Source organism: Dendrobates tinctorius, unplaced genomic scaffold (assembly GCF_039654945.1).
Source record: "Dendrobates tinctorius isolate UK_male_01 unplaced genomic scaffold, ASM3965494v1 ptg000104l, whole genome shotgun sequence".
NCBI lineage: Eukaryota > Metazoa > Chordata > Amphibia > Anura > Dendrobatidae > Dendrobates > Dendrobates tinctorius.
The window spans coordinates 14,754,098-14,898,276 of NW_027361772.1; the positions used below are offsets into that span (position 1 = coordinate 14,754,098).

At 46.3% G+C, this 144,179-nt stretch overlaps 2 protein-coding genes across 2 annotated transcripts; both read right to left on the reverse strand.

Annotated features, from left to right (window-relative positions):
• Positions 1–2,473: 2,473 nt before the first annotated feature.
• On the reverse strand, positions 2,474–71,186 carry STXBP2 (syntaxin binding protein 2). The gene is made up of 19 exons (XM_073588795.1): positions 71,003–71,186; positions 60,076–60,125; positions 58,814–58,895; positions 58,586–58,662; positions 48,491–48,569; positions 48,023–48,126; positions 44,402–44,550; positions 42,949–43,033; positions 42,526–42,656; positions 35,753–35,860; positions 35,616–35,673; positions 33,298–33,363; positions 32,808–32,888; positions 32,350–32,488; positions 23,553–23,659; positions 22,718–22,816; positions 22,425–22,513; positions 3,742–3,899; positions 2,474–3,325 (listed from the first exon to the last, which is right to left on the reverse strand). Exons 1-19 carry the CDS (start codon positions 71,133–71,135, stop codon positions 3,246–3,248), a joined length of 1,875 nt encoding a protein of 624 aa, XP_073444896.1. The 5' UTR covers positions 71,136–71,186; the 3' UTR covers positions 2,474–3,245.
• A 7,531-nt stretch (positions 71,187–78,717) lies between these two features.
• Positions 78,718–83,561, reverse strand: PET100 (PET100 cytochrome c oxidase chaperone). The gene is made up of 4 exons (XM_073588796.1): positions 83,407–83,561; positions 81,854–81,940; positions 80,577–80,609; positions 78,718–78,982 (listed from the first exon to the last, which is right to left on the reverse strand). Exons 1-4 carry the CDS (start codon positions 83,431–83,433, stop codon positions 78,914–78,916), a joined length of 216 nt encoding a protein of 71 aa, XP_073444897.1. The 5' UTR covers positions 83,434–83,561; the 3' UTR covers positions 78,718–78,913.
• Positions 83,562–144,179: the final 60,618 nt, after the last annotated feature.

Below are 144,179 nucleotides of genomic sequence, written 5' to 3' on the forward strand. Positions count from 1 at the left end.
GGCGCCCAGGGCCACGGACCAGGTCACCGCTGCTGTGACACATCCCCCTGACACCGGCCCGGTATCAAGTACCCCACGGCCCTGGGAGGGCGACCCACTACCTTGTTCTTTTAAAAATAAGTGTGCAATTTCTTGGCTTTATATTTTAATGGATGGAAACATGTATGCTCTGTGGAAAATGTTTATCAACATACTGTAGGCCAATTGTATGTTGTGCATTTTTTGTGTCCTGAAGTTCAATAAACGAATTTAAAAAAAAAAAAAAAAAGAAGAATATCAAGGAATCACCTGCTACATTACAAAGTTAAAGAAGAAAATAACCGGGTGCCTCTAGTGGTCACCTACAATCCAAATCTGGAAGTGCTAAGGGGAGCTGCATGGAAATTACAACCTTTACTACAAAAAGATGCCCGATTACAATCCATTTTTCCAGACCCCCCACTATTGTGTTTTAGGCAGCCCCCTAATCTAAGAAGCATCATTGTCAGAATGATGTCCTCTCCAACAGCTGCAGGAACCATTCCTTGCAACCAGAAAAAAATTTAAAACCTGTCCATTTATAATGACCACGGACAAGATAAAGATCCCCAATTCACATCAGGACTACAAGATCCCAGGTACATTCAAGCTGCATCACATCTAATGTGGTGTACTTAATTATTTGTACTAAATGTCCAACTGGGAGTCTGTAGTCTGTATGTGGGGGAGACTGGGCAAAAACTGAGAACAAGGAAGAATTCTCATCGCCACACAATAAGAGAAAAAAGAATGGGGATCTACCATTGGCAAAACATTTTCGCATGCCTGATCACAGCACCATGGACATGAAATTACTGGTATTGAAAGCTAACTTCACTTCTCAGAGAGACAGAAAAGTCTGGGAGTACAAGCTCATGATGACCGTTGACACTCTCAATGCTGGAAAGAATGTGTCGCATGGATTTATGTCATTTTACATCAATTAAGGAATTTGGTCCTAAGACCTTGTGGGGGCATCACACAACACAGAACCAGACCCCAATCAGGGGACAATAAAACTTTCACTCCTTATCTATGAACTGGTCCAATATTTATGTTTATTGCTCTCCCATAATGATAGTTCTGCTTCACGTCACTTGTCTTATCTATTGCATAAATATGTGACTCTTCAGATTTTGTATTAGTCAATGCCTGATGAAGAGACCGGCGTAGTCTCGAAAGCTTGCAATGTGTTACCTTTATAATGGCTAACTGAAAAGATGGTATCAACCACTGAGGACTCTCAATTCTGAATATTTTGCTGGTCTGTACACACCAGAAACAGTTACGCACTCGCCAAAGCAGATTACTGTTTGGATGCGCTGTCGTTCGCTAGCCAATTTGCAGGAGTGCTGAGACACGTCCAAGAAGGAGAGACCAAGTTTCAATGAAAATTATTTTTTAAATGTTTTTTTTAACCATTCTGAGCCATGTAAAAATACATTTTTATCCCCCTGGACAACCACTTTAACAGCTGTTATTAGTGGAGATCCAACAGCTGGGACTTTATAAAGGAGGTCGTACATAAAGGTAGGGCCCCTGACAAGTTGGGATTACAAAACGCTCTATTAGAAGTCGCCCCCCCCCCCCGATCGTAGAATGGGTGGGGACATACAGCAGGTTAAATAATTAAATATATTTGTAAAGGTGCTATTGACATGAAATTCTCACCAGATGTCAGTAACAACCCAGCCAATCCAAATAGACAAAGAAATCAAACCATAGATTTCTATAAATTAAGTTGTGTGTAATAATGAGAAATGACACAGGGAAAAAGTATTGAACACAAAGAAAGAGAGGTAGAAAAAGCCATAGGAACTCATGACACTAGCTGAAATCTAGCAGGAACTAGAAAGTGAAAAATAATAAGTGGCTGGATTGCCATCAGCTGGTTCAATTGATGGCCTATAAAAAGGTATTTCATTTGGAAGGTGCCATACAACAAACATTTCATTATGGGTAAAGCCAGTGAGCTGCCTCAAGACCTTCGCAACCTTATTGTTGCAAAACATATTGAAGGCATTGGTTACAGAACAATTTCTAAACTTTTGATGTCATCAGTACTTAGGAGTTGGAAAGCCCCTTAGTCTAATCCGTGTTTATAAAGAGTACAAAAAGATTGCGTTTTCTAATGGGGTGGATCAGACATTATCAGATGTGTGAGATTTCTATAGTCGACTACTCCATGTTTCTCTTGCCTAAGTTTTGCTGAATCTTCCCGAAGGAGTGACTGTAAATCATTGTAAGATGGCACTTAGACAAGGAGAATACAGACAAACACATTATATTGCAGATTAAAAGGCACATATAATTGGAATACAAAAATAATATATAAATATGGCAGCGGCACACCCAGACTCTTGTGCACATTCACTGGTGTGTTCCTCCGCACCCAGTTTCACACAATTCCTTCCTGCTAAATGTCCGAAGCCTATCAAACTCCATCCTGCAAAAATTCAATGTCTCAAAGCTTTATTTAAAGAAAGCAGACAAAATGGCTGCAGATGTATGGATAAAGCACCATCTTATTAATAAAGGGATCATTACCAAAAACCTTGTATTTTATAAAGCATGATGAATATGTAACACCACAAAAAAAAGAGAAAACAAAAAGACAATCTGTATAAATGCACTGAAATATAAATAGATTTTTTTTCCATGTTATTACACAATGTGACCGGCGGGGGGCGCTCTGAACGAGCCGCTATGTAGCGTACAGAGAATAGAAATCATTGACAAAACAAGGAGGATGCTATACACTAGACAGAACATAACCTGACTATACGGACACATACTAAATATTACTGAGCTTTCCCAGATCTGAAGCAGCGGGTCGTGAAATGTCTGGAGGGTGGGCGCCGTGTAGCCACGTTGCTGCAGTGGCGGCAGAGGGAGGACAGTCGGTGAGGGTAGGCAGACAGGCAGAACATCAGATATCAAAATATAAATATCCTTCAGGAATCTTTTTTGCAAAATTATACAATCACGAAACCTAAGGATCATTCCTTCCACCAGAGCCCTCAAGGAAACGAGACCTTGTGCTTCGACGATACCTGGCTTAATTAAGTAGCGAGCAGACCCCACTGACATAAGGGCGGGGGAGAATCACTGGTAACCTGTTCCTTCATAATGAGAAAATGTCCTTGAGGGGGATGGCATCGCTGAGGTGTGACTGATGGAGTGTTACTGGAGAGGACATCTTTGCCTGAAGAAGGTGGAAGAGTTCTTCACTCGTTCTTAGGAAGCTGCTGATCCAGAGACTTCAGGCCATCCAGGAAGATGGTGGGAGTTAATATGTGAGTGGAGCCTGACACACAGAAAGCAAAGGTTAAGCAAGTCAGAGAGAAAAAACAGCAACTTGAAGCTGCTCAGAAATTATAAATGTATGAGATGGTTTTTCTTTAACACAATGGGGCGCTATGGCTGATGGAAGCCGCTGCATGTGTCAATAACACATCCCTGCATTGTTAAAGGGCATCTAACAGGGGATTCATGCTGCCTGAACCATGGACAGCCTGAATCAGAGTCCGGCTGCACGACTGATTGCTGCCAGGCATCTCTGAAATGCTGTGGTGTTTTAGGTTGATTGACAGATCTCCCTCACGTATGTACATAGGAAGAGACCTGGAGCGGGGACATGCTGGCCAAGACCTGCATTGGACTACTCCGGTCTCTCTGCACGGACCTCGGTTGGCTTTTTTTCTTTGACTGTGCTAAACCTACCAATCAGAGCTTCCCATTTGGAGTCCGTCGCTTTGGTCAACTCATAGGCGCATCTCATTTCAGACATGGAAACTCCTCCCAGGACGTAGACTATAAGTCGGGGTCCGGATCTGTATTCTGCAGCGCTGCGCGTTTTGTGCCAGTGACCGAATCGCGCACTGAGGAAAAAAAATATTGAGAAAAGATAAAACACTTAGAGGTGTTGTTCTATAAACAACGTATACATTTAGCATCCAAGCTGCGGATATGGGAGCAAAGCAGCGGGATTCTGATTACAGACCACCATCCACCATGAGAACAGGGGTTCAATATGTAGTGAGCATGTGTGACACTGCTCCATTCACAGTCTACAGGAGGGGCGATTGCATGTGCTCACTACCGCTCTATTTATATTGGAAAGCATATAGAGAAAACAAGGGCACAAAGAACTATCAAAGAACACGATTTTTATTGAAAATACAATGCAACCAGGGCTGTGGAGTCGGAGCCCATTTTGGGGGAGTCGCTATAAAATGGACCGACTCCAACTCCTAAAATCGATAATAAATTACCTACACACTACATACTATTGCACGGGCTTGGAGGCGATTCGCGAAACGTTCCTCATTGGGAAATATTCCGGGACAGTTACCTCCTCTGGTTGGGAATCCTGGGCTCCACATTGAATTGCAGCATCCAACTTCTATAATTCCCCCTATTATACAGGGATCTGTTCTCATGTATTAAGGATGTGACTAGCCAGACGGGCATCTTATCTTTAGAAGACATTTTAGGAGATAGGAGGCAGGCACCAGGGCATTGGTTGCAATTTTTACAGCTTCAGAGTTACATTAGGTCTTTAGCTTTGGGGGGGCTCGTACCACATGTCCACCTCTTTTGAGCGACTATGTTCCCTGCCACAGGGACCGGCACATGCTGTTTCTTTGATATACGGTATGATAGTGTCCGGGGGGGATGGGCCTCTCAGATGTACGATCCAGTGGCAAAAAGAATTAAACAGGGAAATTACATCTGAAATGTGGACCAAGGCGGTCACCTCTGCACATAGGCTGTCGGTGTCCTGCAGAATCCAGGAGCTGAACTATAGAATATTGACACAATGGTACAGAACACACGTTAAGTTGCACAGGATGTGTCCGACAGTCCCAGACTTACAGTTGTGGCCAAAAGTATTGACACCCCTGCAATGCTGTCAGATAATACTCAGTTTCTTCCTGAAAATGATTGCAAACACAAATTCTTTGGTATTATCTTCATTTAATTTGTCTTAAATGAAAAAACACAAAAGAGAATGAAGCAAAAAGCAAAACATTGATCATTTCACACAAAACTCCAAAAATGGACCAGACAAAAGTATTGGCACCCTCAGCCTAATACTTGGTGGCACAACCTTTAGCCAAAATAGCTGCAACCAACCGCTTCCGGTAACCATCAATGAGTTTCTTACAATGCTCTGCTGGAATTTTAGACCATTCTTCTTTGGCAAACTGCTCCAGGTCCCTGATATTTGAAGGGTGCCTTCTCCAAACTGCCATTTTTAGATCTCTCCACAGGTGTTCTATGGGATTCAGGTCTGGACTCATTGCTGGCCACCTTAGAAGTCTCCAGTGCTTTCTCTCAAACCATTTTCTAGTGCTTTGGGTCATTGTCCTGCTGGAAGACCCATGACCTCTGAGGGAGACCCAGCTTTCTCACACTGGGCCCTACATTATGATGCAAAATTTGTTGGTAGTCTTCAGACTTCATAATGCCATGCACACGGTCAAGCAGTCCAGTGCCAGAGGCAGCAAAGCAACCCCAAAACATCAGGGAACCTCCGCCATGTTTGACTGTAGGGACCGTGTTCTTTTCTTTGAATGCCTCTTTTTTTCTCCTGTAAACTCTATGTTGATGCCTTTGCCCAAAAAGCTCTACTTTTGTCTCATCTGACCAGAGAACATTCTTCCAAAACGTTTTAGGCTTTTTCAGGTAAGTTTTGGCAAACTCCAGCCTGGCTTTTTTATGTCTCGGGGTAAGAAGTGGGGTCTTCCTGGGTCTCCTACCATACAGTCCCTTTTCATTCAGACGCCGACGGATAGTACGGGTTGACACTGTTGTACCCTCGGACTGCAGGGCAGCTTGAACTTGTTTGGATGTTAGTCGAGGTTCTTTATCCAACATCCGCACAATCTTGCGTTGAAATCTCTTGTCAATTTTTCTTTTCTGTCCACATCTAGGGAGGTTAGCCACAGTGCCATGGGCTTTAAACTTCTTGATGACACTGCGCACGGTAGACACAGGAACATTCAGGTCTTTGGAGATGGACTTGTAGCCTTGAGATTGCTCATGCTTCCTCACAATTTGGTTTCTCAAGTCCTCAGACAGTTCTTTGGTCTTCTTTCTTTTCTCCATGCTCAATGTGGTACATACAAGGACACAGGACAGAGGTTGAGTCAACTTTAATCCATGTCAACTGGCTGCAAGTGTGATTTAGTTATTGCCAACACCTGTTAGGTGCCACAGGTAAGTTACAGGTGCTGTTAATTACACAAATTAGAGGAGCATCACGATTTTTCGAACAGTGCCAATACTTTTGTCCACCCTCTTTTTTATGTTTGGTGTGGAATTATATCCAATTTGGCTTTAGGACAATTCTTTTTGTGTTTTTTCATTTAAGACAAATTAAATGAAGATAATAATACCAAAGAATTTGTGTTTGCAATCATTTTCAGGAAGAAACTGAGTATTATCTGAGAGAATTGCAGGGGTGTCAATACTTTTGGCCACAACTGTATGTTGGAGGTGTAATGGGGAAGTGGGATCCATGCTATATACATGGTGGAGCTGTCAGGGTGTCAGACCCCTATGGAATTAAATATTCACACTCCCCAGAGATAGCGTTGCTATCCATTTTCCCAAGCTCATTATCCAACATTAAGAAGAGTATGTTGCCATATTTCATGGCTGCAATGCGTCAAATTATACCCAGGCTTTGGAGGTCTTTCTTTGTACCGGGGCGGATTGACTGGGTGGAGGCGGTGGATGTTCTGTGGCGGATGGAGGAGATGAGGGCTTTTGATGACAGGTCGGGTACCAGCAGGTATGCGGTGTGGCATCCGTGAATTCAATTTAAAGAGTCACGTCCCTTTCAGTCCTGGCTAACACAAGGTACACTACCTCGTCTCCCATAGCGAATAAACAATACTGGGGTGCTGGGCCTCTAACATCATCAATATCTTTGTCATGCTTTTCTCTTTTTTTTCCTTCTTCCCTATATTTTCTCCTTCTCTTTTACCTAATTAAGTCTGTCTCCCACTTCCCTTGATATAGCCATTTGAGATATATAGGATGATGTAAATGGGATTGGTTAATCTTAGTAGTGGCGAAATTGTTGACAAAGAGGAGGAGGGTTGAATTTCTCTCTTCTATTGATGTGCGTTAAAAGTTGTAATGTTTGTTAATTTTACCTGTTTAATAAAAAATATATTGAACAATAAAATATATAATAAATTGGGTACAGTAGTTCAATGCAGTTTGTGGGGAATATTTTTTTCATAAGAATTTGGGAAAGTTATGAAATGTCTGTCAAATTTGTGATCTAAGGTCTAGACTTAGCTGAGATGAATCTGTGCTGCAGTTTTTGTTCATAAATAGTGAATCTCCTCCTCTACAGATAAGGGGAAAAAATGAACACACAGGGATGGAATGCCTGCATTCATCTCAGAACTTCTGGAGTGAACAGGAAAGCAGGATTAAGGTAAGTGCTTCTTAAAGCATATCTAAACTTTCAATAAACTGTGCCTATATCAGTAGTCCAGTATATGTTGTCTCTGTATGCTTGATGTTTTAATTTGTATTTCCTCTTAGCTCCTGATTGGAGAAACATGGATTTTTGTGAGTACTCACCGTAAAATCCTTTTCTCCGAGACGCTCATTGGGGGACACAGAGACTGTGGGTGTGTGCTTCTGCCGTCTGGAGGCTGACACTAAGTATACAAAAAAAGAGTTAGCTCCTCCTCCGCCGCATACACCCTCGCCCCCAGACCGGGCGTAACTCAGTTTAGTGCATAAGCAGTAGGAGAACGCGCCTTAAATTCAGGCAAGAAATTATACGTCTGGAAAAGGGACCACCCTGATCCTTACATAAGGATTTGTATAACTCAAAATAAGCAAAAGCCAACTGGCTAGTAGGGTGGGTGCTGTGTCCCCCAATGAGCGTCTCGGAGAAAAGGATTTTACGGTGAGTACTCACAAAAATCCATGTTTCTCCTTCAACTCATTGGGGGACACAGAGACTGTGGGACGTTCTAAAGCAGTCCCTGGGCGGGATCTTAGCTCACCCAATCCATGCTATTTTGCGCCCCTGATTAGAGGTGCGCAACTGCTGCCTGGAGAATCTTTCTTCCCAGGCTTGCATCCGAGGATGCCTGGGTATGTACGTTATAATGTTTGACAAACGTATGCAAGCTGGACCAGGTAGCTGCTTTGCACACCTGTTCCGCTGATGCTTGGTGTCGCAGTGCCCATGAGGCACCCACTGCTCGAGCTGAGTGTGCCTTGATCCCTGCCGGAACCGGCGTGCCACTAATTTCATAAGATTCTTGGATCGTCAGGTGAACCCATCTGGCCAAAGTCGCTTTGGACGCAGCGAGCCCCTTCCGCCGCCCTTCTGGGATCACGAATAGAGAGTCTGTCCGGCGGAAAGGAGCTGTCCTTGTCACATACCTCCTAAGAGCTCTTACCAGATCCAAGGTGTGCAATGCCTTTTCTACCCTGTGCACCGGTGCCGGGCAAAACGAGGGTAAGACAATGTCTTCGTTGATATGGAATGCAGAGACAACCTTCGGCAAGAAGGGAGGAGCTGGCCTTAAAACTACCTTATCCTTATAAAAGGTCAGGAACGGCGGTTTACAAGATAAAGCCGCCAATTCCGAAACCCGCCTAATAGACGTAATAGCTACCAGAAAAACGACCTTCCTGGACAGGTAAGGTAAGGAAACCTCTTGTAACGGTTCGAAAGGAGCCTCCTGAAGGGCCCTGAGCACCAAGTTCAGGTCCCATGATTCCGTCGGCGCCTTATAGGGGGGTACTAAATGTGCGACCCCCTGCATAAACGTCCTAACCTGCCAGACCGAAGCGACCTTTCGTTGGAAAAGCACCGACAGAGCCGAGATCTGCGTTCTGAGCGAACTCGGAGCCAATCCTGCGTCCAGCCCTGCCTGCAGAAAAGCCAGTACGTTGGGGATCGAAAAAACCAGAGGAGCCACTCCGTGATCCCTACACCAACGGAAAAAAACTTCCCAAGTCCGATGATATACTCTCGCCGAGGAAGGCTTTCGGGCACTCACCATCGTGGCTACCACATCGCGCCTGAATCCTGCCTGTGTTAACAGCCAAGATTCAATGGCCACGCCGTCAAACACAGGGCCCCTAAGTTCGGATGGTAGATCGGCCCCTGGGACAGCAAGTCCGGCCGATCTGGGAGACGCCAGGGTACGTCCACCACTAGCTGAACCAGATCTGCATACCAGGCCCGCCGAGGCCAGTCTGGGGCCAGCAGAATTGCTGGAACCTTCTCTCTCCTTAACTTTCTGATGACTCTTGGAAGCAGAGGTAGCGGGGGGAACAAGTACGGAAGACAAAACTGGCTCCACGGAAGCACCAGAGCGTCTGCTGCGATTGCCTGCGGGTCGAGGGATCGAGCGACGAACCTTTGTACTTTGGCGTTCTCTCTGGATGCCATAAGGTCCACGTCCAGTGTCCCCCACCGTTGGCAGATCTGTTGAAAAACCTCGGGGTGCAGGGACCATTCCCCTGCCGCGACCCTCTGTCGGCTGAGAAAATCTGCCGCCCAGTTTTCGACTCCCGGAATGTGCACCGCTGAAATTACCACGCAGTTCTTCTCTGCCCAACGCAGTACCAGCCCGACCTCGCGCATGGCTGCCTGGCTGCGCGTGCCCCCTTGATGGTTGACATATGCTACTGCTGTAGCATTGTCCGACTGAATGCGCACCGGCCGGTGTCTCAGGAAACACTGGAAATGTTGCAGGGCCAATCGTATTGCCCGTATCTCCAGAATGTTGATCGGGAGAATTATCTCCTGAATGGACCACCGCCCCTGGGCTGTGTGACTCTGGAAAACTGCTCCCCAACCATGCAGGCTTGCATCGGTCGTCACCACCAACCACTGCTCCGGGGGAAAAGGTTTCCCCTGGACCAGGGACGAGTCGCGAGTCCACCACCGGAGTGAATGTCGGACCAGCGGAGACAACTTGCACCGATGACTGAGAGACAGCAGCCTCCGGTCCCATGCTGACAAGAGCGCATGCTGAAGCGGACGGAGATGGAACTGGGCAAACGGGATTGCCTCCATCGCCGCCACCATTCTGCCCAACACACTCATGCCGTACCGGATGGATCTGGTACCCGGCTGCAGAAGGTTCCGTACTCCTTGCTTGATTTTTCGCGCCTTGTCCTGAGGGAGGATCACCAGACCCCGGGAGGTGTCGAAAATCATGCCTAGGAACACGATTCTTTGGGCTGGAACCAAGGACGACTTGCTCCGATTGATCAACCAGCCTAGACGGGCCAGGGTATCCAGCGTGATACTGACATTCTCCTGGCACGCCTGAAACGACGGCCCCTTTACCAACAGGTCGTCCAGGTAAGGTAGTACCGTTATGCCCCGAGCATGCAGGATGGCCATAACCACCGCCATTATCTTCGTAAAGACTCTGGGAGCAGTGGCCAGAAGGGCAGAGCAACAAATTGAAAATGTCGCCCTCCGATCGCAAAACGCAGGAACCTCTGGTGTGGAGGAAAAATCGGAATGTGCAGATATGCATCCTGCACATCGATCGAGGCCAGGAACTCCCCTGGATCCATGGCTGCAATGACCGAACGGAGGGATTCCATCCGGAACCGCCTGACTCTGATGAATTTGTTCAGGATTTTTAGATCTAGTACTGGCCTTACTGTCCCGTCTTTTTTGGGGACCGAAAACAGGTTGGAGTAAAAACCTTGTGTCTCTTCGCTTTTCGGCACTGGGACAATGACCCCGTTGCGCCGTAGCGTCATTATGGCCTGTAACAAACCCTCTGCCAGCGATACTGTTCCGGAAAACCGGGAATGAAAGAATCGCCGTGGCGGGAGTCTGATAAACTCTATCTTGTACCCGGACGATATCAGTTCTGCCACCCAAGCGTCGCGTGCCACTGCGACCCAAACGTGGCTGAACCTTAGTAGGCGTCCGCCCACTCTGTCGTCCGTAGGTACGGAGCGCCTCGAGTCATTTTGCTGGAGGCTTTTGGGATCTGGCACCCCTCGTTCTGGGCAAACGACCTCGGCCTCTGCCCAGCGGATTGGCTCTGTAAGAGGTTTGCCTTTCCCTAATCTGACCATCATTTGCGGAGGTGGATGCTCTGGCCGAAGTCCCCCTCCAGGGGTTACGAAAGGGACGAAAACGCCTCTGTGTGTGCCTGAATGCTGGCCAAGTCCTCTGCTGCGGGAGGAAACTACTCCTCCCCCCCGTGGCTTCTGAGATAAGCTTATCAAGCTTCTCACCGAACAACCGATTGCCCTGAAAAGGCAATGAGGTCAAGGATTTTTTGGAGATAGAATCCGCTTTCCACAATCTCAGCCATAATGCTCGCCTAACGGCGATCGCATTTGCTGCTGCCACAGCAGAACACTCGGCCGCGTCCAGAGAGGCGCTGACAAGAAAATCACTTGCCCCTGATATCTGATTTGTAACCTCCAAGACCTCCGCAGGCAGATCTCTGTTTTGGAGGGCATTATGCAGAGCGTCCGCCCATGAAACCATGGCCTTAGCCACCCAAGTAGCCGCAAAGGAGGGGGCCAGGGCCGACCCCGCTGCCTCATACACCGAGCGGGCAAGCCCCTCTATAAGGCGATCAGTTGGGTCCTTGATAGAAGAACCGCTGGGTATCGACAATAGCGATCTTGATGCCAAACGTGATACCGGTGGGTCCACTACTGGCGACTCCACCCATCCTTTATGGAGTTCAGGAGGAAACGGATACTTTGCTTGCAGCGCTTTTTGCATTGCAAAACGCTTATCCGGGTGTTCCCTATGTTTCTGGACTAGCTCCTCGAACTCCGGATGCGTGGCAAACCTTCTATGCGGTTGCCTGGTCTTCTTGAAGGAGACCTTGTGACCTGAAGCCGTGGACACATCGTCCTCGATCTCTAATGTCTGGTTGACTGCCTCAATGAGGCTGTCCACCGAGTCTTGGTATCCCAGGCTTTCTGGATTCCAGGCCTCCTCTCCCTCCTCCTCGCCCTCATCCTGCTCGCTTCCCGAGCTCGGCGACGGGGAACGAGATGCCCTAATACCCGCCGCCGAAGCCCCAGAGGGTCCGGCCGACGGGGAACGAGTTCTTTTGCTATGAGCTTGTCTGGTGCTGGAGCGGCCTCTAACGGTCGGAGGGTCCTGAGACGTGGACGAGCTGTCTTCCGCTGGCAGACCACCATCCTTGTCCCTGCCCGGGCCTCGAAGAGACTCAATTGCCCTTGTAAGGGACATCATAGAGTGTGATAAAGACACCGCCCATTCTGGGGGGTCCTGACTTCTGGGCTCTGCAACAATGGGGGGCTCCTGGGCTCGCTCCGACTCGCAGGCTTCACAAAATTTATCCGGCTGCGCCTTAGGCAGCCTGACCCCACAGGAAACGCAAACAGCATATAGGAAAGAATGAGTTTTCCCTTTGCCAGACATATTGCAGGGTAGGGTAGGAGGAGGAGGATAACCCCTTCCTTGACCACTAGTGCGGCACTCGAAACGGGGTTGCACTCACCCACCGGTAATGTCCACCTTGCGTCTCTTTCACGAGGCGTGCGGCGTTAGTCGCCGGGGCACTTGCGGCGCACTCCGGGAGATAGGCGGCAGCTTCCGGCCGCACTTTGCGAGAAATGAGGAGGGAGAGGGGGGCGGAGCTCCCCGGTAACTGTGCGCGCCCGCCGCTCTCCGCCCCCGGAAGTTAGTGGGCGGGACTTCCGGCTACCCCCGGAAGTCGGCGGGCGGGCGTGCGGAACTCCGGACCTCCCCATACAGCGGGGACCGCGGCCGCCGACGGGGCTTCTGGCCGCACTACACGTGCGGCGTTCGAGGGAGGAGGGCGGGAGCTCCCCGGTAACTGAGCGCGCCCGCCGCTCTCCGCCCCCGGAAGTTAGTGGGCGGGGCTTCCGGCTACCCCCGGAAGTCGGCCGGCGGGCGGAATCTCGGGCCTCACCATACAGCGGGGGCCGCGGCCGCCGATGGGGCTCTGGCCGCACTCCACGCCCATCAACAAGAGAGGTGAGCCGGGCCTCCCCCCTGTGGCTTCTGCGCCGTGGGCTTGTGGTGCTCTCAACCCCATCCCTGGGCCGGGAGGGGGAGGCTACTGCACCAGTCTTCGACGCTTCGCTCCCTTGGCTCACCTGCGCCTCCAGGACCACCCCTGGTCTCCTACCTAGGGGTGGTAGGGGCATTAATGCATTCCCACGTTGCAGGAGAGTAACAACGTGGAGGATCACTCACACGTGCTCGCCCGCTGGGGTTCATGGGGAACCGAATCCTCTTATCAGGATGCGTTGCCACCTCTTTAGAAAAAATAACAAAGAAAAATGGTTGTCTGGGGAAAAGTCCCAGATGTGTCCCTCGGTGCGGGAGAGAAAACACGTGGTCGCCCGTTGATGATTTGGGGAGATCGGACCCTCTCTATAGGATCCGTCGCCCCTATCTTATCTTCATAGAAAGAGACCAAAAAAAAAAAAAATCTAGTCTGGAGCTTCAGACTGCGTGTGCCTCCATCAGACACTAAGCAAAAAACTGAGTTACGCCCGGTCTGGGGGCGAGGGTGTATGCGGCGGAGGAGGAGCTAACTCTTTTTTTGTATACTTAGTGTCAGCCTCCAGACGGCAGAAGCACACACCCACAGTCTCTGTGTCCCCCAATGAGTCGAAGGAGAAATTAGCTGCTCTGATGACTTATACACACTATACATAGAATATAAGGGGAAAAACTGTTTTCTAACATCTCAAATTCATAAATACAGTAATAGGATCGATGAGGACATATATTTTTGTGTGTGTGCATTCTGGAATATGATTCAGCACAAACATGCTCCCTCCCTCCCTCCTCCCCTCTTCATATTCTGTGAAGAAATATGATGTGAAGCATTTAGTGAGCTGTACCCTGAGACCAGCCTGACATTGAAAGTTCAGAGTAAGCTAACAACATACTGTATTTTACTTTATACTTATCATCTGTCCTATTGATTTATGCAAAGATTGTTTTCTTTCTATCCTAAAATTATAAAGTGCATGATTCCCTATTCTTGCAAGAATTTCAATATACCATATTTTCCGGCGTATAACACAACCTTTTAACCCCTGAAAATCTTAAGTCGGGGGTCGTCTTATACACCGGGTGTCATCTTATAGGGAGGGTGTGGACCAATTTGCATATGGTGGGGGGAGTGGTCCCGATGACGAAGGGAAGGGGCGTCTCACAGGGAAGGTGTAAGTGGAGTATCCCCCTATTACCTCATTGTGGCAGCTGTGCTCTCTGCGGGTCTCTGTGCTGGGGGGTGGTGGCAGCAGCTCCTCTTTGTGCAGTGGGGGCTCTGTGCTGGGGGAAGGCGGCAGCTCCTCTTTGTTCAGCGTGGGGGCTTTGTGCTGGGGGGGCAGTGGCGGCTCTTTGTGCAGCGTCGGAGCCCCCCCGGCACAGAGCAAAAGTTTGAACCTTGTACGCTGTAAATAATCCATAGCCTTAGAATGTGTGATCCTGGTGATTGTCATATAGCAACAGTATTTCCTGGACTCCTCACTCGTGTGTTCAGTGAGTGGTGGCAGCATGTATGAGCGGGGTGCGTGGTCTGTGCCAGGGTGATGACACAGGGTGGTGACTAAAAAAAGTTACAAGCTGAGGATTTAACTCCTGGTATTTTTACACAGGAGTGGAAGAACTTGTTGTTTTGCCTGTCCCAAAGAGGAGATTTAATCACAGAGGGCATTGCTGCTTCAATGAATCAGAGAGAGACACAGCTATTAGAAAATAAAATTCTTCTGGCAGCTGTTTATGTGGACCCAAGTCATCGTGTATTGCTTGATGATCAACAGCTTACTAAAGGAAAAGAAGCTCTGACTGAGGTAGCAGTTAGGATGAGTGGCCTACAGGAGGACTGCCAGGTGCAAGAGGACTTGGGTCCTGACAGTGCTACTGCTGCCATATCTTCATCCTCATCAGATGAGGAGTTTGATTTCAAAAAGTATTTGGACGAGATGGAGCAGGCAAAGCAGGGACAACAATTCCTCTCCCATAGAAAACAGATTGACCATATTTCAGCAAAATGTTTCACTTGCTCTCAAAGAAAAAACAGGATTTTTGGGTTGCTTACCGTAAAATCTGTTTCTCGGAGCCTTCATTGGGGGACACAGAGACCATGGGTGTATGCTGCTGCCACTAGGAGGCTGACACTATGCACAAAAAAAGGTTAGCTCCTCCTCCGCAGTGTACACCCCACCGACCGGCAGGGAATTCCTCAGTTAGTGAGAAAGCAGTAGGAGAAGAAACAGAATAGATTGAAAACAGAACAAACAACTCAACTGTAACCAATCAACCAAAGTAAGAACAGGAGTTGTAGAACATGGGAGGGTGCTGTGTCCCCCAATGAAGGCTCCGAGAAACAGATTTTACGGTAAGCAACCCAAAAATCCTGTTTTCTCGTTCGCCTTATTGGGGGACACAGAGACCATGGGACGTCCCAAAGCAGTCCCTGGGGTGGGAAACAAACTTCCATCAGGCCAGTGGACTCACCACTGCTGCCTGCAGAATCCTTCTACCTAGGCTGGCGTCCGCCGAAGCGTAGGTGTGGACCCTGTAGAATTTCACAAACGTGTGAACCGAAGACCAGGTTGCAGCTTTGCAAAGCTGCAGCGCGGAGGCTCTGTGGCGTACCGCCCAGGAAGCACCCACTGCCCGGGTAGAGTGCGCTCTGATCCCTGGAGGGGCCACTCGATGCTTAACCCGGTAGGCCTCCAAAATTGCCGATCTGATCCAGCGAGCAATAGTAGCTTTGAAAGCCGGGTGACCTTTCCGCGCCCCATCTGGAATGACGAAAAGAGAGTCTGTTTTTCGCAAGGAAGACGTCCTAGACAGATAGACTCATCGCCCTGACCAGATCCAGCTTGTTCAGGGACCGCTCCCGAGGGTGAGTTGGACTCGGACAGAAGGACGGCAGAACAATATCCTCATTGAGGTGAAAGGAGGACACCACCTTCGGAAGAAAAGAGGGCGGAGGCCGCAGAACTACCTTGTCCTGGTGAAGTACCAGGAAAGGAGAGCGGCAAGAAAGAGCCGCCAATTCCGACACGCGCCGGATGGAGGTGATGGCTACCTTCCAGGAGAGAAGGGAAAGGGAGACTTCTCTGAGAGGTTCAAAGGGAGAACCTTGCAGAACCTCAAGAACCAGATTAAGATCCCATGGATCTACGGGCGCTCGATACGGAGGGGCCGTGTGAGCCACGCCCTGAAGAAAGGTTTTGACCTGAGGGCGGGAGGCCAAAGTCTTCTGAAATAAAATGGAGAGTGCCGAAACTTGACCCTTCAAGGAACTGAGAGCAAGCCCCGCATCCAGCCCTGCCTGAAGAAACGCCAGAACGGAAGGGAGCGAAAAGCACATAGGCGCGATGTTATTGGCCTCACACCAAGTGAAATAGGCCTTCCAAGTACGGTAGTAAATTTTGGAAGATGATGGCTTCCTGGCTCGGATCATGGAATGAATTACTCGACCGGAGAATCCTGCCCGTTTCAAAACCTCGGTCTCAACAGCCACGCCGTTAAATTGAACGGCCGAGAATTGGGGTGGCAAATCGGACCTTGAGACAGCAGATCTGCCCTGTCTGGAAGCTTCCAGGGGGCGTCCGCGAGAAGGTTGACAATGTCCGCGAACCAAGACCTTCTGGGCCAATTCGGGGCGATGAGAATGACTGGAATTCCTTCTGCTTTGATCTTCTTCAACAGCTTGGGAAGAAGAGGCAGGGGAGGAAACAGGTAGGGGAGCTCGAACTGTGACCAAGGAATGGCCAGAGCGTCGGCGCCCACTGCGAGAGGATCTCGAGCTCTGGATACAAACTGTGGGACCTTCCTGTTGAGGCGAGAAGCTAGCAGATCTACGTCCGGTGTTCCCCAACGACTGCAGACCTGAAGAAATACCTCCGGGTGTAGGGACCACTCTCCTGCCGCGAGACCCTCGCGGCTGAGAAAGTCGGAGGCCCAGTTGTCTACGCCGGGAATGTGTACCGCGGAGATTGTCGGAATCGAAATCTCTGCCCACTGAAGGATCTTGGACACTTCTGCCAGGGCTGAGGCACTCCGTGTCCCTCCTTGGCGGTTGACATATGCCACCGCTGTGGCGTTGTCTGTCTGAATCCGGACAGGCAGGCCCCCGAGGAGTCTCTCCCAGTGGACGAGAGCCAGATGGATCGCTCGTATCTCTAGAACGTTGATCGGCAGAGCAGATTCTTGAGTCGACCAACGACCCGGAACAGTGTGATTGCGGAACACTGCACCCCAGTCGAGGAGGCTGGCATCCGTTGTTACAATCTGCCAATGAACAGGAAGAAAAGACCGCCCCAAGAGGATGAGAGGTGACGTCAACCACCAGTTGAGTGACCGCTTGATCCGGCATGAAAGACGAACAGGGCGATCCAAGGACAGAGCCGACCTGTTCCACCTCGACAGAATGGCATGTTGGATAGGTCTGGCGTGAAATTGGGCAAAGGGAACTGCCTCTATCGCCGCCACCATTTTTCCCAGGACCCTCATAGCTGTTCGGAGGGACGGAAATCGTGGGGTCTGCAGCGATCGCACAGCCTGCTGCAGGGAGAGAATCTTCTCTTGTGGGAGAAAGACCCTTGACCAACGAGTGTCGAACAGTAGGCCCAGAAACACAAGACGTTGAGTAGGGACCAGACAGGACTTTTTCCTGTTGATGATCCACCCGAAATCGGAAAGAGTGTCCAGGACGATCGTCAAACTTAGGCGCGCCTGCTGGAAAGAGGGAGCTTTGATCAGAATATCGTCGAGGTACAGAAAAAGAACGAGACCTCTGATCCTCAACAAGGCCATCAACGCAGCCACGATCTTCGTGAAGACTCTGGGAGCGGTGGCGAGACCGAAGGGCAGCGCGACGAACTGGTAATATTCCTGGCGAACCGCAAAACGCAGGAACTTCTGATGTCCGGAGAATATGGGAACATGTAGATAGGCATCTTGGATGTCTATCGAACACATGAATTCCTGCTCCTCCATAGAAGCGATTACCGAACGAACCGACTCCATCCGGAAGTGGCGAAGACGAACTCTCTTGTTGAGCAGCTTGAGATCCAAGATGGGTCGGACCGCCCCGTCTTTTTTCGGCACGACAAACAGGTTTGAATAAAACCCTGTAAACCGCTCCGATTCGGGAACGGGCACAATCACCCCGGAACTGAGGAGAGAGTCGATGGCCGTAAAGAACCCCGGGATCAAAGCTGGATCTTTTGGAGGACAGGATTCGAAGAAACGATCCCGTGGAAGAGAGATGAACTCTATCTTGTATCCTGACGATACAACCTCCCTGACCCAAGCGTCCTCTACCGAGGCCAGCCAGACGTCCTTGAAGAACAGGAGTCGACCTCCCAATTGGGAGGGACCCTCGGGAGTCCGAGGATAATCATGTTGATGTGGGCCGACACGATCCGGATCTGGATGGTCTGCCCCGCGAAGAGTGGGAGCGTCAGGAGGGAGTGGGTCTGAAGGAAACTTTCTTCCTATCTTGGCGTGCCTGCGGTCTTTGCTGGTTGGAGGAGGTCTCCGCCGTATTGAAACGGCGGTAAGCCCGAAAGGGTCGAAACTGACGCCTCAGTGGGGGTCTGCGAGGTTTGGCCTGAGGCAGGAGAGAACTCGTGCCTCCGGTGGCGTCCTTAATAATTTGGTCCAATTGGGATCCAAAGAGGTGCCCTCCCTGAAAAGGCAGATTAGTAAGAGACTTTTTAGAAGACAGGTCCGCCTGCCAGGCCTTGAGCCAAATTGTACGTCGGATTGCCACAACGTTACTTGACGCCTGGACTGCGCAGGATGCGGCATCCAAAGAAGCAGAAAGCAGATAATCCCCCGCATGGGAAATCTGATTGGCAAGATCGGCCAATCGATCTGGTTGTGCTTTCTCTAGGATGCCCTGACGAAGATCCTCTGCCCAAGTGGCTATGGCTTTTGCTGCCCAAGATGAAGCAAAAATTGGGCATACCGCCGTCGAAGCCGCTTCGAAGGCAGACTTCGCTAGGGATTCTATGATCCTATCATTAGAATCCCTAAGAGACGCCACGCCTGAAAGCGGGAGAACCGTGTTATTAGAAAGCCTGGACACGGCCGGATCGACCGAGGGAGAAGCAGACCAGTTGTCCGTGAGCTCTTTAGCAAACGGGTACAGAACGCCGAGACGCTTCCCTCGTTGAAAGCGTCTGGTCAGATCCCCTCTTTCCCTGGTAAAAATCTTTCCAAACTCGGAATGTAAAGGGAATACCCTGGAGGGTGTTTCCTCCCGTCTGAACGAAACCTCCTGATCTGAGGATTTCGCAGGGGGGTCAGCAATGTCGAAGGTCTGGTGGATCGCTGCAATGAGGTTCTGCACAGTAACCCTCATGTTCGCATCCTGATCCGAATCCAGCTCTAAGATCCCCTCAGATGATCCGTCCGAGAGCGCTTCACCTGACTCGGGAGAGGAGGCCCGGGAGGGATGCTGCCGAGAAGGACTATGTGGTGACATGGGGCGAGGAGAGGAATCCGGCTGGGGATCCTGCCTGGGTCTTTTGCGACTAACGCTGGCCGACTCAGATGGAATCTCTCGGGACCTGCTGGACCCTGTAGAGGTGTCCAGGGGCAACTTATCCAGGACGGCTACTAGGGTCTGAGACACCCTGGTGAGGTCTGCCACTGACTGTGATAGAGACGAGGCCCAGCCAGGCATGGGGGGGTTCACTCTCGCCTGGGGCCCTAGATGGCTCCTGGGCGGCGTCAGGCTGAATAGGGTTGCTACAATCCAGGCAGAGGGAAGTGGACTGACCTGAGGGAAGTTTGCGATTGCAAGAAGAGCACGCAAAGTACTTAACTAAGGTGCAAGAGGAGGCAGGAGGACGAGAGCGGTCAGACTTAGAATTAGACATACTGACGGACAGTCACTGAGGCAGTGCCGGAAGGTTGGGGGACAGGAGGCAGAGGAGGGTGTCAGTCTGCAGTCGCAGAGCTACTCACGGTCCGGTGTCCTGTCGCAGCTTCCAGCAAATGAAGTGCACGGCTTGTCTGGGCTTGCAGGGGGCACGGCAGATAAGACAGCGTCCGGCTGACAGGCTGTGAAAATGGCGGCAGCCTGAGAACAGAGCAGGAAGCGCGCACTTCCCTGCAGAGACCGAGGAAGAAGATGGGCGGGGCTAACCGCCGATGTTAAAAATGGCGCCGTCCTATCCAGACTGGGGTGGGTGGAGACAGCGCCGCCTCAGGGAGACTTAGAGTGAGGGGAGAAGGCGGTGGGCAGGCTTAAAGCGGGCGGGCTTTCCTCCCGCCCGAGAAAGAAGGCGGGGGCGTAGCCGCGACGCAGGACAAGGCCCAAGATGAAGCCGGGGCCTGGATTAGATGAGGCGGCCGCCTGTCAGCACGGGGCGGCGCGGAGGCCCCGCAGCACTGCCGCGGTGACCGCTCCTGAGGCTCGCTGGGGCCGGAAGGGAGAAACCCCCCCCCCCCCCCCCCTAGAAATGCACTGGGGGCAAGTTGCGGCAGAACAGGCCGAGAAGCCGGGGCCTGAATTAAAGGCGGCGGCCGCCGGGAAGCGCGGGCAGCGCGGAGGCGTCGCAGTACCGCCACAGTGACCTCTGGGGCTGCCGAGGAGAATGGGACCCGGGCCTCATACTTACCCTCCGTCACTATAATAAAGGTACCTTCATCCAGCGTGTGTTGTCACGAAGAGTATCCGCGCCTCATCCAACCGACAGGCTCTGGTAGGCGAGTGGGTGGGAGGCGGGGGACGAGGACCATCTGGATCGCCTGACACACATCCGTGTACGGTCTCCTGGTCCTGCTGTAGAGACCTATGAGGATACGGGGTGGCAGTACACGCCGTACTCATAGTCTCTTTGTGGGAGTACAGTTGTGACTGTTCACACTGTATCCCTCCGGGAACCTGAAAAGGAACGACGCACAACGAGGTAGATATGGGTCTAATGAAAGACCCGTGTCCACCTCCTACTGACACTAAGCTAAACTGAGGAATTCCCTGCCGGTCGGTGGGGTGTACACTGCGGAGGAGGAGCTAACCTTTTTTTGTGCATAGTGTCAGCCTCCTAGTGGCAGCAGCATACACCCATGGTCTCTGTCTCCCCCAATAAGGCGAACGAGAAAGAAAAATTCAACCGTTCATCAAAACTGACTGTGCATGAGGCAATTCCTTTACACCCTGAAATTGTTAGAGATGTTGCCCAATTGGTTACGGCTTTGCCACCAACCCAAAGTTAGTGTACAGAGGTTGTTCTCTAGCCTTAAAATAATTAAATCAGATTTGAGGTCATCTTTGAAGGAGGATCTGATGGAGGCGATATTATTTCTCAGAACAAATTCATAGACTGCAGAAATGTTATTCAGTACGTTTTTGTTGAAAACTGTTTTTTCCCCACTTACTGCAGAGTATATAATAAATTGTAAACATGCAAAAGTGTTTTTTTTTTGTTCTAAAATGGTATTCCAATAAATCTATTTTATGTTCTATCTAAATGGATTGATTATTGTATCATAATAATGATTAAAAGCCTGATGTTACCATTTTACTACAGTAAATTTATCACTTAAACATGAGCCATGTATGAGGGAGTCGGAGTCATGGGAATTGAGTAGTCGGAGGTTTGGCTTAACGACTCCACAGCCCTGAATACAACATGTTTTAAAATGACTAAAAACATGGAAGCCAAAATCTCAAAGTGGTGAGCCAGACATGTGACACCACCGCTGACCAATATGTTGCATTGTATTTTCAATAGAAATTGCATTCTTTGATAGTTCTTTGTGCGCTTGTTTTCTCTATATGCGTTCCAATGTTTTCTTGGTGCTGAACTTTTCATGTACAGCGGTCCTAATATTTTCCTATGCCATTTACTACTTACGAATTCAAATTATTTTCGTAGGCAGTTGAGTTGTTGGGATTATTTTTGCTTTGTCTATTTATATGTAGGACTTTTGGACCCCAATTCTCAGGATCGGTGGTGGTCTTACCGGCACGACCCCCACTGATCATACATTTATCCATTCTGTGGACACGTGATAACATTGTGTACGGGACAACCCTTTAAGAAATTATAGTGATAAGCGAGTCTACTCGGATAAGGTGTTATGAGAGCATGCTCGTGTGTTAGAGTGTCTTCGGCGTGCTCAAAAGATATGTTCAAGTCCCCGTGGATGATGTTTGACAGCCGCAACACATGCGGGGATTGTCTAACAAACAGCCAATCCATGCATGTGTTGTGGCTGTTGAACAGCAGCCGCGTGGAATCAAACACATTTTTTGAGCACGCCGAAGACACTCTAACACACGAGCATGCTCTGATAACACCTTATCCGAGCACACTCACTCATCACTAATAAACCACAATCAGATCAAGCAGACATTACAGCTCCTCACCTCACCACTGCATGAGAACTGCTCACTTGGGTGCAGGGTTCTGACACAAAGGGCCATTGTTTCTTATCCAGCTTATTGTCAATGGCATCCTGCAAAAGAGCCGCTTATAAAACATCAGGAAGCAATAAAAACATTTCTGAAATTGTTTTTAGAAACAACAAATGAAAAAAAAAGAAACATGATAGTAGTGACCACCCCCAAATATAATAAATATTAATAAATATTGGCAATAGATAGGGGAAAAAAATCCAAAAAACAAAATTGACTGACAGCTTCCTGAACAGCAAATTTACCTCCATGATGTCTTTCAGCGCTGGCGTCCAGCGGGAGAGCTGATAGGTGGACTCTGGACGGATCTTTCGGTCAGGTTTGTGGGGTGTGGAGCACGGTTGCTGCAGGAGATGATGGAGCACATGGTCATATTTTAGAGGCGTATGTGGTTTTAGGAGCACAGTGACCAAAGAAAAGAATATTGGATTAAGAATTGTATTTAGAACATAAAAGAAAAAGTCTGAATGATATTTATTTGGGAATTTAAAAAAAAAATAAAAAAAATTACGTAAGTGTTGGCACTTAGAACAATGATGCTTTTGTGCCACGAAAACCTCCGATCTGTCTTGGGGGCGCATTTCTCAACAAGAGGCAGGGAACTGACTAATGCTTTACAAAACATTCAAAGAATATGTATTAGTCTGCAACCTGAACAGCTCTGTAGACTTGTGTCTCCACGGTTACAGACTACAAAACACCTGTTGTAGTTGGAGCCTGTAGTGATCCCCTTTTTTTTCGTTAGTTCTTACTGACTTACCAGACTCATGTAAAGAAGTATGACTGCCCCTTTTTCATGTAATGTACTCCAAATTTCAGCATTTCTTTCAGTTTAATTTTGATTCACCTACTTTTTTTTATTCTATTAGTCGCTGTACAAGAGACTAAGCACCCCATGCTGCACATGCTTGTTTTAGGACCCTCACATGAAGAAAAAAAACATATGCTGTTCCTCGTATATATAAATAACAAAAAAACAAAACAAGACAAGGAGAAAAGGTGCTGAAATAAGACAGGTTATAGAAACAAAGGTTATTGTGCAAGGAGCCAAAGCAGAACTCTCACACTATGACAGCATACCCCAGATATCACGCGGGTTCCCAGGCGTTGCAGGTTGCGGATGATGTTGCTGTCGCTCTGTATGTTGGCATGCTGGATTAGTTTGGTTAGATTTTCCTCAGTTATTCCTATATGTGAGATAATTAGAGAAAAAAAAGCCAGTCATTTAGTTTAAGTCATTCACGGGTCAGAACATTTCCCAGCAAGTAAATAGCAAAGACGGGGGGGAAAAACTCCCTGGTTTGTAAAGAATGATCCTCCTAGCCTGTAGTTCAGGCTGTGGCCACTGGAGATGTTTTCCAAAAAAAGAGCGCCCTTAGAAGAATATATGCCAACAATGGAAAAAATAGCGATTTTTGTGTACTCACCGTAAATTCCTTTTCTCCGAGCCAATCATTGGGGGACACAGAGACCGTGGGTGTTATGCTGTTGGCCACTAGGACGACACTAAGTAAACCAGGAAAAAAGTTAGCTCCTCCCTGCAGTATACACCCTCTCGCTGGCTGAGATTTCTCCAGTTCGGTGAAAAAGCAGGAGCATAAACAGTCAACAATAACCATAACTATGTCAACGCCTAAGAATGCTACTGTGAGCCAAAAGGCTAAACAGGGTGGGTGCTGTGTCCCTCAATGATTGGCTCGGAGAAAAGGATTTTACGGTGAGTACACAAAAATCCCTATTTCTCCTATGCCTCATTGGGGACACAGACCGTGGGACGTCCTAAAGCAGTCCCTGGGTGGGGAGCATACATCTGCTAATACCCCATGTACCACTGAGTCAACACTGTGGTATTGCCGATTGCAAGCTGCGTCTGCTGAGAGCTGCATCCGCAGAAGCCTGAGTATGAATTAGGCAATGTTTGTAAAGGTATGCAAGCTGGACGAAGTCGCAGCCTTGCGGAGAGGCCTGAGAATGAATGTGGTAATTTTTTGTAAAAAGTATGTAGACTGGACGAAGTCGCGGCCTTGCAGACCTGTTCTGCCGAGGCCTGGTGCCGAATGGCCGAAGAGGCGCCCACTGACCGGGTAGAGTGCGCCCTAATCCCCGCTGGGACAGGTGCATTCCTGACACGGTAGGATTGCTGAATCGCCAAGCGAATCCACCTGGCTAGCGTTGCTTTTGACACGGCTAGACTCTTCCTATGCCCCTCTGGAAGCATGAACTGGGCATCTGACTTGTGGAAGAGAGCCGTCTGCGAGATGTACCGTCTCAGCGCCCTAACCACATCCAGGGTGTGGAGGGCCTTTTCAATGCGATGGACTGGTGCCGGAACAAAAGGAAGGCAAAACAATTTCCTTGTTGAGATGGAAAGAGGAGAGGACTTTGGGCAGGAAGGTCAGGGACGTCCTGAGAACCACCTTTTCCTGATGAAAATTCAGGAACGGAGAACGGCAGGACAGGGCTGCCAACTCTGAAACTCGTCTGATTGCCGTAATTGCCACTAGAAAGACCACCTTCCAAGAGAGGACTGTCAGTGGCACGTCCTGCAGCAGTTCGAAAAGGAACCTCCTGCAGCAGTTAGAAAAGGAACCTCCTGTAAGGCCCCGAGAACCAGATTAAGGCCTCCTTCTATAAGGAGACGCCACATGGGCAACTCCCTGAATGAAAGTCTTGACTTGAGGTTTGGTGGCAAGCCTGCGTTGGAATAGCACTGACAAGGCTGAAATTTGGCCCTTGAGCAAGCTAAGTTCAAGGCCTGATTTTAATCCAGATTGAAGGAATTCCAATATGGCCGGAATGGAAAACACCAGAGGTGATCGACCACGAACCTTGCACCACGAAAAAGAAGGTTGTCCAGGTACGGTGATAGATGCGCATGGACACAGGCTTCCTAGCACTAATCATGGTGGAAATCACGTCGTGAGAGAACCCAGCCTGAGCTAAAAACCAGGTTTCAACAGCCACGCTGTCAAAGACAGGGCCCCGGAGTTCTGGTGGTAAATCGGGCCCTGCGAGAGTAGATCCCTACGATCTGAAAGTCGCCAGGGAACGTCGGCGACTAGTTGTATTAGTTCTGCATACCATGCTCGGCACGGCCAATCTGGCGCGACTAGGATCACTGGTACTCCCTCCGCTCTGATCTTCTTAATGACCCTCGGAAGCTAGGGAAGAGGGAGGAAAATGTACAGGAGCCGGAACCAGTGCCATGGCAGAACTAGAGCGTCCGCTCCTATGGCGTATGGATCGCGCGATCGAGAAATGAACCAAGGAACCTTGTTGTTTAGTGTTGAGGCCATGAGAACCACATCCGGAATCCCCCAACAATGACAAATCTGCTGAAAGATTTCCGGATGAAGAGACCACTACCCTGAGGAATTTCCTTGGTGACTGAGAAAATCTGCCGCCCAATTTTCCAAGCCCGGGATGTGGCTTGCCGAGATGGGCGAATGCTTGGTCTCGGCCCAATGGAAGATGTAACTCACTTCGTGCATGGCCATCCTGCCCCGGGTACCTCCCTGGCGGTTGATATACGCTACAGCCGTGGCATCGTCGGATTGAGACCTTATGGGGTGACCTGCAAAGAGATGGTGGCAACTCCGTAGAGCTAATCTGATTGTTCGTATCTCCAAATGTTAATGGTGAGACGTGACTCTCGGGTTGTGCGTCGGTGGTTACTACCAACCATCTTACTGGGGGTAAAGACCTCTCCCTTGATTCAGGGAGGACCTCAGTGTCTACCACCTGAGAGCTTGCCTGACCCGCAGGGACGAAGGTATCCGACGGTCCAGGGTGAACGGGTTCTTGTCCCAAGCTAACAGCAACACATGTTGTAAGGGACGGAGCTGGAACTGTGCAAATGGAACTGTTTCCATCGCTGCCACCATCCTTCCAAGAACTCTCATGCTGAAACGAATGGAGAGAGAGAAAGTGGTCGAGAAAGAGTCCGCGCTGCCTGTTGTAAGGCTTGGGTCTCTCCTGGAGGGAGAGTGTTCAACCCGCGGGAGGTGTGAGCCGGTCCTGGGAAAGACTTTTGGAAGTTAATCTTCCACCCTAGGCGAGAAAGTATATTTACTGTTACCCACAGATCCCTCGCAGGCTGGAGGGGACGGACTCTTGATGAGCAGGTCGTCCAGATACGGTAACACTACGACTTCCCGAGTGAAGAATGGCCATGACAGCCGCCATGACCAGGGTAAAGACGCTGGGAGCGGTGGCGAGTCCGAAGGACAAGGTCACGAACTGGAAGTGTTCCTCGTGAGTTGCAAAACGCAGGAACTACTGGTGGGACGGGCAGGTCGGAATGTGACGGTAAGCGGCCTTGCTGTCGATGGATGCTAGGAACTCTCTTTTTTCCATGGAAGCGACAACTGATCGGAGAGTTTCCATTCGGAATCGCCGTACCTTGACAAACTGATTTAACAATTCGAGATCCAGAATGGGTCGCATCATCCCGTCCTCTTTTGGGACCACAAAAAAGGTCTGAATAAAATCTCATGAACCTTTCGTGAAGGGGAACCGGAATGATGACTCCGTCCCTTAGCAGAGCCTGAACAGCCCGAAGGAAGGCTCTTGTCTCTCTCTTGGGGGAAGAGGAAAGGAAAAAAATCGAGTTGGAGGGGGAGAAAATTCAATATTGTATCCGAAGAACACCAGCTTCCTGACCCATTTGTTGTCATTGGGTAGATCTATGAGATCTGGCTCCCCTAGATTCAGAAGCCCTAGGCCTGCGTTTCCAAGAACGGTTAGGTCTGTATGAGATCTGGGAGCCTCTGTCTATGCGCAGGGACTGACCTGATCCGGAAGAGAAGGTAGAGGAGGACCAACCTGATTTGTTGCGAGAAGATCGAAAATGCGTCAGCTGTTGGTTGCGAAACGGACGAACAGCCCTTCTGTTGAGAAAGGAATTTACTTCCCCCCCCCCCCCCGGTAGTATCAGAAATGAGCTGGTCCAGTCTCTCTCCAAAAAGACGACCCGTTGGAAAAGGGGAGAGAAGTCAACGATCTTTTAGATGTGGCTTCCGCCCACCAGCCGCGGAGCCCTCGGGGCTCTTCTAATGGAGATCGCATTAGCGGCAATTTGAGCAGCACAATTGGCGGCATCAAAAGAAGCGTCTACTACAAAGTCCGCTGCGTGAATCATCTGCCTGGCGACAGTGGCTGCCTCCGGAGGAAGCTTGGTGCCCTGGAAGGAAGTAATCAGGACTTCTGCCCAAGCGGCCATTGCCTTAGTGACCCAAACTGCCGCAAAAGATGGAAAAAAATGCCGCTCCTGGAGCTTCAAAAAATTGAACGGGCAAGGTAGTCAATTTGACGATCGGAGGGGTTTCTGACTGAGGAACCCTCAGAAACAGATAGGAGCGTTGTTGAAGCAAGACGCGGTACAGGAGGGTCCACCGGAGGGAACTGTAATCAATCCTTCAATAAGTCTGGATCAAAAGGGTATTTAGGCAGAGTAAACTTTTGCCCAGTGAACCATTTATGTGGCCGATCCCTATGTTACTGGACGGTTGGTAAATAACCCGCGCCAATGCTTGGTTTCCCTAAATGAGATAGGGAGTGCTGGAGCGGGAATATTTTCCTCATCCAACTTCAGAATCCTGTTGACTGATTCTATAAGAGAATCAAGTGACTCGATCAGTTGGGGGATTCTGAGGGGCTGACACGTCAGATACGAATTCAGAGTCATGCTCGGTGAACCTCAGGAGAGGGCGAGCGAGAGACAGGAAACGCTGATGCGCGAATGTGACTAGGGGACGCTCCATGGGTCCGCTTTTCCAGAGACCTGACTATCCCTTAGACGAGTATGGCTCCTGACTTGAATAGTCCTCCCGGAGGGCGAATATAGCCTGGGTCAGAGACTCCACCGACCGAGACAGGGGCGCAGCCCACTCAGGGGTACCAAACGCAAGAGGCCAGTCAGCAGCGGCTGCGAGGGGTGTTGGAGCGCAGGTCGTGGCGCAGTTCGGGTCGCGGTCCGTGCATAACGGATTAGTTTGTGCACTGGGTAAGGCATACTTGCAAGTGGTACACACGGTAGAAAAACGCAGTGTGCTTCTTAGCAGCCCGTTTAGCCTCCTGTGAGTGAGGCATAGCGCTCCAGAAAGGGTTAACAGCACAGTCTGACTGCAGCTGCAGGGAATGTGCCAGGAAGGGGTTAAGCTTTAATCTGAGGGCAGATGCAGCTTACCCACGGTCCTGTGTTATGTCCCCCGGGAGGAAAACGGTGGCCCTGTGGCATCACCCGGTATTCGGCTGCTCCTGAAAGGGTTAACTGCAGCAGAGGCAACAGACATGGCCCGAGATTAGAATTGCGTGTCTCGTTAGGAATGAGTGGCACCAAGAGGAGGGGGCGGTGACGTTAGCGGGCGGCGCTATTCAAATTGCGGCCTAGTAGGCCGGAAAAGCTGGGGACTAAATGTTTGGCCTACCCGAGGTAGGCGCTATCGAGGGCGGCGCTATTTAAATTGCGGCCTAGCAGGCCGAAAAAGCCGGGGGATAAATTTCTGGCCTCCCCACGGTAAGCGCCGGGCTGGGGGGGCCCCGCAACCGGGCGCCAGTGTACCGCCACTGACGCCAAGTCAGCGCTTCTCCCGGGGACAGGGACCCGACCCCATACCTCCACTCCTGTGCTCAGTCAGCCGGGGTTTTCCAGACTCATCCTCCAGGCGATGTAGCAGAGCTGGAGGAGGTTTTACAGGGGGGTATTGCTCAATCGATCCACCCTCTGGGCAGAGGGACAGAGAGCTCTGGGGCTGATTCAGGGCATCCGAAAAAGCGCTGTTCAGGTCTGCTCCATGCACTCCTGTGCTACGTCCTGTTGCGCTTGCCCTCGTATCCGTGGAGTACCGTCGTAAGGGAACCATCGTCAGAGGAATCAGCCCCATTCGTCGCAGGAAAGTGTACGGGGAGGTATACTCCACGTGCTTGCCTGTTGTTGGTTCGGGGGAGAGCGGGCCGTAGAAAGGAACCGTCGCCCCCTTCACTCCGTTAATTAAAAAATACAAATTTACAGAAAATTCAAAAATAAAATAAAAACGGTGGGGTCTGAAACCAGACCCAAGTGCTTTTTACAGACACTAAGTAAGAACTGGAGAATCTCAGCCAGCGAGAGGGTGTATACTGCAGGGGACGAGCTAACTTTTTTTCTGGTTTACTTAGTGTCCTCCTAGTGGCAGCAGCATAACACCCACTGTCTCTGTGTCTCTATGAGGCGTAGGAGAAAACATTAGGATATGGAAGAGCAGAATTACTCCACACCAGTGATCATGGGGCCAAACATGGGTATCGAAAGATCAAATGATTTAATAATGCTGACGTAAGGCAACTGATCATATTGGAGAAGAAATCTCACAACAAAAAAAAAAAAGCACAAGAATTAAGAGCGGCTCTCAGACTGACTGTACGTGCCAATACCCTGCAATACATTTCCAGCAGTAAATTGGGAACTACGCCTAAAAGGGATATTGCAGACTGTATGTAAAATTTCGGTACATAAAATGCTCATTAAAAGGGATTTTCAGGGAAAAAAAAGGACAAAAAACACTAACAGTAAATGTCATTTTACATAAAATCAAAAATACTTTTAAAAAAGAAAAGCAATACTTGTTTTGTCTAGGGAAGTACCGTAACTTCTGTACTACATTAAAAAATATAACACTGACAGAATCCTGCCCTAAAATGTGAATAGGAAAGGGGCCTGTGAGCATATTCAGTGGGAAACTCCAGGGATGCTTAGGTAAGAAAAGGCTCCTGACACTGCTGTCCACCCTGTATCTGATCCAATACTGGAGATACCATGGGTGCTGAGGTCAGAAGAGGCTGCTCACACTGCTGTCCATCCTGTTTATCTGATCTAATAGTGGAGATACCAGGGGTACTGAGGTAAGAAAAGGCTGCTTACACTGCTGTCCTCACTGTCTATCTGATCTAATACTGGCGATACCAGGGGTGCTGAGGTAAGAAGAGGCTGCTGACACTGCTGTCCACCCTGTCTGTCTATCTGAGCTAATACTGGAGATACCAGGGGTGCCGAGGTAAGAAGAGGCTGCTCACACTGCTGTCCACCCTGTCTATCTGAGCTAATACTGGAGATACCAGGGGTGCCGAGGTAAGAAGAGGCTGCTCACACTGCTGTCCTCCCTGTTTATCTGATCCAATACTGGAGATACCAGGGGTGCTGAGGTAAGAAGAGGCTGCTCACACTGCTGTCCTCCCTGTCTATCTGATCTAATACTGGAGATACCAGGGGTGCTGAGGTAAGAAGAGGCTGCTGACCATCCTGTTTATCTGATCTAATAGTGGAGATACCAGGGGTGCTGACACTGCTGTCCTCCCTGTGTACCTGATCTAATACTGGAGATACCAGGGGTGCTGAGGTAAGAGGAGGCTGCTCTCACTGCTGTCCATCCTGTCTATCTGATCTAATACTGGAGATATCAGGAGTGCTGAGGTAAGAGGCTGCTCAAATTGTCACAATCTCAGGAGAAAGCTTGTTAGAACGTGGTATAGATTATTTCCAGGTCACCGCAGCAAAGCTTTTACAGCACATGCTCACAGACTCTAGTCCTATTAACAATGTAAGACAGGTCAGAGTATGACTCTCTGTTTCATTTTACAGTGATTACATCACTAGAAAAAATGTAAAATGTTAAATAAAGGTTTTTAGGAATTCATTTGTGAAAGATATTTCCTTTATTCATTTTTTCCCCCCATTCAGGAGAACCCCTTAAACCAAATTCACGCTATTATTCCCCTCTTCCAGACCATGTACATTTTTTTGTGTTTTCTTCACTCATGAGGTTTTAAAACTTTCTGGTTAAAATAGTTTTTGAATCTTTTTTTTCTTCACAATATGTGGGACCTAGTATTTGTTATTTTCACTTTTTTTTATAGCCAATATGGGGAGAAAACAAAAGTGACCACATAGGACTGCTGAAACCCATTTTAAAATTTGCTCCCATTTCCGTAACAGTATATATATTTTTTTATTATTGAATACTTTTTCTCCCCTGACAGGCGAGGGGCTGGTCACAAGAGATTTTGGCCTTTTTTTTTTTTTTTTTTTTTTAAATTCTATAATTTTTTTTAATTCTACACATTTTTCCCCTAAAAAGCCATAAAAGATCATTCAGAGGACATTTTACATATATTTTTTGATACATCCGATTTCCTCTGTAACTGGGGCTGTTATGTTATTGCTAGTTAGGCCGGGGTCACAAATGCGTGTGCAATGCGAGAAACTCACGCAAGTCTCTCGCATTAATACCAGTCACTCGGACTGGAGTGTGCGGCTGCATAGAAATACATGTATTGATGCGAGAGACTCGCACGAGTGTCTCGCACTGCACACGCAAGTGTGACCCCAGACTTACGATGCAAATTTGGCCTCTTGGCTACACAGGAGAGCTGATCTGAGTCTGTTTGGACCCGAGCACCACCAGCTCACTCCTGACACCTGGCGATCATTTGAGGAAGCGCCGTCAATGCTTCCTATACTGCAGACAATGATCAGGGAAGCAGAGATGAACTCATCTATGCCTGCTCTATGGGAAGTCTGGCTGTGTGCCGGTGTGTTAGGCAATTTCCCGCATATGTTGCAGCTGTCGAACAGCCACGAGACATGCAGCCGCAGGGACTCCAACATATTATTCGAGCACGTGGAAGACACTCGACTAGCACACGAGCATGGAAACACCTTATCCGAACAGGTTCGCTCGTCACTAGTGCAAACCCACCATTATAATTACGAGGAAGCAGCTTCAGGAAATACACGTTTAGTTTTAGTAGTGTCAGCCAGCTTTGCTTCTAGTATAGACCATCATAATTACATATATTGTTCGATACAGTGACAATAGCAGACCTCCGTGTTGGAACATACCGTTCTTCAGGTAAATGTATAGTACAATAATACGGATTTTATCATAAGGTTTGACAGCCGGATCCAGTAGCACTGGAACGATAATCTTCATGGGGTCCTTTAGCTTCTCACCCTCGGCATCAGAGCCCATGGCCAAGTCCTAGAAGAAGATGGACGACAGAATTTATGTGTTACTAGGAAACTGCACACTCAGACCCAACTCTAATCTAGATGAAGGCAAAGAGAGACTCTCCCTTGCCCCCTGGGGGTTTTGTCTCTTGGGGTTGGGTGATGCATTCTTGACTGCAACTGGCATGTAGACATCTTCCGCCTCATAAATGGGATACCATTATAAATACTCTTACCAGAATGCGCCTTAATATACGTAATCTACGCCCCCAATACATGGCTCAGCTGCTACTTCCTTGTATGGACCCCGTTCACATTTCCGCCTAACGGCCGAGACTGGTCAGCTGTACCTGTTCCACAGCGCACAGTTTGTCTATACCGCCTTTGAAATGCTTCATGCAGTCCTCTGCCAGGTGAAGGTGTGTGGAGTACTGCGAGAAGAAGAAATACTACATAAGACATTGGCCTATGTAAAAGATAAATCTGTTTTACCCAATGGACCATATATTAAAATAAAGAAGACATCATGAAGATCAGAGACTGCTACAGCCATTTCTTCCTGAATCCAGGGGAACACAGGAACTTTTCTTCATGTTCTCACCCTCTTTACCAATGAGAGAGAAATATGCGTCACACAGGGGTTTTTTTCCCCTCCTACTATTCTAGTTGGAAGATGGAATTCTGGGAGAGTTCAGCTCTGACTTTCTCATATGTGGCTGGACTATAATACCGGCTGTAAATCAGGGTCGGCACAAGATTAAAAAGAAAGATATTTAAAGATAAATTATGCTAAACCATCCTTTATGTAGAATAGTGTACACATCACTGGCCAGGACTTACCTTATTCAATTCTTTCTGATATTGTGGCATCTTTTTCAGTATTTGAGACAAGTCTTTGATGTTGGCCTTCGAAGAGAAAAAAACATACTGATCTAATTTACAAGTACAAAACACGAAGGAAGTGTTGGAAACTGTGGTATAAAACACTGTAAAACTCCAGAACTGTGGATGGATATAAAGAGGCATACCACAAGAGACACAGCTGCTGGGTGACCAGACTGGATCTGCGACATTGGGTTTAGATCTATAGATCCATTTTTATAGACTGTAGAGTGACGGAGTCGTACTTCTCCTGTACTCCAGTGACAGAGACGATGACGCATGAAATAGTCAGAAGTTGCAATAACGCGTCCACAGGCTTCAGAGGGGTGGTAGGGAAGTACTGGGGAGAGGACAAGTAGGGTGGTCGACCGACGAAGGAGATGTAGGCCAGTGTAGCACTGTGGAGAGGACACTGTGGAGAGGACACGTAGGGTGGTAGACAGATGAGGGAGATGTGGGGTGGTGCAGGACTGTGGAGAGGACACGCAGTGTGGTAGACAGATGAGGGAGGAGATGTGGGGTGGTGCAGAGGACACGTAGGGTGGTAGACAGATGAGGGAGGAGATGTGGGGTGCGGCAGAGAACACATAGGGTGGTAGACAGATGAGAGAGGAGATGTGGGGTGGTGCAGAGGACACGTAGGGTGGTAAGACAGATGAGGGAGGAGATGTGGGGTGGTGTAGAGAACACGTAGTGTGGTAAGACACATGAGGGAGGAGATGTGGGGTGGTGCAGAGGACACGTAGGGTGGTAAGACAGATGAGGGAGGAGATGTGGGGTGGTGTAGAGAACACATAGGGTGGTAGACAGATGAGGGAGGAGATGTGGGGTGGTGCAGAGGACACGTAGGGTGGTAGACAGATGAGGGAGGAGATGTGGGGTGGTGCAGAGGACACGTAGGGTGGTAGACAGTTGAGGGAGGAGATGTGGGGTGGTGCAGAGGACACGTAGGGTGGTAGACAGATGAGGGAGGAGATGTGGGGTGGTGCAGAGGACACGTAGGGTAGTAGACAGATGAGGGAGGAGATGTGGGGTGGTGTAGAGAACACGTAGGGTGGTAGACAGATGAGGGAGGAGATGTGGGGTGGTGCAGAACTGTGGAGAGTTTTATGGGTGGTGTGACAAGTTTATACTGTATTCTGTAGTGGATGAACAACCAGTGTATTGACTGGCAGAAAGCGGAGATATCAGTGTAGCGACTGGACAGAAATATGACCCTGGTTACTGCATTCTGGATTGACTGGGCAGGGGAGGGTTTAATATAATAAGAGGGACACTAATAAGCAGAGACTTGCAATAGTGCAGGTGAGAATGATTCTGTCACAGTAAAGTTTTTGCAGTTTCAAAGGTGAGAAAAGGTCAGATTCTGGAGATGTATTTGAGGTGCAGATGACGAGTGAGTGATCGGATATAGGGAGTGAAGGAAAGATCAAGTCAAATATAACCTCAAGACATCGGGCATGGGAGGAAACACAAGAAAAGTTACAGCTAGAGGGAAGACATGATGTGGACAGAAAGTTACTGGCATTTTGTAATAATGAAGGTGATGTCAGGAGACAATAGTACTGAAAGCAGAATTTACAGATGGTTTGCCAATAGTGGCCGTGTATAGAAAAAGAGGAGGAGGCCTAGGACTGAACCCTGAAGCACCTCAACAGTAGGGGGAAGAGGAAGCGAAGCCAGCAAAAGATAGTGAAGGAGCAAACAGAGAGGAAGGGGGGAGAACCAGGAGGGAACCGAGCAAATTGGAGGATACTTCTGGGAACAGTTCATCTACCAGGAGTACATAAGGATGGGCACTGAAGTAAAACATGCCTGATCCATCTCTACAGACATCTTTCAGCAGAGATTCAGGAAGCCTCCATAAATATCACTGTTAACAGGACCTGCCTAGATCAACAGAACCGTATGACTTTGCTTTAGGTGTGGGATCCATACATAACTAGTAGGTGAAGGAGTGCGTATGTTCTTTATGTGTTTTGTGGCTTTCCTCACACACTCCAAAGACAATGTTAGGAAATTCAGATTGTGAGCCCCAATGGGGGCAGTGATTATGTCTGTATAGAGCAGTGGAAATTAATGGCGGTCTATAAGGGAGTAATCTAAAGTTACATTAATCATAGAGTAAAACAGATTTCAGTTGAATATGCAGATTGCAAAAGTAAGCACAGACGCCCTTTTACTCAAACCATTACTTTTAGTGTTACTTTGTCACCCACTAATCGTAAAAATACATCATCGATCAGCCTCCACCTCCTCATAATCATCTAAATTACCTTGTCCGTCGTCATTCTTTTACTCTCACAGAAAGTTTTCAACAATTCTGTCACTCTCCTGGAAAAGAGGAGGACACTTTAGAAACGTCCCTAAGACTGTGCCTGCAGGCACTGAATTATGAGATGTGGGGTCTTACTTAGACACGTCGGCGATGTGCATATGGCGGAGACCCACCCACAGGTCATCATCCTCATCTAGAAGGACCTGCTTGTCACGAGAGTCTCCGATACCAGTGGTCTCATAGCTGTGAAAAATAACAAAGGAACGAAATATCACCAGATATGAAACGTCTTGTTACTAAAGAACCAACAAAAATAGGGATTTTTGTGTACTCACCGTAAAATCCTTTTCTCCGAGCCAATCATTGGGGGACACAGAGACAGTGAGTGTTATGCTGCTGGACACTAGGAGGACACTAAGTAAACCAGAAAAAAAGTTAGCTCCTCCCCTGCAGTATACACCCTCTCGCTGGCTGAGATTACTCCAGTTCGGTGAAAAAAGCAGTAGGAGCATAAACAGTCAACAAAAACCATAACTATGTCAGCGCCTAATAATGCTACAGTGAGCCAATAGGCTAATCAGGGTGGGTGCTGTGTCCCCCAATGATTGGCTAGGAGAAAAGGATTTTACGGCGAGTACACAAAAATCCCTATTTCTCCTACGCCTCATTGGGGGACACAGACAGTGGGACGCCCTAAAGCAGTCCCTGGGTGGGGAGCATACGTCAGCTAATACCCCATGTACCACTGAGGTAATGCCGATTGCAGGCTGCGTCTGCCGAGAGTTGCATCCGCAGAGGCCTGAGAATGACTTAGGCAATGTTTGTGTGGCAGCCTTGTGGACAGGCTTGAGAATGAATTTGGTAATGTTTTGTATAAAGTATGCAGACTGGACCAAGTCGCAGCCTTGCAGACCTGGTCGGCCATTCGGCACCAGGCCTCGACAGAAGAGGCGCCCACTGACCGGGTAGAGTGCGCCTTAATCCCCGCTGGGACAGGCGCGTTCCTGACACAGTAGAATTCCTGAATCGCCAAGCGAATCCACCTGGCTAGCGTGCTTTTGACGCGGCTAGACCCTTCCTATTCCCCTCTGGAATCATGAACAGGGCATCCGACTTCTGGAAGGGAGCCGTCCGCGAGATGTACCGTCTCAGCGCCCGAACCACATCCAGGGTGTTGAGGGCCTTCCCAATGCGATGGAAAGGCGCCGGACAAAAGGAAGGCAAAACAATTTCCTCGTTGAGATGGAAAGAGGAGATGACCTTGAGCAGGAAGGACGGGAACATTCTGAGAACTACCTTTTCCTGATGGAAAATTCAGGAATGGCGAACGGCAGGACAGGGCTGCCAATTCCGAAACTCGTGTGATTGACGTAATTGCCACTAGAAGACCACATTCCAAGAGAGGACGGACAGTGACACGTCCTGCAGCGGTCGAAAGGAGCCTCCTGTAAGGCCCCGAGACCCAGGTTAAGGTCCCATGATCCCAATGGCCTTCTATAAGGAAGCGCCACATGGGAAACTCCTTGAATGAACGTCTTGACCTGAAATTTGGTGGCAATTTTGCGTTGGAAACTACTGCCAAGGCCGAAATTTGGCCCTTGAGCGAGCTAAACACGAGGCCTGATTTTAAATCAGATTGAAGGAACTCCATTATGGCCGGAATGAAAAACACCAGAGGTGATCGACCATGATCCTTGCGCCACGAAAATAAGTTTTTCCAGGTGCAGTGATAGATGCGCATGGACACAGGCTTCCAACACTAATCATGGTGGAAATCACGTTGTGAGAGAACCTAGCCTGTGCTAAAAACCAGGATTCAATGGCCACACCGTCAAAGACAGGGCCCCGGAGTTCAGGTGGTAAATCGGGCCCTGCGAAAGTAGATCTATGCGATCTGGAAGTCGCTAGGGAACGTCGGCGAATAGTTGTATTAGTTCTGCATACCATGCTTGGCGCGGCCAATCTGGCGCAACTAGGATCACTAGTACTCCCTCTGCTCTGATCCACTTGACGACCTTCGGAAGCAAGGGAAAGGGAGTAAAATGTACAGGAGCCGGAACCGGTGCCATGGCAGAACTAGGACGTCCGCTCCGATGGCGCATGGATCGCGCGATCGGACAAAGAACAGAGGAACCATGTTGTTTAGTCTTGAGGCCATTAGATCCACATCCGGAGTCCCCCAACGATGACAAATCTGCTGAAAAACTTCCGGATAAAGAGACCACTCTCTCGAGGCAATGTCTTGGCGACTGAGAAAATCTGCCGCCCAATTTTCTACGCCCGGGATGTGGATTGCTGAGATGGACGAATGGAGGATGTGACTCACTTCGTGCATGACCATCCTGCTCCGGATACCTCCCTGGCGGTTGATATACGCTACAGCCGTGGCGTTGTCGGATTGGATCCTGATGGGGTGATCTGCGAGAAGATGATAGAAACTCCGTAGAGCTAATCTGATCGCTCGTATCTCCAAAATATTGATGGGGGGACGTGACTCTCGGTCGACGAGCAACCCTGTGCCGTGTGGTGACAAAAGACCGCACCCCAGTCGTGAAGACTTGCGCCGGTGGTTACTACCAACCATCTTACTGGGAGAAAAGACCCCTCTTGATTCAGGGAGGACCTCAGTGTCCACCATCTGAGGGCTTGCCTGACCCGCAGGAACAGAAGGATCCGATGGTCCAGGGAGAACGGGTTCTCGTCCCAAGCTAACAGCAAAGCAAGTTGTAAGGGACGGAGGTGGAACTGTGCAAATGGAACTGCTTCCATCGCTGCCACCATCTTTCCGCGAACTCTCATGCTGAAATGAATGGAGTGAGAAACCGTCAGGAAAGAGTCCATGCTGCCTGTAAGGCTCGGCTCCTTTCTGGGAGGGAGAATGACAACCCGCAGGAAGTGTCTAAGATCATTTCTAAAAAAGGACATCTGCTGAGCCGGTTTTGGGAAAGACTTTTTCGAAGTTTATCTTCCAGCCCAGGTGAGAAAGTGTATTACTGTTATATCCACGGATTCCTCGCAGGCTGGAATGGACGGACCCTTGATGAGCAGGTTGTCCAGATAAAGTAACACCGCCGCTCCCCTTGAGAGGAGAATGGTCATGACAGCCGTCATGACCTTATAGTAAAGACTCTGTTGGCTTTGGCGAGTCCGACGGGTAAGGCAACGAACTGGAAGTGTTCCTCGTGAATTGGGAAAAACGCAGGAACTGCTGGTGAGATGGGCAGATCCGGAATGTGAAAGTAAGCGTCCTTGATGTCGAAGGATGCTAGGAACTCTACTTTTTCCATGGAAGCGACAACTGATCGGAGGAATTCCAGTCGGAGACGCCGTACTTTGACAAACTGGTTTAACAGTTTGAGATCTAGAATTGGTCGCATCGTCCCGTCCTTTTTGGGAATCACAAAAAAAAAGTTTGAATAAAATCCCCTGAACCTCTCGTGATGAGGGCCTGGAATGATGACTCCGTTCCTTAGCAGAGCCTGAAACGGCCTGAAGAAAGGCTCTTGCCTTGGGGAAGAGGAAAGGAAAAACCGAGATGGAGGGGGAGAAGAAAATTCTATCTTGTAACCGGAGGACACCAGCTATCCGACCCACTTATCGTGGGCGACTGCGAGCCAAGTGTGGCGGAAGGAAAGTAGGCGACCGCCAACTTTGTCGGTGTCCGCCGGACACCGCAACAAGTCATTGGGTAGATCTAGGAGATCTGGCTTCCCTAGATCCAGAAGCCCTAGACATGGGTTTCCAAGAGCGGTTAGGTCTGTATGAAGCCTGGGAGCCTCTGTCTCCTCGCGAGGACCGACCTGATTCGGAAGAGAAAGTAGAGGAGGAGCAACTGGAATTGTTGCGAGAAGATCGAAGACGCGTCGGCTGCTGGTTGCGAAACGGCCGAACAGCCCTTGTGTTGAGGGAGGAATTTACTTTTTCCCCCGGTAGTATCAGAAACGAGCTGGTCCAGTTTCTGTCAAAAAGGACGACCCGTTGAAAGGGGAGAGGAGTCAATGATCTTTAGACGTGGCATCCGCCCGCCAGCAGCGGAGCCATAGGGCTTCTTTTTTTTTAATGGAGAACGCATTAGCGGCAGTTTGAGCCACGCAGTTTGGCGGCATCTAAAGAAGCGTCCACCACAAGTCCGCTGCGTGAATTATCTGCGTGGAGACAATGGTTGCCTCCGGAGGAAGATTGGTGCCCTGGAGGGAATTAATCAAGGCTTCTGCCCAAGCGGACATTGCCTTATTGACCCAAATTGCCGCGAAAGATGGAAAGAACGCTGTCCCTGAAGCTTGAAATAACTGAACGGGCAAGATAGTCAATTTGAAGATCGGAGGAGTTTCTGATTGAGGAACCCTCAGAAACAGATAGGAGCGTTTTAGAAGCAAGACGTGAAACAGGAGGGTCCACCGGAGGGGACTGTAACCAATCCTTCATTAGGTCTGTATCAAAAGGGTATTTAGCCTGAGTAGACTGTTGCCCTGAGAACCATTTATGTGGCCGATCCCTATGTTTCTGGACGGCTGGTAAATAACCTGCGCACACGCTTGGTTTTCTGGATCCAACTTCAGACTCCTGTGAGAAATTCTATAAGCGAATCAAGCGACTCTTGCTCAGTTGGCGGATTCTGAGGGGCTGACGAGTCAGATTCGCATTCAGAGTCGTGCTCACTGTGAACCTCAGGAAAGGGCGAGCAAGAGACAGGAGGCTCCGATGCTGAGGCGCGAACGTGAGTAGGGGACGCGCTATACCCTTGAACGATAATGGTCCCTGCTGGTGGTTCTGACTTAGAGTCCTCCCGGAGGGTGAATATAGCGTGACGAGTCAGATTCGCATTCAGAGTCGTGCTCACTGTGAACCTCAGGAAAGGGCGAGCAAGAGACAGGAGGCGCCGATGCTGAGGCGCGAACGTGACTAGGGGACGCGCTATACCCTTGAACGATAATGGTCCCTGCTGGTGGTTCTGACTTAAAGAGTCCTCCCGGAGGGTGAATATAGCGTGGGTCAGACTTCACCGACCGTGACGCAGCCCACTCAGGGTTACTAACGCAGGAGACCCGTCAGCAGCGCGGCGAGGGGCGTTGGAGCGCAGGTCGATAACGGATTAGTCTGTGCACTGGGTAAGGCAGACTTGCAAATGGTACACACGGTATAAAAACGCAGTGTGCTTCTTAGCAGCCTGTTTAGCCTCCTTAGATTGAGGCATAGCGCTCCTGAAAGGGTTAACGGCAGTCTGTCTGCAGCTGCAGGGAATGTTCCGGAAAGGGGTTAAGCTTTAATCTGATGGCAGATGCAGCTTACCCATGGTCCTTGCTGTGTCCCCCGGGAGGAAAACGGTGGCCCTGTGGTGTCACCTGATATCCGGCTGTCCAGAGCTTAAGGGGTTAACGGCCGCTGAAGTAAAAGACATGGCCCCCAAGATTAGAATTGAGCGTCTCGTAAGAGGTGAGAGGCGCCAAAAGGAGGGGGTGGCAACATTAGCGCGGGCAGCGTTATTCAAATTGTGGCCTAATAGGCCGGAAAAGCTGGGGACTAAATTTTTGGTCTACCCGTGGAAGGCGCCGGGGCGGGAACGGGGCGGCGCCATTCAAATTGCGGCCTAGCAGGTCGGAAAGGCCGGGGGGCTAAATTTCTGGCCTGCCCGAGCGCCAAGTCAGCAGTGCTTCTCCCGGGGGCAAGGACCCGACCCCATACCTCCACTCCTGAGCTCAAGCATTCGCGTTCTTCCAGCTGCAGGTCTCATCCTCCGGGCGATGTAGCAGAGCTGGAGGTCTTAAAGTGGTATTGTCCAATCGACCCACCCTGTGGTGGAGGGATGGAGAGCTCTGGGGTTGATTCAGGGCATCAGAAAAGCGCTGCTCAAGTCCTTCTCCATGCACTCCTGTGCTAAGCCCTGTTGCGCTTGCCCTCGTATCCGTGGAGTACCGACCGTAAGGGAACCATCGTCAGAGGAATCAGCCCCATTCGTTGCAGGAAAGTGTACGGGGAGGTATACTCCGCGTGCTTGCCTGTTGTTGGTTCAGGGGAGAGCGGACCGTAGAAAGGAACAGTCGCCCCCTTCACTCCGTTAATTAAAAAATAAAAATTTACAGAAAATTCAAAAATAAAATAAAAACGGTGGGGTCTGAAACCAGACCCAAGTGCTTTCTACAGACACTAAGTAAGAACTGGAGAATCTCAGCCAGCGAGAGGGTGTATGCTGCAGGGGAGGAGCTAACTTTTTTTCTGGTTTACTTAGTGTCCTCCTAGTGGCAGCAGCATAACACCCACTGTCTCTGTCCCCCAATGAGGCGTAGGAGAAATAAGAGTTTACACGTTGGGCAATCACCGCCATGTATAAAAGTTCCTTAAAAGGGGGTTGTCCTAAATTTTTAAGTCATACTCTATCGACAGGATGACTTACTGATTACTGGGGGTCCAGCAGCTGGGACCTCAACCAATCCCACAAATGTTCCTCTATAGCACCCTATCTGAATGGAGCGGAGGTTGAGCACGACACCTCCGTTCATTGTCTATGGGACTGCAGAAGACAGAGCGCTCCCATAGAGAATGGATAGAGTAACCATGTGCATGCTTGACCTCCGCTATCAGGTAAACAATTGGCTGGTTACCCCCCATCCTATTGGTAGAAGACAACACAAAAACTTGTTAAAAAAACCTTTCAGTGTTTAATTTATATTTCGGCTTACATTTGCGTTAACTCTTTATTTCATGGAAGGGAAAGTATTTAGTACAGCGGACATGTCAGGAGAGAGGACATATCTACTATCCTAGGAGGGAAAATTCTGCACTGCACACACATAACTGGCAGAAAAACAAACCATCCACTGTTATATACAGACCCATCTGCTAGTAACCAGAGAGCTGATGGGACCCCTTCCGTGATCACACATGATGAGGGGGCGACACATTGCACCTACTGGTATATGTCTTGCTGAATATCTAGGAGGTCGTAAGCCATGGCCTGAAAGGTGAGCTCATGCAGGAGAGGAGACACAGGGTCGTAGCCACGATCCACAATCAGTAGCTGGGAGTGGGACTTGTCAGGGCCCTGGGATGGGAGAAACAAGGGTGAAATGGAGGGGACGGATGCAGCAATCACACAGGAGACAATCCAGGAAAGGCTTGTGGGGCAGGAACAAGCAGCATGGAGGTCATGGACAACATGGATCCATAGTCCAGACCTACTAATGCCAGTGATTGAACAAGGAGCACTACCAACGTAGGACATATGTGCCACCACTAGTGGTCCTTCACCAGCATGTTAGAGGTGATCCAGGAGAACAGATGAGATTTCTGTTTCTCCAATGTCTTCTTCAGAGTAGAGGATACTGACATCTTACCTCCCCCATGCTGGGGTTGTCGGCTTTGAACGCATTTAGCCTGTCTTGCACCATGTGAGCGAGGGTGGTGTTGTCCTCATAGCCACTGAAATAGAAGAAGTCAAGGATTACAAGGCGTTAGTGCAACGGAGTTAAAGGCGTTTTCGGGCATTAAAAATAGGCTCTAAAAGTTGCAAATACAGTGTGAAAGCATTTATAAATCCTTCTACCTCCAACCACCATCATGATTCAGCACCACAGCGGGTCACGGGCATCCATGTAATCACTCCAGTTAATTACTGACCCTTGGGATCCTGTGTCCACATGCAAGCATCACTCTGAGGCTAGTGATTGTCTGCAGCAGTCATGTGGATGTATGACATGTCAACACTACCGCTAAGTAAAAGACTTGTGGGGGTCTCTGGAGCGACACGGGAATGCAGGGGTGAAATACAGCATAAAAAATATATGCATTTGCTGCTGGTACTTTTAAAAAGGGAACGGGTCATCAAAAATATACACTTGGGAGGCGCAGCAGTAAGCCTCATTAGGACGTCCCTGCATTACAGGCATCGGAATGAGGCTTCACACTGACACTGCCGTGCTATGGACACTGCAGCGCTAACAGCGGAAGTCAGTGCAGGTCCACAGCCTGGTATTACATTACTAATCCCAGGCTACCCAACCCCGCAGTCCTGCCCTCATCGGTCACAGCAGCCCTACATCAGTAACTTTTTCCTGCGGCTAGATAAGCTCAGTAGCACGATGCCAGGCTGTCTGGGAGGGCCAGTCCCCCGCCACTGACTGGGAGGGCCAGTCCCCCGCCACTGACTGGGAGGGCCAGTCCCCCGCCACTGACTGGGAGGGCCAGTCCCCCGCTGAACACAAGAGCGGTGACAGGGGGAAGTTGTAGCTCAGAGCACAGCTCTAGACTACAACAAAATTGCATCTTGCCAACAGCTGTGAACTGGACAGCCCAGGAAATGTCCTCCGTTCATTCAAATCCCTGGTTGTACACATATGAGTTCAGTGGGCGGTTGTACTAGTAATTGACAGCTAACTCTGCATGCACAGGCATACAGGAAGACTGTCAAATCAGGGAATAAGACCGCCCCCTGGACTTCAATGAATACAACACCAGGGATTTAAACGAATAAAATGCAACAATTATACTGAATTTTTTCCTACAATCCCACATTTCATCTACCTGCATAAAACAACGTGATTGGTTCCGTTTAAGTATAGTAAGTCTTAATGGGAAAGGGTCACCAAAACAGACGTGTACAGAATAGGGCATCAGCGTTTACCACTGCTGCACTCAGCGCATTCACCCAGGGTATGTTTGAGCTGGACTCTTCGAAGCATTTAGGAGACTTTTCCCCCATCCATTCTCATCTGACTTAGATGTATGAGGGTTCCGAGAACAGATCCCAAAATGACAGAATTCTGCTCAGCACCGTGATCGGGTACTTACCTGCGGTATCTGACAGCTGGGTACTCCTTTAAGGTCTCACACAAGGTGGCGATCTGTTCTGCCAGCATCTCCAGACATCTGTTGCGAACGTCCTTTTCTACTTTGCTGAATAGCGTGTGGAAGGAGTCCTTGGCATCTAAGCAGTAGACCTAGGAGACACAGAACCGGGCGATCGGAGCTGCACTGGATGTATAATCGACAGCTTCAGGATATCGCTTCTGGGAATATTAAAGGTTTATTCCCAAAACAACAAGCTATCCTCTCAGATCTATACAGTAAGATAGAACTTGCTTGATCATTAGCGTCAGACTTTTGGGACACTCCCCGCAGTCCCGAGAATATCACTCCTAAATGTCAGGAACGGTTCTCCGCGGTCCTGTATTGAAAACAGCAGAGGTGCTCTGCCAGTCGAGGTTTAGGGGTCCTCCTCAGTGACTAATCACTGATTGGGCCTGCCCACTGGACTCCTAAACTCAGAATAGGAGAGATTTAGATGACTAAAATCCTTGCCAGAGCAAATATTTTCTTATTATACAGCCCTGGTCTAGACCTACTATTCATTCAACACAGAGCGTATATTGAACATTGTAATCCCCATCTGGCAGTCCCGAGGGGGCTTTTGTATGGTCAGAGCCCCACTATATAATAATAGGTATGGTTTCTGGTGTTTGCCTATGGTTACGGTGGTGGCTTATTGCTCTTGGTAATGGTATGAATGGTGAAATCCAGCAGTCCAATCCTTTTCCCTGGCAGATGACAGTCAGGACACAATTTTAACATTATATGGTCACTTGTGTCCTGCCCACCTTTCATCGCTTCTGTAAGCCCCCATACACACAAGACTAAAGTTGGCTCAACTCAGCAGACAGTCTAATGTACAGTGGGGAAAAAAGTATTTAGTCAGCCACCAATTGTGCAAGTTCTCCCACTTAAAAAGATGAGAGAGGCCTGTAATTGACATCATGGGAGAACACTACTATGAGAGTCAAAATGAGAAAACAAATCCAGAAAATCAGCTTGTCTGATTTGGCAAGATTTATTTTGCAAATTAAGATGGAAAATAAGTATTTGGTCATCTAAAAACATACAAGAGAATTATAGGCTGCCCCCTGCCTAAAATCCAGGATCTTTATGATAAGAGTATTCGATCCCACGCATTGAAAATTTCATCCGATCCCTCTCACCCGGGACACTCCTCATTCCAACTACTCCCTTCAGGACGTCGCTTCAGAGTCCCCAAATGCAGCACCAACCGCCATATGAACAGCTTCTATCCACTCTCTGTTCAACAATTAAATCGTCATGTGTAGACTATATACTGTATCTGTCTTGTTAGATGTTACTTGTTGTATCTGTTGTTATATATTATGTTGCCTCTTTGCCACAAAGAATTCCTTGTATATATGTAATATGTACTTGGCGATAATAAATTTGATTGATTGAAGATTTCTGTCTCTCACAGACCTGTAACTTCTTCTTTAAGAGGCTCCTCTGTCCTCCACTTATCACCTGTAGTAATGGCACCTGTTTGAACTTGTTATCAGTATAAAAGACTCCTGTCCACAACCTCAAACAGTCACACTCCAAACCCCACTATGGTGAAGATCAAAGAGCTGTCGAAGGACACCAGAAACAAAATTGTAGTCCTACACCAGGCTGGGAAGACTGAATCTGCAATAGGCAAGCAGCTTTGTGTGAGGAAATCAACTGTGGGAGCAATAATAAGAAAATGGAAGACATACAAAACCACTGAATCCCCCTCGATCTGGGGCTCCACACAAGATCTCACCCCGTGGGGGGGTCAAAATGACCACAAGAATGATGAGCAAAAATCCCAGAACCACACGGGGGGACCTAGTGAATGACCTGCATAGAGCTGGGACCACCGTAACAAAGGCTACCATCAGTAACACTATGCCGCCAGGGACTCAGATCCTGCAGTGCCAGACGTGTCCCCCTGCTTAAGCCAGTACATGTCCGGGCCCGTCTGAAGTTTGCTAGAGAGCATTTGGATTATCCAGAAGAGTATTGAGAGAATGTCATATGGTCTGATGAAACCAAAGTAGAACTGTTCAGTAGAAACAAAGCGCATTGTGTTTGAAGAAGACACAATGCTGAGTTGCATCCAAAGAACACCATACCTACTGTGAAGCATGGGGGTGGCAACATCATGCTTTGGGGCTGTTTCTCTGCAAAGGGACCAGGACAACTGATCCGTGTACATGAAAGAATGAATGGGGCCATATATCGTGAGATTTTGAGTGCAAACCTCCTTCCATCAGCAAGGGCATTGAAGATGAAATGTAGATGGGTCTTTCAGCATGATAATGATCCCAAGCACACCGTCAGGGCAACAAAGGAGTGGCTTCGTAGGAAGCATATGATGGTCCTGGAGTGGCCTAGCTAGTCTCCAGATCTCAACCCCATAGAAAACCTTTGGAGGGATTTGAAAGTCCGTGTTGCCCAGCGACAGGCCCAAAACATCACTGCTCTAGAGGAGATCTGCATGGAGGAATGGGGCAACATACCACCAACAGTGTGTGCCAACCTTGACAAGACTTACAGAAAACGTGTGACCTCTGTCATTGCCAACAAAGGATATATAACAAAATATTGAGATGAACTTTTCTTAATGACCAAATACTTATTTTCCACCATAATTTGCAAAATAAATCTTGCCAAATCAGACAAGGTGATTTTCTAGATTTGTTTTCTCATTCTGACTCTCATATTTGTGCTCTACCTATGATGTCAATTACAGGCCTCTCACCTTTTTAAGTGGGAGTACTTGCACAATTGGTGGCTGACTAAATACTTTTTTCAACACTGTATAAGGGGGCCCTTAGGCTACTCCCAGCAAATGTCAGAAAGAGAAGAATCTAGCCGGTCGGAGTCTCAATGGCAGATCCTTTTGTCGCCGAAGGAGTCCGAGATCCACGCTCGGCTCAGGGAAGTTGGCGTAGTCGTCAGCCAAATGATCGTGCATCCGACAGTTCTCTAATGTGTATGGGGGCCCTTACCTACATTTGTTTATATTGCTTTTATTGATGCATCCATATAAAAACAGATGATGGCAGCTCCAGCCATGTGGTCGCCCTTTGCGCTTGTTCACATTACATCTATGCTACCCAGGAGATAAAGTTGTACGCTTCAAGCTCATGCCGCTCCAGTAACTTAAATCTACCAATCCATTTGTGTAGGGGACACAGAACCCCAGTTCTAGGCATTGGCGGGGGTCCCCATCAGTCACTCCCCCAACGATCAACACATTCATGTTGATATTTCAGAAATAACACATGGCACTAAAGGGCTCCACTTTCACCTCCCCTCTGCCCCCCACAGCCCAGGTCTTGATGAGGATTCCAGCATACACAGTGTTGGGGGCCAGCAGAGTTTTTAGCGCTCTGGTTTGGACCTTTTTTCTGGCATTTACATGAAGTTCTCAAAAGTATTAAAAAAAATGCCAAGATAAAAAAAATGAACTTGCAAAAGTGCCCCAAAAAATAACATTTAAAAGGGGGAAAAAAAAAAAAAAAAAAAGTAGTGTGAAAGCCCTCCCTAAATAGTGCAAGTGACTAGAGCGTTAGCAGGAGCACTGACCGTACATCCCTCATGACTTACCTGGCTCTCATATGGGAGGAACGCCAAATTAATCTCCTTGAACGTCTTTATCACCTTGGGTACTCTGGATTTTCCTATTTCATTAAATAGACTTTCAGGACAAGCTGAGGAGAAAAGGGGCAGAAGTCCTCAAAATGTCAGGTGCAATCACGAGAATCATCATCATAAGAATTTGTACATCATTTTTTGTTAAAGTCATTTTGTGCAGATTCTTGTAGTTAACTTTCCAGGAGCTGCAGCAATATATTCTATTTATTGAAATGCAGACCCCCTAGGAATTATCTCATCAGCTGAGACCCCTAGACTGATCTTTATAGCAGCTCTCCTCTCCGGGTAACAGAGGAGGGTCCTCAGCATATAATAAGTCAAACATCTCTGCCCAGGTGTGCCACTGCAATATCTCATATACAACCCAATGTATACATTGCCCCCAACTAGACTGGACCCCAGACTGATAACCAGACTCACTGTCGGTGAAGAATATATGGACGGCTTTGTACAAGGGAGCACACAGGTCTTTGAAGTCGGAGATAAGAGCTCGGACAGACTTAAAAGAGAAAAAAAAATAAAACCATTAGATTCATAGCAACAAGGTATGATCTACCAGATGTAGAGCAATCCTGTTCAAGGACCACAGAATATTCAAGGTGGGAAGATCACAGGGTGTCCCACTGCTAGGACCTACAGCGATCAGCTGTCATCTGTGGGAAATCAACAGAAAGTGATCAAATACCCTACAGCGCTCCCAGAGGGAAAATGAAGAATTACACAGTTCTCATTTATACTTTGTTTCGTAGTGACCTGGAAAGTGCGTAGCAGGATCAGGCACCGCTCTGGCCAGTGACTTCCTTCAGAGGTCACAGGCCAGAACTTGGTCAGAGGAGGAAGCACAAAAACCAGAGGGGAACCTGCGCAATGTTAGAGGAGCAGCAGCGGATCAGAAACACTAGTAACTTGTATTTTTTCCATGTTTTTCTTTTTAAATAATTTCCCACAAAGAAAATTAATCATAAAAAAAATGTGTAAAGCCATACCACTATAGAGGATCAAATAGAGCAGCAATATATTTGCAGTATATAGATAGGACACTGCAAATGTGAATGTAGTCCAATCCTATATCACCTGCAGAGATAGTCCAAGCTCATCATCTGGCTACATAAGGGGTCAACACTAGAATTGAGCGAATTTGATCGGGTCAGGGCTTATTCAGCAAGCTACAGTATAGCGCTTACCGAATAAGCTGCAGAGGGATCCCAGCTTCCTGGATCGCTCCGGCTGATAAGCTGATCGCCGCCGCAGCTGCACGTGTCACGGCTGTGTGTCACAACACATGAATGGAGAGCCCAACACAGGCTTTCACCCAGCCGCAACACATGCAGCTGCGGAGCCAGACAGCTGATCAGCCGGCGTGATCCAGGAAGCCGGGTTTACTCTGCAGCTTATTTGGTAAGCGCTCTAGCTTGCCAAATAAGCCCAGACCCGACCAAATTCTCTCAAGTCTAGTCAATACCTCTGGAGAACCATGCGGGTAAATGAGCCAAAGTGCAGAGGAGGATCTGCTATTGCACCAGGTCAGATGTATTATGGGCACTGCCATAAGGAACGTTAGAGGAACTGGTCGAACTGGTTTTTGTCCTTACCACCATGAAAATACAGAGGAGAACTAGGATAAAGGTGTCTCTTGCAAATTTACCATTAACATGACAAAAATCACATTGTAGTAAGTGAGTGTAACCACTGAAAACATGTAACGACAGTGGTATATAATGGCCGTTAGTCATGGTGTCAGATCACAAGGTGGACAAGTACCTAATAAGCAAATGCAGAAACAAGATTTAGGGCTCGTACCCATCACCGTGGGAAAAAAAAACATTCCGATTTCAGTCCAGAAAAGCAGGATTAGTATCATGTGAGTACAATCTGATTTTTCACACCTAGCATCCAATTTACATCCGAATGCAGTGTGAGTTTAACATGAGCTTTTACATAGAGCAATTCTCAATGTCATTTATACATTGTGTTTTGAAGAATATTTCCTTTGAAAACTGATAGATACATAGAAAGCTGGAAATGCAGCAGCCGCGTACAGTAAACATAGAATACACACAGTATATACATATAGAATAGATAGAATACACACAATATATGCACATAGAATAGGGAGATATACAGATGTCAGTGATACATGATTAGTGCAGTGAGGCTTACTATACATGTATTTAATAAATGCGCGCGTAACTTTCTTAACCAGCAGAAGGAAAGCTGACAGCTAAGGGACGATGTTTACAGCCTGGGAAGGGGGTAATACCCATGGAGCGTCCCAGGCTATTAATATCAGCTCTCAGCTGTATACTTAGCCTTCACTGGCTATTAAAAGGAGATTTTTGTGTACTCACCGTAAAATCTCTTTCTCTTAGCCTTTAATTGGGGGACACAGAACCTTGGGTGTTATGCTGCTGTCCACTAGGAGGCGACACTATGCATAATCTGAAAAAGATTAACTTTGGCTCCTCCTCTGCAGTATACACCCCTGGACGGCGTCAACCTTCTCCAGTTTTGTGCCAAAGCATAAGGAGGAACGTAACCAAATAACATAACCATGCCTGTAAGAAGGCTACTATGTACGAGCTCAAAGAACAATATGAGAACTCAACAGGAAACAACGGCCCGTAAGGGCAACAGCGTGGGAGCTGTGTCCCCCAATTAAAGGCTAAGAGAAAGAGATTTTACGGTGAGTACACAAAAATCTCCTTTACTCTGTCGCCTAATTGGGGGACACAGAACCTTGGGACGTCCCAAAGCAGTCCCTGGGTGGGAAGCAGTGGACGAATATTGTGCTGACAGTCCCCTAGACTTGGGGTACTGCCGCCTGCAGAACCAGTCTACCCAGGCTCGCATCCGCTGAGGACTGGGTATGAACACTGTAGTGTTTCGTAAACGTGTGTAGGCTAGTCCAAGTGGCCGCCTTGCACACTTGTTGTGCCGAAGCCTGATGCCGAATGGCCCACGAGGCCCCTACTGCCTGTGTAGAGTGTGCCGTGATACCGGCCGGAAGAGGGGAACTGTTAAGTCGGTAGGCCTCATGTATGGTGGACCTGATCCACCTGGCAAGGGTAGTCTTGGAAGCCGGCAACCCCTTGCGACTACCTTCCGGAAGAATGAAGAGGGAATCAGATTTCCGGAAAGGTGCAGTCCTGGACACGTAAATTCGCAATGCTCTGACGAGGTCAAGCGTATGCAGAGCCTTCTCCACTCTATGTACCGGAACCGGGCAAAGGGAAGGCAGTGAAATCTCTTCATTAAGGTGAAAGTTGGACACAACCTTCGGAAGGAAGGATGGTACTGTGCGGAGAACCACCTTGTCCTGGTGAAAGGCTAGGAAAGGCCGTCTGCAGGAAAGTGCTGACAATTCCGACACTCTGCGTAACGAGGTGATCGCCACTAGAAAAACCACTTTCTGAGACAGAATGGAGAGTGGAACTCCTCTAAGAGGTTCGAAGGGTGGAGCTTGCAATGCTGTCAGGACCAGATTGAGGTCCCACGTATCCAGCGGACGTTTGTAGGGAGGAACCAATCGGGAAACTCCCTGGATGAAAGTCCTTACTTGCGGTTTAATAGCAATGCGCTTTTGAAAAAGGACTGAAAGCGCCGACACCTGACTCTTAAGTGAACTTAAGGATAGCTTGGCATCTAGGCCCGATTGAAGAAAACCTAGTACCTTCGGGAGGGAATAAGGGAGTGGGACTTGTCCATGAGATTCGCACCAAGAAAAGAAAGCTCTCCAGGTACGATAATAGAGCTTGGCGGAGGCAGGCTTCCTTGCCCTGATCATAGTTGTAATGACTGCCGGTGAAAAACCTGCCTGGGATAGAATCCAGGTTTCAAGGGCCATGCCGTCAAATTGAGAGCCCCTGAATTCTGGTGGAAGAACGGACCTTGAGACAGAAGGTCGTGACGGTCGGGTAGACGCCAGGGGGCGTCTGCCGTAAGTTGGACGATGTCGGCGTACCAAGTACGTCTGGGCCAGTCTGGCGCGATGAGGATGGTCGGAACTCCCTCTTGCTTGATCTTCCTCACGACCCTGGCGATTAGGGGGAGGGGTGGAAAAATGTACAGGAGTCGGAACTGGGACCAGTCCTGGACCAGGGCATCCGCTCCGAGCGACCGCGGGTCGTGTGTCCTGGCCATGAAATTGGGAACCTTGGTATTGAGATGGGATGCCATTAGGTCCACATCCGGGGTTCCCCAGCGTTGACAGATCTGGTAAAAAAATCTCGGGATGGAGAGACCACTCCCCCGAGTCCATTCCTTGCCTGCTGAGGAAGTCGGCTTCCCAGTTTTCTACACCCGGAATGTGTACCGCAGAAAGTACCGACCTTGTGTCTTCCGCCCAGCGGAGGATATGAGCCACTTCTCTCATCGCCTGGGCGCTGCGGGTCCCGCCTTGGTGGTTCACGTATGCCACAGCCGTGGCATTGTCCGACAGTATCCGTATGTGCGAGGCTGCAAGCAAGTGATGAAAGGCTCTCAGTGCCAAGAGAATGGCCCTGATTTCCAGAACATTGATGGGCAATGTCACTTCCCTCGGTGACCACTTGCCCTGTGCCCTGTGATGTAGGTGCACCGCCCCCCAGCCTGTCAGGCTTGCATCGGTAGTCAGGATCTTCCATTGTCCTGAGAGGAATGGCTTCCCTCGTGTAAGCGAGGTTGGTTTGAGCCACCAATGCAGGGACCTCCTGGTTGATGACGTCAACCTGAACTCCCTGTCGAGGGAGAAGGGGTTCCTGTCCCAAGATCTGAGTATGGCTAGTTGAAGGACCCTGAGGAGAAACTGGGCAAATGGCACTGCCTCTATTGCTGCTGCCATCCGGCCGAGGACTCTCATGGCAAACCGGAGAGATCGAGGAGGACTGCGAAGGAGTGTGCGAACTCCCAGACGGATGGCCAGTGTCTTGTCCTTGGGAAGGAGCACCAGGTCCCTGGCGGTGTCGAATACCATTCCCAGGAATGTTAGAGTCCGAGTTGGGATGGTCGACGATTTCTGTAGGTTGACTAGCCATCCCAGGCGACTCAGAGTGTCTAGAGTGATTGAGACACTGACCTCGCAGTCTTTGAAAGTGGGAGACTTGACGAGGAGGTCGTCCAGGTACGGGACGACTAGGATGCCTCTTGAGTGCAGGACGTCCATGGTGGCCGCCATGACTTTGGTGAACGTTCTTGGAGCCGTGGCGAGTCCGAACGGAAGGGCGACAAACTGGTAGTGGTTTTGGTTGACCGCGAACCTGAGAAACCTTTGGTGGGCGGGAGCAATTGGTATGTGGAGATACGCATCCTGTATGTCTATGGAGGCGAGGTATTCTCCCTGCTCCATGGATGCAATGATGGACAGGAGGGACTCCATGCGGAAATGACGGACCCGTACGTAATTGTTGAGCTGTTTTAGGTCCAGTATGGGTCGGACGCCGCCTCCTTTCTTGGGGACTACGAACAAATTTGAGTAGAATCCTCGGAATCTCTCGTTCGCGGGAACCGGCACCACAACTCCTGATTGAAGGAGAGAGGAAACCGCTTGGTGGAAAACACGAGCCTTTTCTGGTGGTGTTGGAGGAACAGAAAGGAAAAACCGGTTCGGTGGAACGGAAGTGAACTCTATCTTGTATCCGGAAGACACTATTTCCCTGACCCACCTGTCTTCTGTAATAGGCAGCCAGACTTGCTGAAAGAGTAAAAGTCGGCCGCCTACTGGTGGGGTGTCTTCCGGAGGTCTCGAGTCATGATGAAGTGAAGTTCTGAGGTTTTCCTCCCTTGGGTTTCGCTTGGCCTGCTTTCGACTGCCAAGCCCTGTCCGGTCGCTGTTGCGTCCGTGGGTTGTCTCTGCGTGGAGAACGGTTGCGGTTTTGCACTGGGCGCGAAACGGACCGGCCTGAGGAATTCCGAAAGGATCGGAATCGCGTCTGGTTTCTTCGTTTAAACGTGCGTTTCGGTTTTAGTTGAGGGAGAGAGGTACTCTTACCCCCAGTGGCACTGGCTATCATGGTGTCCAACTTTTCGCCGAAAAGTCTTCCAGTAAAATACGGAAGTCGCATGAGGGACTTCTTTGAGGCCGCATCCGTTTTCCATTCTCGCAGCCAGAGGATGCGTCGGATCGTGATGGCGTTAGATGCTATTCCCGCTACACCTCTGGCGGAATCCAGGGCTGCATGAATCATGTAGTCTGCTACCACTGCCATCTGGACCGCTTGGTCCGAGAGTTCAGGATTTGAAGCCTGAAGACCCTCCTGTAGTTTTTTGGCCCAAGCCAGGATGGCCTTGGATGCCCAAACTGAAGCAAATGCAGGGCCCAGAGAGGCGCCTGCCGCTTCGAAAATAGAACGAGCCATGCGTTCTACTTCCCGGTCTGCTGCGTCCCTGAGGGTTGAGCTATCCGGCAGAGAGAGTAAAGTCTGCGCTGCTAGCCTAGAAACCGGAGGGTCCACTTCAGGTGGATCTGTCCATTGTTTGGTGTCTTTCTGTGGGAAGGGATACTTCGCTTCCAAATATTTGCGATTAGCGAATTTTTTGTCAGGCTGCGCAAACTGATTGGTAAGTATTTTCTCAAACTCATCGTGATTAGGGAAGACCTTAGGTGGTTTTTGAACACTTTCGAAGCAAATCCTATGTTCTGGGACTTCCGGGGGCGACTCTGGAATTTTTAGCACCCGATGAATGGCAGAAATTATGTCCTCAACTAGCGCTGTATTGCTAGGGGGAGAAGGTACCACGGACCTGACCGTTTCATTATCTGAGTCGGAGTCACAGATGCCCTCCGAATCCTGTGCCTCGCTAAGGTGATCCCTGGAGGGCGACCTGGGGCGGGGGTCTTCTGTGGTGGGGGATCCCTGTGGTAAATTGCACTGTCTGTCTGTGGCAGGGGACTGCCCAGGAGACCTGGAATGACGCTGTCTCTCCCTAGAGGGGGACGACCTTGTGCTATAGTGCGACTTAGGTGATCGAGATCTGTGGGTCCGCTTACGTTTGTGAGAGTCGGAAGCAGCATGTTCCTGAGACAAGCTGTCCGTTTGCTGTGTACCGTCCATAGCCGGGGCCAGACTCTGCAGAGCTTGCAGTAATGTAGCAGTTAGGTTGTCTATGGACTGTGACATAGACTGAGACATCTGAGTTGCACATTCCGGCGTGGCCTGTGACACTGAAGCGTTAGTAGGGACTCCCTGGGGTTCTGACCCAGAGTTCTGGATGCAGTCCCGGCAGTGCGGATACGTGCTGCCACTAGGGAGCGTGGCTTTGCAGGCTGTACAGAAACATTCCTGCCTGGTTCTCTTCCTTGAGCCCGGCATAGTGCACAGAGGCTGGCTATAAGGGATCGTACAGGGGTGGCTACGCAGAGGGAACCCACAGAAAGCCTTATAGGAAGTATAGATTCACAGCTGAGTAATGAGAACCCAGCTGTGAGCTTACCCCACCGGTGTGCCCCTAGGTCCAGCGCCGACAGATCCAAGTTCTGTGCCCTCCGGAGACCGCTGTGATGCTCCTCTCCTGGATCTCATCCAGAAAAAATGGCCACCGGGACTCTGAGGAGAGGGAGGAGGGGGCGGAGAGCTGAAAAGGGCGCGCTGGGCTGTGTAAGAACGCGCCCTTTCTGCCTCAATCCGCCCCTTCTATGACACTCCAGCGTGTCATTTTGGTCATCCGGGGGGCGGGCCGGGGGGCGGGGAAAAGGCGGCGGCTTCAGCTAGGCCGAAGCCGCGGCCTAAATTAGAAGCCTGATGCCCAGGAGGGTTCCAGAGCGGCGCGGTAGTCCGGGGGGGGGGGCGGATTTGTACCAGACCCCCCCAGAATGGTCGACTGGATAGCGGTGGGGGTAGCAGGGGTAGCGGTTTTTGTATGGGGTGCCCCTGAAGCGCTATGGAGCCGCTGCTGTTGCAGAGACAGGGACGCAGAAAAACCCTGTCTCTGCTGTGCCATCCAGTCCGCACCCTCCCCCGGCCCCAACAGGATCCCTCAGCCAGCCTGGGGTCCCTGGAAGCTGCGAAATGCTGCCTGATCTCCGACCCTACCTGAGGCGTCTCAACCTAATACCCCCCCTGCGGGGGATTAGGGAGGGTGCGTCTGTCACCGTCAGGGGGTCTTCATCCTTGCCTCAACCTCAACCCAGACCCCTTAAAGGGGTTGGGGAAGGAGGGGGGTCTCGACCTCGAACCAGGACCCGAGGGACTGGGGAGGGAGCGACATGGGGAAAAACCACCTCGACCTCAACCGGGTACCCCTAATAGGGGACCGAGGAGGGAGCCATGCCGGGAGTCTCGCTGGAGACCCACTTTTCTTCATCTGTATTTCCGTGAAAAAAAGGAAAAAAAAAACGGAAAGGTGTGCCTCCTTGCGACACTAAGCAAAAACTGGAGAAGGTTGACGCCGTCCAGGGGTGTATACTGCAGAGGAGGAGCCAAAGTTAATCTTTTTCAGATTATGCATAGTGTCGCCTCCTAGTGGACAGCAGCATAACACCCAAGGTTCTGTGTCCCCCAATTAGGCGACAGAGTAAGACAGGTACTCCCCTCCCACCTACCCCCGCAAAAAAAAAAAAAAAAAAAAAAAGGTATAGGGTCCCCCTATAATTAATAACCAGCAAAGGCTAGCCAGATGTGTCGGCACTTGTGTTGCCGGGGCTCATGTGAGGTCACTACATCACGTGAGCCCTGCACCCAATCAGCGCCAGCTTCACAGTTCCCGGCTTCAGAAGTATGGAACAGCCACAGGAAGTGAGAGCTATGGCTGCTCCCTGACTTCCTCTTGATGTTAGATTTGTCTGAAGGCGAGAAAAATGACAAACACAGATTGGGCGCAGTCTTCACATGAGATCTGGGAATGTAAGTGCAGACACGGTGGAGGAGAGTACAGGTGTTTTTATTTTAATGGGGCCAAACAGGAGCAGTGAAAAGGGGTTGTCCGGGTGGTGAACAACCCTTTTAATCAACCCGGGTTCTGCAGTGAGATCAGAGTGTCAGAGTAAAGCAAAGCTGGGTGTGATTACACACAACTTGCATCTTATGGCAGTCAGTGTGGGGGAGGGGCAGTACAGCAGAGGTGAACGCACTGAGGAGAGCTGCAGTGAGATCAGTGAAGAGAACAGACTATAATAATAATAATTAATAAATAATAATAAGTCTCACATGGGAGAAAGCCTGGTCTAAGGTATTGTGAGGGCGTGTTTTTTCCCCCCTGTGTGATGCTGCCTCATTCTGATTGGTCAAACTCATGCAGGGGAAGAAGCCTGCTTACTTTCTCAAAAAAAAAAGTATCTGCGACTGCCTCCTTGGACTTTACACAAATTACGATAAATCAGGTACTTGGTACTCCACATATATAATGCAAATTTTTTTTACCGTAAGGCAAGGAAATCCAAAACAAGAAGTATGTGATGTTTTGGCCCTATATCAAACACTATATAATATAGTGACAGAAAAACGCATACAGGTTTGATATGATTCCATATGTGTAATCACACCGAGAAAAAAAAAATATATATATATACATACAAGACAATGGATACAGAACATTGTATCGTCTAACAATGCTGTGACAGTATCTTCATGATGTTCTGTATGATTTGCTTTATATGTAAATATTTTTTCCTCGGTGTATGACTACACGTACGGAATCACATCATGACTAAATACATTTTTCTGTCTATATATTATAAAGTGTTTAATGAAGGCCTGGGCTATAGGGCCAAAATGTCACATATGTTCTATGTATTTCCTTACAATAGAGAAATTTGCATCATATATGTGGAGAGCCAAGTACAGAATTACCATCATTTATTCAGGTGGAAACCCTTCTTGTGTTTTTAAATTATTTTTCTCCAATAGTGCCGTGCACCTCCTTTCTATAAACACTAATGACAACCTAAAATTTTACAAGAAAATATCTCCGCATCGAGAAAAGAAAATTAAAAAATAGTGTATCTGCAGCCACTATTCCAGGATGTGGCCCAGTTTAACATGCTCAAACTGGTGAAAAGTCCGGTGCCTCCTGTCGGTGGTTAAGTCTGAACCCCCTCCAAAACAGGATTCTGACGTATGCATCGTTGGGGCCATAGACTAATGGTGCCGGCAGAGCGAATGTGCACGACCATTTTCAGGCATGCCTAATGGAGGTGCACATTTGGACGTAGTAGACTACAGCTGGGACCCTTAATTCTGGACAAAGGGCGTCAGGCAAGCTCCAGGACAAACATTCTGGGATAGAAACTGGACCATAAGGCAGATGACTAGTCTGTCCGGGGCAGCCGAGGCGGCTTAGGAGGTTAGACTGGGGAAACCACATTTTCATGTTCTCAAGTGAACAGGTAGAAAACGAGATGATGGCTCAGATAAGCAGCATTTCTATAGACACAAGCTGGGCAGGTGGGACCTACACTTCTCCGGGACACAGGGGTCTGGTCTCGCCCAGTTACCACATTAAAAGCCCCCTTTTTGCTCCACTGGACATTGTGCAGACAACCACAGACGTGTAGAACAGGTCAGAGAAGAAACAAGATGGCACCAGCACCGGGGACTCAATTACCTTATCGCTGGGAGTGATGAGATAAATGGCCTCCAGGCTGGGGATCGGTTCTCTCCTTTTATTCACGTCTTCAACAACTGAAGTTTGCATGGACAGAAAAAAAAAAAAAAAAAATACATATATCATTATCGGTTCTTATTCCCATCACAAGAAGAACGACTTCCATCTCCCTTACTATAAGAGCTGCCAACACATGGGATGGTACGATTCAATCATTCATGGACTTACTGGTGATGCCTTCATCCAATATGTCTGACATTTTACAGCAGGAGGAGAGGATGCGCATGCTGGTGTGATCGACGAGCAGGACCTCGGGAGAAAGAAAACCAGGAGCACAATGAGTAGGCAATAGTGAAGGGCAAATGGAAGAGATTTCCATGTTCCTAGTCCAGGACTCCAGATAGAATAATGGAATTAAACAGATTCTGGAGCAAAGTCATGTTTCTAAGGGAAGGGAGGATGTAATTCACCAGGTAAAAATTGCAAAAATTGTGGAAATACCTGCAATGGAGCACTATGGTAGTTTCTTTCTTAGTGCCTAGATAGAAGGCGGGGGTCCTAATCATATATGGCTGAGACTATGCAGACGGTGCCGGATATATGTGGTCCATGGATCAGGCGACACAATCGGGACTATCCCTCCGCTCGGCTTCTGATCGCCGTCCTCCTGCTCCAATTGACATGGATGACGCCTCCTGCATCATCCACATGGCCGGGGAGAAATCTCCCGACTGCGCAGACAACGACGGCTCGCGCCTGTGCACTTTGCTTTGCCCTAAAACATAATGGAGCATGCAGGAGGACGGCGATCAGAAGCCGGGAGGAGGGATAGACGCCTCAGCAAAAACACCTATCGGACCGGACGGGCAGACTTTCCATAGAGCGCAAGAGTTTAAAGAAAAAGGTTTTTGGGGGCTATAAGGGGGACTCAGAGGGTATACCTCCCATACAGGAGCTGGAAGTGAACTCCTGCACAGGGGCCCAGCGGGGGATTCACCGGTTCCCCGTTGGGCCAGTCTTAGCCTAGAGCCCTAGACATACCTGTGCGCCTGATGACTGACAGGTCAGACTATTGGCAAGGTGGCGCCGCAAGTGTCAGCGGTGCACTCTGCTATACAGAGGCAGCGCAGGAGCACTAAATATGGAAGAATCCGGCCAACCTCACAGCAAAAAACTTGAAGGTGAGCTCTCCTTTTCTAAGAAATTGGCCACCACTGCGTACAATGCAAAGGTTGCCGGTAACCTAGGCAACAAGCAGTAAACCATTTCATTAAAAATCTCTAGGTTGAGAACGGACAGGCTTCTTCATAAGAGCAAAATTACAAAATGCTTGACGCTCCCTAAAGAGGTGGATGCCGTGATCACCGATAAGGATACTTTCTAATATATTATATAACGGGGGGGGGGAATTATACGTTTTACGAGTTAGTATACAAGAGTCTAAATATCGGCAGGGAAATGGTACAATGGGGTGATGTACGGTTTTATACCTTCCATTCTCCATCCTTCTTCACGCTGCCAATCACTCCGGTCAGGATTTCTGCAGGGAACAGAAGAGGGAACGAGTAAGAGCGAGAATATAATAAACCCTCTGCCGTAACATTAATAATAAATGTATTCTATAGGGTGATGGCTTATAACAATACATTACATCTGCGCCGGCGCTCTCGTGCGGTGTTGTGACGCGTGATGCCCGGCGCCCAATCAGTGCTGGCGTCACTGTCTCCGCCTTGAACATGAAGAGGAAGTCAGATCAGTTGCAGCCCGGACTTCCTCTTCTTCTGAGGCCGCCCATTCTCCTGCTCCGCCTCAGTCACTGCCATCTGGCGGAGGAGGGGCCGCCAGGCAATTCCTCCACCAATCAGTGTGCGAGACAGCAGATGAGAGGACGTCATTTCATTGCGTCAGCTGTGCACTGCTGAGTCAGCGCACCGGACACAGGAGCAGAGGTCTGGCGATGGGAGCAAAGAGAGTACGTGATGCTAGGGTATTTTCCCTCCTCGTGTATGGGATGCTTGTACGTATACAGTGGGGGAAATAAGTATTTGATCCCTTGCTGATTTTGTCAGTTTGCCCACTGACACAGACATGAACAGTCTATAATTTTGAGGGTAGGTTAATTTTAACATCAGAAATAGAATATCAAAAATAAAATTCAGAAAATCACATACGTATAAATTATATAAATTTATTTGCATTTGGCAGTGAGAAATATGTATTTGATCCCTCTGGCAACCATTAAGAGTTCTGGCTCCTACAGACCAGTTAGACGCTCCTAATCAACCCGTTACCTGCATTAAAGACAGCTGTCTTATATAGTCACCTTTATAAAAGACTCAATTATTCAGTCAGACTCTAACCTCTACAACATGGGCAAGACCAAAGAGCTTTATAAGGATGTCAGGGACAAGATTATAGACCTGCACAAAGCTGGAATGGGCTACAAAACCATAAGACGCCGGGTGAGAAGGAGACAACTGTTGGTGCAATAGTAAGAAAAAAGGAAGAAATACAAAATGACTGTCAATCAACATCGATCTGAGGCACCATGCAAAATCTCACCTCATGGGGTATCCTTGATCATATGGAAGGTGAGAGATCAGCCTAAAACTACATGGGGGGGGGGGGGGGGGACTTGTTAATGATCTCAAGGCAGCTGGGACCACAGTCACCAAGAAAACCATCGGTAACACATTACGCCGTAAAGGTCTAAAATCCTGCAGCTCCGCAAGGTCCCCCTGCTCAAGAAGGCACAGGTGCAGGCCCGTCTGAAGTTTGCCAATGAACACCTGGATGATTCTGTGAGTGATTGGGACAAGAATCAGCAAGGGATCAAATACTTATTTCCCCCACTGTATGTGGGAGGCTATGTGGGGGCGCTTATGAAATATAAGGGGCTGTGTGTGGGCTGATACGGTATATAGGGGATGTCTGTATATTCATTTATGCTCAACATTAAGTGATATTTTATATTAATTGTAATTAATATTGAGCAGAATTAATTTCAGCCTATAGGTTCGGCCTCCACAACAATCACCATCTCTCACGTGGCCCCTAGGGAAAAAATTAGCTGCCCACCCCCGCTGCAGGGCATTATTAAGAATGCCTGTGTCCGCCCCTGACGTCATGACTTCAGCAATGTGTGAAATGGCATTGGACAATTTTTTCTGATTTGGTGATCCGAGAAATACAAATTTCAGATTGTTTGAATTTGCCGGGACCTGCGAATTTCAGGAAATTAGACTCAAAGTCAATTTGATCATCCCTACTACTTTTCCTTTAAAAAAAAAGCGCTGACATTTTTTGCGTCCTTTAACTATTGCAACGAAAGCAAAAAGCATAAACATAGAAAAAAAACAAACCTGTGCTATTAAAGGATTAAACAAGCCGGGACGCTGCGCACACATCTCTAATGTTGCTGCAAAAATGGAGAACTCCGCCTAATTGCAAAAAACAACAAAAAAAAAAACAACCCAACAATAATTTCCGCTAAATTCTATCAGGAAGATAAAGATTTCAACTGTCGCACAGGCTTAATGACCGTTACTTGTAACCCCAGCGATTTTCACAGTTTTCACACTCCACCCCCCTCATTAAAGGGATGGACTAGAGAGAAACGTAATAAACATAAAAAAAGAAAAAACAAAAGTGAGCAAATGGTAAAGCAGAAAAAAAAGAGGAAGCACAAAGCTGGGACACCGGGCGGGTGTGACTGGTAGGAAATCCTGTGATAGAGGATCGCGGACAGATAAGCACGGACACCCTCAGCTGTAAACAGCGACGACACGAGCGCATTACTGCAGAAAATCTGATTACTACAGCGAGCGGAGACGAAGCGATGTAGCTGCGGCCAGGCGGCTTCTCCCATCACCAGCGGCCTGAACCGCACTGGAGACGGACCGGTTGCGAGGGGCACATCCCATCCACACATTCATTCTTGAGTATCCCTTTTTGGGGGGGTAGGTGGGGTTTACATTTTTTCCCCATCCATCTTGCTCCTCTAATTCATGGCCCAACTGCATGATGGAAAGACTGATGCTTTACATCCTTTTTTTCAAGATGGCCGTCTCTTGTAGTTCCCCTGTAATTCGACCATATTTCGGAGGTCTATTTAGACCTCTACATTCTCTTACCCCCATAGTTATCCCATGGGCGGTCATCAGTAACATAGCGAAGCGTCGTACATTTGGCCACTCGCTCTTCGGGATGCCCATATCACTGACTGTGCCCTTGCTGGGGCAGAATCAATGGGGTTTTCGCATGGCTAAGATGTGACATGGATAGGTGACTGGCAGGAGGTCCAAACTGAGACCTTCACCGATCCAGTATTGGGTAGTACGGCCTTCCCTTGCGGGGTTTTTCCTGCTCAAAGGCTATACAGCACTACACCGGTCCTCACTGCCAGGATCACAGGTGGGTCTTAGCCCCACTCATCAAATGGAGGCATATCCTACCTATACGCCATCACTATCCAAGATGGGAACCCCTCTTTAAGCTTGGACACTTCCTATGACCGCTCAGCTTTGTTACGGGAACTACCGGAGGAGCAGTAGTGAGAAATGCCACCGACGGCAGCCAGGCATGCGGAGTATGGGGCATGATCAGCTGCAGCAGTCCTACATCCGCTTTCTTCCCACATGTGTACAAGGAGCAGACGAGCCGCCTGATTGTATAACCACCTACACAAGAGTCCAGGAACTCGCAGTGTTTACATACAGGAGCCGAGCCTGACGCTATATACACACTGCGGGCCCAAGAGCTGACGCTCTAATGCCTGGGGGGAGATTACCAAACCTGCCGTTTAGAATTAAATCATCCAGAAGCGATCACCTGTAACAGGGAAAGAAATCTGAGAAGAAGCTGGAATGTTCGGAAACATGGACGTCAGAGATAGACGCACTTCCGTGAGTCACTGTGGCTCTGGGCGCATCGCTCCTGTCCGTGTAGTTTAGGATCCAGGGCAACTACCACACATTATCCGAGCAGGATGGCATCACTAGCCGAACCAGGACTTCTCAAACCACAATCCTCGGACTGGCCGTCGGCTCTCCTCACCTGAGCGTGACAGCATGGATTTCTCTGCAGCTGCCATGCTCAGGTGCGGCCAGTCCGAGGATTATGATGCCACGCTCGCGCGAGTAAAACGGCCGTCTGCATGCGCCCTAAGAAATTTCAGTTACACGATAGAGAGGTGTGGAGAAAAGCAAATGGCGTAAACGCCACTATCCTAGATGGCAACACATACGGAGACTGCAATTACATACACTGACCTCAAGATTTAAAGAGAATCTGTCAGTAGGTTTATGCGATTTATCTGAAAGCAGAATGATGTAGGGGCTGAGACCCGGATTCCAGCGATGTATCACTTATTAGTCTGTGTTGTTGAATAAAATCAGTGTTTTATCAGCAGGAGATGATCACTACAGGACTAGGCGTCTGGTGCCTCCTAGTCCAACCCCAACAAAGCTGCCCATCAGTGGTGTGGGCGGGGTTGTGTACAGATCAGCATCAGAGAAAAATGATTGTATCAAAATGACAGCGAGCAGCCCAGTAAGAGATACATCGCTGGAATCAGGGACTCGGACCCTACGTCAATATAAGATCCATGTGAGAACCCCTTCATTGTGCACAAATCATAAAAATGAGGGGAAAAAACAAAAACAAAACTGGTATCTCCATAATCATAATTGTCATTTATATGGCATGGAGAACAACATAGGGTTCTGTGCACAGAACCTGCAGTTTCCCGAGCAGGAGATTCTGCGCTCCCCCCCCCCCCCCCAGGAAGAGCCTCTTGTGTCACCTTACCAAGTGTTTCTTCGACACTTTGGCAGCAGCAGCTTTTTTTTCGGAACGTTTTCATCCTATATAAAGCTAATAACGGCACCAATTTGCCTTGCAAAATGCAGGAGTTCACAGGCCTATAGCAGAATGCCATATTTATGACTCCATGAATGCAATTACGCAAAACCTCCGAAAACGATGCACTCCTATAAAGTAATAAAGGTGACGAGTCCTCTGTAACGTATCGGTGGATACAGACTCTACAGAGTGAAGAGCGCTAGAAATACTCTTCATAAAAGTATTTACGACCCATAAAATTAACCATAAAACACCAGCCGGGCTCCCGGCATCATCGCCCACACATGAGCACTCCGTACGCAATATATAACTGGGGGGGGCCAAAAAATTATCATAGATCTGGGGGCCAAAAAATTATCCCAGGTCTCAAGAATCCACATCTGTAGACACCATCAGATCAAGCAGGGAAAATAATCTCTGGCAAAGCGCAGAGTTAACAAAGAATTACATTTTACTTGCCATGAAAATGCAAATTAGCCTTTGTCTATACCATGAGGCATACACAACGGATCTACATAAGCGACTTCCCCTCCGACACCTGCCCTAAAATAAGAAGACACCTTCATCAGGATTCACCCCATGTCAGACATGGATGCTAGGGTGACTGGGATTCCTAACCATAATGTTAGGTCTATGGCCACATAAAAAAATATATATATATTACAGGCCATGGCATAGACCCCAGTGGTGTTCAACCAATAGTAAGAAACTTTCACCGTCCACAAATATGTCACAACGCCACCCAGATCCTGATCAATCAGGCCAGACAGCAGTTGGCATAAAGTCAGGGAGTATAATATTGCTATTGCAGTACTTGTATACCACTGCGTCATTAACAGGAAAGTCCTATTCAGGGCTAAAAATTATCTTTTCCTTATTAATACCAGAAATTTTCCAAACATATATTATATACCCAATTTAAAATGTGCAAAGCGGGCGCTAAGGGGCGGTGGAAATGGACATGCGGCTGATGGTGCCCGCAGAGGCCATGGTCCAGGTGAAACTGTGCCAACTGGGGGAGCACAACAGTCAACACAAGCCCTAGCTCCTGTCCCACTTTGCAGGGGTGAAAGGGACACCACTCTTGAAGCCAGAACAGTGTGAAAAGATTGCCGGTTTGACGGCAGATAATGCGTCTAGCATGCTTCCCAGCACCACCCTGTCTTCCACACAATCCAGTCTCATTAGCCAAGAGTCTTGACCGCATTATACTCACCCTGATCCTCACTCCTCCCACCATGACAAGTCCCAGGAGACAAATGATCCCACACTCAGAGGAGCTCTTTACATTTCCATTTATTGATTCTGGCCTCTCGTCCTGCATGTTTCAAGAAGGACATGAGGACCTTGTGTGTAGTGATAGCCAAATATTTGACAAGCCACGGTCAGAAAAAAATAATGATGGTGGGCAACGGTAATTAGGGTCTCAAGAGGTAGATGATGAGACACAGTGGCCAACAAGCGATGTTGTTAAGTCAACAATTCTGGAGGTGCAAAGTGCGGAAGTGGAAAATGAGGTGTTGGATGATGAATGCCTTCCCACCCAAAAAAGGTTATACAGTTCATGGTTTTTCTTGTCCTCCTCCACCACATCAACAGGGTCATCAGGTGGCCCTCACTCAAAATTGCCTGGGCATAGTAACTAAATGCCGTCCCGCTCTCTCCCTCCACAGCCCCACTCTCCACACACCATCCTGCCGTCTCCCTCTGAAGCCCTGCTCTCCACCCGCCCCTATCTCCAATGGCCATCACTCCAATTTTCCCTCAGCAGCCCTGCTATCCAATGGCCGTCACCCCAATTTTCCCTCCGCAGCCCAGCTCTCCACCTGCATCCTGCTCTCTCCCTCCGCAGCCCAGCTCTCCACCTGCATCCTGCGCTCTCCCTCCGCAGCCCAGCTCTCCACTCGCCGTCCCGCTCTCTCCCTCCGCAGCCCAGCTCTCCACTCGCCGTCCCGCTCTCTCCCTCCGCAGCCCAGCTCTCTCCCACCGCAGCCCAGCTCTCTCCCACCGCAGCCCAGCTCTCTCCCTCCGCAGCCCAGCTCTCTCCCTCCGCAGCCCAGCTCACCACCCGCATCCTGCTCTCTCGCTCCGCAGCCAAGCTCTCCAGCCGCGTCCCGCTCTCTCCCTCCACAGCCCGTCTTCACTGGCCATCCCACTCTCTTCCTCAGCAGCCCAGCTCTCCATCCGTGTCCCGCTCTCTCCCTTAACAGCCCCGCTCTCCACCCGCCATCACACCTCTCTTTCCGCAGCCCCGCTCTCCACCCACAGTCCCACGCTCTCCCTCTGCAGCCCAACTTTCCATGAACCATCCTCTCTCTCTCTACCTCTATCCCTCCGCAGCCCCACTCTCCATCTGTGTCCCGCTCTCTCCCTCGCAACTCCGCTCTCCACCCGCGTACAGCACATTCCCTCTGCAACCCCGCTCTCCAGCTGCCAGTGGGCGAGGCTATGTATAGATACAGGGTGTATCGGAGACCCTCTTCCTTCTAACCTTTGGCAGCTCTTGCACTTAGTGAAAGATGTGACCTCATGAAAACTCATGTCCACTGTGCATTAGATTTGTATTTATTTTCCAGTGAATGGGGTGGGGGACCATCCTGCTTTAAGTGCAGAAATGTCTGCTGCACATACCCTTAAAGTGGTATTCTCACTTTAGACATTGATGGCATAGCCACAGAATCTGCCATCACCTACATTCTAGAGAAAGTATGGGAATGCGGAGCGGTCACCTCTCCCATCAGATCCGGTTTATTATTCCCCATGAAGTGACAATTCTGCTTCATTTCTCAGCAATTGTGCCCGCTATCTGCACTGACCTCATACTGACAAGTCCGAAGCTGGTGGATGATGGGGAAGGGGTCCAAGAGCAGAAATCCCCCATTGATTAGTAAAGTGATGGAAAGAAGGAGCAGAGTGCTGTGTCCCTTCTCTTTAGCTCCACTCCTAGGGCGCACATATGGTCACATAGAAGTGTTTGCCCCAATTCATCATACAGTTTATAGCAGGAATTCTGGTGTAAAATTGTTTGAAATGTGACCTTTTTTTGCACAACTCAAAACTGTGCAAAAACTTTGAGACCTTTGGCATTTTCTCAAGCCAATCCGGACTGGCAAATCGCGCCAGCCAAATTCATCAATCAGAATTGACAGCATAAAAGTGGTGCAAATTACTCCAGAAATACAGTTGTGGCCAAAAGTATTGACACCCCTGCAATTCTGTCAGATAATACTCAGTTTCTTCCTGAAAATGATTGCAAACACAAATTCTTTGGTATTATTATCTTCATTTAATTTGTCTTAAATGAAAAAACACAAAAAGAATTGTCCTAAAGCCGAATTGGATATAATTCCACATCAAACATAAAAAAAGAGGGAGGACAAAAGTATTGGCACTGTCCGAAAAATCATGTGATGCTTCTCTAATTTGTGTAATTAACAGCACCTGTAACTTACCTGTGGCACCTAACAGGTGTTGGCAACAACTAAATCACACTTGCAGCCAGTTGACATGGATTAAAGTTGACTCAACCTCTGTCCTGTGTCCTTGTGTGTACCACATTGAGCATGGAGAAAAGAAAGAAGACCAAAGAACTGTCTGAGGACTTGAGAAACCAAATTGTGAGGAAGCATGAGCAATCTCAAGGCTACAAGTCCATCTCCAAAGACCTGAATGTTCCTGTGTCTACCGTGCGCAGTGTCATCAAGAAGTTTAAAGCCCATGGCACTGTGGCTAACCTCCCTAGATGTGGACGGAAAAGAAAAATTGACAAGAGATTTCAACGCAAGATTGTGCGGATGTTGGATAAAGAACCTCGACTAACATCCAAACAAGTTCAAGCTGCCCTGCAGTCCGAGGGTACAACAGTGTCAACCCGTACTATCCGTCGGCATCTGAATGAAATGGGACTGTATGGTAGGAGACCCAGGAAGACCCCACTTCTTACCCCGAGACATAAAAAAGCCAGGCTGGAGTTTGCCAAAGCTTACCTGAAAAAGCCTAAAACGTTTTGGAAGAATGTTCTCTGGTCAGATGAGACAAAAGTAGAGCTTTTTGGGCAAAGGCATCAACATAGAGTTTACAGGAGAAAAAAAAAGAGGCATTCAAAGAAAAGTACACGGTCCCTACAGTCAAACATGGCGGAGGTTCCCTGATGTTTTGGGGTTGCTTTGCTGCCTCTGGCACTGGACTGCTTGACCGTGTGCATGGCATTATGAAGTCAGAAGACTACCAACAAATTTTGCAGCATAATGTAGGGCCCAATGTGAGAAAGCTGGGTCTCCCTCAGAGGTCATGGGTCTTCCAGCAGGACAATGACCCAAAACACACTTCAAAATCACTAGAAAATGGTTTGAGAGAAAGCACTGGAGACTTCTAAGGTGGCCAGCAATGAGTCCAGACCTGAATCCCATAGAACACCTGTGGAGAGATCTAAAAATGGCAGTTTGGAGAAGGCACCCTTCAAATATCAGGGACCTGGAGCAGTTTGCCAAAGAAGAATGGTCTAAAATTCCAGCAGAGCATTGTAAGAAACTCATTGATGGTTACCGGAAGCGGTTGGTCGCAGTTCTTTTGGCTAAAGGTTGTGCAACCAAGTATTAGGCTGAGGGTGCCAATACTTTTGTCTGGCCTATTTTTGGAGTTTTGTGTGAAATGATCAATGTTTTGCTTTTTGCTTCTTGCTTCATTCTCTTTTGTGTTTTTTCATTTAAGACAAATTAAATGAAGATAATAATACCAAAGAATTAGTGTTTGCAATCATTTTCAGGAAGAAACTGAGTATTATCTGACAGAATTGCAGGGGTGTCAATACTTTTGGCTACAACTGTATATGCCAGTCCCTGGCTGGAGTAAGACTTTTGGCGGTGGCACACGGCAGCTGAAGGATGCACCTCTTCATGTCAGCGCATATATCAGCTGCCGTGTGCCACCGCCAACCGCAAGGACTGAAAAGCTGAATCAGTTCCTCTGGGTCCTCACCGTCACAGGAGAGTGCAGAGAACAGAGGGGGCACGGCACTCACAGTGATCGTGGGGGTCTCAGCACCTGGGACTCTCGCTGATGGAACCGCTGATGTCGATCTATGAGGTGGTGAAATAAAATGCACATTTGTGGATCTCTGACTTCAACTGCACGAGATTTAACAGCTGGGATCTGACATTCCACGAAGCCGTTATCCTGAAAGTCATTTCCACTGTAGTCCCAAAATAGCGAGGAACACCCCTCCCATAGGACAGGGGACGTCATGCCGATCACTGAGGGTCAGACTACAGAGACCTCAATATATCCAGAAGACAGCGTTCTGTACAGCCAGGTCTTAGGAGAGGGGGTGAGCTGCCCCAATCATTGTCTACGGCACACACAGGGGGCGCTGCAGTCGGCAGTCCCATAGGCAATGAATGGAAAAGAGGCCGAGCATCAGCATCTCCGCTGCATCCAACATGGTGCTACGGAGCTCAGGGGGTCTCCATAATCAGACCACAAGTGATCAGTGTGAGATCCTCTGTAGAAGACAGTGCTGCTGAGCCCAGGACTCAGGGGGTCCCTAGGATCAGACCACCAGTGATCAGGGCGAGATCCCCTGTAGAAGACGGTGCTGCACAGCCCAGGACTCAGGGGGTCCCCAGGATCAGACCACCAGTGATCAGGGCGAGATCCCCTGTAGAAGACGGTGCTGCACAGCCCAGGACTCAGGGGGTCCCCAGGATCAGACCACCAGTGATTAGGGCGAGATCCCCTGTAGAAGACGGTGCTGCACAGCCCAGGACTCAGGGGGTCTCCAGGATCAGACCACCAGCGATCAGGGCAAGATCCCCTGTACAAGAGGGTGCTGCTGAGCCCAGGACTCAGGGGGCCCCTAGGATCAGACCACCAGTGATCAGGGCGAGATCCCCTGTACAAGAGGGTGCTGCTGAGCCCAGGACTCAGGGGGCCCCTAGGATCAGACCACCAGTGATCAGGGCGAGATCCCTTGTAGAAGACGGTGCTGCACAGCCCAGGACTCAGGGGGTCCCCAGGATCAGACCACCAAAGATTAGGGCGAGATCCCCTGTAGAAGACGGTGCTGCACAGCCCAGGACTCAGGGGGTCCCCAGGATCAGACCACCAAAGATTAGGGCGAGATCCCCTGTAGAAGACGGTGCTGCACAGCCCAGGACTCAGGGGGTCCCCAGGATCAGACCACCAGAGATTAGGGCGAGATCCCCTGTAGAAGACGGTGCTGCACAGCCCAGGACTCAGGGGGTCCCCGGGATCAGACCACCAGAGAGGTATCTGTGGGATGCCTCTTTATTAGATGCTTTCCTTACAGTAATAATCAGCTTACTGACTGTTTCCACCACTAAGCAGCAGAGCTGTGAGCGCAGCTGTGGAGCCCAGGGCACAGCAGAGTGTGGGGGTCTCACACTGACACTGAAGGAACAGGCAGCCCCGACTCTGAGCTGTCCCAGGAGCCCAGCTGATGACGTAATAGGGGGGGCATGCCTCAATGACGTCACCGCTCTGCCCGCTCACTAATCACTGAGTCCGCGGCGTCACAGCCGCATCACCGTCACTTACTCTCTCCGACCACCGCTTTCAGCCCGGCCGGCGCCATCACTTCTCCACTGCCCACCACCGTCACCACCAGACTCCGCTGCCCCGAAACTTTTCGTGGACTTCCGCGTTGTGACGTCACGGTCACTCGTGACATCACGGGAGGAGCAGGAAGTCCGTTACTAAGGGGCGGCTCCGGGTTGTCAGAAGCAGCGGTGACGTGATTTACTTATCACTGATTGGACGATAGCGTCGTGTAGGCGGTGCCTATTTATTTGTGGGAGTGGTTAGAAGCGATAGTTGGGCGGGGCTTATCGGTCATTGGTTGCTATGGGCGTGGTCTCTAGGGAAGAAGAGAAGTGATGGGGACGATTTGAGCAGATGACTGCGCTCCCTTCTCCCCAGAGCCATAACTTCTTTATTTTTCCATCAGTATGGCCATGTGAGGGCTTATTTTTTGCAGACGAGTTGTACTTTTGAGCGACACCATTGGTTTTACCATGTCGTGTACTCGAAAACGGGAGAAAAATTCCAAGTGCTGGGAAATTGCAAAAAAAGAAAAGTAATCCCACACTGGTTTTTAGCTTGGCTCTTTTGCTAGGTTCCCTAAATGCTATAACTGCCCTGCCATTATGATTCTCCAGGTCATTACGAGTTCATAGACACCAAACACGTCTAGGTTCTCTCTTATCTAAGTGGTGAAAAAAATCCAAAGTTTGTAAAAAAAAAAAATTGCGCCATTTTCCGAGCCCCGCAGCGTCTCCATTTTTCATGCTCTGGGGTCGGGTGAGGGCTTATTTCTTCCGTGCCGGGCTGACGTTTTTCATGATACCATTTTGGTGCAGACACGTTCTTTTGATCGCCCGTTATTGCATTTTTATGCAATGTCGCAGCGACCAAAAAAGCGGAATGCTGGCGTTTTGATTTTTTTTCTCGCTACGCCGTTTAGATCGGGTTAATCCTTTTTTTTTATTGATAGATCGGGCGATACCTAATATGTGTAGGATTTGTTTAATTGTTTTATTGCGAATGGGGTGAAAGGGGTGATTTAAACTTTTATTTTTTTAATATTTTTAAAACTTTTTTTCTTTTTTACCTTTTGGCATGCTTCAATAGTCTCCATGGGAGGTTAGAAGCTGCCATAACCCGATCGGCTCTGCTACATAGACGCAATGATCAGATCGTCTGTATGCAGCAGAAATGCTCACTTGCTATGAGCGCCAACCGCTGGGCAGCACTCATAGCAATCCAGCAGTGACAACCATAGAGGTCTGCAGGAGACCTGTGGTTGTCATACCAACCCATCAATGACCCACAATCACCGGACAGGAGGCACGGATAGGTGGGATTTCTGGCACAATAACCAGAAGCGCAAGTTAAATGCCGCTGTCAGAGATCGACAGCGGCATTTAACAGGTTAACAACCGTAGGTGGATCGCGATTCCACCCGCGGCTGTTAGAGGCACGTGTCAGTTCAAAACAGCTGATGTGCCAGAAAGATGAGGGCTCAGCGCCGGAGCCTTCATCAAAGGGAGGGAGTCTGACATCAGCATACTATTACGCCTAACGTTGGAAAGGGGTTAAAGTGTTTACCAGTTCTGTTAAAGGGGGTGTCTAAGGGGGCACAAGTCTCTCTGTGTGACTGCAGACTTGTGAATCTTCACAGTGCTCTGTCTGGATTCTCCAATACCGGGAGTAGGAGGTCATGTGACCACAAGTACAACATTCAGCTATTGTGAATGGTGGATCCTGTGTTATCTACTGTATATAGAGGTGCTATCAGTCATTGTACAGGAGGAGGAGGTGAGCTGTGACATCAACTATTGTGAATGGTGGATCCTGTGTTATCTACTTTATAGAGAGGTGTTTTCAGTCATTGTACAGGAGGAGGAGGTGAGCTGTGACATCACCTATTGTGAATGGTGGATCCTGTGTTATCTACTGTATATAGAGGTGTTATCAGTCATTGTACAGGAGGAGGAGGTGAGCTGTGACATCAACTATTGTGAATGGTGGATCCTGTGTTATCTACTTTATATAGAGGTGTTTTCAGTCATTGTACAGGAGGAGGTGAGCTGTGACATCACCTATTGTGAATGGTGGATCCTGTGTTATCTACTGTATATAGAGGTGTTATCAGTCATTGTATAGGAGGAGGTGAGCTGTGACATCAACTATTGTGAGTGATGGATCCTGTGGTATCTACTGTATATAGAGGTGTTTTCAGTCATTGTACAGGAGGAGGTGAGCTGTGACATCACCTATTGTGAATGGTGGATCCTGTGTTATCTACTGTATATAGAGGTGCTATCAGTCATTGTACAGGAGGAGGAGGTGAGCTGTGACATCACCTATTGTGAATGGTGGATCCTGTGTTATCTACTGTATATAGAGGTGAATCAGTCAATGTACAGGAGGAGGAGGTGAGCTGTGACATCAACTATTGTGAGTGATGGCTCCTGTGGTATCTACTGTATATAGAGGTGTTTTCAGTCATTATACAGGAGGAGATGAGCTGTGACATCACCTATTGTGAATGGTGGGATCCTGTGTTATCTACTGTATATAGAGGTGCTATCAGTCATTGTACAGGAGGAGGAGGTGAGCTGTGACATCACCTATTGTGAATGGTGGATCCTGTGTTATCTACTGTATATAGAGGTGCTATCAGTCATTGTACAGGAGGAGGTGAGCTGTGACATCACCTATTGTGAATGGTGGATCCTGTGTTATCTACTGTATATAGAGATGTTATCAGTCATTGTACAGGAGGAGGAGGTGAGCTGTGACATCACCTATTGTGAATGGTGGATCCTGTTATCTACTGTATATAGAGGTGCTATCAGTCATTGTACAGGAGGAGGAGGTGAGCTGTGACATCACCTATTGTGAAATATGGATCCTGTGTTACCTACTGTATAGAGCAGTGTTATTAGTCATTGTACAGGAGCGGGATGTGAGCTCTGAGATCGTCTATTGTGATCTTGTGTTATCTGCTGTGTAGAGAGGTGTTCTCAGTCATTCAGAGGTGGACATATCACTGGTGCATTGGGGGCCCACCTTTATCTCCAAAGCAATTTGTATATAATAATAATATCAGGCCTAGTGGCCAGTGTGAAAACTGCAGGATATCTCAATCTTTAAAGGAGCCCTCCTCCTCCCATCAAATGTTGCATCCTCTTAATATATTGCAGGCATATTATATAGCACTGTGTACTTACAATTGCTCATTTTGCCCTTTTACCCAGTTAACTTCTCTTTTCTGTGCTGTGGGTAGAAACAGGAAGTCTCTTGTCCCTGCATTTATTCCTCTCTTCATCTCCTGACCCAGCAGCTCCCTCCTCCCCATGCCAGGGACTTTTGCAGTGACATGACTCTTACAGAGAAAATTGACCTCCTGTTTCCACATAGAGCTTAAAGGTGTTGTCCGACCTAAAATGCTAAGTCTGCAGTCACTCTGTGTGACTGCAGACCTATGAATCCCCCCAGTGCACGCACGATGAGCTGCGAGGATGCACCGGTTTCTGCGCCGGGACCAGCAGGTACGTATGCGTTATATATACTCCTGGCCAGAACCTGAGTAGCGGGCGCAGCCTCGCATTCCGTACCCTTGTATTGAGCGAGTCTGCGCCCACTGATCAGGTCCTTGCCAGGAACATGTATTACATATTCAGTGCCACTGTTCCTGGCACTTTAACCCCCTAAATGCTGCAACTGAAAGCGATTGCAGAATTTAGACAGCAGGCAGAGGGAAGAAGCTTCCTCTGCCCTTGGATCGTCGCCCCCGCAACATCACCGCGAGAGCCTGATCATTGCTATGGTGACCCAAGGTCCTCATGGATAAATTTTTTTTTTTTTTTTTTTAAAAAGTCCATGTTTGGTATCGTTGCATCCGGAACAACCCAACCTATAATACTGTTCCACACGTTAACCCCTTTAGTTAACCCCGTAAAACAAAAAAAAAGGCAAAAAGCAATGCTTTATCATCATACCACCGAACAAAAAGTGGAATAAAACGTGATGAAAAAGATGAATGTAAATTAGTATGGCATCGCTGAAAACGTCATCTTGTCCCGCAAAAAAACGAGCCACCATAGAGCATCATCAGGGAAAAAATAAAAGTTACAGCTCTCAGAATAAAGCAATGCAAAAATAATTATTTTTTCTATAAAAGTTTTAATTAGGTAAAAGAGCCAAAACAATAAAAAAAACTATGTAAATGTGGTATCGCTGTAATCATACTGACCCAAAGAATAAAGCTGTCTTATCAATTTTACCACGTGTCAAAATTGAAAAAAAAAAAAAATTCTTGAATTGCTGGTAATGTTCATTCTGCCTCCAAAAAAAAAAATCGGAATAGAAAGCGATAAAAAAAGTCACATGAAAATGGTACCAATAAAAACGCCAGCTCGTCCCTCAAAAAACAAGCCCTCACATGACTCTGTGGGCCGAAATATAGAAAAATTACAGCTCTCAAAATGTGGTGGTGCAAAAACTACTTTTCGCAATAAAAAGTGTCTTTTAGTGTGTGACAGCTGCCAAACATAAAAACCCAATATAAATCTGGTATCACTGTAATTGCACCGACCTGAAGAATAAAGTCGCCAAATCACTTATACCGCACAAGGAACAGCGTAAAAATGAAATAAAACCAATTCTTCACTTGCTGTTGATTTTTTCATTCTGTCTCCCAAAGATCGCTGTAAGGCTCAGCGCACATTTATCCTGCGCTCTGCGCTTACACCGGGGTTTCCGTGTAAATCTCTGAAATACATGATTCAGACAGAACCCACGGCAGAATATTCCCTATAATGAGGCACTGTGGATGCCATAGGACCTGTGATCCTGGTTTGTCCATCTTTTAGGATTGTATAAAAGTGCTGTTGGCCACAGTTTTGTGCACTTTTGAAAGAAAGGAAACCGCTGAAAAGAGTCCAGAGCAGCTCTGCTATCTCACTATAGTGAATGGATCCCTTCGAGGTTTCATCTGATTCACATCACTCAGAGATTTAGATGGAAACTCCAAAGTAAGTGCTCAGTGTAGAGCGCCGGATAAATGTGATCCCAAACATTATGTAAAATGTTCCCAGTAAAAGTTTCAACTCAGTCCACAAAAAAAAGCAAGTCCTCACTCAGGTCGGTCATCTGCTAATGGAAATATAGGGGGCTTCCACTTTAGGCTACGTTCACATGTAGCGGAACTCTAGCGGAAATTACCGCGAGAATTCCGGATTCCATTCCGTGGGAAAATCGCATTTTAAATTCCCGCGATTTTCCCGCGGAAAAACTAGCGTTTTGCAAGCGTAATTCGCTTGCAGAATGCTAGCGTTTTCCAAGCGATCTGTAGCATCGCTTGGAGAACTGACTGACAGGTTGGTCACACTCATCAAACATAGTGTTTGACGAGTGTGATCAACTTTTTACTATTGAGGCTGCCTATGTGGCATCAATAGTAAAAGATAGGATGTAAAAAATATTGTTATTCTTACCTTCCGGCGTCTCGCGCAGCCTTCCCGCCTCTCTCCACGCTCCCGGTCCCAGTAACCCTTGGCGAGAATGACAGCAATGACGTCCGTTCTCGCGGGATCGTGAAGTCTCACGGTCATTCGTGCGATGTCATCGCGAATGACCGTGAGACGTCGCGATCCCGCCAGAACGCACGTCATCGCGGTCATTCTCGCAAAGGATTACTGGGACTGGGAGCGTGGAGAGAGGCGGGAAGGCTGCGCGAGACGCCGGAAGGTAAGAATAACAATATTTTTTATTTTAAATTCTATTTTTTACAGGGGTATGGTGCCCAGAGCCCGAAGGACAGTCTCCTCTCCTCTGGACCGTGGGTACCATCTGCAAATGTTCTGCTTACTTTTCACATGGTGTGCACAGCCACATGTGGAAAGTAAGAACAATGCATTCCTACGTGGGCAGAATCGCCGCGATTCCGCTAAATTAATGAGCATGCTGCGTTTTTTTACTGCGAAGCGATTCCGCCGTGGTAAAAACCGCAGCATTAGCACAGCTTTGCGGAATCCCATAGGAATGCATGGGGTGCTTATTTTTCGTGTTTTTGCGGCAAAATCGCATGTTTAAAACCGCCGCGAAAAAACCACGACGTGTGAACTCAGCCTTAGGCTAGTTTCACACTAGCGTTTTGGAGCGCAGCGACGGCCTGCGCACGGCCGCTGCTAAGCCCCGCCCCCTGCCGCTCCCCGCCGGTAGCTCCGCCCACCGGCGCATGACGCTGCATGCGCCCTGCATCCCCTATCTTTATCACAGGGGGCGCAGGCCGTGCGCAGTATGCGTTTGGCGGCGCATGCGCCTTTTTGACGGTGCGCCGACGCAACCAAAATGCAGCAGGTTGCGTTTGGCGCAGGTCGGCGCACCGTCAAAAGGACGCATGCGCCGCCAAACGCATACTGCGCACGGCCTGCGCCCCCTGTGATAAAGATAGGGGACGCAGGGCGCAAGCAGCGTCATGCGCCGGTGGGCGGAGCTACCGGCGGGGGCGCGGCCGTGCGCAGGCCGTCGCTGCGCTCCAAAACGCTAGTGTGAAACTAGCCTTACTGGTAGTACAAATTCTCTGAAAAAGTGCTATGGCTCCTCACCCGCCAAAAGAAATTCAGTGCTCCTAAATCCAAATGCCCCCTTCCCTTCTGAGCCCCAGTGTATCTAAACCACATTTGGCATTTCTGTAGTGATGAGAACCCACCTAATTTACAAGTGCGTGTCTCCAGAAGCATGAGCTGGGCATAATGTACTGGTCACTACAGCGTACTGGTCACTACAATGGCAGTTTGCAATTTTAACTCAGCAACATCTACTGCTGGTTTCTGGAAAACACCTATGGAGTCAAAAATCATCACTACACCTGTAGATAAATTGCTGAACGGGTGTAATTTCCAGACTAAATATTTGTGGGAAAAATATTTTTTTTTCATTTTCATAGATCAGGGTTTTAAAATTCTGTGAAACACCTGTGGGTACAGGGTGCTCACCACACATAAATTCCTTGAGGGGTCTACTTGTGGGGAGGGGGGGGTTTCCACTGTTTAGGTACATCAGGGGCTCTCCATACGCGACATGACACCTGCAGGATATTCCATGAAAGTCTGCGTTCCAAAACGTTACTCCTTCCTTTCTGAGCCCTGCTGTGGACCCAAACAGTAGTTTTCCCACACATATGGATGATCTGCGTACTCAGGAGAAATTGTAAAACAAATTTAGGGGCCCATTTTTTTCCTGTTACTCTTGCAAAAAAGAAAAAAAAAAAAACAATTTGGGTCTCAAGTAAAATTTTTGTGAAAAAAAAAAAAAAGTTAAGTGTTCGTTTTTTTTTTTTCCTTCAACGCTCCATTAATTCCTGTGAAGCGCCTGAAGGGTTAACAAAACTTCTGGAATGTGGTTTTGAACACCTTGAGGGGTGCAGTTTTTAGAATGGTGTCACTATCATGAAGTACAAAAAGTCACGAAAAACAAAAAGAAAAAAAAAAAAAAAAAACGATCTCAGAAACAGTGGGATGCATTGAAGCGTTCCATAGTTATTACCGCAAAGTGACGCTGGCCAGAATTGAAAAATTTGGCTTGGTCAGGAAGATGAAAACACGCTGGGGGTTAAAAGGATAGAAGTTTTGAGAGGCATGCTTCTATGAATGGGAAAAAGAAAGTTTTTAAATTAAAAAAATAAAAAAAAGGATTTAAATAAGAAATAATTTTCTAGTTGCACATTCCCTGTCAACCAAAGATCAGTTTGCATTTTTTATTTGGATGAGAAAAATGGTGCCTGCTTTGGGGGCCAGTCTATAATGTAACTGAGCAATCCGGACAGTAAAGGAGACCCCGTCCCCCCAGTACGTAGAAAACATGTCTTTATTGTCCATCATGCAGTCACACACACGGGGCCAGAGCGCTCAGCCGGGAGGACCGCGGGAGGCGCTCGCTCTAGTCTTGCATGTAGAGATTCTCTTTCTTCAGCCTTATCGCCTCCTTCATTTCCTGCAGCTGTCGCTTCTGTGGGACGAAAAACGGATGGGGGGATTAAAGGGGGCTTCCCGAAACTAGAAAAACACGTCTGCTTTCTTTTAGAAACAGCGCCACCCCTGATTGCTGGTTGTGGCTAGTATTGAAACTCTAATTTTTTATTTTTTTTTTTAAAGGGAATACCAACAATACCAAGTGCAGACTATGGTGGCGCTGTTTCTGAAAGAAAGCAGCCATTTTTTCTAATACTGGAAAATTCCTTTAGTGCACAAAAGGCGCCCATGATAATAAAGGGCATTTTAAGAATGCGCCAGGAGTCTACTTTCAGAAAAAAAGGGAATATGGGGTATAAATTACTCTAAATTATTGTTGTTTTTTTTTTTTAACCAGACGGCCTCCGTGCCTCTTCTTTTGGTTAGCCGACCTGGTGCAAAATCATCATTGCCGCGTGACGAGCAGGGGCCGGCTAATGAAAAGGAGCGCCGCGGATGTCAGCGGTTTAGAGGCAGCTCTTAGGGCTAGATCAGTCAGACCGGGTGCTGGAAAGAAAACTGTAACAACTGGATCATCGCTCCCATAGACTGTGAAAGGAGATCTGGTCACACATGAGGCATCATTACTAATGAGTTGTGCACGTGCTGGGATAAGGTGTTATCTGAGCATGCTCGGGTGCTAACCGAGCGTCTTCGATTTGCTCTAACACCATGTTCGAGTCCCTGCGGCTCCATATCTCGCGGGTGTTCAACAGCCGCAACACCTGCAGGGATTTTCCGTTTGTTAGACAATCCCTGAATGTGTTGTGGCTGTCGAACATCCGCGAGATATGGAGCCGCGGGGACTCGAACATATTTTTCCAGCACACCAAAGACGCTCGGTTAGCACCCGAGCATGCTCAGATAACACCTTATCCCAGCGTGTTCACTCATCAGTAATCACTACTTCATTCCCAAACTCCTCTGGACGGGTAGTAAATGATATTCATGGGATAACCAGGCACATTTTTATGTTCTTTTTCCCCCCATGTGGTTTTTAAAGGTCTCTACATTTTTTTTCCTTCATTCATATATTTAAATAATTTTTGCCTATCTTTTCTCCCATTTTAATATTATTTTTTTTGCCAATACTTAGGGGAAAATAAAGAAAAAAAATAAATGTATTTGCCTTGTATTGTCCTAAAAATAAAAATAAATAAATAATGGGAAAAACAGACATTTTAATAACGATCATTTTGTATATTTTTGTTCTCATCCCGGTGAGGAAAGAAACAGTGATTCAGACTGACAGCGACATTTTTTTTTTTCTTTTGCTTTTAATTACTATACTTTTTTTTTTTTTTTTTTTTTTTAAATTCACTTCACACTTTGTGCCCCCAATAAATCATAAAAGACTTAAGGGTAGGGAATTTCACGCCATTATTGGTGTAGAGGGAGGATGAGCCGTTAGCGCTTCCTAAGCTGTACACGTGGCGCTCAGTCAACGCCGTGTATACAGAACGCAGGCAGGCGGAGCTGGTAATGAGCCGTCTCTGCCTTCTCTATGGAGAGGCCTTCTGTCACAATCTCCATGCAGCTGCGGACATTTCCAGCGTCCCCCTTATACCTGCACTTTTTTTTTTTTTTTTTACCTCTTCATCTTTTTCCGGGGGATAAATCTCTCTCTAAAAAAAGAAAAAAAAGAAACGAAAAAATGATAAATAAAAATGTGAAATTAAACCCATTCATAGAATATCACATGGTAGTGAGCAGTACGGCCCTGCAGTAGCGCTTACGTCACATACATATAAAGAAGACGGTATGTCCTGTCATATGTGCGAAAATAGAAAAACTATAGGAGTCAAATGCGCATTTCATAACTGGTGATGAGCGAACGTGCTGGGATAAGGTGTTATCTGAGCATGCTCGAGTGCTGGCGAGTGACTTTGGCGTGCTCGAATACTATGTTCGAGTCCCCGCGGCTGCATGTCTCACGGCTGTTTGACAGCCTCAACACATGTAGGCATTGCATAACAGGAAATCCCCGCATGTGTTGCGCCTGTCGAACAGCCGTGAGACATGCAGCCGCGGGGACTCGAACATAGTATTCGAGCACGCCAAAGTCACTCGCCAGCACTTGAGCATGGTCAGATAACACCTTATCCCAGCACATCTGCATCCTCATGGCCCCCTGACTGCAGATTTAAGAAAACTGGATCTATTTCCATCCGGCAGTGACGATAGCTGGCCGACACGTGACGGTCATGCCGGGTCGTTGGAACTTCCATCAATCCCATGAACGGGCTTTGAAGTGTCACGGGGGAATGGCGGGTGGCCCACAGAAGCGCAGCACAGCTTTATTCATTGTGTATGGGACTGTCAGAGATAGCTGAGCACAGCACTATGTCCGGGAGTCCCATACACAAGGAATGGAGCGGTGACACATATACATCTCTCCAAACGTTAGGGGACCCAATAGTGGGACCACTAGCGATCATCAGGTTGTGGCCGTTTTTTTTTTTTTCCATGCTGAAGCAAGTGATTGGCTGCAGCAGTCACCAGAAGAGGAAGCAAGGGGAGCCAGAGCAATGCTGCAGACAAGCAGATCCCCAGTTGTCGCCTCGGACCTGAACTCTGTGCTTTTCATGAGAGCAGCGACATGGACACTGCCAGGATCCATCCCGCTTCACAGCAAAAATATTGTAAGCACTGCGCTCCTTGCCTAGGAAACCAGCCACTTCAGCTATACTGCAGAGGTGGCTGGTAACCTAGGCAACTAGCAGTAAATAAAAAAGAAAATCACCCCTTTCTTTAGAACAAATAGCACTTTTAATAAGTAGTAAGTAGGTTGCTATACGCCTTTATAATGCGGAGACAAGGCCTAGCCATGTGAGATGGAGATCGGTGTCCTCGCTCTCCCAGCACTCACCTTACGCTTCACTATATACTCTTCAAAGTATTCCGGCTGATTGGAGATCCAGAACATGGTGACAGGAAAGGTCAGGTAGAGCGCCATCTGCAGGGGAAGGCAGCACAGTGTACGTGTCATGCACAGGATAGAAATGCAGTGTGCGCACGGGGCGATAGTCACATGGCAACCATTACCCAGAGACGACAACGGAGGAGATCCGGGATCAGGCGACAGAGACGGCTTTACACTATACGTGACGCCTGCCTGGCATCGTGCCCTGTATAGATCTACCCACCTGGCCAGCTACCTCTTCACCTGACACTACAACTCCCAGCATGCACCATTCACTGTCCCTGAGCCGGTGACACTACAACTCCCAGCATGCACCATTCACTGTCCCTGAGCCGGTGACACTACAACTCCCAGCATGCACCATTCACTGTCCCTGAGCCAATGACACTACAACTCCCAGCATGCACCATTCACTGTCCCTGAGCCAATGACACTACAACTCCCAGCATGCACCATTCACTGTCCCTGAGCAAATGACACTACAACTCCCAGCATGACTAAGAATAGGTGCCTCTCGAGCAGTGGTGACACTACATCTCCCAGCATGCACCATTCACTGTCCCTGAGCCGGTGACACTACAACTCCCAGCATGCACCATTCACTGTCCCTGAGCCGGTGACACTACAACTCCCAGCATGCACCATTCACTGTCCCTGAGCCGGTGACACTACAACTCCCAGCATGCACCATTCACTGTCCCTGAGCCGGTGACACTACAACTCCCAGCATGCATCATTCACTGTCCCTGAGCCGGTGACACTACAACTCCCAGCATGCACTATTCACTGTCCCTGAGCCGGTGACACTACAACTCCCAGCATGCACCATTCACTGTCCCTGAGCCGGTGACACTACAACTCCCAGCATGACTAAGAATAGGTGCCTCTCTCGAGCAGTGGTGACACTACATCTCCCAGCATGCACTATTCACTGTCCCTGAGCCGGTGACACTACAACTCCCAGCATGCACCATTCACTGTCCCTGAGCCGGTGACACTACAACTCCCAGCATGCACTATTCACTGTCCCTGAGCCGGTGACACTACAACTCCCAGCATGCACCATTCACTGTCCCTGAGCCGGTGACACTACAACTCCCAGCATGCACTATTCACTGTCCCTGAGCCGGTGACACTACAACTCCCAGCATGCACCATTCACTGTCCCTGAGCCGGTGACACTACAACTCCCAGCATGCACCATTCACTGTCCCTGAGCCGGTGACACTACAACTCCCAGCATGCACCATTCACTGTCCCTGAGCCGGTGACACTACAACTCCCAGCATGACTAAGAATAGGTGCCTCTCGAGCAGTGGTGACACTACATCTCCCCGCACGCACGGGAAAGAGCCTGCAGCAATTCACCTTTTTGGACACTACAACTCCCAGCATGCCCCACTACAACAGCAGCATGACATGTCCTTCATAATAAGCCGCCACTAGCGGCGGCTGCGCCGCACGGACACCGCTCATTATACAGCGCGCGGGGAATTTACCCTGAAGATCTCCAGTCTGATCCCCATCTTGTACACAGGACGCCGACCACGCCTCCTACTGGCTGTCGCGCTTGTCAATCAGTGCAATAATCTAGATCACGTGAGGACGTGCGCGCACGCCGCTGCAAGCAAAAAACAGGAAGGCGCGCTCCCGAGCACAACGCCATAATAACTACTAGTAGTCAGTCACAGCGCTGGGAGCGGGCAGTGCGCGCACGTGTGTTCTGTGCCATAGTGCGGGATGCCGCTGGTGACTGACCCCAGTGACTTACATTAGGGTCCATTGGTGCCTGCGATTATAATGGAAAGATTTCCCATCAGATATGATCGATATTAGATGGAACCGTAGATTCAAATGTGAACACGGCCTTACACATTTACTAAAAAGTAATCACTCCCCTTTATTGGAGTTATCCAGGGAGGGCAGTGGGTTAATATTGGTTGCAGACCCCAATCACTACCACCTTGAAGATCCCGATTGAAAACATTTATGTGCATGTCACACACGAGAGGGGTGGGGTCTCCCAAACCATGCTAAGCAAGGAAAAAACGGATTGAAAACATATGTGACATGCACAAATGTGAACAAGTCGGGCGGACAGTGCTCACACTGGGACTTCTCCGTGAAGGGTTACCGTAACGAGGTGGAGCAGCTTGGCATACATTTTTTGCAAAAAACATTGACTAAATACCCTGTAATTGTTATCCAGCACTTGCTGATTATTGTCTTAATTTTTACTGCAGAGTATTTTTGCAAATTTGTCATTTTGTGTTTTCTTGTTGTGTTTCATCTTGAAGATCCCGTCACTACCATCTTGAAGATTACATCACTACCATTTTGAAGACCCCCATCACTACCATCTTGAAGACCCCCATCGCTACCATTTTGAAGATCCCCATCGCTACCATCTTGAAGATCCCGTCACTACCATCTTGAAGATTCCCATCGCTACCATTTTGAAGACCCCCATCACTACCATCTTGAAGATCCCCATCGCTACCATCTTGAAGACCCCCATCACTACCATTTTGAAGATCCCCATCGCTAGCATCTTGAAGATCCCGTCACTACCATCTTGAAGATCCCTATCACTACCATCTTGAAGATCCCTATTGCTACCTTTTTGAAGATCCCAATTATTAGCATCTTGAATATTCCCATATTTCCATCCCTACCACCTTGAAGATCCTCATCACTGCCATCTTGACCCTCTCAAAATGCCCTGCCTAAATACACCAATACTATAGTGCTGCAGTACATAGTACAAGAAAAAGGCAACATCTTGAAGATCCCGTCACTACCATCTTGAAGACTCCTATCACTACCATCTTGAAGATCCCCATCGCTACCATCTTGAAGATCCCCATCGCTACCATCTTGAAGATCCCCATCGCTACCATCTTGAAGATCCCCATTACTACCATCTTGAAGATCCCGTCACTACCATCTTGAAGATCCCGTCACTACCATCTTGAAGTCCCCCATCACTACCATCTTGAAGATCCCTATCACTACCATCTTGAAGATCCCGTCACTACCATCCTGAAGACCCCCATCACTACCATCTTGAAGATCCCTATCACTACCATCTTGAAGATCCCGTCACTACCATCTAGAAGATTCCCATCGCTACCATCTTGAAGATACCCATCGCTATCATCTTGAAGATCCCCATCACTACCATCTTGAAGATCCCGTCACTACCATCTTGAAGATCCCCATCGCTACCATCTTGAAGACCCCCATTGCTTCCATTTTGAAGATTCCCATCGCTACCTTCTTGATCCCGTCACTACCATGTTGAAGATCCCTATCACTACCATCTTGAAGATTACGTCACTACCATCTTGAAGATCCACATCACTACCATCTTGAAGATCCACATCGCTACCATCTTGAAGACCCCCATCGCTACCATTTTGAAGATCCCCATCACTACCATCTTGAAGATCCCGTCACTACCATCTTGAAGATCCCCATCGCTACCATCTTGAAGACTCCCATCGCTACCATTTTGAAGATCCCCATCGCTACCTTCTTGAAGATCCCGTCACTACCATCTTGAAGATCCCTATCACTACCATCTTGAAGATCCCTATTGCTACCTTTTTGAAGATCCCAATTATTAGCATCTTGAATATTCCCATATTGCCATCCCTACCACCTTGAAGATCCTCATCACTGCCATCTTGACCCTCTCAAAATGCCCTGCCTAAATACACCAATACTATAGTGCTGCAGTACATAGTACAAGAAAAAGGCAACATCTTGAAGATCCCGTCACTACCATCTTGAAGATCCCCATCGCTACCATCTTGAAGATCCCCATCGCTACCATCTTGAAGATCCCCATCGCTACCATCTTGAAGATCCCATCACTACCATCTTGAAGATCCCGTCACTACCATCTTGAAGATCCCGTCACTACCATCTTGAAGTCCCCCATCACTACCATCTTGAAGATCCCTATCACTACCATCTTGAAGATCCCGTCACTACCATCTTGAAGACCCCCATCACTACCATCTTGAAGATCCCTATCACTACCATCTTGAAGATCCCATCACTACCATCTAGAAGATTCCCATCACTACCATCTAGAAGATTCCCATCGCTACCATCTTGAAGATCCCCATCGCTATCATCTTGAAGATCCCCATCACTACCATCTTGAAGATCCCGTCACTACCATCTTGAAGATCCCCATCGCTACCATCTTGAAGACCCCCATCGCTTCCATTTTGAAGATTCCCATCGCTACCTTCTTGATCCCGTCACTACCATCTTGAAGATCCCTATCACTACCATCTTGAAGATTATGTCACTACCATCTTGAAGATCCACATCGCTACCATCTTGAAGACCCCCATCGCTACCATTTTAAAGATCCCCATCACTACCATCTTGAAGATCCCGTCACTACCATCTTGAAGATCCCCATCGCTACCATCTTGAAGACCCCCATCGCTACCATTTTGAAGATCCCCATCACTACCATCTTGAAGATCCCGTCACTACTATCTTGAAGATCCCTATTGCTACCTTTTTGAAGATCCCAATTATTAGCAACTTGAATATTCCCATATTGCCTTCCCTACCACCTTGAAGATCCTCATCACTGCCATCTTGACCCTCTCAAAATACCCTGCCTAAATACACCAATACTATAGTGCTGCAGTACATAGTACAAGAAAAAGGCAACATCTTGAAGATCCCGTCACTACCATCTTGAAGACTCCTATCACTACCATCTTGAAGATCCCCATCGCTACCATCTTGAAGATCGCCATCGCTACCATCTTGAAGATCCCATCACTACCATCTTGAAGATCCCGTCACTACCATCTTGAAGTCCCCCATCACTACCATCTTGAAGATCCCTATCACTACCATCTTGAAGATCCCGTCACTACCATCTTGAAGACCCCCATCACTACCATCTTGAAGATCCCTATCACTACCATTTTGAAGATCCCGTCACTACCATCTTGAAGATTCCGATCGCTACCATCTTGAAGATCCCCATCGCTATCATCTTGAAGATCCCCATCACTACCATCTTGAAAATCCCGTCACTACCATCTTGAAGATCCCCATCGCTTCCATTTTGAAGATTCCCATCGCTACCATCTTGATGATCCCGTCACTACCATCTTGAAGATCCCTATTACTACCATCTTGAAGATCCCTATTGCTACCTTTTTGAAGATCCTGATTGTTAGCATCTTGAATATTCCCATATTGCCATCCCTACCACCTTGAAGATCCTCATCACTGCCATCTTGACCCTCTCAAAATGCCCTGCCTAAATACACCAATACTATAGTGCTGCAGTACATAATACAAGAAAAAGGTAACATCTTGAAGATCCCGTCACTACCATCTTGAAGATCCCCATCGCTACCATCTTGAAGATCCCATCACTATCATCTTGAAGATCCCATCACTACCATCTTGAAGACCCCCATCACTACCATCTTGAAGATCCCTATCACTACCATCTTGAAGATCCCCTCACTACCATCTTGAAGACCCCCATCACTACCATCTTGAAGATCCCTATCACTACCATCTTGAAGATCCCCATCACTACCATCTTGAAGATCCCGTCACTACCATCTTGAAGATCCCCTCACTACCATCTTGAAGACCCCCATCACTACCATCGTGAAGATTCCCATCGCTACCATCTTGAAGATCCCCATCGCTATCATCTTGAAGATCCCCATCACTACCATCTTGAAGATCCCTATCACTACCATCTTGAAGATCCCCATCACTACCAGCTTGAAGATCCCGTCACTACCATCTTGAAGATTCCGTCACTACCATTTGAAGATCCCCATCGCTACCATTTTGAAGATCCCCATAGCTACCATCTTGAAGATGCCGCCACTACCATCTTAAAGATCCCCATCGCAACCATCTTGAAGACCCTTATCACTACCATCTTGAAGATCCCTATCACTACCATCTTGAAGATCCCATCGCTACCATCTTGAACATCCCATCACTACCATCTTGAAGATCCCCATCGCTACCATCTTGAAGATCCCCATCACTACCATCTTGATGATCCCGTCACTACCATCTTGAAGATCCCTATCACTACCATCTTGAAGATCCCTATTGCTACCTTTTTGAAGATCCCGATTATTAGCATCTTGAATATTCCCATATTGCCATCCCTACCACCTTGAAGATCCTCATCACTGCCATCTTGACCCTCTCAAAATGCCCTGCCTAAATACACCAATACTATAGTGCTGCAGTACATAGTACAAGAAAAAGGTAACATCTTGACGATCCCGTCACTACCATCTTGAAGACTCCTATCACTACCATCTTGAAGATCCCATCGCTACCATCTTGAAAATCCCCATCGCTACCATCTTGAAGATCCCATCACTACCATCTTGAAGACCCCCATCACTACCATCTTGAAGATCCCTATCACTACCATCTTGAAGATCCCCAGATCCCGTCACAACCATCTTGAAGATCCCCATCACTACCATCTTGAAGATCCCGTCACTACCATCTTGAAGACCCCTATCACTACCGTCTTGAAGACCCCTATCACTACCATCTTGAAGATCCCCATCGTTACTATCTTGAAGATCCCGTCGCTACCATCTTGAAGTCCCCTATCACTACCATCTTGAAGATCCCTATCGCTACCATCTTGAAGATCCCCATCGCTACCATCTTGAAGATCCCGTCACTACCATCTTGAAGATCCCTATCACTACCATTTTGAAGATCCCCATCGCTACCATCTGGAAGATCCCGATTATTAGCGTCTTGAATATTCCCATATTCCCTTTCAGAATATGAAGTTAATCACACCATCTGGAAAACTCTAAAGAACAAAAATTCTAGAATTGATGAAGTTACACTACACCTCCCTTTAAAAATGCAATAAAAAGCGATTGAAACATCGAATACAACCCAAAATGGTATCAATGAAAACATCAGGTCCCCACACCAAAAATGAGCCCAACGTCCAACTGCACAGAAGCAGAACAATTACCAGACTCTGAAAATGGTGAAACAAACCACATTTTTTTTTAGAAAGTTCTGAAATTTTTTGAATTTTAGTAAGTTTTGTAACCTGGTGTCCTGGAGAATTATTAGGCCACGTTCCCATCATGAGCTTTTGGTGAGATTTTTGATATTGTGGATTTTCATCCAAGAAAAAACTGTGTTTTTTTTTCATTGCTTTTTGGAGTGTTTTTTTTTTACTTTATCGTGTTTTGACTCCTCCTTTTTGTTCCTTCTTGGGGTTATGTATTAAATAAAGTCTCTTTGTTTTTGATACTTCCTGGTATTTGTCTTTCCTCATTGATAAACAGTCAGGTGCAGATTCCATGGTTTTTACCTCAGATTTTCCACATCTAACGTTATTCTAAAGGGAAAATCCGCACAGAAAACTCAGCACACCCGCAAGAGAAATTGACGCCTGGTGGATATGAAGCTCGTGCCGCAGCAAAAGCAAAGCACAGTCGGCAGGAGAGTCCTATAAATCCCATCCACTCTGCTAGAACATAAAAGGCTGCATATTTGGTGCAGCGAAAATACGCAGCGTAAATAACTCATTGTGGGAATGCAGCTGTCATGATCCAGGCTCACTGGAGTGGTTACGGTCCTGAGGATCGATCGTGGGTCCCGGCGCGATCTGTCCATGCTGATCGCTTGGTTCGGGCCTTTCACGTTATCCTGGGAAACCTGGGAGTCCGGTGGCCCCCCCTTGAGAGGAGCGTACTGACATGATCCAGGCCAGGTTTTGTATCCTGTTTCTCGAAAATAAAACTCAAGAGATACCCCACGAGAACAGGTTCGCATCCCGGAGGAAAAGCATGCCTGAACCAGCAAAAAATCTTTAAAGAAAAAAGGGGGAATAATTAAAATTAGATTAAATAATTGGGGGAATTATTATTAATCTAATTTTAATTATTCCCCCTTTTTTCTTTATCTCTTGAGTTTTATTTTCGTAGGTCCGCTTCTTTTGTCATGCATCAACCAATTATTTTGACATCTCCACCGGGGCTATATATCCCCAGCCTATACAGAAAAAATCGTTTCCAAACATTTATTAATCCAACTCAATTTTATTACATATAATAATTTTTTATGCATACATATTTTAATATATTCATATTTTTAATAAAAGAATCTTTTAATGACATTTTATTATATATATTTTCTTTGTAATAATTTTTAACTTTTTCTTGCATCTGACGTTTTTCTCCTTTCCCGAACGAAATCCGCTCTATTCCAGCGGTATAGGCTCCGGACTATGACATATATATATATATGCAATTTTTTAATGGGTTCGTTTTAATTTCCATATTATTTTCTTCTCTTTTTTTCAGTATTTGTAATAAAATTCCTTTTCTGTTCATATATTTTTATATATTATCTGTAAAACAGAAATTAAGAAAGTATAATTGTTAAATAATAAGAACATTTGTAAATGGCTTTTGCGCTCCATTAACCCTTGAACTCTGACATCTGTCCCCTCATCACATGTGAGTTTTGGCGCCTAAATTCAAATATTGGATGTATTTAATCAGAGAAGGCTGTATCTAATCACTACATGTCATCCCCTGAAGAAGAAGTGGTTTTTCACTTTGAAACGCGTTGGGATAAAGAGTTAAAAAGTTTCTCATGTGGTGACTTTATCCTGGTCTCAGCAGCGCACAGTAAGCCTAAATATTTTATCCAAAAGGAGCGATACTGTGATCCAAGGAGAGACGAAGGAGGTGGGACCAGGTGCTATACCAGGACTGACGCCGGGTCGATGGCAGCAGATCCCGTAGGGCCTGAGGCAGGGATGGCGGACTGGGCAAGTATAGACTGGCACGGCTGGTACAGTGGCAGGCACAACAGACAGAGGCTGGTACTGGCAGACACAACAGATATCCTGGTAGGCAATTTCAGGAGGGCACAGCTGACTGATAGGCAGACGGGCATGACTGATAGGGACAGGTATACTAGATACAAGTACTGGGTCCTGAGAACTAGCAAGCATGATAGAACATACAAGCCATGTTCAGGGCCGGATTTAGACAAATTAGAGCCCTGGGCAAAGGTTAAAAGTGGGGCCCCAAATGCTAATATATGGCACCATCTCACACAAACATTTCGGTTGTAGTTACATGCGCTGAGTTCAGGCCGTTAAACGAATGTGATCGACAATATTGAAGTCGTTCGACGCTTGTTTCCCGGCCTTTTTCGGTTAGTTGCACATGTTCAGTAATTGGCAGCGCTTTGGATGTAGCACATGTCCACTGCGTCCAAAGTGCTGCACGTGCAGCACTACCCATGGTCCTTGATAGAGTATAATGCAGTCCCCACAGAGTATACTGCAGCCCCCACACACACAGTATAATGCAGCCCCCCTCCACATACAGTATAGTGCAGTCCCCACACGCACAGTATCGTGCAGCCGACACACACACAATACTTACCTCTCTTCCTCGTTCCTTCACTGCTGGCTTCTGTAGAGCTTCTCAGCGTCTGATCAGCTCCACTGCTGGCACACACTGAGTCAGAGGCAGAGGGGGAAGTGATGGGAGAGGGAGCGTCACATGACATGCTTTCCATCACTACTTTCAGCTGTATCTGCATCTATGATGCCAATAAGTTGAATGCGGGAGGGGTGGCACGCCACTGGCTGGGAGGCCCCTGGAGGAGTGGGGGCCCCAGGCGGCTGCCTAGTCTGCCTGCCACTAACTCCGGCCCTGACCTTGTTGCTCAGTCACCTCCATGCTGGAGGATGTACCTTAAATGATGAGTGTCCTCCGGCAATTGGCTGGGGACACTTTAGGAGAATGTGTGGCCCCTTTAAGAGAGTGCCTGGGGATCTGTGCCCATTGCGTGAACCTGGGCAGCTGCCAACCCGGCAGGAGGGACAGGGGGCGTCGTGGTGAGTAAGCCAGCGTCTCTGCGGGGGGAGGGAGGCAGAAGGCAGACACACTGGCACTACAGTTTTGATGTACAATTGATGTCAGCACTTTGATGTACAAACTGTGATGAAAGATCTGTGATGTCAGAGCTGTGATGTATGAACCATGATGTCAGAGCTGTGATGTCAGAGCTGTGTATTAGTGCTGTGGTGCAGGGCTGTGATATGCAAACTGCGACGTATGACCTGTGATGTAAGAGCTGTGATTGACAAACCATGATGTAAGAGCTGTGATGCCAGAGCTGTGATGTATGAACTGGAATGTGCAAGCGGTGATGTGTGAACCGTGATGTAAGAGCTATGATGTACAAACTATGACGTACGACCAGTGATGTAAGAGCTGTGATGACAGAGCTGTGGTGTACAAAATGCGATGAATGACCTGTGATGTCAGAGCTGTAACTGACGAACCATGATTAAAGAGCTGTGATGTCAGAGCTGTGATGTCAGAACCGCAATGTAAGAGCTGTGATGTCAGAGCTGTGATGTATGAAGCATAATGTGATGTAAGAGCTGTGATGTCAGAGCCGCGATGTAAGAGCTGTGATGTCAGAACCGCAATGTAAGAGCTGTGATGTCAGAGCTGTGATGTATGAAGCATAATGTGATGTAAGAGCTGTGATGTCAGAACCGCAATGTAAGAGCTGTGATGTCAGAGCTGTGATGTATGAAGCATAATGTGATGTAAGAGCTGTGATGTCAGAACCGCAATGTAAGAGCTGTGATGTCAGAGCTGTGATGTATGAAGCATAATGCGATGTAAGAGCTGTGATGTCAGAACCGCAATGTAAGAGCTGTGATGTCAGAGCTGTGATGTATGAAGCATAATGCGATGTAAGAGCTGTGATGTCAGAACCGCAATGTAAGAGCTGTGATGTCAGAGCTGTGATGTATGAAGCATAATGCGATGTAAGAGCTGTGATGTCAGAACCGCAATGTAAGAGCTGTGATGTCAAAGCTGTGATGTATGAAGCATAATGCGATGTAAGAGCTGTGATGTCAGAACCGCAATGTAAGAGCTGTGATGTCAGAGCTGTGATGTATGAAGCATAATGCGATGTAAGAGCTGTGATGTCAGAACCGCAATGTAAGAGCAGTGATGTCAGAGCTGTGATGTATGAAGCATAATGCGATGTAAGAGCTGTGATGTCAGAACCGCAATGTAAGAGCTGTGATGTCAGAGCTGTGATGTATGAAGCATAATGCGATGTAAGAGCTGTGATGTCAGAACCGCAATGTAAGAGCTGTGATGTCAGAGCTGTGATGTATGAAGCATAATGCGATGTAAGAGCTGTGATGTCAGAACCGCAATGTAAGAGCTGTGATGTCAGAGCTGTGATGTATGAAGCATAATGCGATGTAAGAGCTGTGATGTCAGAACCGCAATGTAAGAGCTGTGATGTCAGAGCTGTGATGTATGAAGCATAATGCGATGTAAGAGCTGTGATGTCAGAACCGCAATGTAAGAGCTGTGATGTCAGAGCTGTGATGTATGAAGCATAATGCGATGTAAGAGTGCGATGTCACAACCGCGATGTCAGATTTGTGATGTATGAATGGTGATGTAAGATATGTGATGTCAGAGCCATGCTATATACTCACGTCTCCCTCCTGCTGCTTCCTCTCCCATATCCCAGTATGCAGCTACAGAGTGAAACTGCAGCTGCATCCCCCTCCTCCCTCTCTGACTGTAATATAATAGCTTTCTATTACATTCGGTACATACTGAGGACTCTAGGGGCTGTGATTACCTCCAAGCTAATGATGGTTGAAGTCTATTGTATTTTTGTGTTTTGATAAATCTCCGTTTCCCATATGACTTATTATGGTATATAAGAAAAAGAAGCCGTTGTGGTTCAGACCAATCACATCTTACATACAGTATCTCCAGGATCATGTAACGGTGCGTGTGTGACCTGCTGCTGCGCTTCCTGGTGATACAGGGAACTATTGCAATTTATATGTCTGCCACTAGGTGTCTCTCCTGTCTTTAGTTGCCTTTATTTTATTTATTTATTTTTTTTATTTCTTTTTACTTCACTCCCAGAGTGGTACCCCTGCCCTGGCCATAGTAAAAATCTTATCATCCCCGGTCTTCTGCTGTTCTCTGTGCCGCTCCGGGCATCTTCGGGTGGTTGTGACCTGTCAGGTGGCTCCAGTGTTTGGTGGGCGAGCCTGAGGTCACTTTTTTATATTTCAATATAGCCATGTGAGGTCTTGTTTTTTGTGGGACGAGTTGTACTTTAGAACGACACCATTGGTTTTGCAATATAGTGTACTGGAAAATGGGAAAAAAATTCTAAGTGCTGTGAAATTGCAAAAACAAAAGTGCAATTCCACCATTTTTTTTTATTTACCAGGTTCACTGGTTCGCAGACACGAAACATGTATAGTTTATTTTTTATTTAAGTGGTGAAAAAAATATCCAAAATTTGTATGAAAAAAAAAGTTTTTGCGTTTGTCGCCATTTTTCGAGACCCGTATTGTTTCCATTTTCTGGGACTGGGTGAGGACTTATTTTTTGAGCCGTCAGCTGATGTTTTTATTGATACCATTTTTGGGATTTTGATAGCTTCTTACTGCAATGTTGCGGTGGGCAAAAATACGTAATTCTGTTGTTTCAATTTTTATTTCTTGTTACGTTGTTCACCACAATGTCACGATCTCCTATGAACGCCGGACACAGTGATGTATCTGCCATGATTAATGACTTTGTTTGCCCTGTCTTTCGCTGAAATTGTTGATTGCATTCCTAATTAAATCATTCAATAAAAATGTTATATATATATTTACTTTTGTCTGTTTTGTTACGATAAAAACTATAACTCCGTCAATATCACATTATAGAGTATGAGCAGGAGAGCTAAGAGTTAACCATCCAGGATCCAGATCCAGGTCCAGGAGGATCGGGAGGCAATCAGCGCCCATACTGCTAAAGATCCACTACCAGGCTCTTTCGCAGGAGAATGATGAAGAAATTCCTCAGGATAAGACTTTGCCCACGAACAGCAGCCTTATACGCCCTCAGAGTCCTCCTGGATGGAGAAAGAAAAATGTTATTAAGAAGAAGAAACGGAGAGTGGTGGTCATGGTGGATTCCCTGTTGAGAGGAACAGAGGCCGCTATCTGCAGACCGGATATAACTTCAAGAGAAATGTGCTGTCTTCCAGGTGCAAATGATGTGTCTGACAGGATATCAGGACTCTTCAGACCTACAGGTGACTACCCATTCCTGCTAATACATGTGGGGACAAATGACACCGCAAGAAATGACCTGGAAACCATCTGCAGAGACTTTGAAGACTTAGGCAAGAAAGTGAAAGAACTGGGAGCGCAGGTGGTCTTCTCTTCCATCCTCCCAGTGGATGGCCATGGAACAAGGAGGTGGAATAAGATTCTGCAGGTGAACAACTGGCTACGTCGATGGTGCCGTCAGCAACGATTTGGATTTCTGGATCACGGAGTGAATTACCCTTACGATGGACTACTTGCTAGAGATGGGGTGCACCTTACGAAGACTGGAAAACATGTATTTGGAAGTCACCTTGCTACACTTGTAAGGAGAGCTTTAAACTAGAACAACATGGGAAGGGAAGCAAAAGGCCAGAAAAAGCCATACACCTGACAAATGCTATTGAGAACTCTGCTATTAGAAGTGGAAAGGAAGAACAAAGACAAAAGAATCTTAATAATAAAAATAATGGAGAAAGAGAAACCAATCACAAACTAAAATGTTTCTATACTAATGCACAAAGCATGGGCAACAAACAAGGAGAATTGGAACTACTAACACAGGAAAAGAAATATGATGTCATTGGAATCACTGAAACTTGGTGGGACGATACACATGATTGGAATACAAGGCTAGAAGGATGCAATTTATTTGCGAGAAACAGACTTGATAAACGAGGAGGGGGTGTCGCATTGTATGTTAGAAACGCGTATATCTGCACAGAGATTGAAGCTTCAGAGACTGGGAGTTCTGTGGAAACTGTTTTTGTAAGAATACAAGGACAGAATAATGGAAAGGACACCATTGTAGGCATTTACTACAGGCTGCCTATGCAAGCTGAAGATATGGATGTACTCTTTATGCATCAAATTGTCAAGTTCTCCAAAAAATATGACATAGTTGTCATGGGAGATTTCAACTATCCTGACATTAGTTGGGAATCTCAGGCAAAACTAACAGGTCAAGGAAATTCTTATCTTCTCTTGCTGACAACTTTATCTTCCAAAAGGTAGGGGAGAATACAAGGGGATCTGCTACCTTGGATTTAATCCTTATAAACAGGGAGGAAATGGTTGAGGAGGTAAAAGTGGCTGGGACCCTAGGATGTAGCGACCATGCTATTTTAGAATTTTGGATAGCTAGAGGAGGAAGACCTGTGAAGACTCAGACGTCAAGGTTAGATTTCATAAAGGCAGATTTTAAGGGATTCAGAAAGAGAATTGGAGGGATCCAATGGCTGGATATCCTTAAAGACAAAAATGTCCAGGAAGGATGGGAAATCTTGAAAAATGAAATTCTCAAAGCACAATTGTTAACAATTCCGAAAAGAGGGAAGAATAGGAAGCATTTAAGGAAACCAGGATGGATGAACACAGAACTTAAGCACATGCTAAAAAGGAAGAAAGAAAATTGTTATAAAATGGAAAGAGGGAGGCATATCTAAAGAAGAATATGTCTGAATGCTGTCTGCAGAACTTGTAGGGCACAAATCAGATTACTAAAGCTGACAATGAATTGAGGCTTGCAAGAGACATCTAAAGCAATAATAAAGGATTTTGGGGATATGTCAAAAGTAAAAGAAAAGTCAAAGATGCTATAGGATTTTTACAGGATGAAAATGATGAACTGGTAAGACAGGATGTTGAGAAGGCCGAACTTTTAAATTCCTGTTTTGCATCTGTTTTCTCTCAGAAAGGAAATGTAACACCAACTGTTCTTCACTGTCCTATTAAGGGAATGGAAGAATCCAGGATATCTATAAACAGAAAGATAGTGAGGAAACACTTAGCTAACCTATATGAATTCAAGTATCCAGGTCCAGATGAATTACACCCCAGAGTACTGAAGGAGATAGCAGAAGAAATTTTTGAACCCCTCTCCACAATCTTTGAAAATTCTTGGAGAACAGGAGAAGTCCCAGAAGACTGGAGAAGAGCAAATGTTGTTCCTATCTTCAAAAAGGGAATAAGGTGGACCCAGGCAACTATAGGCCGGTGAGTCTGACTTCTATACCAGGAAAGATCTTTGAACAAATTATTAAACAACATGTATGTAAGTACCTGGACAAGAATGAAGTGATTAAACAGAGTCAGCATGGGTTTATAACTAATAAGTCATGTCAGACTAACTTAATTTCCTTCTATGACAGAATCACTGATTGGGTGGATCAGAGATATGCGGTAGATATACTACGTCTTGACTTCAGCAAAGCATTTGACAAAGTATCTCACACAATCCTTATTGAAAAAATGACTAGGTATGGGAAGGACAAGGCAACTGTTAAGTGAATTCATAACTGGCTTAGTGATCGGACCCAAAGAGTGGTCGTAAATGGCTGCACATCCGGTTGGAGGAATGTCTCAAGTGGGGTACCACAGGGCTCTGTCCTGGGCCCTGTATTGTTCAACATCTTTATCAACGATTTAGATGAAGGAATTGAGGGTAAACTGATTAAATTTGCTGATGACACAAAGCTAGGAGGGATAGCTAATACTAGAGAAGAGAGAGAGAGGATTCAAAAAGATATAAATAAACTGGAGCAGTGGGCAGCAACTAACAGAATGGTTTTTAACAGGGAAAAATGCAAAGTACTATATCTGGGCAATAAAAATGAAAAAAGCATATACAGAATGGGAGGAATAGGACTAAACAACAGCACATGTGAAAAAGACTTGGATATACTAATAGATCACAGACTGAATATGAGTCAACAGTGTGATGCAGCAGCAAAAAAGGCAAATGCAATTCTAGGATGTATTAACAGAAGCATACAGTCTAGATCACGTGAAGTCATTATTGCCCTCTACTCCTCTTTGGTCAGACCTCATCTGGAATACTGTGTCCAGTTTTGGGCGCCACATTTGAAAAAAGACATCAACAAACTGGCGCAAGTTCAGAAAAGAGCGACCAGAATGGTGACCGGTCTGCAAACCCTGTCTTATGAGGAAAGGTTGCAGGATTTGGGAATGTTTAGTTTGCAAAAGAGAAGACTGAGAGGAGACTTAATAGCTGTCTATAAATATCTGAAGGGCTGTCACATTGTAGAAGGATCATCTTTATTCTCATTTGCACAAGGAAAGACTAGAAGCAATGGGATGAAACTGAATGGGAGGAGACACAGATTAGATATTAGAAAAAAACTTTTTGACAGAGTGATCAATGAGTGGAACAGGCTGCCACGAGAGGTGGTGAGTTCTCCTTCAATAGAAGTCTTCAAACAGAGGCTGGACAGACATCTGTCTGGGATGATTTAGCGAATCCTGCTTTGAGCAGGGAGTTGGATCAGATGAACCAGGAAGACCCTTCCAACTCTACGATTCTATGATTCTAACTCATGACATCATAGACTCACATCATCCTGATATGTATTAGCTTTCATCCGAGTAAAATGGAAATGTGCTGATGATGACTTCTAACAGAAAACACAATCCCCAAAATGAACTACAAAGGATCCTTCATATTTAGGCATAAGTATGGATATTATTGATTTCATTATACACAGTCATGTGACTTGGATGAAAACTGACCCTCCAGCTGTTTCTCATTACCACCACTTACTATAACCAGCTTTTTGTTAACCTGGTCTGAACTTTTTTTGAGATACGTTGCCGCCATCAATTTCTAAATTGGTTAACTTTTTTCAAGTGAAATGGAAAAATGTCCGACGTTCACCTCCTGATGTGTTCTGTGTTCTGCTGTGAATGTCATATGGCTTTGAGAGGTTTCAATATTATTACATTCTTGTTTTCTATACATTTTACACAGTGCTCCAAATTATTTGGAATTGGGGTTGTATGAAAGGATAGTACAAAGATTTGTTTTTATTAATCTTTTTACACCCAGGGCTACAACAATGACAAGGGGGCAGCATCTACGTCAAGAGGAATGCAGGATTAATAATCAGCACAGATGATGTTCTTTACTGTAGAGCAGTGAGATTATGGAACTCTCTGGGCTAGAGAAGAGCGGCCAAAGTTAGTAAGGGAATGAGTTATCTGCAATACCAAGACAGGTTATCAAACTTGGAGTTATCCACTTTTAAAAAACTAAGGCTTAGGGGCGATCTTATTACTATGTGCAAATATATGATGGTATGGTACAATGATCTCTTTATACCTAGACCTGTGATGGTGACAAAGGGTATTCACTACGTCTAGAGGAAAGAAGGTTTTATTTTAATCACAGATGGCGATTCTTTATGAGAGTAAGGAAACTATGGATTCTTTACTGATAGAGCAATGAGACTATAGATTCTTTATTGAGAGAGCAGTGAGACTATGGATTCTTTACTGTAAGACCAGTGAGACTATGGATTCTTTACTGATAGAGCAATGAGACTATATATTCTTTATTGAGAGAGCAGTGAGACTATGGATTCTTTACTGTAAAAGCAGTGCGACTATGGATTTTTTACTGAAAGAGCAGTGAGACTATGGATACTTTACTGTAAGAGCAGTGAAACTATGGATTCTTTACTACAAGAGCAGTGAGACTATTGATTTTTACTGTAAGAGTAGTGAAACTATGGATTCTTTACTGTAAGAGCAGTGAGACTATTGATTTTTACTGTAAGAGTAGTGAAACTATGGATTATTTACTGTAAGAGCAGTGAGACTATTGATTTTTACTGTAAGAGTAGTGAAACTATGGATTATTTACTGTAAGAGCAGTGAAACTATGGATTCTTTACTCTAAGAGCAGTGAGATTATGGATTCTTTAATGTAAGAGCAGTGAGTCTATGGATTATTTACTGTAAGAGCAGTGAGACTATTGATTTTTTACTGTAAGAGTAGTGAAACTATGGATTATTTACTGTAAGAGCAGTGAGATTATAGATTCTGTAAAAGCAGTGCGACTATGGATTTTTTACTGAAAGAGCAGTGAGACTATGGATACTTTACTGTAAGAGCAGTGAAACTATGGATTCTTTACTACAAGAGCAGTGAGACTATTGATTTTTACTGTAAGAGTAGTGAAACTATGGATTCTTTACTGTAAGAGCAGTGAGACTATTGATTTTTACTGTAAGAGTAGTGAAACTATGGATTATTTACTGTAAGAGCAGTGAAACTATGGATTCTTTACTCTAAGAGCAGTGAGATTATGGATTCTTTAATGTAAGAGCAGTGAGTCTATGGATTATTTACTGTAAGAGCAGTGAGACTATGGATTATTTACAGTAAGAGCAGTGAGACTATTGATTTTTTACTGTAAGAGTAGTGAAACTATGGATTATTTACTGTAAGAGCAGTGAGTCTATGGATTATTTACTGTAAGAGCAGTGAGACTATTGATTTTTTACTGTAAGAGTAGTGAAACTATGGATTATTTACTGTAAGAGCAGTGAGATTATAGATTCTTTACTGTAATAGCAGTGAGACTATGGGTTCTTTACTGTAAGAGCAGTGAGACTATGGATTCTTTACTGTAATAGCAGTGAGACTATGGGTTCTTTACTGTAAGAGCAGTGGATTCTTTACTGTGATTCTGGATTCTTTACTTTTAGCTGTAAAACTATGGAATTCTCTGCCACACAATATTGTAATGGTTGATTCACTACAAAAGCTCAAAGAAGGTCTGGATGCCTTTAATAAAATGTTATTAGTTTTTATGTGTTTCTAGAAGGAAATATCGACTTCTCAGTACCTGAACTTCCACCGTTGCCACATAGAGGCTTATGTAAAAAAAATTATAAAAAAAGTGTTGGGACTAAAAGCAGTGAACTTTTGCCATATGAGTGTTGTCCTGAGGAAGAGCCATTGCTTTGATTTTATTTGCAGGTGATGTCTTTTTGTTAGAGAATTTGCCGTTCTTTATTGTCTCGTGTGATCTTTTTTTCTCGGTCTCACTTACCATCTGATTATCTCATAATACACTGGAACATGATGACAAGACAAGGGCATGTTAGGGCAGTGATTCCAAATTGAGGGTGTACTAACTTACAACGCCTGGAGAGGTAGCATTTCTTAATACAGCCCTGATCTCTGTTGCATCCTAACCCTTTGCAGACACAGGTACTTGTGGCCTTTCGGTTGGCACCGGTTTTTCAGCTTCAACTCTCTAGGGCTCAGAATAAACTTTCAGTCTAAATAAACTTATGGGAAAAGTTTTAACACAGAATAGTTTGAATATTTTTTTAATCCCCTAAAGGTTTTTTTTATTGTCTCATTCTTAGCGTTTTTCAGTCTCCAATGGGGAAAAAGTGTCAGCGCTAAGGCTGAGTACACACGTAGCGTTTTTTTTGCGTTTTTGTGGCGTTTTTAAACGCGTGATTTTGCCTCAAAAGCACAAAAAAACAGCATCCCATGCATTCCTATGGGATTCCGCAATGCTGTGCTAATGCTGCGTATTTTTCCGTGGTGGAACCGCATCGCAGAAAAATATGCAGCATGCTCATTCTTTGTGCGGAATCGCAGGAAAATCCGCACCCATAGGAATGCATTGTTCCGCTTACTTTGCATGTGGCTGTGCCCACCATGCGAAAAGTAAGCGGAACATGTGCGGATGGTACCCACGGTCTGGAGGAGAGGAGACTGTCCTCCGGGCTCTGGGTACCATATCCCTGTTAAAAAAAAAGAATTAAAATAAAAAAATCATGTTATTCTCACCTTTCGGCTGTCCTTGCAGCGTCAGCAGGCCTCAGCGATGCTCCCGGCAAGTCCCGTTCCCAGGGATACCTTGCGACAATGACCTTTGATGACTTTGCGGTCTCGCGAGACCACTATGTCATCAAATGTCATTGTCGCAAGGCATCTCTGGGAACGGGACCTGCCGGGAGCATCGCGATGATCGAGAACGCTGCGTGGAATGCCAGAAGGTGTGAATATGATGATTTTTTATTTTGTTTTATTATTTTAAACATTAGATATTTTTACTACTGATGCCGCATAGGCAGTCTCAATAGTAAAAAGTTGGTCACACTTGTCAAACACTATGTTTGATGAGTGTGACCAACCTGTCAATCAGTTTCCCAAGCGATGCTACAGATCGCTTGGAAAATGCTAGTATTCTGGAAGCTAATTCACGGGAATTACGCATGCGGATTTCTAGCATATTTCCCCCGGAATGGAATTCTGGAATTCCCGCGGAAATTCCACACGTGTGCACATAGCCCCCTGATCACGAGAACTTGTTGTCCTTGTCCTCCACCATCGAGGTGCTTCCTTATCATCCTTGGGATAATCCTTTTTTTGAATACTGGAATTCTCTTTATGGTAATTTCTGAAAAACAGTCAGGCTATGTGCCCACGTCGCGTTTTTCACGCGATTTATTCCTGAGCAGAAACGCATGCCCTTGAAATGGAAAACGCATGCGATTTTTGACACGCGTTTTTGACGCAATTGTCAAGTGTTTTTGCATGCATTTTCCCATGCGTTTTTGCCCATATAATGGATGGTATGCGGAATCGCGGGCGATTCCGCAAAATTAATGAACATGCTGCGTTTTTTACTTCTAAGCGTTTCCGCAGCGGTAAAAAACGCACCATTGGCACAACATGTGCGTTTTCTATTAGAAATCCATTGGATGCATTTTTTAAGCATTTCCGCAGCAGAATCGTGCGTTTAAAAACGCCACGGAAACGCTTAAAAATCGCATCGTGGGCACACAGCCTCATTGTGGTTTGTGATATATTAATATATTAGCTGAAGAGCCCGGCGTTGCCTGGGCATAGTAACCAACTGTGGTTAGTTTTATCAAATTATAATGATTATATTGCATATAAAAACATTTCACATCATATATTCAACACTACAGATTTGCAACACAAATTAACTAAACGATTACCCAAGTATTGATAGTATTTTATTTTCAACTCATTCAAGAGCCTTTTGATAAACAACATGTGTATCTGTGTATCTAACCCTATCCTGTGTGATACTTTCTGCTAAGCTGTGTATCTAATCCTATCGTGTGTTACTGACTGCTGAGCAGTGTATCTAATCCTATCATGTCTGATACTGACTGCTGAGCTGTGTATTTATTCCTATCCTGTGTGATACTGACTCCTGAGTCGTGTATCTATTCCTATCCTGTGTGATACCGACTGCTGAGCAGTGTGTCTAATCCTATCCTGTGTGATACCATCTGCTCAGCCGTGTATCTAACCCTATCCTGTGTGATACCGACTGCTGAGCCGTGTATCTAATCCTATCCTGTGTGATACTGTCTGCTGAGATGTGTATCTAATCCTATCCTGTGTGATACCATCTGCTCAGCCGTGTATCTAACCCTATCCTGTGTGATACCGACTGCTGAGCCGTGTATCTAATCCTATCCTGTGTGATACCATCTGCTCAGCCGTGTATCTAACCCTATCCTGTGTGATACCGACTGCTGAGCCGTGTATCTAATCCTATCCTGTGTGATACTGTCTGCTGAGCTGTGTATCTAATCCTATCCTGTGTGATACCATCTGCTCAGCCGTGTATCTAACCCTATCCTGTGTGATACCGACTGCTGAGCCGTGTATCTAATCCTATCCTGTGTGATACCGTCTGCTGAGCCGTGTATCTTATCCTATCCTGTGTGATACTGTCTGCTGAGCTGTGTATCTAATCCTATCCTGTGTGATACCATCTGCTCAGCCGTGTATCTAACCCTATCCTGTGTGATACCGACTGCTGAGCCGTGTATCTAATCCTATCCTGTGTGATACCGTCTGCTGAGCCGTGTATCTTATCCTATCCTGTGTGATACCATCTGCTGAGCTGTGTATCTAACCTTATCCTGTGTGATACTGACTCCTGAGTCGTGTATCTATTCCTATCCTGTGTGATACCGACTGCTGAGCAGTGTTTCTAATCCTATCCTGTGTGATACCATCTGCTGAGCCGTGTATCTAACCCTATCCTGTGTGATACCGACTGCTGAGCCGTGTATCTAATCCTATCCTGTGATACCGTCTGCTGAGCCGTGTATCTAACCCTATCCTGTGTGATACTGACTCCCGAGCAGTGTATCTAATCCTATCCTGTGTGATACTGACTGCTGATCCGTGTATCTAATCCTATCCTGTGTGATACTGACTGCAGAGCCGTGTATCTAATCCTATTCTGTTTGATACTGTCTGCTGAGCCGTGTATCTAATACTATTCTGTGTGATACTGTGTGCTGAGCTGTGTCTCTAATCCTATCCTGTGTGATACTGACTGCTGAGCCGTGTCTCTAATACTATTCTGTGTGATACTGTGTGCTGAGCTGCGTATCTAATCCTATCCTGTGTGATACTGTCTGCTGAGCCATATATCTATTCCTATCCTGTGTGATACTGACTGCTGAGCTGTGTATCTAATCCTATCCTGTGTGATACTAACTGCTGAGCTGTGTATCTAATCCTATCCTGTGTGATACAGACTGCTGAGCCGTGTGTCTAATCCTCTCCTGTGTGATACTGACTGCTGAGCCGTGTATCTAATCCTGTCCTGTGTGATACTGTCTGCTGAGCCGTGTAGCTAACCCTATCCTGTCTGATACTGTCTGCTGATCCGTGTGTCTAATCCTTTCCTGTGTGTTACTGAATGCTCAGCCATGTATCTAATCCTATCCTGTGTGATACTGACTGCTGAGCCGTGTACCCAATCCTATCATGTGTGTTACTGAATGCTCAGCCCTGTATCTAATCCTATCATGTGTGATACTGACTGCTGAGCTGTGTATCTAATCCTATCCTGTGTAATACTGACTGCTGAGCTGTGTATCTAATCCTATCCTGTGTGATACTGACTGCTGAGCTGTGTATCTAATCCTATCCTGTGTGATACTCTCTGCTGAACCGTGTATCTAATCCTATCCTGTGTAATACTGATTGCTGAGCTGTGTATCTAATCCTATCCTGTGTAATACTGACTGCTGAGCTGTGTATCTAATCCTATCCTGTGTGATACTGTCTGCTGAGCCGTGTATCTAATCCTATCCTGTGTGATACTGACTGCTGAGCCGTGTATCTAATCCTATCCTGTGTGATACTCACTGCTGAGCCGTGTATCTAATACTATTCTGTGTGATACTGTGTGCTGAGCCGTGTATCTATTCCTATCCTCTGTGATACTGACTGCTGAGCTGTGTATCTAATCCTATCCTGTGTGATACTGACTGCTGAGCTGTGTATCTAATCCTGTCCTGTGTGATGCTGACTGCTGAGCCGTGTATCTAATCTTATCTGTGTGATACTGACTGCCGAGTTGTGTATCTAATCCTATCCTGTGTGATACTGACTGCTGAGCCGTGTATCTAATCCTATCCTGTGTGATACTCACTGCTGAGCCGTGTATCTAATACTATTCTGTGTGATACTGTGTGCTGAGCTGTGTATCTAATCCTATCCTGTGTGATACCATCTGCTGAGCCGGGTATCTATTCCTATCCTGTGTGATACTGACTGCTGAGCCGTGTATCTAATCCTATCCTGTGTAATACGGACTGCTGAGCTGTGTATCTAATCCTTTCCTGTATGATACTGACTGCTGAGCTGTGTATCTAATCCTATCCTGTGTGATACTGACTGCTGAGCCGTGTATCTAATCCTATCCTGTGTGATACTGACTGTTGAGCCGTGTATCTAATCCTATCCTGTGTGATACTCTCTGCTGAGCCGTGTATCTAATACTATTCTGTGTGATACTGTGTGCTGAGCTGTGTATCTAATCCTATCCTGTGTGATACTGACTGCTGAGCTGTGTATCTATTCCTATCCTGTGTAATACTGACTGCTGAGCCGTGTATCTAATCCTATCCTGTGTGATACTGACTGCTGACCTGTGTATCTAATCCTATCCTGTGTGATACTGACTGCTGAGCTGTGTATCTAATCCTATCCTGTGTGATACTGACTGCTGAGCTGTGTATCTAATCCTATCCTGTGTGATACTGACTGCTGAGCTGTGTATCTAATCCTATCCTGTGTGATACCATCTGCTGAGCCGTGTATCTAATCCTATCCTGTGTGATACTGACTGCTGAGCTGTGTATCTAATCCTATCCTGTGTGATACTGACTGCTGAGCCGTGTATCTAATCCTATCCTGTGTGATACTGACTGCTGAGCCGTGCATCTAATCCTATCCTGTGTGATACTGACTGCTGAGCTGTGTATCTAATCCTATCCTGTGTGATACTGACTGTTGAGCTGTGTATCTGATCCTATCCTGTGTGATACTGACTGCTGAGCTGTGTATCTAATCCTATCCTGTGTGATACTGACTGCTGAGCTGTGTATCTAATCCTCTCCTGTGTGATACTGACTGCTGAGCCGTGTATCTAATCTTATCCTGTGTGATACTGGGCTCCCCCTGCAGTCTGTGTCAGAGGGTGGTCTGTGTTGGCATGGTAATAAATTGTGTTATTTCCAGCTTTACAGAAGGACGATAACACCATAGAAATTATAAGAATAATAGGCCAAATTGTTTGGTGAATTGGAACGCGCGGGGTTAAAATTTCGCCTCACAACATAGCCTATGACGCTCTCAGGGTCCAGACGTGTGACTGTGCCAAATTTTGTGGCTGTAGCTGCGACGGTGCGGATGCCAATCCCGGACATACACACATACATTGAGCTTTATATATTAGATTTTAGGAGTATCTTTGATATATTTTCACGCCCCCGAAGTAACTGGTGGTGAAACGCGTATCGGGGTGAGGGGACACTGAGGCGACCATTTTCACCTGGAATACCACTGACACCTCTCATCAAGGTAACTCTGCACGGAGCACTTTACTTGTGTTTTACACTTTATTAACTACTTGCCTATTACCAGGAAGGCTGCTTTCCCCATGATTTGATATCTCCATAGATTGGGGGAGATCCAATCTATCACCCTGCAATAGTAGTACCATTTTTGTATTTTTTTTTTTCCATTAATATCTCTTTTCTTAGTGTGTCACTGTCAATCCCTGTCAGATCCCCCTTACCTTTGAATCCATACCTGGATGAATTAAACCTGCCTGATCTTCCATCGGCTATTATAGAACATATTGTGTATTACATCATTGTCTCTCTCAGCTACTTTGAGCTTGTTGTCCATTATGGGTATGGAGAAACATATGACGTCACAGCATTATTAAAACCTTTTGATTACATTTCTTATGTAAATTCCTCCTCCCTATTACAACTGTTTATCACCTAAACAGCGTCCCCTATATGACATTTTAGCTTACATTCTGTTTTTACATTTTTGTAATAATAAACTGGAATTTTAATATAGATATCTTCGCAATTTGGAATCACTGCCCTAACATGCCCTTGTCTTGTCATCATGTTCCAGTGTATTATGAGATAATCAGATGGTAAGTGAGACCGAGAAAAAAAGATCACACGAGACAATAAAGTACAGCAAATTCTCTAACAAAAAGACATCACCTGTAAATAAAATCAAAGCAATGGCTCTTCCTCAAGACGACACACATATGGCAAAAGTTAATTGCTTTTAGTCCCAACACTTTTTTTATAATTTTTTTTACATAAGCCTCATTGATAAAAACATTGTCCATATGAATACACAAAACACACACACACACACAAGTATATACACCTAATACTTATGTTATCCTCGCTCCACCTCTATGTGACAATGGTGGAAGATCAGGTGCTGAGATGTCGATATTTCCTTCCAGAAACAGATATAACGATAAACATTTTATTAAAGGCATCCAGACCTTCCTTGAACTTTTGGCAGAGAAGTCTGTAGTCTCACTGCTCCTTCAGTAAAGAATCCATAGTCTCACTGCTCTTACAGTAAAGAATCCATAGCCTCACTGCTCTTACAGTAAAGAATCCAAAGCCTCACTGTTCTTAGAGTAAAGAATCCATAGTCTCAATGCTCGTACAGTAAAGAATCCATATTCTCACTGCTCTTACAGTAAAATATCCATATCTCACTGCTCTTACAGTAAAGAATCCATAGCCTCACTGCTCTTGAGTAAAGAATCCATAGCCTCACTGCTCTTAAGTAAAGAATCCATAGCCTCACTGTTCTTAGAGTAAAGAATCCATAGTCTCAATGCTCTTACAGTAAAGAATCCATGCTCTCACTGCTCTTACAGTAAAATATCCATATCTCACTGCTTTCACAGTAAAGAATCCATAGTCTCACTGCTCTTAGAGTAAAGAATCCATAGTTTCACTGCTCTTACAGTAAAGAATCATAGTCTCACTGCTCTTACAGTAAAAACACATAGTCTCACTGCTTTTAGATTAAAGAATCCATAGTCTCACTGCTTTTAGATTAAAGAATCCATAGTCTCACTGCTTTTACAGTAAAGAATCCATAGTCTCACTGCTCTTACAGTAAAGAATCCATAGTCTCACTGCTCTTAGAGTAAAGAATCCATAGTCTCACTGCTTTTACAGTAAAGAATCCATAGTCTCACTGCTTTTACAGTAAAGAATCCATAGTCTCACTGCTTTTACAGTAAAGAATCCATAGTCTCACTGCTTTTACAGTAAAGAATCCATAGTCTCACTGCTCTTACAGTAAAGAATACATAGTCTCACTGCTTTTAGATTAAAGAATCCATAGTCTCACTGCTTTTACAGTAAAGAATCCATAGTCTCACTGCTTTTACAGTAAAGAATCCATAGTCTCACTGCTCTTACAGTAAAGAATCCATAGTCTCACTGCTCTTAGAGTAAAGAATCCATAGTCTCATTGCTCTTGAGTAAAGAATCCATAGTCTCACTGCTCTTAGATTAAAGAATCCATAGTCTCACTGCTCTTAGAGTAAAGAATCCATAGTCTCACTGCTCTTAGAGTAAAGAATCCATAGTCTCACTGCTTTTACAGTAAAGAATCCATAGTTTCACTGCTCTTACAGTAAAGAATACATAGTCTCACTGCTTTTAGATTAAATAATCCATAGTCTCACTGCTTTTACAGTAAAGAATCCATAGTCTCACTGCTTTTACAGTAAAGAATCCATAGTCTCACTGCTCTTACAGTAAAGAATCCATAGTCTCACTGCTCTTAGAGTAAAGAATCCATAGTCTCACTGCTCTTGAGTAAAGAATCCATAGTCTCACTGCTCTTAGATTAAAGAATCCATAGTCTCACTGCTCTTGGATTAAAGAATCCATAGTCTCACTGATCTTAGAGGAAAGAATCCATAGTCTCACTGCTCTTACAGTAAAGAATTCATAGTCTCACTGCTCTTACAGTAAAGAATTCATAGTCTCACTGCTCTTACAGTAAAGAATGCATAGTCTCACTGCTCTTTCATTAACCGCTAATGTCTGTTCAAGATGCTAATGGCATGTCTTGAACTTTAAATAATACATTGTTAACACAAACAACAGAAATAAAAATAAAGGGTCGTGTTGCGAAGTGTACTAAGTTACAACGCCTGCAGCAGTAGCATTTCTTAATACAGCCCTGATCTCTGTTGCATCCTAACCCTAGGCAGACACAAGTAATTGTGGCATTTCGGTCGGCACCGGTTTTTCAGCTTCAACTCTGTAGGGCTCAGAATAAACTTTCAGTCTAAATAAACTTGTGGGAAAAGTTTTAACACAGAATAGATGGAATATTTTTTTTTTAATCCCCTAAAGGTTTTTTTACTGTCTCATTCTTAGTGCTTCTCAGTCTCTAGTGGGGAAAAAGTTTGAGAGCGATCACGAGATCTTGATGTCCTTGTACTCCACCATCGAAGTGCTTCCATGTCATCCTTGGGATAATCCTTTTTTGATTACTGGAATTCTTTTTCATGTAATTTATGAAAAACATTCAATGTGGTTTGTGATATAGTAATATATTTTAGGAGTATCATTGACATATTTTCACGCACCCGGAAGTAGCTGATGGCGAAACGCGTCGGGGTTGATTTATTTTCCTCTCCATAAAAAATGTAGGGACCGGCCATTAAATTCGAGTCCAGTGCCAGCGGCTGATGCTCCTGGGTTTCAATGTGAAATCTCCAACAAGTCCCCCAACTTTCAACGCCACCTTTCATTTACAATAAAGCTCTGGAGGCAGATTCTCTGGGACATCTATGTCCGGCCTATAGATCTTAACAGCTAATATTAAAAAAAAGTGTATATCTCAGGAATCAGACATCGGATCGCAGATATCAAGGTATCATTTTATTCAGCTTTCTATGACCTACATGCCCATAGAGACGGCTTAGGAGGGTTCATTCTACTGACAGAAGTTGGGATCCTAACATGATACTGCTCGTTAGCTTTGTCTATATCCATCTGGCAATGGATGACCAATCATGGTGGGTATAGGACAAAGGTCTATAAATGTCACATTTCTGTAGGCCCCCCCAAAAAGTATGACCAGTTTGTCCTCAAGTTATACTACCACCTTCAATTTCCAATAAGCTAAATTTATGTAGTTATTTTTTCCAATTTTTTTTTTTTTTCACAGTATTACTGTTTGGAATTTTTTTTTCCAAATTTTCTTTTTTTTTAGTAAAACTTAATCGTACATTTATGATAAATATCTGATGAAGTTGAGGCGAGTGGTAATAAATGTAAATCCATTCTGACTCATGTTGGTGGCGTCATTGACAGGTACCAGCTTTGCGAATTTTTGCTTCATAGAAATTCAGTTATATAATGGCAGGAATCCATAAGGCAGAAACCGTGTACACCCCAGGCCAGGCACACCCTAGATTTATTAAAGTTCTGGCTTGACCTTATGAAACATCAATTGTTTATTTAACTAGGTTTTATTGGTAACCATATTAATCTTCGTCTGTGTCACGAAATGTAAATTACTTGAATCTAATCAGTTTTTTTACAGTGGAAATTTTCTACTTGTATAGGTGGCTTTACATCACCAATGGTCGTCAGATGAGTGCCCCCTCGGCTTTAAAGCTATTTAACCCCTGTCCTCATTTTTACCCCACCCATATCATTATCCCATGCACAACTGTCTTGGTCAAATGTGTATGTGTTTGCAGTGGGGTCTGCTTGGACTGGAACAAGTACCTGCACATGTGGGTCTGAGCACATGAAGACCCACATGGATCTCTGAAACCGATGGACCTAGGCATGAATAATTTTGGGGATAGTGCGGACACATTTCCATTTTCCCGAAAGGTCACTTTAGAAGCATCTCAAAACTAATGATTGGGATTTGTAGCTAAACCCATTGCCCTTGATTCTGTCTTGGTGACATGATAGCAAATTACTCCTTGCTTATATAAATACGGGTCAAACTACCCATTGTCGACGGACGGTGGGTTGACTTTATTGTTGCCGAAGATTATTGACAAAAAGGTGTAGCCTAATAACTCAAGGAGGACACACTGTATAGAGTCATGGCCGAAAGTGTTGGGACCTGTGAAATTTTTCTAGAAAATGAAGTATTTCTCCCAGAAAATTATTGCAATTACATTATTTGTTGTACACATGTTTATTTCCTTTGTGTGTATTGAAACAACGCAAAAAAAATGAGAAAAAAAGGAAAATTGGACATAATTTCACACAAAACCACCAAAATGGGCCTGGACAAAATTGTTGGCACCCTTGCAAAATTGTGGGTAAAAATTTTTGTTTCAATCACATGATGCTCGTTCAAACTCACCTATGGCAAGTAACAAGTCTGGGCAATATAAAAATCACACCTGAAACCAGATAAAAAGGGGAAAAGTTGACTCAATCTTTGCATAGTGTGTCTGTGTTACGCATGTATGTGGCGCACATGGTTTCGTGGACCCACTGTGCCATGGGTCTGGGCTTATCTAGGAGGGGTATAGCAAAGCAGCTACCAGGTCTTCACTGGAACTCCTGATGGTGGAGTCAGGCTTGGCTGCAGGTAGTCGCCAGGTACCATTCCTAAGCAGTCCCAGCCACTGCAGCTGCTCACCCCAGGGGTCAGGTGCGCAGACACGGATAAGGGCGCAAAGTACGTTGAGACTACTATAGTACGTTCTGGATCCTCTGGCAGAACTGTTACTGACACAGAGGGACAGGACTGATTCAGGCACCGCCAGAGCAGCTTCAGGGTTCAGGTGCCAGTGATGCTGCTTCAATGTTTGGAGACTGGTTGTAGCACTCCAGAGACACAGGATACACATTCAGACTCACAAGTCTCAGATACTGATTCAGGGACTGGACCTGGGGACGAGATTCAGGCACTAGCCACACTAGGACTAGGGACTTTGGATTCAGGACTGGCCGCACCAGGACCAGGGACTTTGGGTTCAGGACACTGGCCACAACGAGACCAGGGAACCTCACAACTTCACTGGTAGACCACCACACTACCTAATGACTCAGAGTGTCCCTTATCACCTCCCAATAGAGGAAGGTGCCTTTTATACAAGATGCCTCCCAGCTATTGACTGGGAGTCATCTTGCAGGTGAACACTTGCACTAAATGTATCTGTAAATGTAACTATATGCGCATGCTGCCTCTTTAAGAGCAGTGGTGCTTATGCGCCCTAGGCATGCTACCGGGACTCAGAACAGGACGGAAGCAGGGAACACGCCGAGGACTGCGCCAGGCTGCTGGGACAGTAAGTATGCTGACATCCCTGCATTGACGTGAAAGGGGAACCATGCAGGGGCACCGGAAATAGCGCTACAGTTGGTGTGTGCCACACTAAACACAGAGAACAGAAAGATGAGAAAAATATCAACAATCTCAAGGTTACAAGTCTATCTCCAGAGATTTTGATGTTCCTTTGTCTACAGTGTGCAACGTAATCGAGAGGTTTGTAACAAATGGCACTGTAGCTAATCTACCTGGACGTGGTCAGCAGAGAATAATTGATGAAAGGTTGCAACGCAGGATAGTCTGGATGGTGGATAAGCAACCCATTCCAGTTCCAAAGAAATTCAAGCTGTCCTGCATTCTCAGGGTGCATCAGATGAAATGAAATGCTCTGGCAGGACACACCAGGAGGACCCAATTGTTGACACAGAGACATAAAAAGTTAGACTGCAGTTTGCCTAAATGTACGTGAGTAAGCCAAACTCCTTCTGGGAAAGCTTCTTTTGGACAGATGAGACCAAGATAGAGCTTTTTGCTAAAGCACATCATTCTACTCTTTACAGAAAACGGAATGAGGCCTATAAAGAAAAGAATACAGTACCTACAGTCAAACGTGGTGGAGGTTAAAAGATGTTTGAGGATTGTTTTGCTGCCTCTGGCACTGGGTGCCTTGACTGTGTGCAAGACATCATGATATTGGAAGATTATCAATGGATTTTGGGTCGCAATGTAGCGCCCAGTGTCAGAAAGCTGGTTTTGCGTCCTAGGTCATGGGTCATCCAGGAGGACAATGACCCCAAACACACTTCAAAAAACACCCAGAAATGGATGGAAACAAAGCTCTGGAGCGTTCTGAAGTGGCCAGCAGCGAATCCAGATCTAAATCCCATCAAACACCTGTGAAGAGATCTTAACACTGCTGCTGGGAGAAGGCGCCTTCACATATGAGAGACCTGGAGCAGTTTGCAAAAGAAAAGTAGACCAAAATACCAGTTGAGAGGTGTAAGAAGCTTGTTGATGGTTATAGGAAGTGATTAATTGCAGTTATTTATTCCAAAGGATGTGCAACCAATTATTAAGTTGAGGGTGCAAATAATTTTATCCTGCTCATTTTGGGGGTTTTGGGTGAAATTATGTCCAATTTGTCTAAGAACTAACAGGCAGGTAGTTGCTACCTACCTGCCTGTAGTGCCCCGCGCCGATCTTTGCCGGCACAGAGTGGTCACTGACCGCTTCCTGCCAGCGATTCTGTGGCTTTTCCTAATGTCACGTCGATAGAGCAGCGGCTTCTCTTCCACCCTGCTCTGTTGACGGAGGCGTGATTTCCAGGCGTTATGCTGATTGACAGCCTGCTCCCTACTGCCTAGTTGTCAATCAGCATGACGTCAGCAGTCATGTTCTGTTAACAGAGCAACCCAGATGAAGAAGAGCTGCTCTATTGACGTGGAGTATCTGAATCACCTACAGGAATAGTCAGTGACCACACCGAGCCGGCGCTGGGTACAACAGGCAGGTGGCTTCCTTTGTTAGCTTTTAGGCTCATAGTAAAAATATAGAATAATCCTGACAATCCATCTAAAGTACTTGGATATTGGGGCTATAGGACATGAATGCTTGATATATACACGCTACTTCAGGCAGGTTTCTAATAAAGCTACAAAGCTATAAAGGCAATAAAGAAGATAATCTGATAAGAGCTGCACCAATATAATTAGCAGCGATATGTCCGTAATCACAGTAAATCCTTCAGAATTTCCTGGACTGTATTTTGTGATATCTATAAAATGGAGGCTGTGACTGATATCTACTGGTAGTGTCCATCAGCGATAGACCTCAATATTAGGAACATTTATGAATTTATTTTGCTTTTATTCTGTGGTTTATATTTCCTTTAGGTCTGAATGTTTTAGGAGTTTACGGGGAGTAGTCTGGTCTTGGGTCTGACATTATTTTGAGGCCTAGTTTGGGGTCTAATTTTATTTCGCAGTCTGGGGTCCCTATTTATTTTGGGGTGTAATCTGGCATCCAAATTAAATTTTGGGTCTGGTCTGAGGTCTGCATGTTGTAGAATGTATTTATTTTAGTCTGGGGTCCTAATTTATTTTAGTGTCTGGTCTGAAGTATGACTTTGTTTTGGGGTCTTGATAGGTTCTGCATTTATTCTGGGGTCTCATGCAAAAATTTGGAAGTATTTTGGGGCTTATTTAAATAAATGGGGTATATATAACAACTCTTGCCATAATCTTGTTGATACTGTTCAGAAATGCCCAAGTTTACACTATGAACAATTATTTTTAAGGCTTAAAAAAGTCATTTTATAACAAATGTTCCTATTTATGGGATATGGAATGGAAGGTCTGAATCTCCGCGCTATGAACCAGAGTATAGACAGCGTCTCCCACAATGGTGGACAATAGCTAGATAGATGCCATGTAATAATATTTTTCAATGTACTCAATGAGTTTAGATTTGTAAAAAAAAAAAAAAAAATGTGGCTGTCCAACTTCTATTTTCCTATCAATCCATTTGCATTTCCATAAGGAGCATTGAGGAGCAAATCCTATAACGTGATCCCAGTGACACAATCATTTTCACCTAAATTTCCAATGAACTTAATGTATTCATCATCCAAACGAGGAAGCACAATGTTCTTTTGTTCTCATGAAATTTAATGGCAAGTAAAATAAGTATTTGCATTATTATGGGGTGGTGTCAGGAGGGTACACACCTATTAAAATTATAGGGCGACGTCCGGTGTCAAAAATTCTAGCGTGTGTGATTGAAAATGCAGCAGGGTATAAAAAGGGACTGGATGCAGACTTTGCACATTTGCACTTTGCAAAGAAAGGTAAGTAGCTGGGATAATGGGGTGATACTGGGAAAGGAAGAATAGATGGTACCGTAAAGGGGCAGTAAGTAGAAATTAGGGTCCAGTAAAAAGAGTGGCACTGCGGTCATAGGGGACACCATGTAGTGTAAGTCAGGCAGAAAATCTAATATTTCATGTGTACCCTTTTGATTTGCAGAAAAATGGCGTATCTTACGCTCCTGGTGTGCAGCCTGCTGGTAACCTCGGCATGTAAGTATCCGATCGACTACAAACACAACTTTCTGGTACACAACAGACTAAAGATATCATCCGCACAACCTTAACCAGCTAACCAGATGCTCCTTGGGAACATAGAAGTAGTTGAGAATGGGTAGTACAAGAAAAGCTAAAAGTAGAGATTTGTGTCAAAATTTTAATTCCCCGAAATTTGACAAACATTTTGAAATTCGAATCGTGCAAATTACCGAAAATTGTGTCACTAAGAGAAGGCTCACATGACCTCAGTGGCAGCTGGACTTCCGAGTAAAGCCTTGCAGCTATAACATCACATGGTATAGCACAGCCAATCAGGAAGTACTGTCATTGCCTGTATGAAAGCTGAGGCAGGTAATGCAGCAGCCATTTTGTGGTGAATCTTAATAGTGAGAGAACATCTCAGCTCACAGCTTAGCAATGGAGAGGGAGAGAAAGTCATACACACAGAATAAACTGTACAGATAGTGTGACATAGCAGAGCAGTGAAGAAAGATTACTATCCTTTTACCCATGTCTATGTATATTCAGGTCACTTTGTCATTAATAAGGCTGTGTTTGAATTAAATGTGTGTAATGCTTCACTTCCACTGTGGCGGTGTTGCACTATATGAACATTGGCCAATTCTAGTATTAGCCCACTACTAAGAAATTTGTGGGTAAAAGTAATTTCCAGGCATTGGGAGATGAGAGATATTTTGTTCACTGACTCCCATTTCTTTTAAGATAGATGGGTAGTTTTCCCATTATCTGTTGAAGGAGAAAATCTCACACTAGTCAACATCAATTATAGGGACAAACTGTGCAGCATTTGTGGAACTCACCAAATAATCTGTAACTTGTGGATTTGCAGATACACAGTTTTGGTGGTCAACTGGTGGAGGTTATGGTGGTGGAAACGGAGGTTACGGTGGTGCAAGCTCTGGAGGAGGTGGAAGTTACAGTCGTGGAAGCTCTGGAGGAAGCTCTGGAGGAAGCGGAAGTTACAGTGGTGGAAGCTCTGGAGGAAGCGGAAGTTACAGTGGTGGAAGCCCTGGAGGAAGCGGAAGTTACGGTGGTGGAAGCTCTGGAGGGAGCGGAAGTTACGGTGGTGGAAGCTCTGGAGGAAGCTCTGGAGGAAGCGGAAGTTACAGTGGTGGAAGCCCTGGAGGAAGCTCTGGAGGAAGCGGAAGTTACAGTGGTGGAAGCCCTGGAGGAAGCGGAAGTTACGGTGGTGGAAGCTCTGGAGGGAGCGGAAGTTACGGTGGTGGAAGACCTGGAGGAAGCGGAAGTTATGGTGGTGGAAGCCCTGGAGGAAGCGGAAGTACCGGTGGTGGAAGCTCTGGAGGAAGCGGAAGTTACGGTAGTGGAAGCTCTGGAGGAAGCGGGGGTAATTATGGAGGAAGCTCTGGAGGAAGCGGGGGAAATTATGGAGGAAACTCAGGAGGAAGTGGAAGCAACGCAGGAGGAGGCACCAATACTGCAAAATGTGCATGCTCTTTGACTTGCGTAGATGTAAGAACAAAGGGGAACACTGCCAAGTGCCAAACTGGTAAGATAACTGTCACTGTTGTCTTGTACATGTCTTCTAATTAGCTTGTTATGTCATTATGTAGCTTGGCGGTAACATTCAATATACAGGGGCGCATATCAGGGTGCTCGTATTACCCTGAACCTCCACCGATGCCATTCAAGAGAAACCATAGAAAAAAAATTACGGTACATAAAATAACAGAGGGAGCTCAATGTATATGGATTCATGGTTCTGTAGAAAGATGAACTCTTCACAGTGGCTGAACCTGGTAGTGCAGCACAGTCCCATTCACTTGAATAGGAATGAGCTGTAATACTGTGCGCAGTGTGTGCGGTGGCCCCTTCAATCAGCCGACTGGTCCGAGTGCCAAAAGTCAGACCCCTGGACCGATTGAACAATATATTGCCGGCCTAGGATAGACCATCTATTTTGTGGTCCCTTTAAGCTCAGAAGTCCCTTTTTGCATTCCTTATTGCTTAGGAGGAGCTGCTATATGTTCCTTAGAAATAGCATGAATCAAAAAACGTGTTGTCTTTGTTTTTGGAGAGGGGACACAGGCCTAATTTAGGATATAGACAAACCCTAAGGGTATGTGCACACACTGTAGATTCACCTGCAGGTTTTTTCCTGTGGAACCGCAGGTAAAACCGCAGGTAAAGTGACCTACGGTTTTGCTGCGGTTTGGCCTGCGGTTTGACACCTGGACAATGGAATAGGTGGCAAACCGCAGCAGAATCCGCAGAAACAATTGACATGCTGCGGAAAAAAACCTGCAGCTTTTCCGCAGGTAAAAAACCGCAGTGTGAGCACTGCGGTTTTTAAAACCCATAGGCTAACATGGTAAAGTACCATGTCTGCGGAACTGCTGCAGTTCTGCAGGGCCAAAACCGCAGCAAAACCTCAGCATGTGCACATACCCTTACAAAACTGCACTGTATGAAAAAGGCTTGAAGCGTTAAGCAATACCATTAATTACTCCTTGTGTAACATGTATAGGTGGAGCAATCAGTGATGCTAATTAGCTGATGGTAATTAGAAATTCTATATAACGCAATGATTACACAGCGAGGCATTGTAGTATGCTGGGTTGTTACAATGTATCAGTGTGTAGATAGCATTTCAGTATATACTCTGAATTGTGCAGATGACGAGTCAGCAGGACCAGGCTTTTATACACTCTGCTATTTATACTATGGTTAAATGGAATGTCTGGTCTGGCTAATAAAGTACACCCAGAAATATGGATTATGAAATGAAATTGTTCAAAACCAAATATCTCTGTAACCTCGTCCTGACATCTGCAGTCTAATGTGGAGAACAGCAATCCTGGCTGTCTAACCCCTTAGATGCTACGGTCAATAGTGACTTTGGCGTCTAAGCGGTACGGGAGGAGATGTTTTCTGCTGTATTATTTTTGCCCTTCTCCAATGCACGATCTTGGGGTGCCATTGAATTGCTATGAGAGCCATGGGCTCAATGATGGCAACCAGGTTGGCCATTATTGCACATGTATGCATGATGATGGTGATGCAACACCCAATAGTATGACCGTCAGCATTACAATGTTTACAATGAAAAGTGCAAGAGATAAAGAAGTATTACAGTTAGAGATGAGCGAGCGTGCTCCGATAAGTTGTTATCTGAGCATGCTCGGGTCCTGAGTGTCGTAGGCGTACTGGAATCCCCGCGGCTGCATGTCTTGCGGCTGATCAGCATCCGCAACACATAAAGGGATGGTCTAAAAACAGACAATCCCTGCATGTGTTGTGGCTGTCAATCAGCCGCAAGGCATGCAGCCATGAGGACTCGAGCATATTTTTCGAGCACGCCGAAGGCACTCTGTTAGGACCTGAGCATTCTCAGATAACACCTTATCCAAGCGCGTTCTCTCATCACTAATTGCAATGTATGATGTAAGTGATCAATAAATTGCATTGTGAATCCTCCAATGGGGCTGAAAAATATGTACAAAAATCTTTCTTTTTCTTCTTATGCAAAAAAAAAAAAGATCTAAATAACACCATAATTAGTGTCATCATGTCTGTTGATGAGATTACAGGATACTGATAGACTGCCTCCGCCCCCATGGCTGTTATTTTAGTACTCCTGTGAAGTCCATCATTTTCCCTACATACTATACCATACTACACTATACTGTGCCCCAAAACAGGTTTTAAAGATATAAAAAAAGAAAAAGTATAAAAGTATGATTTACTCCTTCGCCCCTTTTCGCAGATAAAAAAACATAAAAAAAGCATAGTCAGTCTTGGCTTGTTTGGAAAACTCCTATCTATAAAGTATAAAAAATAATAAAGGGGCTGTCCGCTCCTCAGACAAAGTCTTCTCAACTACTATACTCCCCCATGTGAAATAAAAACAGCCCAGACAAGTGTCGGAACCGTTCCAGCAAAGTCAGCGGCGAGTCCCTTGGCGCCCGTGTGACATGACGTGTGATGGGGTTGCTGGAGGGGAGTACAGGCGTGGGGTTTTTGTTTTTTTAGATAGGGAAATATAGTAATTGGGAAACACTTGGTTGATTAGCGGACAACCCCTTTAGGACAAAGAAGAATAGAATCACCAGAACTGCTGATTTTTAGTTGGTGCACCTTCCCCCTAAAAGATCCAATTAAAAATTCTCAAAATATCACATATACCCAAATTGGTAGAAATAAAAACGTCAGCTCGCCACCAAAAAAAAAAGCATTTGTAACCATACAAACCTAGGAATCACATTGCCTGGTCATTTTTACAGCACAATGAATACCTAAAAAGAAATTGAAAAAATAAACAGTACCTTAAATGGTAAAATAAATGGATCAAAACTATAACTCATTTCGCAAATAAACAAGCCTTCATACGACAATGTCGACAGACGAATAAAAAAAAAATTACAGCTCTTGGAATTAGGGAGGAAAGAATGGAAAAAAATAAAACAGTCATAAAAGGGTTAAAAGAGGAGTTTTTATACTAGAAAGTTATGGCATATACATAGAATTGTCTGATAGATGTGGATCCCACCTCCAAGACTTATAGGAATCTCAAGAATAGGGCCCCATGTCTCAGCGCCAAGAATGAAGAGGTGGATGCACCTGCCAGTCTCTCTCCATTAACTTCTATGCGACTTCTGAAAATAGTCAAGCAAGTATGGAGGAGCATGGACCTTGTAGAGTTTTCTACTGTATCACATTTCCTTTTTGTTCATTTTCAGGATATGTTCCCGTCTCCTGTTCCTGTGGAATGGGTTGTGGATCCTACAACTTCAAGGACTCCAATTCATGTGTCTGCGAATGCCTTAACGCAGATTGGGCGAGTGCCCGCTGCTGCAAGAGCTCCTAGTAACCTGTCATCTGGGGTCATTAACACAAATACTCATTTTTATAACAATAAAACACATTTAAAAATAAGTCAGAAGTGGCTTCATTTCTTCATCCACAGACTGCAGAAAAATGCTCCTATTTGTGCTGCCTCTAGAGGGAACTTACAGTTTTATCATACAGTTCAGACCTGGGCGAAATGCAGCCCTCACATTGTATATAGGGGGCTATGTGGCGGCTCAATTTATATTAATACTGTATATAGGCGGCTATATTGGGGCTCATACTGTATATAGGGAGCTATGTGGAGGCTCATACTATATATAGGGGGGCTAAGTGGGGGCTCATACTGTATATAGGGGCTATGTGGGGGCTCATACTATATATATATAGGGGGCTATGTGGGGGCTCATACAATATATAGGGGGCTATATGGTGGCTCATACTGTTTATATGGGGAGATGGGGGTCTCATAGGGGGCTACGTGGGGGTTCGTACTATATATGGGGGCTCATACTGTACATAGGGGACTATATGGGGGCTCACACTGTATATAGGAAGCTATGTGGGGGCTCATACTATATATAGCTGGCTACGTGGGGGCTCATACTGTACATAGGGGACTATATGGGGGCTCACACTGTATATAGGAAGCTATGTGGGGGCTCATACTATATATAGCTGGCTACGTGGGGGCTCATACTTTATATAGGGGGACTATGTGGGTGTTCATACTGTATATAGAAGAAAGAAACATTTAGTCAGCTCACCGTCATTATCTCACTCCAAGGATCTATCCGTCAGCCAGGGTCGCGGTTCAGCAGCCGCAGCAACGAAGTCCAGACAAAAAATATATGACCCGGCGATTAAGAATCCGCTGCACCTTGAGAGGTCTTATTGATATAAAACTTCCATTTTATTGAGAAATAATTAAAAAATGTTAAAAAGTACAGTTACATGCAGACAGATCAAACCAATGGACATCTGGAACAACATGTTTCAGCCTAAAAGGCCTTAGTCATGATCTGACATAGGGGGCTATGTGGTGGCTCATGCTGTATATAGGGGCTATGTGGATGTTCATACTGTATATAGGAGGCTATGTGGGATCTAATACTGTATATATGGGCTGTGTAGGGGCTCATACTGTATATACGGAGCTGTGTGGGGGCTCATACTGTATACAGTGGGACTCTGTGGGATCACACTATATATAGGGGGAGTGTCAGTATATTCTGCTTAATATTTTGTGATACAATTAATATGAATAGCCGGATTATTTGCCGGTTTAATGAGTCCCCGACAGCACCCACATGAGAGAGGGATCCGCCCATAGGAACAGGAAACCTACAGAAATAAAAAGGGCGGTCCCCCTCTCCTCCTCAATTGGATTTCAGAGTACGAGAGGAACCGCCAAGTGTTAGTTCAATTCTTAACCACAATTTTAATATCCTATTTTATATACCCACATCCATTAATGAGTGATCAATTTATAGTATTACTCTATCCATAATATATCTGACTAGGGAGGGTAGTGAGTGGGTGCTGTCGTGGACTCATTAAAAGAGCATTACCGGTAATTAATCTGGGTTTTTACCCTTCGCCTCGACAGCACCCACATGAGAGATTTGCAGAGAACCGTCACCTGGATGGGATCACCTTGCTGAGGACAGCTCTACCAAAAGCCAAGTCAGATGATGAAGATAGATCAAGCCTGTAATGATTGTAGAAAGTCGAAGGTGTCGACCAGGTTGCGGCCTTACATGTAAGGTCAATAGAGACGTCTGCCTTCTCCGTCCAGGAGGATGCCTTAGCCCAAGCGGAATGTGCTTTCACTCTTTCTGGAGGACTCTTTTGTCGAGTAGGCCAGACAGATGGCATCTCTGATCCATCGGGACAAGGTAGCCTTTTTGACCCTGTGATCTTTCCTGTGGCCCTGAAAGGATATACAGTCATATGTAAAAGTTTGGGCACCCCTATTAATGTTAACCTTTTTCTTTATAACAATTTTGGTTTTTGCAACAGGTATTTCAGTTTCATATATCTAATAACTGATGGACTCAGTTATATTTCTGGATTCAAATGAGGTTTATTGTACTAACAGAAAATGTGCAATCTGCATTTAAACAAAATTTGACCGGTGCAAAAGTATGGGCACCCTTATCATTTTCTTGATTTGAACACTCCTAACTACTTTTTACTGACTTCCTGAAGCACTAAATTGGTTTTGTAACCTCATTGAGCTTTGAACTTCATAGCCAGGTGTATCAAATCATGAGAAAAGGTATTTAAAGTGGCCACTTGCAAGTAGTTCTCCTATTTGATTCTCCTATGAAGAGTGGCATCATGGGCTCCTCAAAACAACTCTCAAATGATCTGAAAACAAAGATTATTCAACATAGCTTTTCAGGGGAAGGATACAAAAAGTTGTCTCAGAGATTTAACCTGTCAGTTTCCACTGTGAGGAACATAGTAAGGAAATGGAAGAACACAGGTACAGTTCTTGTTAAGCCCAGAAGTGGCAGGCCAAGAAAAATATCAGAAAGGCAGAGAAGAAGAATGGTGAGAACAGTCAAGGACAATCCACAGACCACCTCCAAAGACCTGCAGCATCATCTTGCTGCAGATGGTGTCACTGTGCATCGGTCAACAATACAGCGCATGCATAACGCCTTTTTGTATGACCAAACAACTCAATCTTTGTTTCATCAGTTCACAGGACCTTCTTCCAAAATGTAACTGGCTTGTCCAAATGTGCTTTTGCATACCTCAGGCGACTCTGTTTGTGGCGTGCTTGCAGAAACGGCTTCTTTCGCATCACTCTCCCATACAGCTTCTCCTTGTGCAAAGTGCGCTGTATTGTTGACCGATGCACAGTGACACCATCTGCAGCAAGATGATGCTGCAGGTCTTTGGAGGTGGTCTGTGGATTGTCCTTGACTGTTCTCACCATTCTTCTTCTCTGCCTTTCTGATATTTTTCTTGGCCTGCCACTTCTGGGCTTAACAAGAACTGTACCTGTGTTCTTCCATTTCCTTACTATGTTCCTCACAGTGGAAACTGACTGGTTAAATCTCTGAGACAACTTTTTGTATCCTTCCCCTGAAAAGCTATGTTGAATAATCTTTGTTTTCAGATCATTTGAGAGTTGTTTTGAGGAGCCCATGATGCCACTCTTCATAGGAGAATCAAATAGGAGAACTACTTGCAAGTGGCCACTTTAAATACCTTTTCTCATGATTTGATACACCTGGCTATGAAGTTCAAAGCTCAATGAGGTTACAAAACCAATTTAGTGCTTCAGGAAGTCAGTAAAAAGTAGTTAGGAGTGTTCAAATCAAGAAAATGATAAGGGTGCCCATACTTTTGCACCGGTCAAATTTTGTTTAAATGCAGATTGCACATTTTCTGTTAGTACAATAAACCTCATTTGAATCCAGAAATATAACTGAGTCCATCAGTTATTAGATATATGAAACTGAAATACCTGTTGCAAAAACCAAAATTGTTATAAAGAAAAAAGGTTAACATTAATAGGGGTGCCCAAACTTTTTCATATGACTGTAAAAGAAGCCCTACTCTGCCTCCAGGACCGGGTTCTCTCTATATAGCTCAAGACTGCTCTCCTCACATCCAACGTGTGAAACTTCTCTTCCTCTGGACTTGACGGACTATCATAAAAGGAAGGGAGAAAAATTTCCTGTGATCTATGATAACTCGTTGACACTTTAGGGAAGTATGATGGATCTGGCTTGAGTATTATCCTATCCTGAAATATTAATAGGAAGGGAGGGTCTACAGAAAGGGCCTGGATATCACTAACCCTTCTGGCAGATGTTAAAGCCACTAATAGGGCTACCTTATACGAAATGTTTTTTAGAGAGATAGATTCTAATGGCTCGAAAGGGGGGCCGGTTAGGGCATCGAGGACCAGATTTAGATCCCAAGGTGGTAAATGCGGAATGTGGACTGGGTTACTTCTCTCACATGCTTTAATGAATCGTGCGACCCATCTATCTCCTGCTTTATTAGAGCCATAAAGGTCTCCTAAAGCGGACACCTGGACCTTTAACGTGCTGACAGCCCCAGCTCCCGTCCTTTCTGCAAAAATTCTAGAATGGCTATAATCAGAACTTCTTCAGAGAAGGTGTCATGATCCAGGTTGGATATGACAGAGATAAATGCACAAGTAACCTTTTTTTCTGTGAGCTGTTTGCTGAAGGTTTGGTTTTTGCCCCCAGTGGCCATTAGGATTATTACACAGTGGTGTCTTTTTCTTGGTTTCCCCCCGGTGGCCATTAGGGTCATTGCACTTTGGTTACTTTAGTTTTGTGCACGTAATTATAAAACAGGTGTGATTGCTCTATTAAAGAGTGTCAGGTGTGGTAATCACTGTTTGTGATAAGTCCTCAGTTACAAGCAAGCCACAATGAATGTGTGGCAATAAACATTCAGGTCCGGACCTGTGTGTGAACGAGCATGTATGGGCGGCCACCAAAAAACATCCTGTGGAAGTGTGTTGCGGAGTCTTACCAGCTCATACCGAACATACACATACATAACTCGTTCCCCAGATTGGCGCTTTGGAGATGTGTGGTGCCTCCAGAACATACGAGATGTGTGGTGCCTCCAGAACATACATTGCCTATACCAGCGGTGCGTTTGTCATTAACCTGAGGTGTCAGGTAGTGGTTGGGGTGAACTCTGGATCTGGGCATCCCCGCTGTAGGTGGTTCCCTAATGAGGAGCAGTCTTGAGGGTCAAGAGGCCCCTCATTAAGGGGAGGGTACTGTCATGATCCAGGTTGGATATGACAGAGATAAATGCACAAGTAACCTTTTTTTCTGTGAGCTGTTTGCTCAAGGTTTGGTTTTTGCCCCCGGTGGCCATTAGGATTATTACACAGTAGTGTCTTTTCTTGGTTTCCCCCCGGTGGCCATTAGGGTCATTGCACTTTGGTTACTTTAGTTTTGTGCACGTAATTATAAAACAGGTGTGATTGCTCTATTAAAGAGTGTCAGGTGTGGTAATCACTGTTGGTGATAAATCCTCAGTTACAAGCAAGCCTGGGTGAAGGATGGAGCTGAAGGAGAGTCCCGGGCAGCTCAGTAAGAGTCCTGGAGTGGCAGCTATGGTGTCTGCGAGGAGGGCTGGCATGGCTTGGTGGAGTTGCAGCTATGGTGTCAGCAAGGAGTTCTTGCATGGCTTGGTGGAGTGGCAGCTATGGTGTAGAGCTGCACTCATGATGCTGGACTCGGTTGCTGGAAAGCTGGACTCAAGATGCTGGATTCTTTTGCTGGAAAGTTGGACTCATGCTGGACTCTGTTTCTGGACAGCTGCACGCAGGTGGTGGACTCTGTTTGCTCCAAGGCTGCACTATGGTGTTGGATCCGGTCGGAGGAAAAGATGCACGCAGGTGGTGGGCTCTGTTGCTGGGAGCGTAAGCAACAGAGCAAAGCTAAGTGGTGTTTCCCTGTTTTGTCTCTTTTCCTTATGTGTGTTTTAGTGCAGTGGTGGGATTAGCTTCCGCACCGGCCATTTCACTAGAAAGGGGTAGGTGGAGGGCGAGCTAGGGTTTAAAGGTATCCTGAGCGGCGCCCAGCATTGAACCGGCCTAGGTAACGTTAGGAGTGTAGAGACACTGACTCAGGGGAGTGCAGGAGGTCTCCACTTCCCCGTTCCCTATCGCAGCGTCACCATTGTTATTGTTACCCAGGTTTTCCCTTTTATTGTTTAAATTCGCCTTACTGGAGGCGGGGTTTCCAGACGTGCATGTATTTCCGAAATTCGCCTGTTGGAGGCGGCGTACTCAGCTGCACGTTTTATTATTTAAATTCGCCCAACTGGAGGCGGTGTATCCAGGGTCACGTGTGTCATCTAAATCCACCCTGCTGGAGGCGATGTGTCCAGCCATGCGTGACCATGACAGAAGGCTTCGGTATAGAAGTCTAGAAACTTCCTCCAGACTCTGTTATATATTGTGGTCATAGATTCTTTCCTACTCAGCAGCAGTGTGTTGATAAGGTCATCAGAGAAGCCCCTTGATTTTAATAACTACCTCTCAAGTTCCATGCCGTCAAGTGGAGGCCTTTCACTTGAGGGTGAAGGAACAGCCCTTGAGAGAGCAAGTTTGGATCTGATGGAATTATCCAGGGGTCGCATACTGACATGGCCTGGAGGCAAGAAAACCAAGGTCTCTTCGGCCAGAAGGGAGCTATGAGGATCACCCTTGCCTTTTCTTCCCTGATTTTCCTGATAACCAGCGGGATTAACATCATCGGCGAAAAAGCGTATGCTAGATCGAACTGCCAGGGAAACTGAAGAGTCTATCATGTCTGGTCGATCTGCTGTGTTTAGGGAGGCAAACCTCTGCACCTGTCTGTTTTTCCTGGTAGCAAATAGGTCTATTTGTGGGAGTCCCCATAAATCTGCTATTTTCTTGAATATGAGACCATTGAGAGTCCATTCCCCCTGGCGTAGCGTGTGGCGATTGAGAAAGTCGGCTTTTGTAGTTTTCTCTCCTGACGAGCCGACAGGGATAATAAGCTGACCTCTGCTAACTCGAAAATCTCCTCTGTTGTAGATATTAGCCTTTCCGATCGTGTTCCGCCTTGATTATTTAAATACGCGACCACTGTCGTATTGTCTGATAGGATTCTTATGTGAGATCCCAGGAGCTGGGTAAGAAAATAATTTAAGGCATAATTGACTGCCCTTAATTACTTCCAATTGGAGGAGTGTTCTACTTCAACAGTGTTCCAGTGACCCTGAGCTAGATTATCCCCCAAATGGGCACCCCACCCCTCACGACTAGCATCAGTGGTAATTATCTTGGAAGGTTTTATCGTCCACAGAACCCCCCAGGACAGATGGGTTTTATTTAACCATCAAGATAGGGAATCTAGTACCTCACCCGAAAGGGTTATCATTCCATCTAAACACCCCTGTAAACATTGCTGTGAATACAGAATCTCATGCTGCAAGGTTCTGGTATGGTACTGGGCCCATAGAACTGCTGGAATACAGGAGGCGAGAGACCCTAGGAGAGACATGGCTTTTCTCAGAGACATGTGAGGGCTGTCCCTTGCTGACTTGACTTTTGATATTATGGTCAACTTTTTAGGTTCTCGGAGAAGACACCTCTGACTTACGGAGTCCAGGTGTAATTCCAGGAAGGACAGGAGGGTTTCTGGAACCAGCCTGGATTTTTTGAAATTGACAATCCATCCTAATGCCTGTAAAGATGAAATGATGTTAAATAGGCGTTCTTTACGGGAGGCAGATCTTCCTATTACTAGAAAATCATCTCGGTAGGGCACAATTAGTGTGTCTTGTTGACGTAGGTAAGCCATCACCTCCAGCATTACTTTCGTGAACACTAGAGGAGCCATCGAAAGGCCGAACGGCATTGCTGCAAATTGGAAATAACGGATTTGACCTGCCAGGTTGACTCACACAGAAAGGCATTCAATTTCCTAAGATTTATTATAGTACGGAATGAGCCATCTGGTTTAGGAACCAGGAATAAAGGGGAATAAAATCCCCTTCACTCCTGATCCCTTGGCACCTCCACCAGAACTTTTTTGGACAAAAGAGTGAAAATTTCTAATTGAAGTGCTTCCTGTTGTTCTGGTGGTCTAAGAGATGTTACTATGAATGGATCCTGAGGAATTCGAAAAAACTCCAATTTTAACCCAAATTTTATTAGGTCGAGGATCCACTGACTTGATGTTATATGCTTCCATTTATGGTAGAAAAATTGATGAAATATAGTTAAAAAATATAATAATATATTAAATGCAAATGCTAATCAAGCTTGCGGAACTCAAAACAGTGCAAAACACCGGAATGAATCATGTAAAGCCCCTATAGAGGCAACATTTAGCGAAACTGCGCTGTCGGGGTTGGAGCGCACACAGGGCATTCCTGCATTGAAGCACTTTCAGGTATAACCGCACTTTATTGCTGCTAATCTATTTTTGCCTTATAGTTTAAGCACCATAGTTTTATGTGCATGGGCACATTTTATACTTTAAAAGCACCCTTATAAAAAATATTAGTGCAGTGCAGTATTTTTTTTTCTCCTTCTTGTGCTTTTCATTTGACAGAGGGTATTATACTTATGTGCACGCAAGCACTTCATTTCAGATTCACATTCATTTGCACTACATTTTTTGGTTGCTGCTTTTTCATTTCTTTTCGTTTATGGTATCTCATTATTGTCATTTATGTGCACGCAAGCATTTTATTGTAGGAGATATATTCTTTACCTAGAATTCATTGAAGGCTCTGCAGCATTTTGGATTGCCATGTAGAAAATGGTCGCACTCATCGGGATAAATGTGAATCTTTATTGACACATAATTACATGTCAAGCCGGAGATGTGATGACAAGAGTGCGTGAAGGCTGACAACGGCCGTTTCGTGCTTCTCGAGCGCTTCTACGGGTCGAGAAGCGCGAAACGGCCGTTGTCAGCCTTCACGCACTCTTGTCATCACATCTCCGGCTTGACATGTAATTATGTGTCAATAAAGATTCACATTTATCCCGATGAGTGCGACCATTTTCTACATGGCATTGCAGAGTTGATTGCTTCGAGGTCAAGCACCCGGGAGTCCTGGATGTGAGCTCACTGCCTGCTCTACGCTACTCATCCATGCACGGTAACAGCGGTGCCGTCCACATATCTTTATTATAGCATTTTGGATTAACCTACAAAAGTTATAATCTGCAGTTCAGGTGCCTGATATCTGTTCTAATTATAATTTTTTCATTATGTGAGATTTAATATTTTTTCACTGTTTAAATGATTAAATGATTTGTGCACTTTAATATGTGGATAATATGTGTATTCATTAATTTCATGTATCAAAAAATTTTTCTAAAAAACTTTTTTGATTTTCTGGTCTGAACTACAGGTGTGCTTCTTTGCCATTTCTCATTTGCATGATTCATTCCAGTGTTTTGCACTCTTTTGAGTTCCGCAAGCTTGATTAGCATTTGCATTTAATATATTATTATATTTTTTAACTATATTTCATCAATAAAGATTTTTTATCTTTAAAAATGTTTTTGTTTTTTTTTTATTGGCTACGCAACGTTTTTTCCTATCTACTACCTAATCCTATCCTATACTATCACTTATCTTAAAGAGCTATTGGTAGTAACCGTGCTGACTAGGTAGTTCACTACCAGATCTGGATACACTGTCCCTGCAACACTTCTTTTTCTCTTTATTCACATTATCAATTCTCCATTTACTGTTTCTTGTCTTCAGAAAGTGCTGCCATATTTTCTTACAAAAACTGCTTTCCAGTCCTACATAACATTATTATTTCGTTACATTAAGTCATGCCTGCTACTATGCTATATCCTGCATTCCTAAGAGCTATACAGTAATACACATTCTTTTATTGCTATACATTCTGTGCAGATATCAAAACATCAGCTATCTCTTTACTATTTCCTATAAAACAATTCTTACCCTATAAGACTTATACTATGAATTATATACATTATTTACTAAATAGTAGTGCAAGTACAGTAACACTTTTATTAAGTACAATCAGAATTAGTCGAGGTAGTGTCCTTGATACTCTCCCAGCCGGGGTAGCTTCTTATGTCTTCTAAGTGCAATGTGGAGGACCCGCTCCAAACCTCCAACGTTGGTCTTGGGTGGGCTGCAAGACATATTTGGTCTCCCCCTTGGACCACCTATATTCGGCCACACCTAACGGATTTTTGTTCCGTGATCATTATTTGAAAAGTAAAGTTTGTTTTAGGCTTCTTGTAAAACCAAGAAGAAGCACCTAAAGAGATGCTAAACTATTTACAGTGCAGTTTTTGGATCATTCACCGTCCATGATCACACAGTCTTTGTTCCTTATTCCTAATTATGGGTAATATATATATATATATATATATATACACAGTGGGGAAAAAAAGTATTTAGTCAGTCAGCAATAGTGCAAGTTCCACCACTTAAAAAGATGAGAGGCGTCTGTAATTTACATCATAGGTAGACCTCAACTATGGGAGACAAACTGAGAAAAAAAAATCCAGAAAATCACATTGTCTGTTTTTTTTCATTTTATTTGCATATTATGGTGGAAAATAAGTATTTGGTCAGAAACAAGCAATCAAGATTTCTGGCTCTCACAGACCTGTAACTTCTTCTTTAAGAGTCTCCTCTTTCCTCCACTCATTACCTGTAGTAATGGCACCTGTTTAAACTTGTTATCAGTATAAAAAGACACCTGTGCACACCCTCAAACAGTCTGACTCCAAACTCCACTATGGTGAAGACCAAAGAGCTGTCAAAGGACACCAGAAACAAAATTGTAGCCCTGCACCAGGCTGGGAAGACTGAATCTGCAATAGCCAACCAGCTTGGAGTGAAGAAATCAACTGTGGGAGCAATAATTAGAAAATGGAAGACATACAAGACCACTGATAATCTCCCTCGATCTGGTGCTCCACGCAAAATCCCACCCCGTGGGGTCAGAATGATCACAAGAACGGTGAGCAAAAATCCCAGAACCACGCGGGGGGACCTAGTGAATGAACTGCAGAGAGCTGGGACCAATGTAACAAGGCCTACCATAAGTAACACACTACGCCACCATGGACTCAGATCCTGCAGTGCCAGACGTGTCCCACTGCTTAAGCCTGTACATGTCCGGGCCCGTCTGAAGTTTGCTAGAGAGCATTTGGATGATCCAGAGGAGTTTTGGGAGAATGTCCTATGGTCTGATGAAACCAAACTGGAACTGTTTGGTAGAAACACAACTTGTCGTGTTTGGAGGAAAAAGAATACTGAGTTGCATCCATCAAACACCATACCTACTGTAAAGCATGGTGGTGGAAACATCATGCTTTGGGGCTGTTTCTCTGCAAAGGGGCCAGGACGACTGATCCGGGTACATGAAAGAATGAATGGGGCCATGTATCGTGAGATTTTGAGTGAAAACCTCCTTCCATCAGCAAGGGCCTTGAAGATGAAACGTGGCTGGGTCTTTCAACATGACAATGATCCAAAGCACACCGCCAGGGCAACGAAGGAGTGGCTTCGTAAGAAGCATTTCAAGGTCCTGGAGTGGCCTAGCCAGTCTCCAGATCTCAACCCTATAGAAAACCTTTGGAGGGAGTTGAAAGTCCGTGTTGCCAAGCGAAAAGCCAAAAACATCACTGCTCTAGAGGAGATCTGCATGGAGGAATGGGCCAACATACCAACAACAGTGTGTGGCAACCTTGTGAAGACTTACAGAAAACGTTTGACCTCTGTCATTGCCAACAAAGGATATATCACAAAGTATTGAGATGAAATTTTGTTTCTGACCAAATACTTATTTTCCACCATAATATGCAAATAAAATGAAAAAAAAACAGACAATGTGATTTTCTGGATTTTTTTTTCTCAGTTTGTCTCCCATAGTTGAGGTCTACCTATGATGTAAATTACAGACGCCTCTCATCTTTTTAAGTGGTGGAACTTGCACTATTGCTGACTGACTAAATACTTTTTTGCCCCACTGTATATATAGATATAACATTTTGCCAAGAACCCACCTGGGGTCAACTATATACACGGACTTGCTGGAATATTCTTTTTAATAAGGCTGACTGGCACAACCTCTTTACTGAGTAGAAGCACTTAGCTTTGCTTGCTTCCAGGGGAGAACTTCCGAATTCCTCCGGTCAGGATGCATGATGATGGCACTGACAGACTGGATATAATCTGCCTGCGGAACCTCATCCAGTAATTCAGCTGATGGGATGGCTGCTGGTTGCGGTGTAACTGCAGCCTGTTGCCTGATTGCAACTGGTGTCACTGCTGCTGTTGTAAGTGGCGCTGGTGTTTTTGCCACAACTGGAACTGTTGTTGGAGCTACTGCGGTTGCTGTTGCCCCCTGGTGGTCATGCGGGACTGCCAGCTCTGCCGGGATCCTCCTGACATGGAGTGCATATAATCCACGGGCTCCCAGATGGCGCTTGAAAGAGACATATTGCTCCGGGAACAAGTCGCGCTCTGGATGCCCCTGATGAGATGCGCCTCCACATCTCGCCGGTTAACAAACAGGTCGGGAGCCTTTCGGGAGTCCTGGATAATGCTGAACCCCCGATCAATATCATAACAGAGGACTCTGCCCCTTCCCATAGGGTAGCAGTCCTCCAGACGCACACCCCGGACCTGCTTCTTCCCTCTGAGATCCCGTTCCTATAGGGCCAATTTCTGTTGCTGCCGCTCCCTTTCCTCCTTTCAAACTTTAGGATCTGCCTGCAGCAGAGCTCCTCGGTAGATATTGGGAACCCCATCACATCCGCTTCCTGTTCATTCCCACTGGGGAACTCCGGCCTGCTGCACACTGCTGGAGGGGACCGCGGTATGGGGACAGGTTACAGTATCCCTCCCCTGGGCACTATCTTCCGGTCCCAGCCAACATCCATCACAACCTGGCCGGATTTGGGGGTCAGTGGTAACCCGATGGGGCCTAGCAGGGTATCCCATGTCCCAGGGGCGACGTCTGTACCTGTTCCTCCAGGGCCGTGATAATCCTCTTCAGGCTCTGGTGGCGGGGAGACTGGTGCAGTAGATACTGGGGAACTGACTGTGGGTACCAGTGGTGGTGGTGGTACCTGAGGAATGGCAGCGGGTACCGGTGGTGTGGGTACCACTATGGAGGACTCCTCCTGGGCAGCCTGTCTTCTCTGTGCAAGCAGAGCCTGCCGCTGTATAAGACTCTGGCTCAGCTCCTCGATTTCTTTCTCCAGCTGGACCAGATTGAGGTTTTCCAAGGGGCCGGAGCCTGATTCCATAGAGCCAGGAGCTTTTATCTCTCCACCGCATTCCACAGGCCTCCTTCCGTTCTCCATCATGGCGTCCTGGTGTACTGGATTCTTCTCCGCTCTCTTTCCCACCATGGAGCTTCTCTCCACCCCCCAGGGGCGATGTCTTTTTCCTTTGCTGCCATACCAGGCCAGGATACGGACCCCTCTGGGTGTCGGCCATGACGCAGTTGCACAGAAGTACAGGCAGGGGAGGTTCATGCTGTTTCGCGCTCTTTCTTGGGTGCCGCCCACGATGGCACGCCTCACTGCACACCTCGTGGGACCGCCATGGCAGCCATTTTCACAGTCCAATTCGCAATTCAATAAATCTGTTCCTTTGCACATTTTGGTTTGTCATTTCTCAGTTCAATCAAATTTCTGGCATACAGGACCCGGTGACACCGGGCTTCGTTATCCTGTTTGTGACGCCAAGTTGGAGCGCCCGCCAGGGCAGTGGGGAATACTCGGTACCGGGCCGCTTTCTTAAAAGGACAGTGTCACAGTGGCGGTGACCCGGTCCATGGCCCTGGGCATCCAATAAAAAAGGTGTATTTACAAGGGAATGAAAAATAAAGAGTTTTTGTAATGAGTTCGTGACGCCACCAGTGGTATCTGATCAATAGTGACTAGCACTGCAGTGCAGATCCGCTGGGACTGATGGTGATGCAGCAGAGTTGGTAGAGCTCCACAGGTAGAGCTTTGTCCCAGGGCAGGTGAAGGATGTTGAGGGATAGATGGTGATGTAGTGTGGAGCAAAGGATGTAGCAGTGCTTAGAAGGTGACGCAGCAAGAATTCAAAGGACACAACAGAGTGCAGTTTCCTTTACTTTTTATGGAGCTTTGTAGGTACAGTTCAGGGTTCAAGTTGCAATTGGTACAGGAGATGGTCAGCCTGGAAGCAATTTGGGACTCTCTCTATACAGATGGGTTGTGAAGTCTCCTTTCTAGCGCTATTCTGAAGTACTTGCCGTTGTGAACTCCACTCAAGTTCCTCTTTCTGTCAGTTACTTAGAACTGCACTCGCATGACAAGCAGCTGTAGCCTCCTTCTGACACCATGCCACAATGGCATCTCTGGCTCACACACACACACGTGCTGCTGTGTCTTTGAGTCTCAGTTTGGAAAAGAGGGTCTGCAGCCTCTATTCCTCCGGTTTCTGCTGTGGGACCTTAGTATCCACACAGCCTCGGATTCCGGCGCCCGGTTTCTGGCGCTTAAGCTTGGAGATGAGCTCTGCTATAGCTCCAATCTCCAGCTTCTTTTCCCACGTCCTCTCTCTTCCCTGTCCACACTTCATCTAACTACTTCCGCCCTCCTCCTGACCAGAGAGTGCAGCTTCCCAGAAGTCGGGTTTAGAGCTCCCTCTACTGGCCTGGAGTAGGAACTGTGTTGTGTGCTGGAACTACCTGATAAAGAGATCCTTTCACTGCTTCCAGACATGACATCACTCTCCCTTAGAGGGAGGTAAGGTCACTGTGGCAACCTTACTCCTGGGGGCGCCACATGCATACTTCTTGGCTGTATGCTTAGGGCGGCGGCACCTGCAATTCCTGAGTCTTAAAGAGACATTATGCGCATTTCTAATGTGTCCCCGGCCTATTGGCAAGAGGTACCGGGTACTTAAGGCATCTCCACCAATTGGAAGAGGCTTGAGCAACATGCTCACTCAGTCTGTGTTCTGCTGCTGAGTTGCCAGGTCCTGTCCTGTTACTGCTTTTGTTTCTGCCACCCCAGGGGCTGTATGCCCAGGTCTGTACCTGTATCCTACGTGTCTTGTTTCTGCCACCCTGGGGGCTGTATACCCATGCCTGAATCCTTTATCCTGAACTTATTACCATGTCTGACCTTGTCTGAACTAAGTCCTATACCTGAACCTGTTTGTATCCTTGTCTGGAGCCTTCCCTACCCTGCTGCATCTATCCTTGTTTCTACTCCTTTTACTTGCAGAACCTTTACCAGCACCTGTCCCTATCTGGTTGTCGCTGCACAACCTTAGTGCCCCTGGTGTACACTTGGTAGTACTTGTGTTAATCTGGTCCTGTCTGCTCCCTCTCCGCATCTGCAGCTTTGCTCTGCTCCCTCTCCGCATCTGCAGCTTTGCTCTGCTCCCTCTTTGCCTTAGCGGCTCTGCTCTGCTCCTTCTTTGCCTCAGTGGCTCCTTGTTTGTCCAGTCTGAACTGGATGTTGTGACCCCTAAAAATTAACTTTTAATTCAATTATTAAAAACTTGAGACAATCCCAACTCATAGGGTCCAGAGCAATAAATCACAGTATCACAGTACTGACTTTGGGGGGGTGTATAAGTATGCACTTTGAAGTTTTCAGTGATTTTGTCCTATTCATTATTTTCTTCACAATAAAAAGAAAACCAAATGTTCACAGTTGTAGGTATGTCCTTTACATGAACTCATGCAACTGCCCCCCCCCCCCAAAAAAAAAAAAAAAAAAAACACTGAAAATCCAGGTTGTGAAGTAGCAAAACATGAAAAATGCCAAGGGTTGAATATTTTTGCAAGCCACGGTATATATACCAGGAAATGGGAACATACATATCAAAATGGGGATATTTATACCAGGATGGAAGATTATATTTACAGTATATATATATATACACATATGTATATACACTGCTCAAAAATAAAGGGAACACTTAAACAACAGAATATAACTCCAAGTAAATCAAAGTTCTGTGAAATCAAACTGTCCACTTAGGAAGCAACACTGATTGACAATCAATTTCACATGCTGTTGTGCAAATGGAATAGATAACAGATGGAAATTATTGGCAATTTTCAAGACACCCTCAATAAAGGAGTGGTTCTGCAGGTGGGGACCACAGACCATATCTCAGTACTAATGCGAGCTGTGGCAAGAAGGTTTGCTGTGTCTGTCAGCATATTGTCCAGAGGCTGGAGGAGATACCAGGAGACAGGCCAGCAGCGTCGGACTGGAACACCTTGGGCCCACCAGAGAAAATCATTCTTGGGGCCCACTATGTAGCTGCATAGAGTTAAATACAAGACCACCAATTATGCGGTAAAACACGCTAATATCCGGGGTATAATATAAGGTTGTACATGTCTTAATTATGTAGCAGGAGTTGGGGTAGCCCCCTAATAGAATATAAAGCAGCCCCCTCACATAGTATAATGCAGCCATCTCATAGAATATAATACTGCCCCCCTCATAGGGTATAATACTGCCCCCCTCATAGGGTATAATACTGCCCCCCTCATAGGGTATAATGCACCCCCTCATAGGGTATAATACTGCCCCCCTCATAGGGTATAATACTGCCCCCCTCATAGGGTATAATACTGCCCCCCTCATAGGGTATAATGCTGCCCCATCATAGGGTATAATACTGCCCCCCTCATAGGGTATAATACTGCCCCCCTCATAGGGTATAATACTGCCCCCCTCATAGGGTATAATGCACCCCCCTCATAGGGAATAATGCTGCCCTCCTCATAGGGTATAATGCTGCCTCCTCATAGGGTATAATACTGCCCCCCTCATAGGGAATAATGCTGCCCTCCTCATAGGGTATAATACTGCCCCCCTCATAGGGTATAATACTGCCCCCCTCATAGGGTATAATGCTGCCCTCCTCATAGGGTATAATACTGCCCCCCTCATAGGGAATAATGCTGCCCTCCTCATAGGGTATAATGCTGCCCCCCTCATAGGGAATAATGCTGCCCTCCTCATAGGGTATAATGCTGCCCCCCTCATAGGGTATAATGCTGCCTCCTCATAGGGTATAATGCTGCCTCCTCATAGGGTATAATACTGCCCCCCTCATAGGGTATAATACTGCCCCCCTCATAGGGAATAATGCACCCCCTCATAGGGTATAATGCTATATAGATATAGAGTTAGAGATAGATATAGAAAGAAATATAGATAGATAGATAGATATAGAGATAGATAGATATATAGAGATAGATAATAGACAGAGATAGATAATAGATAGAGATATACAGATATAATAATAATAATAATAATAATAATAATAATAATAATAAATAATAATAATAATAATAATAATAATATAGACATATATAGATATAGAGATAAATATATATAGATAGATGGCTATAAATAAAAATAGATATAGAGATATATATAGAGATAGATAGATATAGAGATAATAGATATAGAGATAGATATAGAAAGATAGATATAGAGATAGATATAGAGATAATAGCTAGATATAGAGATATGTATAGAGATAGATAGATATAGAGTTAGGCTACTTTCACACATCAGTTTTTTGCCGTCAGGCAGGATCCGGCTTTTTTAGAAAAAACGGATCCGCCATAAATTTTGGAGAACTGTAGAAACGGATCCGTTTTTTTGCTTGATCCGTCTCTGTTCCTGGAGGCTGGCCAATTGGATCTGAGCATGCGCACAGTGGCGGATTATAATGAGGTCAATTTGGGCAGTTGCCCCGGGCCCAGTGGGGTTAAGGGGCCCACAGCCCAGGCCAGTAAATTGCCCCATTATAATCCGCCACCGCGCAGGGCCGGATTATAGGCAGGGCAGGCGGGGCTTCAGCCCCGGGGCCCCCACCACAAGAGCTTCTAAGGGGGCCCCCACCACATTCCTGCTGGCTGCTGCAATGGCACTCCATCTTCTCCCCACCTAAAAGTGAGTGACCGTGGGGGCGGCATTATGTGCTCTGCTACCAGCAGCATCTACAAGTAGCGTGAACGCTGATGCTGCTGGTAGCGTGCAAAGGCTTGTGATGAGATCACAGGAGGTAAGGTGTCAGGGCCCCCGATCATGTGACCCCTGTCTCCTCCCCTCCTGTGACCTCATCACAGGTCCTGTGCGCACAGCACAGAGCACTGAGAGCAGCCATGTATGTGGAGTGCGGCTCTGTGGGTGGAGGTCGGTGCTGGAGGCCCCATTATTCTGTATGTGGAGTGCGGCTCTGCGGGTGGAGGTCGGTGCTGGAGGCTCCATTATTCTCTATGTGGAGTGCGGCTCTGCGGGTGGAGGTCGGTGCCGGAGGCTCCATTATTCTCTATGTGGAGTGCGGCTCTGCGGGTGGAGGTCGGTGCTGGAGGCTCCATTATTCTCTATGTGGAGTGCGGCTCTGCGGGTGGAGGTCGGTGCTGGAGGCTCCATTATTCTCTATGTGGAGTGCGGCTCTGCGGGTGGAGGTCTGTGCTGGAGGCTCCATTATTCTCTATGTGGAGTGCGGCTCTGCGGGTGGAGGTCGGTGCTGGAGGCTCCATTATTCTCTATGTGGAGTGCGGCTCTGCGGGTGGAGATCGGTGCTGGAGGCTCCATTATTCTCTATGTGGAGTGCGGCTCTGCGGGTGGAGGTCGGTGCTGGAGGCTCCATTATTCTCTATGTGGAGTGCGGGTGGAGGTCGGTGCCGGAGGCTCCATTATTCTCTATGTGGAGTGGGGCTCTGCGGGTGGAGGTCAGTGCTGGAGGCTCCATTATTCTCTATGTGGAGTGAGGCTCTGCGGGTGGAAGTCGGTGCTGGAGGCTCCATTATTCTCTATGTGGAGTGTGGCTCTGCGGGTGGAGGTCAGTGCTGGAGGCTCCATTATTCTCTATGTGGAGTGCGGCTCTGCGGGTGGAGGTCAGTGCTGGAGGCTCCATTATTCTCTATGTGGAGTGGGGCTCTGCGGGTGGAGGTCGGTGCTGGAGGCCCCATTATTCTCTATGTGGAGTGCGGCTCTGCGGGTGGAGGTCGGTGCTGCAGGCCCCATTATTCTCTATGTGGAGTGCGGCTCTGCGGGTGGAGGTCGGTGCTGCAGGCCCCATTATTCTCTATGTGGAGTGCGGGTGGAGGTCGGTGCTGGAGGCCCCATTATTCTCTATGTGGAGTGTGGCTCTGCGGGTGGAGGTCAGTGCTGGAGGCTCCATTATTCTCTATGTGGAGTGAGGCTCTGCGGGTGGAAGTCGGTGCTGGAGGCTCCATTATTCTCTATGTGGAGTGTGGCTCTGCGGGTGGAGGTCGGTGCCGGAGACTCCATTATTCTCTATGTGGAGTGGGGCTCTGCAGGTGGAGGTCGGTGCCGGAGGTTCCATTATTCTCTATGTGGAGTGCGGCTCTGCGGGTGGAGGTCGGTGCTGGAGGCCCCATTATTCTCTATGTAGAGTGTGGCTCTACGATTCGTGACCCCCGTCACGTGATGAGGGGGGCCCACAGAGTCTGAACTGCCCCGGGCCCTGGCTACCCTTAATCCACCCCTGCATGCGCAGACTTAAAAAAACCGGATCCGGTGGCTGGATCCGTCTTTTTCTGGATCCGGCGCCCATAGACTTTCATTGTAGCAAAAAGCTGGAAGCGCCGGATTCGGCGCTTCCGGCTTTTTCGCCGAAGACAAAAAACGTTACAGTAGCCGTTTTTTCCAGACGCCGGAATGAGACAAGTTGCCGGATCCGGCAAAAAACGGATGAAACGCAATGCCATCCGGCACGATCCGGCGCTAATGCAAGTCAATGGGGAAAAACCGGATCCGGCATTGCATTTTGCCGGATCCGGTTTTACAAAAAAAAGCCGGATCGCGCCTGAAGGCAAAAAACTGATGTGTGAAAGAGGATAGCGACAGAGAGAAACAGATATAGATACAGAGATCGATAAATAGATAGATATAGATAATAGATAGAGATAGATAGATAATAAATATAGAGATAACAGATAGAGTAAGATAGAAAGATATAGAGATAGGTAGATAGATATATATAGATAGATATAGAGATAGATATAGATAGAGATAAATAGATAGATAGATATAGAGATAGAAAGATAGATAGATATACAGAGAGATAGATATAGAGATAGAGATAAATAGATAGATATAGAGAGAGATATAGAGAAATAGATATAGATATAGAGATAATAGATATATATAGAGATAGATATAGAGAGAGATAGATACAGAGAAAAGATATAGAGAAAGATATAGAGATAGATAGATAGATAGATAGAGATATATAGATAGATAGCTATAGAGAGAGATATAGAGATAGATATAGAGAGAAATAGATATAGAGATAGATATAGATATAGAGATAGATATAGATATAGAGATAGAGCGATAGATAGCGAGAGATATAGAGATAGATAACGGATAGATAAATAGATAGATAGGTATAGAGATAGATAGATAGATATTAGATAGATATATATATATATATATAGATAAAGATAGATAGATATAGATGGTAGCTAGATAGATAATAAATATAGAGATAATAGATATAGAGATAGATAAAGATAGATAGTTATAGAGATAGATAGATAGACATAATAGATAGATATAGAGATAGATAGATAGATATAGAGATAGATGTAGAGATAGAAAGATAGATATAAAGATAGAGCGATAGATATAGATAGATATAGAAATAGATATAGATAATAGATAGAGATGGATATAGAGATAGATAGATAGATATAATAGATAGAGATAGAAAGATAGATAGATATAAGAGAGATAGAGAGATATAGATAGAGAGAGACAGATAGAGAGAGCGAGAGAGATATAAAAAAAAAACAAAAAAACACAATACTCACCTCTCCTCCTCGCTCCCACGCTGATCCCGGCTTCAGTGTCAGGAGCTGCCCCCTCTGCCAGACACACAGCGGGTGCGCGATGTAGTGACGTCATCGCGCACTGGCTGTGAGCCAGGAGCAGAGAGGACTGAGGGCGGCGCCGGCCCTGATTTACAGCTGTAGTCTGCAGAGCAGCTTACTGGGCTGGGGGCGGGGCCTCTGGGGGTGTGGAGACCTGAAATGATATTCACTGCTTCGCAGTGAATATTCATTTCTCTTTAGCAGGGAGGACAGGGGCTCCTGCCTCCTGACACTCGCTGCTGCTCCGCTGGCAGGGGCCCCCATAGCAGCTGCATGGTGTGCGACACACCACTGGCTGGGGTCCCCTGGAGCAGCGGGGGCCCTAGGCAACTGCTGGCCCTGTATGCCAGCAGGTGCCAGGGCCCACCAGATGCCAGGGCCCACCGGAGAATCCTCCAGTTCTCCGGTGGGCCAGTCCGACGCTGCAGGCCAGTACACCAGGAGACGTGGAGGGGGCCGTAGGAGGGCAACAACCCAGCAGCAGGATCGCCACCTCCGCCTTTGTGCAAGGAGGAACAGGACGAGCACTGCCAGAGCCCTGCAAAATGACCTCCAGCAGGCCACAAATGTGCATGTGTCTGCACAAACGGTTAGAAACCGACTCCATGAGGATGGTCTGATGGCCCGACGTCCACAGATGGGGGTTGTGTTCATGACACTGAGCACCAACAGTAAGCATATAGTGGAGTTAAGTGGCTAAAAACACCTAATTAACTAGATAAACTTAAAAAAAATGTGTACAGCCAGAAAAGGTATAAATATAAATGTATTAGTAGATTGTGAGCCCTCGCGGGCAGGGTCCGCTCTCCTGCTGCACCAGTGGTGACTTTTATTGTTTAAGATTATTGTACTTGTTTTTTTTTTATGTATATCCTTCCTCAGATTTAAAGCGCTATGAAATAAATGCAGCTATAATAAGAATAAAAAATAATAATAAATAATAATGTATTGAAATAAATAGACGATAGATAAAAAAACAAGTGTTTAAAATAGGAGGAACACTAGAGGGCAACAAACACAGCATAAGGAAATGGTGAATGGGATTAAATACAATCAATATAAAAGAACAAACAAGAAAATGGGAATGATAATAAACTAATTAGAAAAGGAAAAGATGACAATTGACCAATCAAACAACACATAAATCAAGACTAAATAAACAGACACATGCAGCAAAGTAAATGAATCTGATTGATGTCAGTGGATAAAGCTGCATATATAATATGACTTAATAAATAGATCAGAAGTCAAAACTCATCTTTACTCATATGTTCCTCCTGATGAGATGGCACCTGCCCCTACGCACGTTTCGGCGGGGGCCTTTGTCAGGGGTATAAGACCAGTGGAGGGTGTTGTTTAAACTCCCCTGAGCCAAATAAGAAAGCCCCTGTCAGTATATTGTCACCGCTGATAGCGGCGCAGGCCGTGGAAGCCGTCAGAAGGAGGTTGCATGAACGAGTGTGACTGTAGGGGAAGGAGACGGGAAATGGAATGGAATGAATGAGGTACATAAAAATAATATATTGTGTAGTATTTTTTTCAACATAATAATGAAAATAAAGTGTACATAAAAAATAAACAAAACTAAGATACAGACTAAAAAAAGGAATAGCAAAAAATAAATAAATAAAGCTGTGTATAAGGAGACTATGGGGGTCATGTCATACTGTGTAAAGGGAGCTGTGGGGCATTATGCTATGTGTAGGGAAATAAGGGCCATCATACTGTAAATAGGTGTGGGGGCATGGGGTATTATAATGTATATGGGGCATCACACTGTTTGTAGGGGGTATATAACATCGTACTGTGTATAGAGGCTATGTAGCATTATATTGTGTATAGGGGCCATGGGGCATCATACTGTGTCTAGGAGACTATGTGACATTATATTGTGTATAGAGGCTATGTAGCATTATATTGAGTACAGGGGACATGGGGCAACATACTGTGACTAGGAGACTGTGACATTATATTGTGTATAGAGGCTATGTAGCATTATATTGAGTACAGGGGACATGGGGCAACATACTGTGACTAGGAGACTATGTGACATTATATGGTGTATAGAGGCTATGTAGCATTATATTGATTACAGGGGACATGGGGCATCATACTGTGACTAGTGACATTATATTGTGTATAAGGGGCTATAGGGAATCATACTGTATATAAGGACATCACACTATGTATGGGCTATGGGGCACCATACTGGTTATAGAGGGCTATGAACCATTATACTGCATAAATCTGGGCTTTGGGGAATGATGCTGGGTATAGGAGGTTATTGACCAATGTGCTGAGAATAGGAAGCAGTGGAGGCATTATACTGTGTATAGGTGCAAAGAGGCAACATACTATGTATGGGGGGGTATTGGGCATCAGACTATGCATAGAGGTACTATAGGGCATCATACTGGGTATAGGAGTGTGTGGGCCACCTTACTAGGTATGGGGGTATGTGTACTGTGGGTGAATCATACCGTGTGCTGGGGGCTTAGGCAGATCATATTGTGTATACGTGGTTGTGTAGAGAGCTGTGGAGGCCATCCTGTTTATGGGGGACTATGGTGACCATTATAGGGAAGCACAGATGTCATGGAGAAAAATTAAAATCTATAAAGACAACTCCAGAGAAGGGAGAAAAGCTGACACTTTAACCTCACTTGAAGTGGGCCTTCACATTGAATATATGGGATTAATTAGACCTAGAGGGACCAATTTAAACAAGGGAAATGAGAGTGAGAGCTAACACTTCCATCTCCATTGATGTAGGAGTCTCCTGCAGTGACCAGATAATTTGCCCTGAAAAAGACACAAAGTCTGAGATCCGTATATTCAAGAGGCAGAGGGGATGCTTAGCCCAATGTAAACGGGAATTACGATGGGATCATCGGGACAAGGTCCCTTCTTTCTTTACGCTGTATGGTGCTTCTGATTGGCTTTTCTGAAATGACGGGCAATATTTAAATCTGGCATATTACACCATCTTGTATGCTTGAAAAAGACCCATGTCAGATGGAAACGTCGCATCTATGGCAGAATAAAGACATTTTTTGGGATTTTTTCACCTGATATTGGATGCTGCCTGTTTGATTTTTTTAGCGTTGTTTTGAGGAGTCTGAGGGACACATAGGAGAGTTTGCACTAATAAATCCTGACACAAGCGTGACTCACTATGTGGCCGGGTGTGTCCCTTCCTCCGCTGCACTTGGAAGGATGGGCTCTTTGTTAGAACGTGCAAGAAAAACAAATCTGAGCTGTTCTGACAAAAGCCTTTCATGCAGATGAT

Bases quoted from the DNA above. Each gene is read 5' to 3' on its own strand.
- STXBP2 (XM_073588795.1), bottom strand. From the start codon at position 71,135: ATGTCACGAGTGACCGTGACGTCACAACGCGGAAGTCCACGAAAAGTT. The intron at 35,674-35,752 runs GTAAGACCCCAC...CCTCTTTTCCAG, and splicing joins CACATCGCCGACGTGTCTAA to GAGAGTGACAGAATTGTTGA. The intron at 23,660-32,349 runs GTATGTTCCAAC...TCTCACATATAG, and splicing joins ATACATTTACCTGAAGAACG to GAATAACTGAGGAAAATCTA.
- PET100 (XM_073588796.1), bottom strand. From the start codon at position 83,433: ATGGGGATCAGACTGGAGATCTTCAGG. The intron at 81,941-83,406 runs GTAAATTCCCCG...CTTCCCCTGCAG, and splicing joins TCAGACTGGAGATCTTCAGG to ATGGCGCTCTACCTGACCTT. The intron at 80,610-81,853 runs GTGAGTGCTGGG...TTCTTTTTTTAG, and splicing joins AGTATATAGTGAAGCGTAAG to AGAGAGATTTATCCCCCGGA.